At 48.6% G+C, this 144,179-nt stretch overlaps 6 protein-coding genes across 7 annotated transcripts in view; 3 read left to right on the plus strand and 3 right to left on the minus strand.

Annotated features, from left to right (window-relative positions):
• The first annotated feature begins 27,329 nt into the window (after positions 1-27,329).
• On the plus strand, positions 27,330-36,730 carry LOC136577280 (phosphatidylserine decarboxylase proenzyme, mitochondrial-like). The gene is made up of 8 exons (XM_066577131.1): positions 27,330-27,425; positions 30,190-30,263; positions 30,866-30,998; positions 31,205-31,435; positions 31,953-32,085; positions 32,815-32,952; positions 35,478-35,638; positions 36,386-36,730. Exons 2-8 carry the CDS (start codon positions 30,208-30,210, stop codon positions 36,620-36,622), a joined length of 1,089 nt encoding a protein of 362 aa, XP_066433228.1. The 5' UTR covers positions 27,330-27,425; positions 30,190-30,207; the 3' UTR covers positions 36,623-36,730.
• Positions 36,721-38,827, minus strand: HYLS1 (HYLS1 centriolar and ciliogenesis associated). Its single transcript, XM_066577132.1, has 2 exons — positions 38,713-38,827; positions 36,721-37,717 (listed from the first exon to the last, which is right to left on the minus strand). The coding sequence occupies exon 2, from the start codon at positions 37,695-37,697 to the stop codon at positions 36,801-36,803; it is 897 nt and encodes a 298-aa protein (XP_066433229.1). The 5' UTR covers positions 37,698-37,717; positions 38,713-38,827; the 3' UTR covers positions 36,721-36,800.
• On the plus strand, positions 38,611-42,802 carry PUS3 (pseudouridine synthase 3). The gene is made up of 4 exons (XM_066577130.1): positions 38,611-39,258; positions 39,384-39,892; positions 40,048-40,232; positions 41,415-42,802. The coding sequence occupies exons 1-4, from the start codon at positions 38,926-38,928 to the stop codon at positions 41,762-41,764; spliced, it is 1,377 nt and encodes a 458-aa protein (XP_066433227.1). The 5' UTR covers positions 38,611-38,925; the 3' UTR covers positions 41,765-42,802.
• Positions 42,803-49,639: 6,837 nt separating this feature from the next.
• Positions 49,640-52,842, plus strand: RPUSD4 (RNA pseudouridine synthase D4). The gene is made up of 7 exons (XM_066577134.1): positions 49,640-49,794; positions 49,939-50,041; positions 50,123-50,324; positions 51,347-51,440; positions 51,912-52,059; positions 52,141-52,238; positions 52,330-52,842. Exons 1-7 carry the CDS (start codon positions 49,648-49,650, stop codon positions 52,552-52,554), a joined length of 1,017 nt encoding a protein of 338 aa, XP_066433231.1. The 5' UTR covers positions 49,640-49,647; the 3' UTR covers positions 52,555-52,842.
• SLC5A2 (solute carrier family 5 member 2) lies at positions 52,603-116,955 on the minus strand. The gene is made up of 15 exons (XM_066577133.1): positions 116,822-116,955; positions 109,835-109,906; positions 108,484-108,588; positions 103,460-103,519; positions 84,130-84,234; positions 76,921-77,026; positions 76,292-76,372; positions 73,766-73,974; positions 72,581-72,716; positions 71,475-71,582; positions 58,575-58,725; positions 57,723-57,891; positions 54,883-55,098; positions 54,256-54,319; positions 52,603-52,745 (listed from the first exon to the last, which is right to left on the minus strand). Exons 1-15 carry the CDS (start codon positions 116,936-116,938, stop codon positions 52,603-52,605), a joined length of 1,842 nt encoding a protein of 613 aa, XP_066433230.1. The 5' UTR covers positions 116,939-116,955.
• Positions 116,956-140,275: 23,320 nt separating this feature from the next.
• The window catches only part of STK36 (serine/threonine kinase 36), a 104,921-nt gene continuing 101,017 nt past the window's right edge, over positions 140,276-144,179 (minus strand). For both annotated transcript variants that reach the window (XM_066577137.1, XM_066577136.1), the window contains exon 26: positions 140,276-140,685. In XM_066577137.1, the coding sequence (XP_066433234.1) occupies positions 140,554-140,685 (132 nt within the window). In that variant the 3' untranslated portion in view covers positions 140,276-140,553. The remainder of the gene's footprint in view (positions 140,686-144,179) is intronic.

Below are 144,179 nucleotides of genomic sequence, written 5' to 3' on the forward strand. Positions count from 1 at the left end.
GACACTTTCCTGCAGGTTACAGCGCAAAACACATTCACCTTGGGGGAGCTTGCCATATACTCTACGTAACATTGCAAATATTTGTGCAGAATCTTCCACACAGCTGGGGGGGAAGGGGGAGTGATGTCCAATTTTCTGAGGACTTTGTATGAAACTTGCATGGACACTCCACTGTTTCCATGCTTACTGCTGGATGATTTTTGCTTGCAGATACCTTTTTCCTTATAGTCGAAGCATCACTTACAAATTGTGCGCCCGCTGGGTGGAGCTTCAGCAAACTTTGTTGAAGAATGACATTGTACACTAATAACAGACTGGGAGACGTGAAAATCAAGGACACAAAACACTCTTCTGTTTCCGTTAGCAGCCATTTTGTTTCATATTTCCCAGGTGACGACTACGGTAGAATAAAACTTTTTGCGCTCACTGAACACAGAGAAGAACCTAGTAATTTCAATGGGTTCATTCTCATATCACGTAAAAAAGTAGGACCTGATCTATTTTCCTGCATTTTGAGCAACAAAAGAGCCATAGAAGTATATAAGAGATGAGCAAATACTTAAGGGGAAGTGTGTGACACTGCGCAAAACGCGTATGGGCTCCGGGTATATGCGCAACCATAGAGCACAATTAGCTCTATGTCAAGGGTATCCGTGATAAAATTTAACATGCTGTGTTCTATTTTCTACGAGTGGATTATATAATTCCGACCTGCTAATGTGAGCAGAATTGTGTAACCCAATGCATTTGATTGATCCGCAGATTACCGCGGATCAAAGAATTGCAGAATCCGCAATTACTATCCAGTCTTGTGAGACCAGCCTAAGGTAGATGGCTACCTTTTAATACCACTGGATAATGACGATCATGTGACTGGAGATCGCTCATCGAGGCCTTCGGTCACTGCTTCAGGCTCTCAGCTACCTTTGATAGCCAGGAGCAAGGCGATTTTAAATTTCCAGGGACCTCCCCGATTTCTCCAGATGTGTCCACCATTTTGCCGGCAGAAGTCAGAGAAAGTCTGTGGAAGATGATTGTGTCGGGTGACAAACCTGGGGGCCTCCGGTAAGAAGTTTCATCTCCCCTCACCGGTCGCAGTGACATGAAACTTTAACATTTTTAAAAAACTTTTACATGATCGCCATTATCCATTGGATAACGGTGATCACGTGACTGGGGATAGCTCCCGGCTACCTTTGGAGATTTTAAATTTGCCGTGCAATTCTACGTGTACGTCAGTCACTTTGCCAGCCGGCGCATTCGCAGAAGTTGGGGGACGTTCCTTGCAGAATGAAATCTTCAGAGGACATCATGGAGGACTTAGATGAGTAGTGTCATCTCCCCTCACGGATCCAATCAGGGAAGATAAAACTAAAATTTTTTTTTACTTTTTAAGCAATAACGTGACTGAAGACCACTCACCACGGCCCCCGATGACAGCTCCAGGTTCTCGGCTTTTGAGACCCGTGAGCTGTCACACTCTTGGACCCCAGGGCTTTAATTTACAGGGCCAGTGTTTTTTTACGGCCCTGTAGAATAAAGCCCAGACACCCAGAATATCAAAACACATATGGGTGGTCATTATGGTGTTAAAGGATCATTTCACACCAGTGTTTTTGCTTTCTGTCTTCCTGTTTTGTCATGGAAGCAACAAGGCAGAAAGAAAACTATTCAGTTTTCCTGTCTGCATTCCAGTTTTTACACTGGAACAAAAGTGCGGACTACTTGGTATTTGTTTCCAATTGAAAAGAAAAACAGAACAAAAATGGATCCGTTTTTTTTTACATTGTCAAAAGGAAACTGAAAGAAATCCATTTTCATCCACTTCGGTTTTGTACAGTTCCGTTTTTTGTAAAACATAATCCACCAAAAGTGTAAACTCCGCCTTACACTGGTAGTGAACATATTAGGCTAGGGTTATGTGGCAAGTTTAACCAATGAACGGGTCACATGACCAGAAATTGTTGTATAGCCTGTTACATTGTGACACCACTGACCTCAATGAGAGTGCAAGGGCACAGGGCTACACAGCAGTCTTTGGTCACGCAACCCCCATCTTGGTTGCCATGTAGCTCTAACCTAATTCTTACATATGAAAAAGTAAACTTATTTATGATTAGAGATGAGCGAACGTACTCGTCCGAGCTTGATACTCGTTCGAGTATTAGCGTGTTCGAGATGCTCGTTACTAGAGGCGAGCACCAAGCGATGTTCGAGTTACTTTCACTTTCATCTCTGAGACGTTAGCGCGCTTTTCTGGCCAATAGAAAGACAGGGAAGGCATTACAACTTCCCACTGCGACGTTCAAGCCCTATACCACCCCCCTGCAGTGAGTGGCTGGCGAGATCAGGTGTCACCTGAGTATACAAATCGGCCCCTCCCGCGGCTCGCCACAGATGCATTCTGACAGAGATCAGGGAAAGTGCTGCTGATGCTGGAGCTGCTATAGGGAGAGTGTTAGGAGTGATTTTAGGCTTCAAGAACCCCAACGGTCCTTCTTAGGGCCACATCTGACCGTGTGCAGTACTGTTGAGGCTGCTTTTTGCAGTGTTGCACATTTTTCTTTTCTTGTATATCGGCCGTGCAGAGCATTGCGTCCTGCAGTAATTTTACATAGTTCAGGGCCAGTAGTGGTGGTGAGGCAGGGACAGTGAAAGACACATATCTATAAGTCTATATAGGCAGTGGGCTTTTCCAAAAAAAATTGGGAAAAAAAATCTATTTGGGCTGCCTGTGACCGTCCTGACTGTACTGGGTCTCTGCTGGGGGTAGTTGTCCTAATTCATACGCAGCCAGCTAAGTGTTAGAGCAGGCTTGCGCAAAATTCTTTCCTGGCTCTGCATTGCCTCTTACATCACCGCTGTCATCCTGTCCACAGTGAAACAGTCTGCAGTAATTTTACATAGTCCAGGGCCAGTAGTGGTGGTGAGGCAGGGACAGTGAAAGACATATCCAGTCTATATAGGCAGTGGGCTTTTCCAAAAAAATGTGGGAAAAAAAATCTATTTGGGCTGCCTGTGACCGTCCTGACTGTACTGCGTCTCTGCTGGGGGTAGTTGTCCTAATTCATACGCAGCCAGCTAAGTGTTACAGCAGGCTTGCGCAAAATTCTTTCCTGCCTCTGCTGTGCATTCCGTAAGCGAAGTCAGCCTCCAACCACAGGCCAATAAGCGGCACATTTAATTACAGCGTTCTGTTTCTGCACTACTGGTAATACAGCATGCTGAGGGGTAGGGGTAGGCCTAGAGGACGTGGACGCGGGCGAGGACGCGGAGGCCCAAGTCAGGGTGTGGGCACAGGCCGAGCTCCTGATCCAGGTGTATCGCAGCCGACTGCTCCGGGATTAGGAGAGAGGCACGTTTCTGGCGTCCCCACATTCATCTCACAATTAATGGGTCGACGCGGTAGACCTTTATTAGAAAATGAGCAGTGTGAGCAGGTCCTGTCGTGGATGGCAGAAAGTGCATCCAGCAATCTATCGACCACCCAGAATTCTGCGCCGTCCACTGCTGCAACTCCTCTGGCTGCTGCTCCTCCTTCCTCCCAGCCTCCTCACTCCATTACAATGACACATTCTGAGGAGCAGGCAGACTCCCAGGAACTGTTCCCAGAATGGGCAGCAATGGTTCCGAATCCTCTCCCGCTGGAGGAGTTTGTCGTGACCGATGCCCAACCTTTGGAAAGTTCCCGGGGTCCGGGGGATGAGGCTGGGGACTTCCGGCAACTGTCTCTAGAGCTTTCAGTGGGTGAGGAGGACGATGACGATGAGACACAGTTGTCTATCACTCAGGTAGTAGTAATTGGAGTAAGTCCGAGGGAGGAGCGCACAGAGGATTCGGAGGAAGAGCAGCAGGACGATGAGGTGACTGACCCCACCTGGTTTGCTACGTCTACTGAGGACAGGTCTTCAGAGGGGGAGGCAAGTGCAGCAGCAGGGCAGGTTGGAAGAGGCAGTGCGGTGGCCAGGGGTAGAGGCAGGGCCAGACCGAATAATCCACCAACTGTTTCCCAAAGCGCCCCCTCGCGCCATGCCACCCTGCAGAGGCCGAGGTGCTCAAAGGTCTGGCAGTTTTTCACTGAGAGTGCAGACGACCGACGAACAGTGGTGTGCAACCTTTGTCGCGCCAAGATCAGCCGGGGAGCCACCACCACCAACCTCACCACCACCACCAGCATGCGCAGACATATGATGGCCAAGCACCCCACAAGGTGGGACGAAGGCCGTTCACCGCCTCCGGTTTGCACCGCTGCCTCTCCCCCTGTGCCCCAACCTGCCACTGAGATCCAACCCCCCTCTCAGGACACAGGCACTACCCATCCACCAATGTCTCTCAGCGCACCGTCCAGCCGTCGCTAGCACAAGTGTTGGAGCGCAAGCGCAAGTACGCCGCCACGCACCCGCACGCTCAAGCGTTAAACATGCACATAGCCAAATTTATCAGCCTGGAGATGCTGCCGTATAGGGTTGTGGAAACGGAGGCTTTCAAAGGTATGATGGCGGCGGCGGCCCCGCGCTACTCAGTTCCCAGTCGCCACTACTTTTCCCGATGTGCCATCCCAGCCCTGCACGACCACGTCTCCCGCAACATTGTACGCGCCCTCACCAACGCGGTTACTGCCAAGGTCCACTTAACAACGGACACGTGGACAAGCACAGGCGGGCAGGGCCACTATATCTCCCTGACGGCACATTGGGTGAATTTAGTGGAGGCTGGGACCGAGTCAGAGCCTGGGACCGCTCACGTCCTACCCACCCCCAGAATTGCGGGCCCCAGCTCAGTGGTGGTATCTGCGGCGGTGTATGCTTCCTCCACTAAACCTCCCTCCTCCTCCTCCTCCTACGCAACCTCTGTCTCGCAATCAAGATGTGTCAGCAGCAGCACGTCGCCAGCAGTCGCTGTCGCGCGGCACGGCAGCACAGCGGTGGGCAAGCGTCAGCAGGCCGTGCTGAAACTACTCAGCTTAGGAGAGAAGAGGCACACGGCCCACGAACTGCTGCAGGGTCTGACAGAGCACACCAACCGCTGGCTTGCGCCGCTGAGCCTCCAACCGGGCATGGTCGTGTGTGACAACGGCCGTAACCTGGTGGCGGCTCTGCAGCTCGGCGGCCTCACGCACGCGCCATGCCTGGCCCACATCTTTAATTTGGTGGTTCAGCGCTTTCTGAAAAGCTACCCACGCTTGTCAGATCTGCTCGGAAAGGTGTGCCGGCTCTGCGCACATTTCCGCAAGTCCCACACGGACGCTGCCACCCTGCGCACCCTGCAACATCGGTTTCATCTGCCAGTGCACCGACTGCTGTGCGACGTGCCCACACGGTGGAACTCTATGCTCCACATGTTGGCCAGGCTCTATGAGCAGCGTAGAGCTATAGTGGAATACCAACTCCAACATGGGCGGCGTAGTGGGAGTCAGCCTCCTCAATTCTTTACAGAAGAGTGGGCCTGGTTGGCAGACATCTGCCAGATCCTTGGAAACTTTGAGGAGTCTACCCAGATGGTGAGCGGCGATGCTGCAATCATTAGCGTCACCATTCCTCTGCTATGCCTCTTGAGAAGTTCCCTGCAAAGCATAAAGGCAGAAGCTTTGCGCTCGGAAACAGAGGTGGGGGAAGTCTATATCTCAGCGCGTTGAGGAGGAGGAGAAGGAGCATGAGGAGGATGAGGAGGAGGGGGAAGAGACAGCTTGGCCCACTGCTGAGGGTACCCATGCTGCTTGCCTGTCATCCTTTCAGCGTGTATGGCCTGAGGGGGAGGATCCTGAAAGTGATCTTCCTAGTGAGGACAGCCATGTGTTGCGTACAGGTACCCTGGCACACATGGCTGACTTCATGTTAGGATGCCTTTCTCGTGACCCTCGCGTTACACGCATTCTGGCCACTACGGATTACTAGGTGTACACACTGCTCCACCCACGGTATAAGGAGAATCTTTCCACTCTCATACCCGAAGAGGAAAGGGGTTCGAGAGTGATGCTATACCACAGGACCCTGGCGGACAACCTGATGGTAAAATTCCCATCCGACAGCGCTAGTGGCCGAAGGCGCAGTTCCGAGGGCCAGGTAGCAGGGGAGGCGCGGAGATCAGGCAGCATGTACAGCACAGGCAGGGGAACACTCTCTAAGGCCTTTGACAGCTTTCTGGCTCCCCAGCAAGACTGTGTCACTGTTCCCCAGTCAAGGCTGAGTCGGCGGGAGCACTGTAAAAGGATGGTGAGGGAATACGTAGCCGATCGCACGACCGTCCTCCGTGACGCCTCTGCCCCCTACAACTACTGGGTGTCGAAGCTGGACACGGGGCCTGAACTCACGCTATATGCCCTGGAGGTGCTTGCTTGTCCTGCGGCTAGCGTCTTGTCAGAGAGGGTGTTTAGTGCGGCTGGGGGAATCATCACAGATAAGCGTACCCGCCTGTCAACCGACAGTGCCGACAGGCTTACACTCATCAAGATGAACAAAGCCTGGATTTCCCCAGACTTCTCTTCTCCACCAGCGGACAGCAGCGATACCTAAACAATACGTAGGCAGCACCCGCGGATGGAAGCATTGTTCTCTATCACCATCAAAAACGTGGACCTTTTAGCTTCATCAATCTGTGTATAATATTCATCCTCCTCCTCCTGCTCCTCCTCCTGAAACCTGACGTAATCACGCCGAACGGCCAATTTTTCTTAGGCCCACAAGGCTCAGTCATATAATTTTTGTAAACAATTTTTATACGTTTCAATGCTCATTAAAGCGTAGAAACTTACACCTGAACCAATTTTTATTTTAACTGGGCTGCCTCCAGGCCTAGTTACAAATTAAGCCACATTAACCAAAGCGATTAATGGGTTTCACCTGCCCTCTTGGTTGGGCATGGGCAATTTTTCTGACGTACATTAGTACTGTTGGTACACCAATTTTTGGGGGGCCCTCGCCTACAGTGTAATCCAATTAATTTTTTGCCCACCTGCATTAAAGCTGACATTACATCAGCTGTGATGGGCACTGCAATGGGATATATTTATGTACCGCCGGTGGGTTCCAGGGAGCCACCCATGCTGTGGGTCCACAGGGAGTTGTAACTGCATGTGTCCACTTCTAAAGAACCCCAGTCTGACTGGGGCATGCAGTGTGGGCCGAAGCCCACCTGCATTAAACATGACATTACCTCAGCTGTGATGGGCAATGCAATGGGATATATTTATGTACCACCGGTGGGTTCCAGGGAGCCACCCATGCTGTCGGTCCACACGGAGCTGTAACTGCATGTGTCCACTTCTACAGAACCCCAGTCTGACTGGGGCATGCAGTGTGGGCCGAAGCCCACCTGCATTAAACATGACATTACCTAAGCTGTGCTGGGCACTGCAATGAGATATATTTATGTACCGTCGGTGGGTTCCAGGGAGCCACCCATGCTGTCGGTCCACACGGAGTTGTAACTGCATGTGTCCACTTCTAAAGAACCCCAGTCTGACTGGGGCATGCAGTGTGGGCCGAAGCCCACCTGCATTAAACATGACATTACCTCAGCTGTGCTGGGCAATGCAATGGGATTTATTTATGTACCGCCTGTGGCTTCCTGGGACCCTCCCATGCTGTCGGTCCACACGGACTTCACAATAGGGAGTTGTACCTGCCTGTGTCTACTTATAAAGAATCCCAGTCTGACTGGGGCATGCATTGTGGGCCGAAGCCCACCTGCATTAAACATGACATTACCTCAGCTGTGATGGGCAATGCAATGGGATATATTTATGTACTGCCAGTGGCTTCCTGGCACCCACCCATGCTGTTGGTCCACAGGGACTTCACAATAGGGAGTTGTACCTGCCTGTGTCTATGAATTAAAAACCCCGGTCAGGTTGGGGCATGCAGTGTGGGCCGAAGCCCACCTGCATTTAATCTGACGTAGCTCTGCTGTCCAGGGCACTGCAATGGGATACATTTATTTACAGCCGGTGGGTTCCAGGGAGCCACCCATGCTGTGGGTGCACACGGAATTCCCATTGCGGAGTTGTACCTGCCTGTGACTGTTTATAAAAAACCGCGGTCTGACTGGGGCATGCAGACACCTTGACAGAATGAATAGTGTGTGGCACATAGGTTCTCATTGCTTCTGTACAGCATTGTGGGCTATCGCCCCACCCCTTTTAAAGAGGGTCGCTGCCTAGCCGTGCCAACCCTCTGCAGTGTGTGCCTGCGGTTCCTCCTCATGGCAGACGCACTTATAAATAGACATGAGGGTGGTGTGGCATGAGGGCAGCTGAAGGCTGCGCAGGGACACTTTGGTGTGCGCTGTGGACACTGGGTTGTGCGGGGGGGGGGGGGAGTCAGCATGTAACCCAGGAGAAGTGGCAGCGGAGTGTCATGCAGGCAGTGATTGTGCTTTGTTGGAGGTAGTGTGGTGCTTAGCTAAGGTATGCATTGCTAATGAGGGCTTTTCAGAAGTAAAGATTGTTGGGAGGGGGGGGCCACTCTTGCCGCTATTGTGGCTTAATAGTGGGACCTGGGAACTTGAGATGCAGCCCAACATGTAGCCCCTCGCCTGCCCTATCCGTTGCTGTGTCGTTTCCATCACTTTCTTGAATTGCCCAGATTTTCACAAATGGAAACCTTAGCGAGCATCGGCGATATACAAAAATGCTCGGGTCGCCCATTGACTTCAATGGGGTTCGTTACTCGAAACGCAACCTCGAGCATCGCGAAAATTTCATCCCGAGTAACAAGCACCCGAGCATTTTGGTGCTCGCTCATCTCTATTTATGATACTATATCTATGTAGTAAGCTTGATTCTGGTATGGTATCTATGCAGTAAGTTCAATTCTGTTGTCATATCTATGTAGTAACTAGAGATGGGTGGCTCCCTGGAACCCACCGGCTGTACATAAATGTATCCCATTGCAGTGCCCTGGACAGCAGAGCTAATGTCAGAGTAAATGCAGGTGGGCTTCGGCCCACACTGCATGCCCCAACCTGACCGGTTTTTAAGTCATAGACACAGGCAGGTACAACTCCCTATTGTGAAGTCCCTGTGGACCGACAGCATGGGTGGGTGTCAGGAAGCCACCGGCGGTACATAAATATATCCCATTGCATTGCCCATCACAGCTGAGGTAATCTCAGGTTTAATGCAGGTGGGCTTCGGCCCACACTGCATGCCCCAGTCAGACTGGGTTTCTTTATAAGTAGACACAGGCAGGTACAACTCCCTATTGTGAAGTCCGTGTGGACCCACAGCATGGGAGGGTCCCAGGAAGCCACAGGCGGTACATAAATAAATCCCATTGCATTGCCCATCACAGCTGAGGTAATGTCATGTTTAATGCAGGTGGGCTTCGGCCCACACTGCATGCCCCAGTCAGACTGGGGTTCTTTAGAAGTGGACACATGCAGTTACAACTCCGTGTGGACTGACAGCATGGGTGGCTCCCTGGAACCCACCGGCGGTACATAAATATATCCCATTGCATTGCCCATCACAGCTGAGGTAATGTCATGTTAAATGCAGGTGGGCTTCGGCCCACACTGCATGCCCCAGTCAGACTGGGGTTCTGTAGAAGTGGACACACGCAGTTACAACTCCGTGTGGACCGACAGCATGGGTGGCTCCCTGGAACCCACCGGCGGTACATAAATATATCCCATTGCATTGCCCATCACAGCTGAGGTAATGTCATGTTTAATGCAGGTGGGCTTCGGCCCACACTGCATGCCCCAGTCAGACTGGGGTTCTTTAGAAGTGGACACATGCAGTTACAACTCTGTGTGGACCGACAGCATGGGTGGCTCCCTGGAACCCACCGACGGTACATAAATATATCCCATTGCATTGCCCATCACAGCTGATGTAATGTCAGCTTTAATGCAGGTGGGCAAAAAATTAATTGGATTACACTGTAGGCGAGGGCCCCAAATTGGTGTACCAACAGTACTAATGTACCTCAGAAAAATTGCCCATGCCCAACCAAGAGGGCATGTGAAACCCATTAATCGCTTTGGTTAATGTGGCTTAATTTGTAACTAGGCCTGGAGGCAGCCCAGTTAAAATAAAAATTGGTTCAGGTGCAAGTTTCAACACTTTAATGAGCATTGAAACGTATAAAAATTGTTTACAAAAATTATATGACTGAGCCTTGTGGGCCTAAGAAAAATTGCCCGTTCGGCGTGATTACATCAGGTTTCAGGAGGAGGATGAATATTATACACAGATTGATGAAGCTAAAAGGTCCACGTTTTTGATGGTGATAGAGAACAATGCTTCCATCCGCGGGTGCAGCCTACGTATTGTTTAGGTATCGCTGCTGTCCGCTGGTGGAGAAGAGAAGTCTGGGGAAATCCAGGCTTTGTTCATCTTGATGAGTGTAAGCCTGTCGGCACTGTCGGTTGACAGGCGGGTACGCTTATCTGTGATGATTCCCCCAGCCACACTAAACACCCTCTCTGACAAGACGCTAGCCGCAGGACAAGCAAGCACCTCCAGGGCATACAGCGCGAGTTCAGGCCCCGTGTCCAGCTTCGACACCCAGTAGTTGTAGGGGGCAGAGGTGTCACGGAGGACGGTCGTGCGATCGGCTACGTACTCCCTCACCATCCTTTTACAGTGCTCCCGTCGACTCAGCCTTGACTGGGGAGCAGTGACACAGTCTTGCTGGGGAGCCAGAAAGCTGTCAAAGGCCTTAGAGAGTGTTCCCCTGCCTGTGCTGTACATGCTGCCTGATCTCCGCGCCTCCCCTGCTACCTGGCCCTCGGAACTGCGCCTTCGGCCACTAGCGCTGTCGGATAGGAATTTTACCATCAGTTTTTCGGCCAGGGTCCTGTGGTATAGCATCACTCTCGAACCCCTTTCCTCTTCGGGTATCAGAGTGGATAGGTTCTCCTTATACCGTGGGTCGAGCAGTGTGTACACCCAGTAATCTGTAGTGGCCAGAATGCGTGTAACGCGAGGGTCACGAGAAAGGCATCCTAATATGAAGTCAGCCATGTGTGCCAGGGTACTTGTACGCAACACATGGCTGTCCTCACTAGGAAGATCACTTTCAGGATCCTCCTCCTCCTCAGGCCATACACGCTGAAAGGATGACAGGCAAGCAGCATGGGTACCCTCAGCAGTGGGCCAAGCTGTCTCTTCCCCCTCCTCCTCATCCTCCTCATGCTCCTCCTCCTCCTCCTCAACGCGCTGAGATATAGACAGGAGGGTGATCTGACTATCCAGCGACATACTGTCTTCCCCCGCCTCTGTTTCCGAGCGCAAAGCTTCTGCCTTTATGCTTTGCAGGGAACTTCTCAAGAGGCATAGCAGAGGAATGGTGACGCTAATGATTGCAGCATCGCCGCTCACCATCTGGGTAGACTCCTCAAAGTTCCCAAGGACCTGGCAGATGTCTGCCAACCAGGCCAACTCTTCTGTAAAGAATTGAGGAGGCTGACTCCCACTGCGTCGCCCATGTTGGAGTTGGTATTCCACTATAGCTCTACGCTGCTCATAGAGCCTGGCCAACATGTGGAGCATAGAGTTCCACCGTGTGGGCACGTCGCACAGCAGTCGGTGCACTGGCAGATTAAACCGATGTTGCAGGGTGCGCGGGGTGGCAGCGTCCGTGTGGGACTTGCGGAATTGTGCGTAGAGCCGGCGCACCTTTCCGAGTAGGTCTGACAAGCATGGGTAGCTTTTCAGAAAGCGCTGAACCACCAAATTAAAGACATGGCCAGGCATGGCACGTGCGTGAGGCCGCCGAGCTGCAGAGCCGCCACCAGGTTACGGCCGTTGTCACACACGACCATGCCCGGTTGGAGGCTCAGCGGCGCAAGCCAGCGGTCGGTCTGCTCTGTCAGACCCTGCAGCAGTTCATGGGCCATGTGCCTCTTCTCTCCTAAGCTGAGTAGTTTCAGCACGGCCTGCTGACGCTTGCCCACCGCTGTGCTGCCGTGCCGCGCGACACCGACTGCTGGCGACGTGCTGCTGCTGACACATCTTGATTGCGAGACAGAGGTTGCGTAGGAGGAGGAGGAGGAGGGAGGTTTAGTGGAGGAAGCATACACCGCCGCAGATACCACCACCGAGCTGGGGCCCGCAATTCTGGGGGTGGGTATGACGTGAGCGGTCCCAGGCTCTGACTCTGTCCCAGCCTCCACTAAATTCACCCAATGTGCCGTCAGGGAGATATAGTGGCCCTGCCCGCCTGTGCTTGTCCACGTGTCCGTTGTTAAGTGGACCTTGGCAGTAACCGCGTTGGTGAGGGCGCGTACAATGTTGCGGGAGACGTGGTCGTGCAGGGCTGGGACGGCACATCGGGAAAAGTAGTGGCGACTGGGAGCCTCCGTTTCCACAACCCTATACGGCAGCATCTCCAGGCTGATAAATTTGGCTATGTGCACGTTTAACGCTTGAGTGTGCGGGTGCGTGACGGCGTACTTGCGCTTGCTCTCCAACACTTGCGCTAGCGACGGCTGGACGGTGCGCTGAGAGACATTGGTGGATGGGACCGAGGTCAGCGGAGTTGAGGGTGTGGGTGCAGGCCAGGAGACGGTAGTGCCTGTGTCCTGAGAGGGGGGGTTGGATCTCAGTGGCAGGTTGGGGCACAGGGGGAGAGGCAGCGGTGCAAACCAGAGGCAGTGAACGGCCTTCGTCCCACCTTGTGGGGTGCTTGGCCATCATATGTCTGCGCATGCTGGTGGTGGTGAGGCTGGTGGTGGCTCCCCGGCTGATCTTGGCGCGACAAAGGTTGCACACCACTGTTCGTCGGTCGTCTGTACTCTCAGTGAAAAACTGCCAGACCTTTAAGCACCTCGGCCCCTGCACGGTGGCATGGCGCGAGGGGGCGCTTTGGGAAACAGTTGGTGGATTATTCGGTCTGGCCCTGCCTCTACCCCTGGCCACCGCACTGCCTCTTCCAACCTGCCCTGCTGCTGCACTTGCCTCCCCCTCTGAAGACCTGTCCTCAGTAGACGTAGCAAACCAGGTGGGGTCAGTCACCTCATCGTCCTGCTGCTCTTCCTCCGAATCCTCTGTGCACTCCTCCCTCGGACTTACTCCAATTACTACTACCTGAGTGATAGACAACTGTGTCTCATCGTCATCGTCCTCCTCACCCACTGAAAGCTCTTGAGACAGTTGCCGGAAGTCCCCAGCCTCATCCCCCGGACCCCGGGAACTTTCCAAAGGTTGGGCATCGATCAAGACAAACTCCTCCAGTGGGAGAGGATTCGGAACCATTGCTGCCCAGAATGTGCAGGAGTCTGCCTGCTCCTCAGAATGTGTCATTGTAATGGAGTGAGGAGGCTGGGAGGAAGGAGGAGCAGCAGCCAGAGGATTCAGAGTTGCAGCAGTGGACGGCGCAGAATTCTGGGTGGTCGATAGATTGCTGGATGCACTTTCTGCCATCCACGACAGGACCTGCTCACACTGCTCATTTTCTAATAAAGGTCTACCGCGTGGACCCATTTATTGTGAGATGAATGTGGGGACGCCAGAAACATGCCTCTCTCCTAATCCCGCAGCAGTCGGCTGCGATACACCTGGATCAGGAGCTCGGCCTGTGCCCACACCCTGACTTGGGCCTCCGCGTACTCGCCCGCGTCCACGTCCTCTAGGCCTACCCCTACCCCTCAGCATGCTGTATTACCAGTAGTGCAGAAACAGAACGCTGTAATTAAATGTGCCGCTTATTGGCCTGTGGTTGGAGGCTGACTTCGCTTATGGAATGCACAGCAGAGGCAGGAAAGAATTTTGCGCAAGCCTGCTGTAACACTTAGCTGGCTGCGTATGAATTAGGACAACTACCCCCAGCAGAGACGCAGTACAGTCAGGACGGTCACAGGCAGCCCAAATAGATTTTTTTTCCCACATTTTTTTGGAAAAGCCCACTGCCTATATAGACTGGATATGTCTTTCATTGTCCCTGCCTCACCACCACTACTGGCCCTGGACTATGTAAAATTACTGCAGACTGTTTCACTCTGGACAGGATGACAGCGGTGATGTAAGAGGCAACGCAGAGCCCGGAAAGAATTTTGCGCAAGCCTGCTGTAACACTTAGCTGGCTGCGTATGAATTAGGACAACTACCCCCAGCAGAGACGCAGTACAGTCAGGACGGTCACAGGCAGCCCAAATAGATTTTTTTTCCCAAATTTTTTTGGAAAAGCCCACTGCCTATATAGACTGGATATGTCTTTCACTGTCCCTGCCTCACCACCACTACTGGCCCTGGACTATGTAAAATTACTGCAGGACGCAATGCTCTGGACGCAATGCTCTGCACGGCAGATATACAAAAAAAAAAAAAAAAATGTGCAACACTGCAAAAAGCAGCCTCAACAGTACTGCACACGGTCAGATGTGGCCCTAAGAAGGACCGTTGGGGTTCTTGAAGCCTAAAATAACTCCTAACACTCTCCCTATAGCGGCTCCGACATCAGCAGCACTTTCCCTGATCTCTGTCAGAATGCATCTGTGGCGAGCCGCGGGAGGGGCCGATTTATATACTCGGGTGACACCTGATCTCGCCAGCCACTCACTGCAGGGGGGTTGTATAGGGCTTGAACGTCGCAGGGGGAAGTTGTAATGCCTTCCCTGTCTTTCTATTGGCCAGAAAAGCGCGCTAACGTCTCAGAGATGAAAGTGAAAGTAACTCGAACATCGCGTGGTGCTCGCCTCTAGTAACGAGCATCTCGAACACGCTAATACTCGAACGAGTATCAAGCTCGGACGGGTACGTTCGCTCATCTCTAGTAGTAACCTTAGCTCTTGTGCCGTATCTATGTAGTTAGCTTGGTTCTCATACCGTGTCTATGCAGTAAACTTGTTTCATATCTGTATAGTAAGTTTTGGTTCTAGTATCATATCTATATAGTGAGCTTGGTTTTAGTATGATATCTATATAGTTAGCTCTGTTCTAGTATCATATCTATACAGTAAGCTTAGTTCTAGTATCATATCTATATAGTAAGCTCTGTTCTAGTATCATATCTATACAGTAAGCTCTGTTCTAGTATCATATCTATATAGTAAGCTCAGTTCTAGTATCATATCTATATAGTAAGCTTGGTTCTAGTATCATCTCTATGCAGTAAATATCAGATTATGGCCGCCTGCAGACGAGCGGGTCGGATCCGGCAGCGAGAATTCTCGCCGCGCGATCCGACCCGAGCGCCTGCAGGTACGAGCGCGTACTCACCTGCGCCTGGCGGCCCCGGCTCTTTCATGTGCCGGCTGCCGGGTGAGTGCGTGCCCCGCAGAAAATTAGGACATGCCGCGGTTTGTTTGCCGCGCGAGATTTCGCGAGGCCAAACCGCGGCCGTCTGCATAGGAGTGCGTATTTTAATGCACTCCTATGCAAACTTTCAGCGGCGGAAATCCCGCGGGAAATCCCGCGGCGGGATTTCCGCTCGTGTGCAGGCGGCCTATTTTAGAACTTTAAACTCGTCTGGGCAGACCCCATCACTCATAAAGGGATGGCATATCCTAGTGCTATAAAATGGGAATACCTCTGTAAAAGACCTACTGCTAATGTCTTGGTGTCAGATACTCAGACACCTTCAGAGGTCTTGTGGAGCCCATACCTCCACATGTCACAGTGTTGCGGTGGCATGTGGGGACCTACACAATATTAGGCAGGTTGTTTAAAGCCACGGCGGATTTGTGTGTATTAGGCCGCCTGCACACGGGCGGAAATCCTGCGGCGGGATTTCCGCCACTGAAAGCCTGCATAGGAGTGCATTACAATACGCACTTCTATGCAGACGGCCGCGGTTTGGCCGCGCGGCAAACAAACCGCGGCGTGTCCTATTTTTGTGTGCGGCTCGCAGAGCCTCGCACAGAAACGTCGATCACCCGGCCGCCGGGGCCGCCGGGCGCGGGTGAGTACGCGCTCGCCTCTGCAAGCGCTCGGGTCGGGTCCCGCGGCGAGAATTCTCACCGCCGGATCCGACCCGCTCGTCTGCAGGCGGCCTTATACAGACATATATTGATGTGCTGCTGAGTCGTCTGCTACATATGACAATTCACATTGTTTCTAGTTTGAGTGTCTGGCAGGCTCAGCATTTAACAAAAGTCTGTGACCCCGATGTGTGATGTCTGCTTTATCAATGTTATGGTATACTACCCTTGATACGCCAGCCCGGGTGCCCTAGATCTCCCCCACAACCCCTGTCCCTGCCTGCTTGCTTCCACTCCTGGCTAACCCCAGGCCGGCAACTGGGCGGCGGTCCCTACTCTCACTAGGGACCGAAAAAGGACGCTGGCATACCTGGATGGAAAGGATAGAATAACTAAAGAAAGGGCAGATGTAAATAACCAACACAAACAAAACTAAGCAGAAATGAGGCAGATGGAAAAACCTGGCGGACAATAGCAAAGTATAGCAGACAAGCTGACAGAAGCAGGAGACCAACAGAGGCAGACTAGCTAGCACACTGAGGAAAACCAATAACTGGCAGTGATTGCAAGTCTCTCCCTGACCTTTAAACAAAAGCCTCCACCCAGGGGCGGAGAGAGGGAGACAGCCAACTCCCAACAGAGCATAATAAAAGGGAGCTCGTGCATGGCAGCTGCACTCCCAGGTGAGCGCGCCACCCGCACCACGCCACCGGCGCAGCCGGACAACAAGCCGGGGGGACGCGACCCATCAGCGGGGCCCCGCACACCACCACCCTGGGGGGACCAGCAACCGCTGCATGGTAACATTAACCCCTCTCTGACGGGGGACCTCCGGGACCCCACCACCATGTCCAGGCTGATCCGGAAACAGACGGTGGAAGTGCAGCCACTCAGGAATGATCCTCAGGACCAAAGCCTTTCCAGGCCACTGAAGGGACAAAAAGGTTTCAATAATGACTTATGAAAAGCCTATGAACCCTCCATGTAGCTGGCAAATCAAGTTCATAAGCAAGCGGATTTACTACCCGCAAAGGGACCCACGTAACGTGGCGCCAGTTTCAAAGACGGAACCTTTAATTTGAAATTTCGAGAAGACAAATATACCTTCTGTCCCACCCTGTACGGTTCAGATACTGACAGACTCCTCCCACTACGCAACTGTATACGAGCCCCCGTTTCTTCCAGGTTCTTCTGTACTTCTTTCCATAACCCCTACAGTGCATCTGTGGTGACATCAGCTGCAGGACAGGCCGACGGAGTAGAAATAGCTGTAAGGAAGTGAGGATGCTGATCATATACGCACAGGAATGGAAATACCCGAGTGGAAGAACAAGTATGGTTGCTTAGTGCAAACTCTGCCAACGGCAGGAATTCTGCCCACTGATGAGCCTTTTTGCTAGCAAACAACCGTAAATATTGCACTAAATCCTGGTTCTTCCGCTCAGTCTGACCATTAGTTTGTGGGTGGAATGCTGACGAGAAGGAAAACGACGTTCCCAGGTTTCTACAGAAGGTTCGCCAAAATTGTGCAACAAACTGAACACCGCGATCAGATACGATGTTCTCGGGAACCCCATGTAGACGAATGATTTCTTTTACAAAAATCTTGGAAAATTCTATCGCAGAAGGTTAATGCCACAAAATGTGCCATCTTTAAGAAACGGTCTACAACAATTAGGATAGTGGTAAACTTCTGAAACTCTGGTAGATCGGTGATAAAATCTACCGATAAATGCGACCACGGACAAAAGGCACCAGTAATGGTCTCAGAGGCCCCTCTGGACACCGCCGACGACTTTTACTGCGTGCACAGACAGAGCATCCCTTAAAGGGGTTGTCCCGCGGCAGCAAGTGGGGTTATGCACTTCTGTATGGCCATATTAATGCACTTTGTAATATACATCGTGCATTAAATATGAGCCATACAGAAGTTATACACTTACCTCCTCCGGTGCTAGCGTCCCCGTCTCCATGGCGCCGACTAAAGCTGCCTTCTCCTTCCATTAGACGCGCTTTCGCTGTCCGGTCTTCTGCTTTGTTGAATGGGGCGGCTCCGGCGTGCTCGCGCCAGAGAGCTGGTCTGCGCATGCCAAGAACGACAGATTCTTAGAATGGAGAACACCCACAGTGAACTGTAACATGGGAGTCCTCCATTGTACAACCCCTGCAGACAGAGGGGTAGGATCAATACGTGTGAAGCGTATGGGAATCTTTAACGCCGAGAATTCAGTCATAAGAGGTCTGACAAAACTTTAACTAATCAAATTAGCGGCAGCACCCGAATCAATAAAAGCTTGACCAGACCAAGTGAAATTCCGAAAGCCAATCTGACAAGGCACCAACAATTTAGGGAGTACCTGTGATCCGACCGCGGAACCACGCACACCGCCGCCCCGGGAGGACCAGTAACTGCCGCATGGTAACAATCGATGTTACAAGGTGGAAGAGGTGTTTTCATAGCACAGGTTGAGTGTAGATAAAGGACGGCAGCAGGACGCCCTAGCTGTGCTCACGGACAACAAGGGCCACCTTCAAAATCCCATAGAAAAGCATTGAGCAGTTTAATGGAATCTTTGCTTGTTGGCCCAGTGATGCCATGGCCTGTTCTTTGCCAATTATTAGCCGTCTCTGCTACCAGTGCCAACCATTAATTATAAAGCCCCCGCTGCGTCTTCTGATATTAGGTGAGACTTCCTAACAATCTGCAGCCCTCTCCAGTAGACCATTAGGTGCCAGCGGTTCTGTCCCCACATATTGCACACCGGCACTGGCGAATGAACAGACAGGCTCATGGAGGATCTTCACGTGGTGTCCGCTGTCGCATCCCCTTCTATTGTTTTACGTCTTAATTTTATCTTGTCTCTTACTTATATTTTCTCTGTTGTGCAGATTGTCGTCAGATCAGTCCATGTCACCAGGAGCTCACAATCTAATCTGCCCTGTGTCACACACTGCAGTTATAGGAAGCCATGTTCCCTATAAAGATGACTTTTTAGGGTGCCGGAGAACATACAGAATGCGGACGGATGTTGTAACATAGTATGTAAGGCCGAATGAAGACAATGTCCATCTAGTCCAGTCTGTTTATCCTCCTATGTTGTTGATCCAGAGGAAGACAAAAAAAACTCCAAGAGGCAGGAACCAATTAGCCAATTTGGGGGAAAATTCCTTCCCGACTCCCTAATGGCAATCAGACTAATCCCTGGATCAACCCCTAATAGTAGTACCTGCCTGTATACCCGGATTAGCAATTAACCTAAGATTTATATCCTGTAGTATCCTTCCGCTATGGATTTTGCCATCACTACATCCTCAGGCAGAGCTAACGTCAGGTTTAATGCAGGTGGGCTTCGGCCCACACTGCATGCCCCAGTCAGACTGGGGTTCTTTATAAGTAGACACATGCAGTTACAACTCCGTGTGGACCGACAGCATGGGTGGGTCCCAGGAAGCCACCGGCGGTACATAAATATATCCCATTGCAGTGCCCTGGACAGCAGAGCTAACTTCAGATTAAATGCAGGTGGGCTTCGGCCAAGAATGTTTTCATAGTTGGAGGAGGAGGACGGGAAAGTTTTTGAGGCAGTACGTGTCCTGTCCCCGTGTCCGTGGTTATATGCACCTTCCCAGTGACCGCGTCGGTGAAAAGTTGTCGCGCCTGTGGAACCTAGTAGCGTGGCCTCGCCACCATCATGTCTTTGGGAAGCCTCCGTTTCCACTACCCTGTAACATTGCAGTAGCAGCAGTATAGGCAGAGTCGAGAATTAGTAACATCTCAGTATTGAGTATGCACAAACCCCTGTAACATTTCATTGGCAGCAGTGAGGAGAGACCCCACTAACATTTCATTTGCAGCAGTATACACAGACCCCAGTAACATTTCAGTAGTATCAGTATAGACAGACCCCAGTAACAGTAACGTAGAAGCAGTATGGGCAAAGCAGCAGATTCACATTTCCCTGGCAGCAGTGTAGGGAGAGCATAGTATTGGTAAGATTTCAGTAGTAGGAGTATAGACAGGCCCCAGCAACAGTAACGTAGAAGCAGTATGGGCAAAGCCCACTATTAGTTACATTTCTGTTATAGCAGTATAGATCTGCCCCATAACATTTCCGTTGAAGCATTATGGGCAGAGCCCAGTATTAGTAAAATTACAGTAGTAACAGTATACACCAACCAATGTAACATTTCAGGAGCAGAAGTATCGGCAGACCGAAGTAACATTTCTGTTGCTGAAGTATAGTCAGACCCCTCTAGCATTACTGTGACAGAAGTATAGGTAGGCAGAACAGAGTTACATTTCTGTAGCAAATGTGTAGGCCAACCCCAGACACATTGGTGTACCATGAGTGCAGGCGAAGCCCATAAAAATTACTTGGATTACATTGTAGGCGAGGGCCCAAAAAATTGTTGTACCGACAGTACAAATGTACCCCAGAAAAATTGCCCATGCCCAACACAGAGGGCAGGTGAAACCCATTAATCGCTTAGCGTACTGTGGCTTAATTTTTAACTAGGCCTGGAGGCAGCCCAGTCTAAAAAACAATTGGTTCAGGTGGAAGTTTCAATGCTTTAATAAGAATTGAAACAGATAAATATTATTTTGAAAAGTAATATGAGCCTTTGGCCCACAGAAAAATTGCCCATTCGCGGTGATTACGAGAGGTTTCAGGAGGAGGAGCCAGAGGAGGAGGACGAATACCATACACAGATTGACAAAGTTGTTTAGGTAGCGCTGCTGTCCGCTGGTGGAGAAGAGAAGTCTGGGGAAATCCAGGCTTTGTTCATCTTTATGAGTGTAAGCCTGTCGGCGCTGTCAGTTGACAGGCGGGTACGCTTGTCCGTGATGATTCCCCCAGCTGCACTAAACACCCTCTCTGACAAGACGCTAGCCGCAGGGCATGCCAACACCTCCAGGGCATACAGTGCGAGTTCGGGCCACGTGTCCAGCTTTGACACCCAGTAGTTGTACGGAGCAGAGGCGTCACGGAGGACGGTGGTACGATCGGCTGCGTACTCCCTCACCATCTTCTTACAGTGCTCCCTCCGACTCAGCCTTGACTGGGGAGGTGTGAGACAGTCTTGCTGGGCAGCCATAAAGCTGGCAAAGGCCTTGGAGAGTGTTCCCCTGCCTGCCCTGAACATGCTGCCTGATCTCCGCGCCTCCCCTTCTATGTGGCCCTCAGAACTGCGCCTTCTGCCACTAGCGCTGTCAGATGGGAAGTTTACCATCAGTTTGTCCACCAGGGCCCTGTGGTATTGTATCACTCTCAAACCCCTTTCCTCTTCGGGAATGAGAGTGGAAAGGTTCTCCTTATACCGTGGCTCAAGCAGTGTGTACACCCAGTAATCCGTAGTGGCCAGTATGCATCTAACACGAGGGTCACTAGAAAGGCATGCTAACATAAAGTCAGCCATGTGTGCCAGGGTACCTGTACGCAGCATATGACTGTCCTCACTAGGACGATCACTTTGAGTATCCTCCTCCATCTCAGGCAATACACGCTGAATGGATAAGAGGCAAGCTGCATGGGCACGCTCTGCAGTGGGCCCAGCTGTCTCTTCCTCCTCAGGCTCCTCCCCCTCCTCCTCCTCCTCCACCCGCTGAGATATAAACATGAGGGTGCTCTGACTATCCAGCGACATACTGTCTTCCCCCGCCTCGGTTTCCGCCCGCAAAGCATCAGCTTTTATGCTTTGCAGGGAACTTCTCAACAGGCATAGCAGGGGAATGGTGATGCTAATGATTGCAGCATCGCTGCTCACCATCAGGGTGGACTCCTCAAAGTTTCCAAGGACCTGGCAGATATCTGCCATCCAGGCCCACTCCTCTGTAAAGAATAGAGGAGGCTGACTCCCACTTCGCCACCCATGTTGGAGTTGGTATTCCACTATAGCTCTACGCTGCTCATACAGCCGGGACAACATGTGAAGCGTAGAGTTCCACCGTGTGGGCATGTCGCAAAGCAGTCGGTGCACTGGCAGATTAAACCGATGTTGCAGGGTGCACAGGGTGGCAGCGTACGTGTTGGACTTGCGGACATGTGCGCTGACCCGGCGCACCTTGCCGAGGAGGTCTGACAAGTGTGGGTAGCCTTTCAGAAACCGCTGAACCACCAAATTAAAGGCCTTGGCCAGGCATGGCACGTGCGTGAGGCTGCCGAGCTGCAGAGCCGTCACCAGGTTACGGCCGTTGTCACACACGACCATGCCCGGTTGGAGGCTCAGTGGCAAAAGCCAGCGGTCAGTCTGCTCTGTCAGACCGTGCAACAGTTTGTGGCCCGTGTGTCTCTTCTCTCCTAAGCTGAGTAGTTTCAGCACGGCCTGCTGATGCTTGCCCACCGCTGTGCTGCCGCGCGACACCGACTGCTGGCGACGTGCTGCTGGTGACAAGTCTTGATTGCGAGGTAGAGGTTGCGTTGGAGGAGGAGGAGGAGGAGGAGGAGGAGGAGAAAGGTTTAGTGGAGGTGGCATACACCGCCGCAGATACCAGCACCGATCTGGGGCCCGCAATTCTGGGGGTGGGTAGTACATGAGCGGTCCCAGGCTCTGACTCGGTCCCAGCCTCCACTAAATTCACCCAATGTGCCGTCAGGGAGATATAGTGGCCCTGCCCGCCTGTGCTTGTCCACTTGTCCGTTGTAAAGTGGACCTTGGCAGTAACCGAGTTGGTGAGGGCGCGTACGATGTTGCGTGAGACGTGGTCGTGCAGGGCTGGGACGGCACACCGTGAAAAATAGTGGCGACTGGGGACAGAGTAGCGCGGGGCTGCTGCCGCCATCATGTTTTTGAACGCCTCAGTTTCCACCAGCCTGTAGGGGAGCATCTCCAGGCTGATCAATTTGGCTATGTGGACATTTAAAGCTTGAGCGTGCGGGTGCGTGGCGGCGTATTTGCGCTTTCGCTCCAACGATTCTCTTAGTGACAGCTGGACGCTGCGTTGAGAGACATTGGTGGATGGGGCCGAGGACAGTGGAGGTGAGGGTGTGGGTCCAGGCCAGGAGACGGTCGTGCCTGTGTCCTGAGAGGGGGGTTGGATCTCAGTGGCAGGTTGGGGCCCAGGGGGCGAGGCTGTGGTGCAAGCTGGAGGCGGTGAACGGCCTTCGTCTCACCTTGTGGGGTGCTTGGCCATCATATGCCTGCGCATGCTGATAGTGGTGGCTCCCCGGCTGATCTTGGCGCGACAAAGGTTGCACACCACTGTTCGTCGGTCGTCCGGCGTCTCCGTGAAAAACTGCCACACCTTAGAGCACCTTGGCCTCTGCACGTTGGCTTGGCTCGAGGGGGTGCTTTGGGAAACAGCTGGTGGATTATTTGCTCGTGCCCTGCCTCTACCCCTGGCCACCCCACTGCTTCTTGCAACCTGTCCTGCGGCTGCAATTACCTCCCCCTCTGAAGACCGGTCCTCAGTTGGTTTATCACACCAGGTGGGGTCAGTCACCTCATCATCCAGCTGCTCTTCCTCCGAATCCTCTGTGCGCTCCTCCCTCGGACTTACTGCCCTTACTACTACCTCCCTGATAGACAACTGTGTCTCATCGTCATCGTCCTCCTCACCCACTGAAAGCTCTTGAGACAGTTGCTGGAAGTCCCCAGCCTCATCCCCCGGACCCCGGGAACTTTCCAAAGGTTGGGCATCAGTCACGACAAACTCCTCCGGTGGGAGAGGAACCATTGCTGCGCAATCTGGGCAGGGGCCCGAGTACAGTTCCTGGGAGTCTGCCTGCTCCTCAGAATGTGTCATTTTCATGGAGTGAGGAGGCTGGGAGGAAGGAGGAGCCGCATCCAGAGGATTCAGAGTTGCAGCAGTGGACGGCGTAGAAGACTGGGTGGTCGATAGATTGCTGGATGCACTTTCTGCCATTCACGACAGGACCTGCTCACACTGCTCGGTTTTAATAAAGGTCTATGACGTGGACCCAAAAATTGCGATATGAAGCTGGGGACCCCAGAAACCGTCCTCTCTCCTAATCCCGCAGCAGCCAGCTGCGATTCACCTGGACCAGGAACTCGGCCTATGCCCACACCCTCACTTGGGACTCCGCGTCCTCGACCGCGACCGCGTCCACGTCCTCTGCCCCTACCCCTACCCCTCAGCATGCTGGATTAAGAATCAAGCAGAGACAGAGCGGTGTAAAAATGTTTGTGAATTATTACCGCGCAGTTGGTGGCTGCCAGCGGTAATATAACGCTAAATGAAGCCAGAGATAAATTATAAGGAAGGCTGCATGCAGGCTAGGCTGTGAACTATGCAGCTTGGATGAACGTAAAGTCCCACAGGCCACGCAGGCACAGGCACTGGGTAACCGTTAGCCGTAAAAAGGAAAAAATTTTTAATCTCCTTATTTTACTCTGCAATGCAGCCTAAGGCTAGGCAGTGTGTATTGCACTTTCAATCTATGGGCGTTGGGCAGACCGTGAACGTCTGAGACAGTACACGTATAACAGAGCATTGTAGAAAATGTGCGGTTTCTTTGCGTACAGAGGCAGACTGCAGTGACGCTACGCGAAGTGCGGACATAAAAATATTTCTAAATGAAGGCTGCACGCAGGCTAGGCTGTGCAATGCAGAGGTACTACAACTCCCAGCAACCACGGAGTTCAATGCACACGGTCGCAGGTTGCCCTAAGAAGAACCGTTGGGGTACTTTGTAGACAGGATTCTACACTACCACTGTCCCTGCCTGACCAATAGTGCCCCTATACTGAAGTACAGACTGCAGCCTGAGAACGCTTCAGCCTGCACGCCCGATATACATTAAAAAAAATTGGTGCAAAAGTGATCACAGCACCCACTACAGGTACTAAAACTCCCAGCAACCACGGAGTTCAATGCACATGGTCGCAGGTTGCCCTAAGAAGAACCGTTGGGGTACTTGTAGACAGGATTCTACACTACCACTGTCCCTGCCTGACCAATACTGCCCCTATACTGAAGTACAGACTGCAGCCTGATAACGCTACAGCCTGCACGCCCGATATACATTAAAAAAAATTTGTGCAAAACTGCTCACAGCAGCCACAACAGTAATGCACTAGATGAGCTGAGGCCCTAAGAAGGGCTGTTGTGGCTCTTGAAGACGCTAACACTGTCCCTATAGCAGCAGCAGCATCAGCAGCACTTTCCCTGATCTCTCTTAGCGTGTGTCTGTGGCAAGCCGCGGGCGGGGATGATTTAAATACTCAGGTGACACCTGATCTCCCCAGCCACTCACTGCAGGGGGGTGGTATAGGGCTGGAACGTCACAGGAGGAAGTTGTAATGCCTTCCCTGTCTTTCTATTGGCCAGAAAAGGGCGCAAATTTCTCAGGGAAGGAAATCTAATGGAGTCGAGTGCCGCGTGGTGCTCGCCTCGAGTAACGAGCATCTCGAACACCCTAATACTCGAACGAGCATCAGGCTCGGACGAGTGAGTGCGCTCGCTCATCTCTATTAGTTAGTACTAAGTCCAGAATGGCCCTCCCTCTCGTTGGTTCCTGCACAAGTTGGGTAAGGTAGTTATCTTTAATTGTTCTCAAGAACTTATCACCCCTGTGAGATTTGCAGGTTTCCTTCTCCCATGTTATATCTGGATAATTAAAGTCCCCTATGATAATTACTTCATTGCAGTTTGACACCTCTTCTATCTACCTTAGTAGTAAGATTTCAGTTTCTTCTGTTGCTTTTGGTGGTCTATAGAAAACCCCTATCAGGATTTAGTTATTTTTTCTCCCTGTATTTCTACCCACAGTGATTGCACATGTTCATCTTCTGCACCTATATCTTTCCGTAGCCTCGGCAATAAGTACGATTTAACGTACAGACATACCCCTCCCCATTTCTGGTTCCCACGGTCTCTTCTGAAGAGATTGTAACCCTGTAAATTCGCCGCCCAATAGCACTTATCATTAAGCCATGTTTCCGTTATTCCGACTATATCATAATTTTCATCATTCATTCTCGCTTCAAGCTCACCCACTTTACCAATCAGACTTCTTGCATTCTTCTCCCCCAGCACAGCTGCACCCTCCCCATTAAGATGCAGCCCGTCCCTATGGTAGAGCCTGTAGCCGACAGCAAAGTCAGCCCAGTTCTCCAGAAACCCAAATCCCTTCTTCTTACACCAACTCCGGAGCCACTTGTTTACCTCCCCAAGATCCTGCTGCCTTTCTAGTGTGGCCTTAGGTGCAGGTAGTATTTCCGAAAAAACTACCCTGGAGGTCCTCGCCCTAAGCTTGGACCCTAAGTCCCTGAAATCATTTTTGAGGGCCTTCCATGGACCTCTAATTTGTTCATTGGTGCCAACGTGCACCATGACCGCTGGATCCTCTCTAGCCCCTCCCAGTAATCTGTCAATCCAATCCGCGATGTGTCGAACTCGAGCGCCAGGAAGACAACACACCGTTCGACGATCCCAGCCTTTATAGCAGATTGCCCTATGTGTCGCCCTTATAATTGAGTTCCCGACCACTAGGACCTGTCTAGCCTGCCCTGTGCTCCCCGTCCCCGTATCACTGGAGCAGTCTTCTCCCTGGCGTTCAGAGGGCATGTCGTGCTGCAGCGGTGCTGGCTCTGTAATGGCATCCCCCTCATCTGCCAGTGTTGCAGACTTGTTGGGTTGTGCCAGTTTAGGACTAGCCTCCCTGGTTCTCTTCCCTCTACCCCTCCTTCTTTCTGTCACCCAGCTAGCTGCCTGCTCCCCCTGCACTTCCGTACTACCATCCGCCCCCGCCTCTACCCCAGCGAGTGCCTGCTCAGTGAGCACCAAACTCCTATCCATGATGTCAATGGCTCTCAGTGTTGCCAGTAGCTCATTTAGATCAAGGATTTGGGCTTCTAAATGTGCAACGTGCATGCATCTTGCGCAACAGTATGCACCCTCGATCGGCTGATCAAGGACCGCATACATTGCACAAGTAGCACACTGGATGATATTGCCAACCATGGAGCTCATCCTAATGGGGATCTACAATTTACTTGTGGAAGTAGTGAAGATTGACTTGCGTAACCGCTCACACGCTGCTGCCTTTGTGCAACCGCTCACACGCTGCCACCTCTGCAGAACCGCTCACACGCTGCCGCCACTGCGCAACCGCTCACATGCTGCCGCCTCTGTGCAACCGCTTACACGCTGCCCCCTTCTGTCAGATTAGGCTCTGGGACCCCTGAGATGCTGCGAATGTAGCGCTAACAAGTGGGAAGACCCTAGACAATGTCATCATGCAGGAAGATCTGGGAGCTCCAGACTCATGGACCTCGCTACGGGGAGTCCTGAGACAGTCGCCTCAGCATCTCCTGACCATCCAGCTGTGTTGAGAGATGAGGGACCTGATATAACGTATCACACATCTGCTTGGTGCAGCCTCATTCTCACATTGAATATTTCCACTGCTAGAGTAGGTTATGTCTCTTTAAGAGCTGGCCCAGACAAGAAGAGTCAGAGGTGGTGGTCAGAGTCCGCCCAGTCATCACTTCAGTCATGCGGACTGACGGGGATTGGTTGCCTGCTGTCAGCTCATACACAATACAGGATATCTCCATCCTGTGTATGAGGCCTCAGTGTGACCGGACCGACAAACCCTGTGAGTGGCATAAATCTCATTATATGTAACGTGTTCTGAGAGTGGAGCTTATACACTGTATTGTGCCCTGGGAGCAGAGCATTGTACGTCGTATATAATATGTACCGTGTCCTGAGAGCAGAACATCGTATATCGTATGTGATATATCACGTGTCGTGTGTGTTGTGTTCTGAGAGCAGAGCATTGTACGTCATATGTAATACGTACCGTGCCCCGAGAGCGGAACATTGTATGTGATAAATCATGTGTTGTGTCCTGAGAGCATTGTACGCTGTATGTAATATATCACGTCCTGAAAGCAGAGTATTGTACATCATATGTAATATATACAGTATTTTGAGAGCAGAGCTTATACGCTGTACCGTGTCCCAAGAGCGGAACATTGTATATGATAAATCACGTGTCGTGTGTGCTGTGTCCTGAGAGCAGAGCATTGTACGTTGTATGTAACATGTACCGTGTCCTGAAAGCAGAACATCGTATATCGTATGTGATATATCACGTGTGGTGTGTTGTGTCCTGAGAACGGAGCATTGTGCGTCGTATGTAGTATGTACCGTATCCTGAGAGCAGAACATTGTATATTGTATGTGATTTATCACGTGTCGTGTATGTTGTATCCTGAGAGCAAAGTATTGTACGTCATATGTACCGTGTCCTGAGAGCAGAACATTGTATATCGTATGTGATTTATTGTACATCATATGTAATATATACAGTATTTTGACAGCAGAGCTTATACGCTCTACCGTGTCCCAAGAGCAGAACATTGTGTGTGATAAATCACGTGTCGTGTATGTTGTGTCCTGAGAGCAGAGCATTGTACGTTGTATGTAACATGTACCGTGCCCCGAGAGCGCAACATCGTATGTGATATATCACGTGTTGTGTTCTGAGAGCAGAGCATTGTATGTTGTATGTAATATGTACCGTGTCCCGAGAGCGGAACATTGTATGTGATAAATCATGTGTCGTGTCCTGAGAGCAGAGCATTGTATGCTGTATGTAATATATCACATGTCCTGAAAGCAGAGTATTGTACATCATATGTAATATATACAGTATTTTTAGAGCAGAGCTTATACGCTGTAACATGTCCTCGGAGTGGAATATTGTATATGGTAAGTCGTATGTGATATATCACGTGTTGTGTCCTTAGAGTGGAGCATTGTACGTCGTATGTAATATGTACCGTGTCCTGAGAGCAGAGGATTGTACATCATATGTGATATATCACGTCATGTGTGTTGTGTCATGAGGGCAGAGCATTGTACGTTATATGTAATATGTACCATGTCCTGAAAGCGGAGCATTGTACATCGCATGTAATATATCACACCTCCTGAAAGCAGAGTATTGTAAATCATATGTAATTTTATATAATTATTCTGACAGCATAGCTTATATGCTGTATGTAACGTGTCCCCAGAAAGGAACACTGTACATCATATGTGATATATCACGTGTCATGTGTGTTGCTTCCTGAGAGCAGAGCATTGTATGTCGTATGTAATATGTACCGTGCCCCAAGAGTGGAACATTGTATGTGATAAATCATGTGTTGTGTCCTGAGAGAAGAGACTTGTACGCTGTATGTAATATATCACATGTCCTGAAAGCAGAGTATTGTACATCATATGTAATATATACAGTATTTTGAGAGCAGAGCTTATACGCTGTAACGTGTTCTCAGAGCAGAATATTGTACATCGTATGTGATATATCACGTCGTGTGTGTTGTGTCCTTAGAGCAGAGCATTGTACGTCGTATGTAATATGTACCGTGTCCTGAGAGCAGAACATTGTACATGATAAATCACGTGTCGTGTGTGTTGTGTCCTGAGAGCAGAGCATTGTACACTGTATGTAATATATCAGATGTCCTGAAAGCAGAGTATTGTACATCATATGTAATATATATATGTATTCTGAAAGCAGAGCTTATATGCTGTATTTAACGTATCCTCAGAGCAGAACATTGTACATTGTATTTGATATATGCCATGTCCAGAGGGCAGAGCATTGTGCCCAAATGTAATATATCACGTCATGAGAACAGAGTATAGATTGTACAAACGTATGTAATATGTGCTGTGTCCTGAGAGTGCATCGTTGTACGCTGTATATAACATGTCCTGTGAGAACAGTATTGTAATATATTGTATGCAATCTGTGCTGTAAGGTCATATTACTGTATTCTGTATATAATATAGACTGTGCCACGAGAGCAGAGCATTGTATGTCATGTGAGAACAGTTTTGTGCACCATAATACATGCTGCATCCTCAGAGCGGAGTATTGTATGTCATATGTAATAAAATGCCGTATCCTCAGAGCAGAATATTGTATCTCATGTTATACATGCCATATCCTGAGAATGGAGTATTGTATGTGATATCCAATGCATGCCATATCCTCAGAGTGGAGTATTGTATATCTAATACATACCATATCCTCAGAGTGGAGTATTGTATGTCATATGTAATAAAATGTATCCTCATAATGGAGTATTGTATATCATATCTAATACATGCCATATCCCCAGAGTGGAGTAGTGTATATCTAATACATGCCGTATTTTCAGAATGGAGTATTGTATGTCATATCTAATACATGCCGTATCCTCAGAGCAGAGTATTGTATGTCATATGTGCCATATCCTCAGAGCGGAGTATTGTATGTGTCATATGTAATACATGCCGTATATCAGAGCGGAGTATTGTATACCCTACTGTGTTTTCACTGTATATTTCTTATATACCAGGTTTCATCTGGATCCACCATGTGCAAAGCAACCAGACATTCTGCAAGTTCTGGAGTTCAAAGGTCAAGGAAATGGTGAGTACTCCCAGACATACTCATTGTAAACTGCACCCTTCAAAAATGACAGAATCTGCCCAGAACTTTAGGTGCGTTTAGATGTAACGATCATCGTTCAAAATATTGTTCAAATGAGTGAAAGTGAACAATAATCACTTTGTTTAAACACGAGCCATAGACTGAACGACAAATGAGAATGATTAACTTTTCACTCGTCGTTCACTTTCAGCCCCATATAAATCATCGGCGGCTCATTTGCTTCTCGTTGCGTTTAAACGCTCCAATAGGAAGGAGAAGTAAATGATTCTAAACGATGATCTCAGGCTCTAAACCAGCTGAACGAGTTAGCGGTGACGTCACTCACTCATTCTCTCCTTGTGTAGAAGAAGAGGCACTCTCCTTCAGATCTCCCAGGAATCTTCTGAGGAGGTGTTCCAGAATGTGTTGCCCCCCAGATCCCCTTCCAGCCCAGTCTACCATCAGCTTGCATCTCCTTCCTGGGAATCCTCTTCCTCATTTGTTCTTTGCCTTCAGTTGCTGGAACGACCTCCCATCATCTTGTCTCATCCTAAAACCCCGGAATGACTTCATGCCTAAAAACATATTTTCCCTCCACACAGGTTATCTGTTCCTCGTCTCTCCATTAAGCACCGCTTCAATCAACTGCGGTCACCATTTCTGCGCTTCCGATCATGGCAGCTTCTAAGGCCTCTGGTGAAGGCCGGATTACACCCAACTACGCAAGTCAGCAGGGTGAGTGCAAAACACAGTTGTGTCTTTAGCAAGGTTGCTATGATCACTAGTGTGTTGGTAGGGGACACGTTGATGGAGTGTGGACAAAGGGAAGCTGTACACGGAGGACTTCTGAGGTTAAAAGTTGTGCAGAAATATTTAAAGTGTTCACAAACTTTCCTGCACCCCTGAATGTCACCCTGGTCCCTTTGTCTTCTCCATCGTAGGCTGTATACACGAGAGCTCCCACTCGCCTGCTGTCTCGCCTTTGGGGACTTGTGAATGATGTCAACCTACCTCGCTGGCTGCGGCGGCCTCTGCTGTCATTGTATGTCTGGGCGTTCTCTGTGAACATGCAAGAAGCGGAGGTGGAAGACCTGAACCGATACAGGAATTTGGGGGAGCTCTTCAGACGTCCATTAAAGCCGTCAGCTCGTACCATCTCTTCTCAGTATTTAGTGAGTATGGTGGTACAGTCTCTCCTGAATCTGTCAGAATGTCAGCTCTTCTGCCTACTTCTCTCCTAACACACAGTGTTATTGCTTTCTTGTAGGGATTAAGCCTCACATCTACTTGTTGTCTTCTCCGTAAGTGGCACTGTTGCTTTCAGTTAGTTTTAGCACAGGAATACACAAAGTGAATCTCCAGCCCGCATGCCAGCCGTCCAAATCAACGAGCTGGTGTATACCAAATAAATTTAGGGCTTCTCTAATCCATCAATTTCCTAAGAATATCCATGATCGATCGGTCTGGAGAGCCATGCAAGATATCTACAGGCAGATAAGAGGAAGCGTTGGGCGCTCTCCTTGTCCTCAGCCCGAGATCATTTGCGTATGTCTGTTCTGGGGAGCATTTAGCTGCTCCATGGCCTGCTGTTCAAGTATATAGTGGAGTCCGTGCTTCTTGCTTGTATATAGCCTGGATCACGCTCATAATCTTACTGATGTCTTTATTCTGCGTGCCTGTGTCTTGCAGGTCAGTCCCTGCGACGGTCAGGTCCTACATTGTGGCCGAACCCATGGTTCCCAGATTGAACAAGTGAAAGGTCTCACATATTCATTGGAGAACTTCCTGGGACCTCAGGACTGGCGGGACTTGGAAGACGTAGGTATGAAATTTGCTGCACTGTGAGAGGTTTTTGTCTGTCGTGTTCTGGCCCTCCTACAAAACAGGAGGCTAAACAGGCTGGACTAGATGGACATTGTCTTCATTCAGCCTAACATACTATGTTACTATGTTACATGGAATCATTATCTTTCATTCAAAAATTCATTCAAACAAATTATTCAGTGTGGATGCAGCCAACGACTGAATAATAAATCATTTGCTTTTTTGTCATTTTACTCAGGCATAAAAATCATCCTTGGCTTGCTGACTTATCGTTTGGTTTAAATCCCGATTGATCAGTCATCATTCACCTATACAGGAATGTAACTGACTGAGAGATTTCTCGTTTGAACAAGCTAACAATGTATCTGCACAGGCTGCACGAGTGAAGTCAGACATCATTCGCTCAATCAAACGAGAACTTGTTTGGTGTAAACGGACCCTTAGCCTGTCACATATGGACAGCTGTACCCTTCTGGTCAACCCAAAGTGTGTCCCATCCCCCTAGAACTACCAAGAGCCTGTAACACAGCGTTAGTCTGACTTCTCTGAGAGCCTGCTCACCAGTCTTCATGCAGCACTGCGACATATGCAGTATGTTGGGACATGCATCAGGTTTCTCCTTTATGTCTTCTCTACAGAAGCCTACCCCACACATGCCCATTCTAACCAACTACAGCATGTCTGTCTTTACATTGACATCATCTTACTTCCATCTTTCTCCTTCTAGGTCTTCCATTTATGAAGCAGTTGGGCGTACACCTCTCTAACCGACTCTACCACCATGTTGTGTACTTGGCTCCAGGTGATTATCATCGTTTTCATTCCCCCACTGACTGGAGCATTCAGCACAGAAGACATTTTCCAGGTAAACTCAGTTCACACTTGCATGTTCCTCCTCCACCCCAGCCACATGCAAGGAGAAGGGTGCACGTTCCTCCTTCACACCAGCCACATGCAAGGGTGCGTGCTTCTCCTCCACCCCAGCCACATGCAAGGGTGCGTGCTCCTCCTCCACCCCAGCCAAATGCAAGGGGAAGGGTGCGTGCTCCTCCTCCACTCCAGCCACATGCAAGGGTGCGTGCTCCTCCTCCACCCCAGCCAAATGCAAGGGGAAGGGTGCGTGCTCCTCCTCCACCCCAGCCACATGCAAGGGGAAGGGTGCGTGCTCCTCCTCCACCCCAGCCACATGCAAGGGGAAGGGTGCGTGCTCCTCCTCCACCCCAGCCACATGCAAGGGGAAGGGTGCGTGCTCCTCCTCCACCCCAGCCACATGCAAGGGGAAGGGTGCGTGCTCCTCCTCCACCCCAGCCACATGCAAGGGGAAGGGTGCGTGCTCCTCCTCCACCCCAGCCACATGCAAGGGGAAGGGTGCGTGGTCCTCCTCCACCCCAGCCACATGCAAGGGGAAGGGTGCGTGCTCCTCCTCCACCCCAGCCACATGCAAGGGGAAGGGTGCGTGCTCCTCCTCCACCCCAGCCACATGCAAGGGGAAGGGTGCGTGGTCCTCCTCCACCCCAGCCACATGCAAGGGGAAGGGTGCGTGGTCCTCCTCCACCCCAGCCACATGCAATGGGAAGGGTGCGTGGTCCTCCTCCACCCCAGCCACATGCAAGGGGAAGGGTGCGTGGTCCTCCTCCACCCCAGCCACATGCAAGGGGAAGGGTGCGTGGTCCTCCTCCACCCCAGCCACATGCAAGGGGAAGGGTGCGTGGTCCTCCTCCACCCCAGCCACATGCAAGGGGAAGGGTGCGTGGTCCTCCTCCACCCCAGCCACATGCAAGGGGAAGGGTGCGTGGTCCTCCTCCACCCCAGCCACATGCAAGGGGAAGGGTGCGTGGTCCTCCTCCACCTCAGCCACATGCAAGGGGAAGGGTGCGTGGTCCTCCTCCACCCCAGCCACATGCAAGGGGAAGGGTGCGTGGTCCTCCTCCACCCCAGCCACATGCAAGGGGAAGGGTGCGTGGTCCTCCTCCACCCCAGCCACATGTAAGGGGAAGGGTGCGTGCTCCTCCTCCACCCCAGCCACATGCAAGGGGAAGGGTGCGTGCTCCTCCTCCACCCCAGCCACATGCAAGGGGAAGGGTGCGTGCTCCTCCTCCACCCCAGCCACATGCAAGGGGAAGGGTGCGTGCTCCTCCTCCACCCCAGCCACATGCAAGGGGAAGGGTGCGTGCTCCTCCTCCACCCCAGCCACATGCAAGGGGAAGGGTGCGTGCTCCTCCTCCACCCCAGCCACATGCAAGGGGAAGGGTGCGTGCTCCTCCTCCACCCCAGCCACATGCAAGGGGAAGGGTGCGTGCTCCTCCTCCACCCCAGCCACATGCAAGGGGAAGGGTGCGTGCTCCTCCTCCACCCCAGCCACATGCAAGGGGAAGGGTGCGTGCTCCTCCTCCACCCCAGCCACATGCAAGGGGAAGGGTGCGTGCTCCTCCTCCACCCCAGCCACATGCAAGGGGAAGGGTGCGTGCTCCTCCTCCACCCCAGCCACATGCAAGGGGAAGGGTGCGTGCTCCTCCTCCACTCCAGCCACATGCAAGGGGAAGGGTGCGTGCTCCTCCTCCACTCCAGCCACATGCAAGGGGAAGGGTGCGTGCTCCTCCTCCACTCCAGCCACATGCAAGGGGAAGGGTGCGTGCTCCTCCTCCTCCACCCCAGCCACATGCAAGGGGAAGGATGCGTGCTCCTCCTCCACCCTAGCCACATGCAAGGGGAAGGGTGCATGCTCCTCCTCCACCCTATGCATGTTCCTCCTCTACCTTGCCACATACAAGGGGAACGGTATGTGCTCCTCCTTCACAGTGAATTAAAGGGATCTTATCATTAAAGAAATAAATGTAAAAAAAAAAAAATCAATCCTTACCTATACCTCCCCAGGCAAATTCCTTACTGCATCTTCTCCGGCCCCCCAGGTCACTTCACCGCAAGCTGGACGGATCCTCTTCTTGTTATGGAGCGTTCTTTCTGTGCAGTCTTCTTCCTGCAGGTCAGTGAAGGTTACGTTACTAGGGGACATAACATTCACTGCTAGGAAGGAATGCCGATCTATTACAGAGACTGCGCATGTGTGCTGTCTCACCGCAAAAGTTTATATACTATTGCAGTGAGAGCCCGCGCATGCACAGTCTCTGCAATAGCTTGGCACTCTCTGCTAGGCTAGGAATTGTACGTCACTAGTGATGTAGCGTACATTGGCCGACAGGAAGACGACTGCAGGGAATGTATGCTTCATCACAGGAAGCAGATGAATCGGCTGGCTGGAAGTGAGGACTGCAAGAGACAGGAGTAGACTGGCGGGGAGAAGATGCGGTAAGGAGACTGATGGGGAAGGAATAGGAGAGTATAGAATTTTTTTTTTTTAAATAAAAAAAGGCTTCTTTCTGCTCCCTCTAGGATCCTTGCTCTCCGTCAGCCCTCATGTTGCTCGTTGGTTTCCTGGATTGTTTTGTCAGAATGAGCGTGTGGTACTTAGTGGACAATGGCAGTTTGGTTTATTCTCTCTTACTGCTGTAGGTGCCACAAATGTCGGCTCCATCCACATCTATGGTGATTCAGTAAGTATCAGATCCTGCGGAGTCCTGGGGAACGGGAGGGCAGAGCTGAGGTGACCCCAATGTTTACACCGTACAATAGCTCCTTGTGGGTGGAAATGCAGCAAGCAGGAACTGCAGAGACCATGTACGTCCGACCTTCCTTCCCACTTGGCCTAAGCTGAGGTGACCCCAATGTTCACACCGTACAATAACTCCTTGTGGGTGGAAATGCAGCAAGCAGGAACTGCAGAGACCATGTGCGTCCGACCTTCCTCCCCACTTGGCCTAAGGGATCCCCCTTCTATTTATTTCCATCTCACGTCTGAGAGTTATTGTGCCCGGTTCTACGGTATTTCATAAGAAACATTTAGCACATTTGATGCAAAGAAGAAATGGAGCAGTTACCCATAGCAACCAAATTTAAGCATTCATTAACAAAGGATCTCGAAACTGTGATCGTCCAAAGTCGACAGTCAAAGGTTTATTTATCTTTATGAGTTTTATCTTTATGAGTTAATTACTCCCCCGAACTGTCCTGCTGACAGTGTTCAACGGGGAGTAATTGTGTACAAGATCACGTTAACACAGAAAGAGCACTTCAGGAAAGCGGAGGTACCTCAAACAATACAAGGTACATCACAAAGCAGGTGGCGGAGGCTGCCAGTGGGTGCAGGGCCCGCAGAGGAGGGTGCGGCCAGGTGACTGGGGGGTTATTCTTTGGTTGTTGCATATCATTTGTATGATACATTCTTGTCTTTCCCTTTCCAGGAACTGCGCACAAATCACTCCTGTCATGTGAAAGGAAAATATCATGACTGCAGCTACCTAGCTCAACATGGACCTACTGGCCTGGTCCTGGAAAAGGGGGACCCACTGGGGGAATTTAACTTTGGCTCTACCATAGTTCTGATCTTTGAGGCTCCTCGGGCCTTCAAGTTTCACATCAGAGATGGAGGAAGAATCTTTATGGGCGAAGCACTGGGGTCACCGACTCCTCTCACCTGAGCAGGACTTGTGGTCTTACGTGAAGGACACCAAATACTTAAAGATTTAAGGTTTTATAAAGTTTTGTGCATTTATTAAAGAGACTTGTTACCAAAATGTAAAAAATAAGTACATTTATTGTAATCATACAAAAACATCCAGTCAGTGACATCATAACACGCCTGAAGACTGCAGCTGCTTAGGAGTAGTTTCCTCGCGGAATGTTTCCACGCACAAGGTCTTGTCGGATGGCCCATCGTAAGCCGTATCTCTTCTTCTCTGTAGGGATCACATATGAGTTTGGTGTTGGGAGGGTCCGCGGGAGAGGAAGCGGGGGTGCTGACATCATCCTCTCTCGGACCCACCAACGCAGCTCCTTCCTATTCTTTTCCAGAGACACCTGTAAGGCATCCCAGCTTTGCTTGTACTCTTGGTAGCGCCCCACGGGGTCTGAGCGCCGCCTGTACTGCTCGAGCAGGGAGTATGGTGGGATACGGATTAAGGATTTTGCTGCTTGCAATTCTCCACAAGAGACTCTGGAACCTTCTGGCTCGGTCTCCGTAGAAAGCAAAGACTCGTCACACACCTCTACCTGTCCATCACTTTTCCTGCGCAGCACTTTGCGCGTCAGAACTGGTGCTCTTGGTTTCCCTACAGCTGGAGCCCCCACTGAAACAGTGTGTTTAGCGTAGGAGTCCGGGCCTCCTCTGTGTGCCGGGGCCTGAAGTGCACGCTCTGGACTAGAGGCAGAGGATGGCCATTCAGAGAGCTTGTCCCAACTTGGAGTGGCCCCCTCACTAGAAGACGTTACTTCTCCCTCCTTCATGGGATCCGTTGTGTCTCCTGATGAAGCCTCCAGAGCTGCTCGGCTGCGCATCAGAAACTCAAGGTCTTGCTTGAATTGCAGGAGCCTTTGTTGGGGAACAGAGGTGAACCCCAGGCGAGAGAGCTCGGAGCGCAGCTCCTCCACCGATACAGTCAGCGGCGCACTCCTGAGAGAACACTCTGAGGCAGAACGGTCCTGTGGCAGACATCTTTTGTAGGAGGACATGAGACTGCCACTGGACAGGAAGTCTTGGCTGCTTGACCAGGACATCTTACACTGCAGAGACGACTCTGGAAAACACAGGAGAGTAGAGGTCACAGGTGAACAAGACCCCGAGTGAGTCCCAGTGCCCAACCGGGAAGCCTCTGATCCCATGAAGACATATCCGCAGTTACTGCATGACAGTGTTGCCACAGTCCGATCTATGTGGTCAGCCGGATATAAAGGTGGTGATGGGGGAGACGGAGGCTACTGGAGAGAGGAGACGGCCCATACGCGGGTGGGGTGGGGGAGGCTAAAGGAGGTGGCCGATACACGCGGGGGCTGACTACGGGGAAGAGGAGACGGCCGATACGCGGGGAGAGGGGGCTATGGGGGAGAGGAGACGGCCCATATGTGGGTGGGGTGGGGGAGGCTACAAGAGAGAGGAGGTGGCCGGGAAGGGGCACGGGGAGGAGATGGACGATACGCGGGGGGAAGAGGAGACGGACGATACACGGGGGGGGGGGCGCTGTGGGAAAAGGGGGAGAGCGGACAGCCGATACGCGGGGCAGGGGGGGGGGGTGAGAGAAGGCAGCCAATCCATGCGAAGGGAGAGGAGACGTCCGATCCGCGCGGGGGTCTATGGGGGAGAGAAGCCGGCCGATATGCGGGGCAGGGGGCTATGGGGAGCATATTAGCCTTTTACTCCCCACTTCTACACGAGCCAACCTAAACAACCAATCACCGGTAATCAGCTAAACCAAAGAACTAATCACTGGGAATGAGTAAATCCAAACAACCAATCAGGTTGCGAATGGTGTGGATTTTGGGAGTAATATAGATATATGCCTACGGGGAAGAGGAGACGGCCGATATGCGGGGGGTGGGGCTACGGCTGATACTCAGGAGGGAGCTGCGGGTGAGCGAGGACGGCCGATACGCGGGGGGATCAGTACTGGAGGACAGACTTCCAGGTACTGATATGTGTTCGGCGGGTGATGCCGGCCGCTCGGGTGGGGGAGGGCAGTCTGGCAGCTGCTCGTCTCCCTCCACAGCTCCGCCATGCGCCCTGGGACTGACTTACCGGGAGCGGCACTGCTTTCTTCCTCCCGCTGCGCCCGGCGCTCTCGCACTAACGGCCACTCTGTCTGCTGACGTCACGTTCCGGCGTCGTTCAATTCGGCGGTATCCTAGCAACACCAACGTCATCACCCGGGGCCGGAAGCACTAGGGGAAGCACGTGTGCTGCTGCTGTGTGACGTGTAATCGGTAAACACGACACTCATCCCGCGGAATCATGCCTGAGGAGGCGGAGGTGACTCGGCTGCGGCAGCGTGTGCGGGAGTTGGAGAGGGAGGTGGAGCGGCTGCGGGCTCCGTCCCTACCAGCGGCCGAGCGGCGGGCCCGGAGACCCTTCGACTTCTCGGCTCATCCTAAGAAGCACGTGGCTCTGCGGCTGGCCTACCTCGGCTGGAACTACCAGGGCTTCGCCAGCCAGGAGAACACCAGTAACACGGTGGAGGAGGTGATGTTCAGCGCGCTGACCAAGACGCGGCTGGTGGAGAATCGGCAAAGCGCTAACTATCACCGCTGCGGGCGGACAGACCGTGGTGTCAGCGCTCTAGCCCAGGTGAGCGCTGCTTCTCCGGTGACGACCAAAACTTCTGTGCTGCTTGTTTATGAAGGTCTCAGACTTGTGGTTTCCTGTGACCGCCGTGTATCCCGTGCCTCACTCCTCTTCTCTCTGCACCGCAGGTCATCTCTCTTGATCTCCGCTCGGCGGCGGATGGGAAGCCTGAGGTGCGCTATACCCAGATGCTGAACCGCGTCCTCCCGGCGGACATCCGGGTCCTGAGCTGGGCTGCTGTCCCCTCCTCCTTCAGCGCCCGCTTCAGCTGCCACTCCCGCACTTACCGCTACCTGTTCCCACGGGATCAACTGGATGTTGCTGCGATGGATCGGGCCGCCAGGATGCTGGAGGGGTCACATGACTTCCGGAATCTCTGCAAGATGGATGTGGCTAACGGGGTGGTCAACTTTGTCCGCACTGTCCTCAGCGCAAGGGTGGAGCCCGTGCCGGAGCTACCGGGGGACTCGGGCCCCTTCCAGCTCTACCACCTGCAGATCAAGGGCTTGGCCTTCCTCTACCACCAGGTGAGGTGCATTATGGGAGTCCTGTTCCTCGTCGGCCAGGGCAAAGAGAAGCCAGAAGTGATCCAAGAGCTGCTGGACGTGGATAGGAACCCGTGCAAGCCTCAATACAAGTGAGAGGGGACTAGGTGAATGGGGGTGGTGTGGAGCATGGCGACTTGTAGGGCTGCCATATTGGGGTCACCACTTCGTGATCCAGGGGTCCTGGCACAGACATGTATAGAGGGGGGCTGTCACGTATGTAACGCTGGCCCCTCTCTTCTGGCAGTATGGCGGTGGAGTTCCCGCTGGTTTTGTACGACTGTGAGTTCGAGAACGTTCAGTGGATCGGGGAGAAGGATTTACAGTCCATCACTGTGTCACATCTGCAGCGGCTCTGGACTCATGAGGCGGTGAAGAGCCACATCCTGCGCATGGCGCTATACAGCCTAGATGCCACACCCATCACCACCGGTAGGACGCAGCCTCCTATGTTCTCTATCAGTAGCCTCGTCCTGAATATAAGTGACTGTGTGTTCACCTCTTCAGACATTTTACAGCAGTCACATTACATTACCTATCATGCATTATACTGCAGAGCTGCACTCACTATTCTGCTGGAGGAGTCACTGCACATACATTACTTCTCCTGTACTGATCCTCAGTTACATCTTGTATTATACTCCAGAGCTGAACTCACTATTCTGCTAGTGGAATCACTGTGCACAGTGATTCCACTAGCAGAATAGTGAGTGCAGCTCTGGAGTATAATACAAGATGTAACTTAGGATCAGAACAGGATAAGTAATGTATGTACACAGTGGCTCCACCAGCAGAATAGTGAGTGCAGCTCTGGAGTATAATACAGGATCTAACTCAGGATCAGTATAGGATAAGTAATGTATGTACACAGTGACTCCACCAGCAGAATAGTGAGTGACGCTCTGGGGTATAATACAGGATGTAACTTAGGATCAGTAAAGGATAAGTAATGTATGTACACAGTAACTCCACCAGCAGAATAGGGAGTGACGCTCTGGGGTATAATACAGGATGTAACTCAGGATCAGTAAAGGATAAGTAATGGATAAGTAATGTATGTACACAGTGACTCCACCAGCAGAATAGTGAGTGCAGCTCTGGGGTATAATACAGGATGTAACTCAGGATCAGTACAGGATAAGCAATGTATGTACACAGTGACCCCACCAGCAGAATAGTGAGTGCAGCTCTGGAGTATAATACAGGATGTAACTCAGGGTCAGTACAGGATAAGTAATGTATGTACACAGTGACTTCACCAGCAGAATAGTGAGTGCAGTTCTGGAGTATAATACAGGATGTAACTCAGGATCAGTACAGGGTAAGTAATGTATGTACACAGTGACTTCACCAGCAGAATAGTGAGTGCAGCTCTGGAGTATAATACAATAGGTAACTCAGGATCAGAACAGGATAAGTAATGTATGTACACAGTGACTCCACCAGCAGAATAGTGAGTGCAGCTCTGGATATTTAGTATAAGATATATAATATAAGGAATGTCCTATTCTGTCTATGTAAATGGACTCTAGTGGTCAGTAGGAGAGCTGCGATATTGAAGAGTTTCCTTCCATGTGGATGAGTCACCATTATGCTGTTCTATGTGCCCCACAGGTCAGGATCACATCCCTTGGAGCCAGTGTGAGCCGGCAGTAGTTGCCCATAGTAGCGGACTTGTGGAGGGTGTCAGCGCTCGTACATATACACCTCTGATGAAGAGACAGGTGTGTCAAGCCCTGGAGGAACGAGTCCAGCATTATGTGCGTCGTGGGAGGATCTCGGTGCCCCCTGATGGACAGAATGTCAGGGACAAGGGCACACATAATGACAGGAAGGAGCCAGGAGTCTGTGACCCCAAATCTTCTCCAGAAGAGGAATCCCCAATCCCTGGAGACGAGGAGACGCCAAGTGCCAAGAGATCGTGCCCCGAGTCTCTGTGTGTGTCCACCTCTGCTAATCTCTGAGCGTTAGAGGACCTGAACTCGCTTAGGACACGGTGGAATGGCGCAGGATATGAGATGCTCCAGAAAGGACCAGAGAGCTGACTGCTCCTTTCAGAGGGGCATCGTGGTACTAGAGGGAGGCTCTGCTCCATTGTATTATCTGCCTCCTTTCTGTGTGTGTCTGTGTCTGGTATGGCAGCTGCACTACATGTCTGTTAAGCGATCCTCTGCGTCCTGTCCCAATGTCTGAGGGGGAATATTGTCTGCTCTGTCGCCCCTCTGAGCCGCGACTTCTGTTTCTGTCCATCAACAATTACTGATGCAGTCTTCAGCCTACCTTAGCCCCCACAGTACATTGGTTGTTTTAGACTGCTAATGCACTATCTGCTCTCTGATTGGCCAGAGCTGCGCATGTGATCAGCGCTGCCAATTGGCGAGTAGTGCACAGTGCCCATTAGGCAGGTAGGCAGTTGCTACGGCCATCTTGCATAGTGGAAAACTGGGCTCAAAACTGGCAGATCATATGGACAGCGAAGTACAACTGCCTAGGATAAGTCCTTCTGGAGACTGGAGGGTGGCTTTAATGCCTTAATGCTACAGGGCGTAAATGTATGGCCCGTGGAGGCCGCGGGATCAGAAGTGAGCTAGCATCACTGCACAGCCAGCGGCGGCTGTTACTGATAGCCAGCCTCCTGCTGCGGCGGCTGTTACTGATAGCCAGCCTCCCGCTGCAGCTGCGGGGAGCCATGAGAATAGTGATCCCTTACATGCTGCAATCAATATGCATCGCTGCATGTAAAGGGTTCATGGAGGGAGTGCACTCCCTCTGTGACGTCATCGTCACTCTGCAATTACACAGTGGAGGGCCGATGGGTTGTAACCGTCCACCAGATACTGGTGGTCTGCCCTGCTATGTACTACGATGGCTATTGTAAGCACAACAGTCCTGCAATGCATTATCGCCGCGATCAGAGCTTTTATGGTTCAAATTCCCTACAGGGACATGAAAGATGTAAAGAAAAATATATACATAGTGTAAAAATAAAACACAAGCAATTTCTCCTGTTTTGTGTATATATATAAAAAAAAAATCATTAAAAAAAACCACATTTGGTTCCATCATATCCACAACAACCTGTACAATAAATTGAACACGCTGTTTATCCTGCATGGCTATAAAACGGAAGGAAAAAAACCTCTATAACGGGCAAAATGCTCATTTTGTTTATTTTGCCTCCCCCAAAAAATGCAATAAAAGTGATCATACCCCTATGTACCCCGAAAATGGTACCAATAAAAACATCTCGTCAAGCAAAAAACAAGCCTTCCCCAAGCTCCGTCAATGGAATAGTAAAGTTATGGGACTGCGAGGACAGCGATGTAAAAGGATTAAAAAAAGAAAGGCATTTTGTGCAAAAGTGGCAGAAAAAAACCCAAATAATACTTTTGGAATCATCCTAATTGTACCGACCCGCATAAAAAATGTATCATGTCATTTATGCTCCCCAATTTAACGTTGTAAAAAGATGGCATAATTGATGGTTTTTCTCCTGGCCCTCCATAAGAAGTTAATATAATTGGGGGTGCCCATTGCAACCAGTGACCTCAGTAACAACACAGAAGGGGGTCACTCTGCAAATTGTGACCTAAGTAACTATGCTTTGGGGGAAGAGGGGGTCCAGTACCACTATGTGCCTTACCCCACTCATCAATATTTTCTCTTATACATAGTGTATAAGTATTTGCACACAGCCATTGGTGCTGGGATCACAGATAAGTCCATTCCTGCCTGTTTAACCCCTTAAGGCTGGGTTCACACAGGACTGAATCTCAGCAGCATTCTCATGGAATGACTGCATTGACATTTTGTGAGAACTCCGCTGGAGAAGCACAACTTCAAAACCCGCAGCATTTTGATGCGTGTCTTGGAGCGCTTTCCCCGTATGTGTACTGCTGCGTCTTTCTCTCCCCACAAAGAGGAGAGAGGCCGCTGTGGAAACGAGTGAAGAATTGCCATGCTGCTTCTTTGTTTTCTGTGCGGCATGTCAGTTTGCGTACGGCTTGGCTGCGGTGAGTGGACTTACCAGCCAGATGGAGTCGCTGTTTCTGGTGGCTCTGTATCGTATGTGTCGGGCCAAGAGTACGACGTCGTGGTTGGAAGCGTGTTGGAGAACCCGGATGTCCTGATATTATTGGTTTTAAAGTTATGGAAAAATGTATTAAAGGTGCTGGACTTCTTGTCCTTTGGATTCGGAGTGCCCACCTGCCCCAGGCACGGGACTGTCTAGTTCCTGGGATCTGACTGGCGGGGTGCCCTACGATGCGAGGTATCATTTATGTCTGACTTGCTGCTTGTGATACATTCAGATCATGCTGATGTCAGTTTCCCTCCACTGCTGGGTGTGTCAAGAATTAACCCTGGTCTGTAATGTGACGCCACATGCTGAAGGGCTGGGAATTGCGCCACATTTTCAGGTCATTGACTCGCCAACGTTCACATCGCTCCAGATTCTACATCTTACGGACGAGGCTGAAGTTGATTTCTTAGAAGCAATACGTTTTTTTGCTTTTTCTTTGTGCATTAATGGAAAGAACTTTGTTTAATAATAAAGTACATTGCACAGAAGCGCCCGCGGGCAGCAGCTGAAAATGGCGTAAAACATATAAAACGAGCACAAAAATAGCCATTAATGCGGGCACCCAAATTGAGTTGGGCTGCTGATCGAACTGGGCATCAAAGTGGGCCAACCACCATTTTTTACTGATATGAATCAGTAAATGTTTGGGACACTATTCTCGCACTGCCAACACACAGAGGGTGATGCCTCACAACGGAGTCCAGCCGGAATCAAAAGGGTTCTGGGTATGTAAGCTGGCAAAGTGGGCAGACAGTTAAAATGTAACTTTTAATAATTTAAAGCTAAAATCTGTGGTGTCAAATTACAGTTCTCATTAATGTCGTAATTCTAACACTGGGAAGAGATGCTATCTGCATATAACAGTGGCAGATAGATTCCATGACTACCACGTTTAGTCACTGTATCTCAATAAGTCCGCTTCCACATGAGGGACTTTATTCCTCGATTTGGCTGAAGAAAAAACTAAGTATACATCAGATCTCCTGCGCTGACCGAGGCGCCGATGCAGCTTCTTCTGTTTCGTTTCATCATCATTTTCTGGCCTGGGATTGAAAAATCTCCGCCTTCTGGAAGCGCGGGCTGTGATTGGCTGACACTTAGCCAATTGCAGCCAGCACTCGATGAATGGCTGTGATTGGTTCAATCACAGCAATTTATCGAGCACTGGCTGTGATTGGCTAAGCGTCAGCCAATCACAGCCAGCGCTTCCAGATGGCGGGGATTTTGAAGAAAAAAAGGGTCGGGACCCGGGGAGAAGCTGCTGCTGCTGCGGCGTCGGAGAGCGCTTATAAGGTGATGTATGTTTATTTTTTATGTTTTTCTGCAGCTAGGGCTCCGATTAGGGCTTTGACAGTAGGATTTCCTACTGTGAAGGTGTATCGCACTGTACAAAAATCGTATTTTCATGTGATGCTACAGTGAGGAAGGCTCCATAGAGAAACATGGGCTACAAAACCTCACGAGTCGCGGGCATTTTGCCGGGTTGTTGCTTGCTACAAAACCTCACACGTGTGAAGTTACCCAGAGGAAAGCATAGGCATCACACATACATGCAATTCATAGCCTGTGTGAAGGAGGCCTATAAAATCGCGGCATGCTCTATACAGCCGTAATTTGCTATGTTTTGTAGCCCATGTTTCCCTATGGAGCCTTCTTGTTGATCACATAGCACAAACTTGCGATCTTCATGCTATGCGCTACGATTTTAACGTTAGAAAGTCCTATTAACCCTTTCCAATCCACTGTCTGACGTCTGAAGACATTATGATTAAAGGCTGTACAGCTCCGCTGTTGGAAGACGTTCGTCCGGGTTCTCTTACTATATATTGCCAGCCTCTCTCCTGTTGGAACCTATCCAACGTGTCACCTCATGCAGTACTGGCTTTAGCCAGCATATAGCGCCGTTGTATAACAGCAGAAAAAGAGTAAGCCCCCTAGGAAAACCAGGATACAAATTGGATTGGAAAGGGTTAACCTTCACCTTCAGTGAAAATGTAGGTGAGCAGCCAATCAGTAAACTTTCCCCAATTGACCAGAATGTCTATATGAGCAACAGGTGCGTAATCGCCCTGAGAAGAGCAACGCTGTGGAATCCCTGAGTGCAAGAGGACCATTAGGCCTCATGTCCACTAGCAAAATGGAATTGCTGATTCCGCGGGTGAAATCCGCATTAAATTTTGCCCATAGGGAACCATTGGCCATTTGCAGTCAATTAAATTGAATTTTGCACCCGCGGATGGCATTTTAATCGATTTGCGTTTTTCACGAGCTTGAAAAAAAAGGCAGCATGCTCCATTTTACTGCGGATCGGTCACATTGCTATATAGGGAGGTGGGGATATCCGCATGCAAAAAAAATACCATTTAAAGCTCTGCATCAGATTCTGCGCGGATTGTATTTTTCTAGTGGACATGAGGCCTTATATGATCCTATCAAAAGGTAAGAGCCCTAATGTTTGTTTCTAAAGCTATGACAGGTCCTCCACCCACAGACTTCTCAGGGGACCAGTGGAGGGATAACCAAGTAGCACAGATGGCGATAATGCTGTAAAAGGAGGACGGAATCATTAGCTAAGGGTCCATCTTTATGGGACCTCAAGAGAACGGACTCTGACTTCCTGCACAATGGTGTAGTCGTGGTTGTGTGCTGTCTGTTAATCGAACCGCACGCAGACGCACTATAGACCTTTCCGGCTATACACATTGATGTTTTTTCACACAGACCAGCAGTCCGCATGGAGAAATTCATGGCATGTCTTTGTCCTGTCCATATCACGGCTGAGAAATAGGACATGCCAGTGCATGTTAATGTGGAAGCTGCACTATGGAAGCAAACTAAAACCGTTTTTTTTTTTTAAAAAACAAAAAAAACCATTGAGGACCAGAGGAGGTGCAGGAGGGAAGGGGATCATAGAGGAAGAGAACCAGAGGAGGTGCGGGAGGGAAGGGGATCATGGAGGAAGAGAACAAGAGGAGTTGCGGGAGGGAAAGGGGTCATGGAGGAAGAAGAGCAGAGGAGGTGCCGGAGGAAAGGGGATCATGGAGGAAGAGGACCAGAGGAGGTGTGGGAGGACAAAAGAGCATGGAGGAAGAGGACCAGAGGAGGTGCGGGAGGGAAAGGGATCATAGAGATAGAGGACCAGAGGAGGTGCGGGAGGGAAAGGGATCATAGCGGAAGAGTACCAGAGGAGGTGTGGGATGGAAGGGGATCATAGGGATAGAGGAGTTGCAGGAGGGAAGGAGATATAGAAGAAGAGGACCAGAGGAGGGAAGGGAATCATAGAGGACCAGAGGAAGTGCAGGACCGAAGGGGATCATAGAGGAAGAGGACCAGAGCTGGGAAGGAGATATAGAAGAAGAGGATCAGAGGAGGGAAGGGGATCATAGAGGAAGAGGACCAGAGCTGGGAAGGAGATATAGAAGAAGAGGATCAGAGGAGGGAAGGGGATCATAGAGGACCAGAGGAGGTGCAGGACGGAAGGGGATCATAGAGGAAGAGGACCAGAGGTGGGAAGGGGATATAGAGGAAGAGGAACAGAGGAGGTGCAGGAGGGAGGGGGATTATAGAGGACCAGGGGAGGTGTGGGAGGGAAGGGTATCATAGAAGAAGAGGTGCAGGATCGTTGGGAGAGGGAAGAGAGATCGGGGTGACCAAGGCCCCCTTTTTTTTAGTCTTTTTGTTGAAATGAAACTGAAGTAAGAATGTGAACGGCGTCCATTCAAGATATCCGAGAGGCAGGAAAGCCGAAATCCCAGTGAGGTCACCACACGTCATACACAAGTTATGGGGATAGTGGGTAACAGGTGCAGCCAGTATAGACATACAGCCGAGCAATTGTTTACCAAATCATTGATTACTCAGGAGCTTCTCAGCCACCAAACTTCACTCAGCAATGAGAAGAAGGTGATAAGTTTGGCTTAGTTGGGGCTGTCGGCTGATGACACCGTGTACGCGGTCGTGTCACAATATCAGCTAGGGTATCGGCTGACGGTCAGTGTTCTCTCGCTGCATTGAACCAGCAGCGCTCACAGATAAGAGGCCCCTCTCCCTTGTCCATGTGCGTGTCTGAGCAGATACTCGGCTGATGACGTCACCGGAGCCCCGTCGGGCTCCTTTGCTGCATGCCCAATGACGTCATCATCAGAGCCCCTTCTCTGAGCAGGCCGTAGACGGGAGGAGCATCCGAGTAGAAAGGCGAGTTTCCCACTGTTGACAGGTGTGATGCGGCGACCTTCTGCCCTCAATAAAGATGGCGCACATAGGGCTGACTGGTAGCAATCTCGGCTAGTTACGGCAGCCGTGGGCATATTTCTGTTTTCAGCCGCACTTAAGCAGCGCTGCTGATTAGAGCCACCTGATTGGCTCTTCGGTACCACGTGACTACACAGCGTGCACGCGGATTGCCTTCAGAATCCGTGTACACTACACACTACAGTTAAGCAGACGTGCGCTACACACTACACTTATTAGGCCGCCTGCACACGGGCGGAAATCCCGCGGCGGGATTTCCGCCGCTCAAAGCCTGCATAGGAGTGCGTTACAATACACACTCCTATGCAGACGGGTTTGGCCACGCGAAATCTCGCGCGGCAAACAAACCGCGGCATGTCCTATTTTTGTGCGTCACTCACCCGGCCGCTGGCTCCGGTCTGCGCATGCGCCGGCTGCCCGGCACATGAAAGAGCCGGAGCCGCCGGGCGCGGGTGAATACGCGCTCGTCTCTGCAGGCGCTCGGGTCGGGTCTCGCGGATCCGACCCGCTCGTCTGCAGGCGGCCTTAAGCAGCACGGGGTTAGGTTTAACGCCAACACTAACCCTAACCCTGTGCTGCTTAAGGCCGCCTGCAGATGAGCGGGTCGGATCCGGCGGCGAGAATTCTCGCCGCGAGACCCGACCCGCGGGACCCGACCCGAGAGCCTGCAGTGACGAGCGCGTACTCACCCGCGCCTGGCGGCCCCGGTTCTTTCATGTGCCGGCTGCCGGGCAGCCGGGTGAGTGCGAGCCCCACACAAAAATAGGACATGCCGCGGTTTGTTTGCCGCGTGAGATTTCGCGCGGCCGAACCGCAGCCGTCTGCATAGGAGTGCGTATTGTAATGCACTCCTATGCAGACTTTCAGCGGCGGAAATCCCGCGGGAAATACCGCCGCGGGACTTCCGCCCGTGTGCAGGCGGCCGAAGTGTAGTGTGCAGTGCACGTCTGCTTAAGGCAAGCTTCACACGAGCGTGACGGGCTCCGCCGCGGAATATTCCGCAGTGAAGCCCGTCACGGCGCCCCCCAGAGACCCCATACTTACCAGCGGAAGATAGCGTGAAGACGCTTCCCCGCCCACCGCCGTCGCGTCATGTGACACGCCCACCGCCCACCGCGTTTTCACGCTATCTTCCGCTGTGTTACAGCGGGAGATAGCGTGAACGGACAGCTTCCATTGACTGCAATGGAAGCCGTCAGCGCTTACACCCGCGGCAATAGAGTGGCAAATAGAGGACGGGAGATTTCACGGTGCGAAATTCCGCGGTGGAATTCCGCACCGTGAGCATTGAGCTATTAGGTTCAATAGAACCTAATAGCAGGGGGCAACGCAGCGGATTTCTGCCGCGAATTTACGCGGCGTAAATCCGTTCGTGGGAAGGAGGCCTAACTGTAGTGTGTAGTGCTCGGCTGCTGAAGGCGATGCGCGTGCACGCTGTGTAGTCACGTGGTGCCGAAGAGCCAATCAGGTGGCTCTAATCAGCAGCGCTGCTTAAGTGCGGCTGAAAACAGAAATATGCCAGCCGTGGAGGGTCAGGCGTCATGTGACCTCTGCTGTGAAGTAAAGATGGCGGCGGCCGGTGGCACACGCGGTGCCCGACAGCTGGCGGAGCGGATCCGGGCGGAGATGCGGGCGGCGAAGAAGCAGAAGGAGTGTGCCGGGGTGAGGAACTACAAGTGTCAGCGTGTCGGGGAGGACTGCAGCTATGTGTATAAACATCCCAGGGAGGAACTATAGGGGCTGGCTGCATTGGGGGGTTCTGTGTGTTGGGGACCTCACTGCATCACGTGTTTCCTCCTTCCCCAGACTCTGCCCGTTGTGGCCGCACTGCGGGAGTTGCGCAGTTTTGTGGTGCGCCCGGACCTCGAGCTGGTGCTTATAAACAAGGCTCCTGGCCTCCCCACACACGGTGAGTGACCCGGCGGTACTGCTGGGGGTCCCGGTGCCCCTGTGTGCCCCCGCGTGTCTATCTGTGTTCTGTCCTCTGCAGGTGGCCCTGCCGTACACCATAGTGTCTCCTCTCTCCTCCCCGCGCTGGCGACTATGCTGTTCGGGAAAGAAGTGGAGCCGTTGCGGATCTGCCATCGTCTGGATAAAGACACATCCGGAGCGTTACTTTTGGCGCGGAGCTCAGCGGCTGCAGAACGTGTGCAGAGACTGATGCAAGAGCATCGGATCCACAGGGTGTACTGGTGAGCGGCCCTGCCCTCCGATGACATCAGCTAGTGCCGCCCACAGCCTGGTGTCAGGGCCCTGCTCCCCGCTGATGACATCAGCTAGTGCCGCCCACAGCCTGGTGTCAGGGCCCTGCCCCCCGCTGATGACATCAGCTAGTGCCACCGCAGGGCCCTGCCCCCCCCCCCCCCCCCCCCCCGCTGATGACATCTGCTCAACTTGCACTGCAGTGACATCATCTATTACTGGAACTCGCCAAAAACTAGCGCACCCAGGATCTAGCAACACAGGAATCTCTGGGGCGAGAAGTTATACTCTGATGCCCCCGTGAGAACGTGCAGTAAAAATGTTATTTAACATCCCCTTAAAACACCAATAACTGTCGAGCATCCAAGTGGGGGCGCTGTTCAGAAGCCCTGTAAAGCAGCTCACATGGGTATATATGTACTAGACAAAGGTCTGAGTGTCCCCGAAGACATTGGCCCGGTAATGTGTATTATGTGGCCGGTCTATCTGAGGCCCCCCCACATATCACCCTGGTCTCTGCTGAAGAAGCCTGCAAAGGCAGAACATGTCTGGGGGCTATTGTGTCTTGCAGCGTCAGGTTGGGCGCTGACTCCTCTCCTCTTACCTGGGAGTCCCATCTGCAGCTCGCCCCGTAGGGGTGGTGGAGGATCCTCTGTGTACTCGGGGACACTGAGACCTTTGTCTGATACACATGTACCCATGTGATCTGATTTACGGGACCTCTGAGCAGCGCCCCCTCCTGGATGCTTTAAACAACTATTGGTGTTTAGGGGGATGTGAAATATATATATTTTTACTGCATGTTCACACAAGATCCTCTAAGGATAATTTGTTGCTCTGGGGTATCTTTTTTGGTCATCTACTAATAACAAGCCTGTAGTCATGGCCCCATCCCCGCTGGTGACATCACAGATATGACAATCTATTACTGCTACCAACCAGCCTGTAGTCACAGCCCTGCCCCCCTGATACTGCAGCCCATCACTTCTGACCCTTCTTGGTTGTGTTGCAGGGCGGTCTGTCTGGGGGTCCCCACACCGCTGGAGGGGATTGTGGATATTCCTATCATAGAGAAGGAGGTGATAGGACCTCAGAGACATTATAAGGTGAGCCTCTGTGTCTGCACAGTTAGCGTGTGCAGTCTCATTAGTGTGTCTGTCCTCTCCTCAGATGTCTCTGTGTCCATGGCTGTGTCATTAGTGTATACAGTCTCTGTGCTCTTGTCAGATGTATCTATTCCTGCAGCTGGGCCGTCAGTGTGTCTGGTCTCTTTTCTGTCTCATAAGTGTGTCTGTCCTCTCCTCAGCTGTCTCTGTGCCTGCGACTGCCATCAGTGTTTGTGGTCTCATAAGTGTCTCTGTCTCCTCGAATGTGCCGTCAGTGTGTGTGGTCTCTTTGCTGTCTTATTAGTGTCTCTGCGCTCTCCTTAGATGTCTCTGTTTCTGCAGCTGCGCTGTCAGTATGTCCGGTCTCATTAGTGTGCCTGTCCTCTCCTCAGCTGTCTCTGTGCCCGCAACTGCGCAGTCAGTGTGTGTGGCCTCTTTGCTGTCTCATTAGTGTCTCTGTGCTCTCCTCAGATGTCTCTGTGCCCGCGGCTGCGGGTCTTGCCGGATGGCTCTACGCTCAGGTCTCGTGTCAGCCGCTCTGCTCATGAGGCTGTGACACAATATAGGACGCTGGCGAAGTCTTGCGGAGCCTCGCTGCTGGAGCTGCAGCCGCTCACAGGTAGCAGGGGTGTACAGACAAGGTGGTGGGTAGGGACAGCGGTCTAATATCATGTCTCTTACGGTCCTGCCCTCTCCCTAGGGGTGAAGCACCAGCTGCGGACTCATCTCGCTCTCGCTTTGAACTGTCCCATTCTCGGAGACCACAAGTACTCTCACTGGGACCGTCTGGCTCCACAGGTGTGTGTGTGTCCGTGTGTGTCCGTGTCCGTATGTCCTTTAGTCGCTGACCTGGTCATGTGATGAAAATAACACCCATCTCCCCCTGCAGAAGCTGCCGCAATCTCTGCTCCGCGCTCTCTCGCTGACACCCCAGCAGACACGCTCTCTTCTCCTCCATCTTCATGCGGCGCAGATCACTCTTCCTCCCACCTCTGGGAGTGACCCCATTGTTCTACGCTGTTCTCCACCCAAGCACTTCCTGCGGACTCTCCGTAAGCTGCAGCTCCCGGTCCCCGACCTACAACGGAGTGACGTCCCCCCCACTGAGATGTAGACTCTGAGGAGGAAGGCTTTATTTTACGTTACAGAGATAATGGAAACTTCAGGCGTAGTAGGCCCAGAGGAAGATGGCACAGCTCATCATGACCATGGCGTTGGCGTTCACCAGGCGGGTATGTGTGAGGCTCTCCTGGATGTTTGGGAGGATGGCGGACGCCTTGTCTTGTGGATTGGAATCACGGAGCCCTGTGGAGAGATGGAGGAGATGTCAGAGGAGTATCCTTGCATTTGCTATAAAACTTTACATTTTTGTTACATTGAAATAAAGTGAAGAATCTGGTTACATCGGTTCCCTACTTAGTGGGCATGAGTGCTTCCTACCCAGAAATAAGCAGAGACTGGATGGAGTAGAATACAAAAACACTTAAAGCTGCTGACCCGCCCCTTTAATAGGTGACAATGGCCGGTATAATAGCCTACGACATCATATCTGTGTATTTTATAAGTGATCGGGTTGCAGGACCCCGCGGGCACAAGAGGTAACTAAAACCTCATGGCAAGTTAGAAATTCAATTTTTTATTTGGAATTTTTCAAAAATGTAATTTTCCTCATTTTCACATAAAAACTTCTAAATAAAAGAATAAGCGCTGCATCACTTTATCTGTGAAAGTGTGAACTCTTGAAATATTACTTATCCTGTATGCTAAAACCAATGCAGAAAGAAAGTTACAATGCCAGAATGGTTCTTCTCCTGCCCCCCTTTAAAAAAAAAAAAAAAAAAAAAAAAATTCCATAAAAAGGTGATCAAAAAGTTGGATCTACCCTAAAAATGATACCAATAGAAGCTACAGCTCCCCCCTGCAAAAAAAACAAGACACTACAGAGCGCCACCAATGACAAGATGGAGAAATGGGTGGCAGAACGCTTTTTCTTGAGTGGAATGTATCACCTGAAGGCTCTTCACTAATTACAACCGGACTGTGAAACACTGTCCTAGATTGTATTTCTTCACTGGTCTGTACTCAATGATGGGGTGGCCATCTTGTCTTTACAGCTAAGACATGCTTTACAGGAGGCTCATGGGCCTTTCACAAAGAGGCGAGCAATTGACTTGTATGGAACACTTCTAGACATGCTCTGTGACCTGTGCAGGGAGGGAGCATAGATGAGCTGTGACATCACTTGTAGACCACGATGGTGGAGTGTTGTGGGCATGGGAGGGGGAGGAGGTAAGCCGTGACATCACCTATTGGTGGATCCTGGAGCTGTGATTATCTTTATTGACTCCCCACCTACATTCACAGTGAAGGGTCAGCAACAGCGTGAGAAGGAAGCTCCGTGGTCCTGCTATATCCGTCACCTAGAGAGAATGGAGGACTGGAAGCGGCTTCGGTTTCATGCACATCAAGGTTTTGTCCAGGTACCTTCCTTACTGATTTCTGCTATAAAGTACAGTGGGGTGGCGCTGTCTATCTACTCCAGCAAAATGCCAGCCGGAAACCGAACAGATCGCATTTTAGTAGATTGGCCATTTGGTGCTGTTTGGTTCTGTTCAGCCAGGGCTGCTCCCTGAATGCAGCAGGATTATGGAAACCCGCTGTGCTGATGTGAACGAGGCCTTACAGGGAGCAACAAGGTCCGCATCAGGGGCATGAGGCTTGCTCATACCTCGAAGAGGCTTTATTTTAACATTTAAGCCCATTGGTGTCTCCCACAACAGCGTATTAATGAGTGCCATCTACTGTCGGATCCTACCTGAAATCCTGACTTCATCCCGTGGTTCCTGACTGTGTCGGAGGCTGAACACCAAGCGAGCGAGCTGTGAAAAGACAGAGGCGGAGTCAGGAACCGTGGCTGCCAGCAGCAGATTGCATTGTACCACGGCGGTGGCGCTACTGAGATGTCAGGATGCACATGGGAAGCTGGAGACTGCTGCAGCAGCCCGTGTGCACCCATGATGGCGGGGTGTGATAGAAGCGGTGCAGGAAGAAAGCAGCCTCCATTATTTTGGTCTCCATTCTCTTTTTTTTTTTTTTTTTTTTTTCTTCAGCGAAAAAAAAAAGTTCTGTTTCACTCTTTGGCTTAAAGTGCCATAACTATATGCAAGCGCCATTCTAGAAGCAATGCTCCCATATAGCGCAATCACTAAAGGGAGGGGGGCTCTAGTGATTGCCATATTATATCGTAATCACTAGAGCCCTCCACCATGCTCTTGGCTTCATGCAGAATGTGACTAAACATACTTTAGTATAAGGGGAAGGGCCATACACTTCTGTGGGTGATGTTGGGTTAGGGTACAGGCATGGGCACGTGCACCCTTGTGACGTCCACACAGGGGTGAACCACCTGCACTAATATCCCAACATCGCACCCAATGCTCACCTGCGATTCTGGTATTGGAGGGGTGCAGTAAGACACGGCCAGAATGATGAGCACCGTACTACAGAAGAGGATCACTGCGAAGTAAAGGTAATGCACTCCACAAATCAGCGGCGGGCAGGAGCTAGGGGCCGAGCAGCTGCCAGAACCAAACACAAATTCTGGCACCATGCGGCAGAGACCTAGAATGAGCCCCCCAATCAGACCCCAGAAAGCCCCCTGTGAAGAGAAACACAATGATGAAACAGGACACAAGCGGCACATAAAATGTCACCCCACATTATAACTGGCACCAGCATGTCTTCCATCCTCATAGAGAGTAAACAACGTCATAAAAGCAATGAAAACCAACCACGCAATAACCCTAGAGACAGCCGCAACAACTCCCCTGTGATACCGCACAAAGGGGACCACAGCAGGCGCCCGCAGTTACTGATATACTGAGAGGGGGGGGCTGGGGAAAAAGTACTGACGAACAGCCACTCAAACATACCGTACTTTGGGGGTTAGTATTATACTGGCACATAGATAAGGCTTGTACGGGGCGCCAGTGATACAGAAACACACACTATACTGACAGAAATATTGCCCCCCCCCCCCTCCCACCACCCTGTGCGGACAGGTGATGTGTAGCATCTATATATATATATATATATATATATATATATATATAAAAAGACGAAAGCCCTCACTGACTCACTCACTCACTGACTCGCCAAAAGTTCTCCAACTTCCCGATGTCGTAGAAACATGAATTATGGCACAAGCATAGATTATCTCCAAAATAGGAAAAGTTAATGGGTCCCAACTCGATTATTCAATTCTAGCGCAAAAGAATTAGCGTCAAAATTTAACGTACATAATCTAAAGCTCTCACTTCCCAATGTCATAGAAACTTAAAATTTGGCACGGGCATTGGATATGTCACAAATAGGAAATGTTAATAGGTCCCAACTCGATTATTCAATCTATGCGCAAAAGAATTAGCGTCCAAACTTTACGTACGGAATCTAATTCACTTCTCGGTGTCATAGAAACTCGAAATTTGGCGCGAGCATTGATTATGTCATAAATAGGAAAAGCTAATGGGTCACACCTTGATTATTCAATTCTATGCGCAACAGAATTAGCTTCCAAATTTTACGCACGGAATGTAATTTTCTCACTTTCCGGTGTCATAGAAACGTGAAATTTGGTGCAAGCATTGATTATGTCATAAATAGGAAAAGCTAATGGGTCCCAACTCGATTATTCAATTCTATGCGCAAAAGAATTAGCGCCCAAATTTTACATACGGAATGTAATTTTCTCACTTTCCGATGTCATAGAAACGTGAAATTTGGCACGAGCATTGATTATGTCATAAATAGAAAAAGCTAATGGGTCCCAACTTGATTATTCAATCTATGCGCAAAAGAATTAGCGTCCAAACTTTACGTACGGAATCTAATTCACTTCCCGGTGTCATAGAAACTCGAAATTTGGCGCGAGCATTGATTATGTCATAAATAGGAAAAGCTAATGGGTCCCAACTCGATTATTCAATTCTATGCGCAAAAGAATTAGCGCCCAAATTTTACATACGGAATGTAATTTTCTCACTTTCCGGTGTCATAGAAACGTGAAATTTGGCACGAGCATTGATTATGTCATAAATAGAAAAAGCTAATAGGTCCCAACTCCATTATTCAATTCTAGCGCAAAAGAACTAGCGTCCAAATTTTACGTACGGAATGTAATTTTCTCACTTTCCGGTGTCATAGAAACGTGAAATTTGGAACGGGCATTGATTATGTCATAAATAGGAAAAGTTAATGGGTCCCACCTCGATTGCTCAATTCTAAGTGCAAAAGAATTAGCGTCCACATTTTACATACGAAATCTAATTCTCTCACTTCCCGATGTCATAGAAACTTGAAATTTGGCACGGGCATTGATTATGTCATAAATAGGAAAAGTTAATGGGTCCCACCTCGATTATTCAATTCTAAGTGCAAAAGAATTAGCGTCCAAATTTTATGTATGGAATCTAATTCTCTCACTTCCTGATGTCATTTTATATAAAGGAAATGTCACATGGTTACCTCCCCGTGGTGTTTCCTGGGTAATGCAGAGAACTATGCAAAATGGTGAACATATGTTTTTCCGGTATCTCTAAAGTAACCACCACTTCATAAGATTTTCCATGTGAACACCAGATAAACACCAGTACCAAATTAACTCGGGCGAAGCTGGGTATATCAGCTAGTTAGGTATAAAGGAGAGGATCACACAGGAGATCCCAGTACAGAAACCATCAGATGCCAACTGGTGTAGCGCTGACAACGGGGTCTAGTGGTGGGATGTCACCAACCAATCAGTACGGACATCGCAGCTTCCACTCACAGTCCACTGCTCCAAGCACCATCGCAGGCACCGCTGTGCATTCACTGCTATGATGTTGTGTGCAGCCGCTCGTCCATGGTAACCCTTCACATGCGGTTCTTTACGGATGGTTCTGGTGCTAATGGATGTTCCAATGGCCTATGAGACTCCCTGAGAACTGACCCCAGCCGATCAACTATTGATGACCTATCCTGATGATAGGTCATCAATTGTATTTCACTGGAAAACCCCTTTAAGTCTCCTCTCAGCCTTCTTTTTTGCAAGCTAAACATTCCCAGATCCTTTAACTGTTCCTCACAAAACATGATTTGCAGACCGCTCACCATCCTGGTAGTTCTTCTCTGAACTCGCTCCAGGTGATGTTTATGGAATTATCGGTTGGTGTTCTATTGCATTGAGAGGTGATGCATAGTGTTAGAGTTGTATAGTACTCAGCTGTACATAAGAAGCGATCTCACCGGTTCATTGACCCTTTTTACAAACAGCGCCAGGAAGAAGACAGCTGCGATCGGTGGTGCCAAGAAACTTGCTACAGACTGGATATAATCAAACAACTGTCCTCCTTGTGCCGCCTGGACAACAGGAATCCATGCAATGCTGAAAGCCACGAGGCAAACAGTCCAGACCCTGAAAGAGAAGCACACAGCATATACAACCCCAATTCCAAAAAAAACGGGGTGCTGTGTAAAATGTAAATAAATGTAAAGAAAATAAGGTGGGGCAGGGCCATGTCTACTATTGTGTAGCATCTTGTGTACACATGAATTTCTCCAGATTCTCTGAATCTTCGGATGATATTCTATACTGTAGATGGGGAGATATTCAGAGTCTGCGCAATTTTATGTTGAGGAACATTTTTCTACAGTTGCTCCAAAATTTTTACATGCAAGTTTTCACAGATTGGTGAACCTCTGGCCATCTTTGCTTCTGAGAGACTCGGCCTCTCTAACATGCTGTTATTATACACAGTCATGTGTCTTAGTAGAAAACTGACCCTCCAGCTGTTTATCATTTGCACCACTTATGTTCCCAGCCTTTTGTTACCCCTGTCCCAACTTTTGTGAGATGTGTTGCTGCCATCAATCGCTAAATAGCTTCATTTCTTAAAATGAAATAGGAAAATGTTTCTCTGATATGTTCTGTGTTCTACTGTGAATAACATCTGGTTAGATGAGATTTCCAAAACATTTCATTCTTTTTGCCTTTACATTTTATGCATGCAAACTTTTTTGGAATTGGGGTTGTATAAGGCAGAGGTGACGCTTATCACTAATCTACTGCTTCATACGGACTGATGATTGGTCACCTACCTCCCCACCAGGAGAAGCTCGCGTTCTGCAGCCTGTGGTCTCACCTTCCTCCAAATGTCCATTGTAAACAGAGTACCACTGCTGTTAAAGATGGAGGCGAGACTGCTCATGAGAGCGGCCAGCATCACTGCGAGCATCAGACCTCGGAGACCTGAGTCAGAGAGACAACATGCAGACAGGGCTTAAATGCATGTATTTGTGCTGACAATCACTTTTGCAATGGGGTTAAATTAAAACGCTTGCACTGCTTGTCTTCGAAGCTTCCACATCTCACTGTATAAGGGTGCATTCACACGAGCGTAGGCGTATTTATGTTCGCACGTGCGCAGCGTATAATCGCCGGAAAGAACGTTTTTCGGCGATCATGACCAGAGCTAGAAAGCGTATTATCGTTTGTTCCTACTTTGCAAACTATTTTTTCGGCCATCGAATATGCGTTGGCGCGTATTTTGGTCGCGTATGTTCCGTTTTTTTTCGGGTTGCCGTTTTTACGCGCCGTAAAATCGCCAGTGCGAACGAATGCATTCGAAACCAACGCCTCAGATGGTCACGTATATACGATTGGGCGCAAAAACGCGCCGTTTATGCGCTCGTGGGAACGCACCCTTAGACACTGCAGTCTAATGGTCCACTTACACAGGACCATTCACTCAGTATTTGTTCAAACAGTGTAAATGCAAAAAAAAAAAAAAAAATTGCTCTCTCTTCTCGTTTGCGGTTGGCCTTCAGTCAGTGATAAAACTCTCGCTGGATCGCAAGCTTCTCATAACGTGTAGATGCTCCCCGCCTACATATTAGGTAAAGTGCTGAGTGAGAGGCCTGCTATCCAGCAACAAGTCAGTCTAAACGCTCTACACGATCGCGAACGACCTTAGCGGTGCCGCCAGTGCTTGTGCAGTCATGTCCTTTTTACACGGAACGACAGTGGGGTAAATAAGTCTCAATGGGAAATCAGTCAGTGTGCTGGACAGACAGCTTGTTTTTCAGCCCTTTTCTCTCCTTTCTTGACTTTGTAGCAGATAATTTATCTTTGTTGTGTTCTTAAATTAGCTGATAAAGTGTAGGAAAGAAGGAATAAGGGCTGAAAACAAATCCCCCTTTTACATGGGATGAGAATTTCATGATTCTCGTTTGCCCGGTGGAACGAGCTGATGACATCACTAGCTCACTCTCGGGCCGCCTGTATGATTCTCGTTCACTTACCATTTATCGCCTTCCAATCAGTGTTTAAACTGCCCAACAAGTGAGAGAGCCGGCACTGACTTCTGTGCCAACTGAAACTGAACGACGAATGCGAACCGCACAATTCTCGTCAGTCTGTGGCTGCATTTAAACTGAATGATAATCTTTTCGCAGCACAAGCCATGAGTCCAGCACACTGATGGATCTCCTATTGAGACTTAGGCCTCTTTCATATGGGCAACAGCGATATCACCGTGAGAAAATCGCAGCGATATTGCAGCAATGTTCCCGCAATTTCTGTGTGATATCGCTGCGGTTCCCATGGTGATATCTTGACTTTGTAGCGCTCTTTTGTGGGGTTTTCAGGGGGCTTGAAATATAAGCCCTGCCCCGAACATAAGCCCTAGCAGCAATTAAAAAACAAAACGATACATTACCTAACAGGTGCTGTCCGCTCCGCCGCACTTCGCCTTCCGAGGCTCTGTTACACTTGTTTGCAGTCTTCAGTTGCTGCTTCCTGGTCAGGGGGTTCATAAACCCTGTCTTTAGGAAGTGCTGGCTCTGATTCTTTCTTGAGCGCCGCGTCTCAGCCAATCATTGCAGCGCTTGATGAACCAATCACAGTGATAGAGGTAATGCGTTGTTTTGTTTTTAAATGCAGCTAGGGGTTATTTTAGGGACAAACAGTAGGACTTACTTCTGTAAAAGGTGCATCACACCGCAAGAAAACTGCGATTTTGTGCGATGTTATGCCACACAAAGGAAGGCTCCATAGGGAAACATGGACTACAAAACATCGCAAATTGCGGCAATATTCAGCATATTACAATTTTTTTTCTTGCAATGTTGCAGCCTACAAAACATCGCTAAGTGAAGAAACCAATTGGAAACCATGGGCTTCACATACATGCGATTTGTAGCACTGTCACAGCACGAGAAAATCATGCGATTGTGTTGCCTGTGTGAAAGCGGCCTTAGGGGTACTTCACATGGGACAACTCGCACACCTGATAGCTGTCTCAACTGCTTTCACACAGAAGCAGTGCAAAGAAATAGTCGGTGGAGCGACCCTTAGGACTAAATGTGCAAAGTCATAATGGCTAGAAGGAGAATGGTGGTGAACATTGCTATTGAAGTGCTGCCGATCCGCAGATGCGCCACACCTGTGAGAGTGGGCATGCTAATGGCGAGTGGAGGTGAAAAATCTGGTAAGCGGCGCAACTTATACTGAAGAAGTACTCAGAGAACAGGAACATTAAATGTGACTTCTCTTTATTGACCCAGCAATCATACAGTCTTCGGGGCTCAGACCTTCCTTAGTTGATGGTCACACTAAATCCAAATAACTATCACATCACCATGTTCTCTGAGCCCTTCTTCAACTAGAAATTGTGCAGCTTACCTCCACTTTACACAGGAGCACCAGTTGTTCAGTGAGGGAATGGAGATCCCTTCTGGACGCAACTCCCAATCACTGAACAGGCAGTCATTGAAAAGATGAACGACTGCCTGTTTACATTGAGTGAGAGTCACTCAGTAGCTGCTTAGTATTCAGTGATCTGAAATGAAGCAACTAATGAGTGATCTGTCGTTCAGCACCCTCTGTTCACGTGTTTACATGGGACAACTAAGCGCTGAAAATCGTTCTTTGGGCAATTTTTTTGACTGATAGTTGTCCCATTTAAAGTCGATGTTACGGGGGGCGTGTTCGGCTAATGGCGGGATAAGTCACAAACAGAGCGAGCCCCCGCGTCCTTCACCCAGCCAGCAGTTTTGAGGCACCCAGCAGCAGCCAAAACTTACCCCCGGACATAGCAGCATGAAGAGCAGGCAGCCGCGTCTCCAGGGTCCCGCAACGAGTGGTGGAAAAGGCGCTTTGGAGAGGTTTCTCGGCGCCGCGGCAGAAGCGCCGGTAAAATCCAAGATGGCGCCCGCTCTCGCTAGAGCGCGGGTGCCGAAGGCAGACATCCCAGCGCCAGCTCCTGCAAGTGACGAGCAGCAGAACAGAGCGTCCCCATTAAGGGGAAGAGGACAAGCCCAGCAGCCCGACACCCAGGAGAGGGAGAAGGAAGGCTCCAGGGGCGGGTCAGACATGGAGGGGGAAGTGCCAGCAATCTCCCCAGGCAGGGGACCCATGAGTAGTGCGGGCAGCAGCCCATACACCCCACACAACACATTCTCTCCTCCAGCTCCAGATCTCACAGAGGGCGGGAATGGCAGCCCACACATATGGCCACAGACCCCCGAACCCCACACTGCAGGCTCTGCAACAAAAAAAAAAAGATGCAAACCCCTTCTGCAGAGGATAAAGAGGAGGCATGGAAATGCCATATAATGGCCATACCCACAAGATCAGAACTGGACAGTCTCTTTCAAAGACTTGAAACGTCCAATAAACAGTACATGGCGCAGATGCACGCAGATATGCAGCACTTGGGCCATAGAATTCCACAGGTGGAGGAGACACAGGAGAACACGGCGGCCATTTTGGAAACACATCGACAGGCAATACAGGCGCAAGCCGACCAAATCACAAGTATTATCATGCACATCGATGACCTGGAAAACAGGAACCGCAGAAACAATTTGCGCATACGCGGCCTGCCAGAAGAAATAGAAGGGCAACACTTGGAGTCATGGACGCAATCATTTTTTCAGCAGTTAATAGATTATCCACCGGAGCGCCCTATCGAGATCAACCGCATCCACAGGGCCCTGGGTCCCAAACCAACCGACCCCAACAGATCAAAGGACATTATATGCAGGATCCACTTTTTCAAAATAAAGGACACAATCCTCCGCAAAGCTAGAGAAAAAGGGGACTTGCAATACAAAGGCAAACCAATAATGCTCTTACAGGACTTAGCTCGACACACCCTGCGGCTAAGGGAGGCCCTGAGACCGCTCTTAACAGCCCTGCAGAACCAGGGAGTCCCATATAGGTGGGGATTCCCCTTCTCGCTCACAGCCAGGAAGAATGGGAAGTCGGCCACGTTCCGCACCCTAGGGGACCTGCCGAATTTCTTGGGCGCGTTAAATCTACCAATGATATCACTACCAGACTGGCCGGAAACACCGATAGTAGTGGCCCCCACCGCCCAGGAACAGTGGCAAACTGTACAACCGAGACCTCGACGCGATAGACGGATGCCAGTAGAGGAGGCCACCTGACTTTGGAATCTTTGATCCTGAAGAAATAACCCCCAACAAGCAGGATATAAGGAGCGAATGTTTTCTAGTTAAATAACTTTATCTGCATGTTATGTTTCAGTTATTGCAGAAGTAGAGTTTTTCCCTGAGCCACCCCCCACTTTCTGGATTAGAAATGGGAGGGACGTGGTGGGGCAGATGGCGGAGCAGCGGGGGGAGCAGACATGGGACACTTAGTTTCAGCTACCCGGCAGTGAAGGAGGGTTTGATACCCACCTTGCCACGCCAGGATACATACATCCCGACAGCCTCATTTAAGGGCACGGGGTTTGCCTCCCCCTTCTGGTCAGCCGCACAAGAATTCCAACACTATCCTGCACTCCCACTATAAGTTTGCGGATAAAGAAACTGTCCGGTTTTTGTTTGTTACTGTTACAGCTAATTTTAAAGTTAAGGCTAATGTTGGTGCCTCACGAGTCAGCACCCAAGACCTACCATAGAGGCCTATTGCATTTTTTTTTTTTTTTAAGTTTCTGGCCCTGGGGGGGACGCGGGAGGACAAAGCTTACACCAGTCGTTCCTTCACGCCTCCCACCTCAGGTGACCAAATGCACTCTGTGCAAATACTGGCAATTAACAGGCCAGTAGCTCACCTACTCAGCATGTGCAGTGGCTTAACGCTGCACAGGGTCCGTGCGGCGGACCTTCTCTCTTTCTTACTTCTTTACCCAACCTTATCTTTCTACCCAGCCTGTTCTCCCTACCCCACCACCAAACACCTATCCAGGTCCCACTCCCCCACAGACCGACCCACAAGAGGGCCTATCAGAACTAAAATCAGATGGCCGACCTAAATTTCTGCTCCTTTTACACAAGGGGGCTGAACAAACCACTTAAGAGAGGACAAATTATTGACCACTTGCACAAGAAAAGAATCATGATAGCCCTCCTACAGGAAACTCACTTTCAGGACACGAAAATACCCAAATGCAAACACCGTCACTACACCACTTGGTTTCATAACCCTCAGCCAACTAAAAAAGCAGGTGGTACCTCAATTGCCATCCACAAATGCCTGCCCCACAAATTAATATGGGGGCACTGGCGAAGTTCGCAGATGGATCCAATATCATCCTCGGAGGCAATTTTAATCTAAGCATGGACCCAGCACATGACTCGTCGGGGGGTAAGTCGGGGGTTTCCCCCTCAATCACACGCAAACTCTAGTCAGAATTAGCAAACCTCAGACTCATAGATTTATGGAGAACACTACACCCAGGGGAGAAAGACTACAGCTATCACTCATATGCACACAACAGTTATCATAGACTGGATTATCTATACGTAACACACGGGCTATTAGTTAGATCCCCTTCCTCAACAATAGGCACGTTTATATGGTCGGAGCATGCTCCAGTCTGGGGTTCTCTGAGGACAGGAAGAAGAGACAGTATGTCTTTCAATTGGCGTCTGAAAGATAACTTGTTGGAAGATGCAGCCTGTAAACAAGAGATACAACAGACCATAGAGGATTTTAGATCTAACCACGAAACAGACCCCACACCAGCTCCCATTAAATGGGAGGCCCTCAAGTGCGTCCTACGAGGAATATTCATCGCACATGGGGCTAGGCTCAAAAAAATCAGAACAGCTAAGCTAGAAGAATTATTGGTAAGCCTAGATAAACTAGAGACAGCAAACAAGGCATCCCCGGCAGATAACATAGCCGCAGAAATATCTTCCAAGCAGACGGAAATACTTCGTAGACTAGACCAGGCCTCACTTTGTCAGCGAGACAAATTAAAAGGGAGGTTCTATGAATTTGGAGGCAAGTGCGGCAGGGGAGGGCCCTAAACCCTAGAACACAGCAGTCGTACATATTTGCAATGGCAGGCTATCTCAGCAATTCCGAACCAAAAATGGCACCCGTTAGGGTTGCCCTCTGTCCCCCTTTCTGTATATCATTGTCATGGAGACTTTGGCAAATGCCCTCCGGGCAAACGAGAACATCAGGGGAGTCCAGACGAACAACGAAGAGCAAAAAATAGCCTTATATGTCGATGATTTGTTAATCTATATAACTAACCCTAGAATTGCCCTCCCTAACATCTTAAAAGAATTCCATCAATTTCGCCGACTCTCAAATTTCAAAATAAAGTAAGTCCGAGATTCTTAATGTAAATATTCCGGAAGAGGAAATAGAAGCCATTAGACCCGCGTTTCCATTTTCCTGGAGCAAGAACAGCATCAAATATCTAGGAATCACAATCACACCAGACATAGCTGACCTTTTCCATCAAAATTATAAACCTCTCCTAACCAAACTAGAAGAAGATATGGATAAATGGTGTACAGTACCCCTTTCCTGGTTCGGCAAAATTAGCACGGTCAAAATGAACATCCTCCCTAGACTTTTATATGCCCTTTAAACTGTACCGATACGACTACCGGGAGCCTTTCTAAACCAGATTAGGAGGATAATGATGCATTTCATATGGGGTGGCAGACAACCTAGACACAACTGGAGGCCCCCGGAGCATGGCGGGATGGGAATTTCAAACATAGCACTATACTACAAGGCCACTTTAGCATGACGCATTCTAGATCTAATACAAAGGAGCCCTCAAAAACGATGGGTGACGATGGAACAGGAGGCAATACCATACAAAGGCCAGGGACTGCTATGGCTACCGGGGCACTCAGGCTTTAGAAATATGGGATTGACACCTTTCATAGAAAACATTCTGGTGGCCTGGGTAGGCCCAGCCATGAAAGCAAAGCTAATAGCGAGACCGGGTCCCCTGAAACCCTTGGTAGGCAACATGGATATCCCATTATTCCTCAAAGGTTCATCTCTCACAGACATAATGACAGCCGTACACCCAACAGAGATCCCAAGGGTCAAGGATATGCTAGGGACAGAAGGTCTCAAGCCTTTGAGGTAGGTGATCGTAGATCGGGGACCCCCGGCTGGAGCATGGTACCAATACCTCCAATTGAGCCATTACATAAGATCCCTGGGAAAGCTTGAGGAAATAAACACTCCTTTGACACCATTTGAGAATCAATTCATCTTTAATCAGACAAAGAACAAAAAAATTTCAGACATATAAATTCTTGGTAGATGAGGAAACAAGAGACAGGGGGAAGAACCTGGAAAGGGGTTGGGAACAAGAATTGGGAGTTACACTTACAGAAGAGTCATGGAGGAAAGCCTACATTCTGACATTTAAAATAAACATATCGAGCAAACTACAAGAATTAAATTACAAAATCCTAACAAGATGGTACAGGACCCTGGAGAGGCTGCCCAGATTCTGCCCCCAACATCCGGATGTATGCTGGAGATGCTTGTCAGAAAAAGGTATGCTTACTCAAATATGGTGGTCATGCGCGTTGATAGGCCCTCTTTGGCAGGAGGTGGGTGCTCTATATACATGGGTCAGTGGTAACCAGATACATTTAACCCCGGAACTCACATTATTGTCCACGTTACCTGGACCCTTGGCTCAAGCCAAGAGCTCATTATTGAGATTTTTCATCCTAGCAGCACGACTGGTGATCCCTAGAAAATGGAAGTCCACATCCCCACCCTCCTGGATAATGTGGTTAAGAAGCTCTAGACAACATTAGGCATCTAGAGGAATTATACGCCAGAGATGAGCTGAGATATAATAAATATCAGTTTGGTTCACCTGGAACCAGCTCCGAGACTCAAAGGAGGTGACCACATGGGTGGTGAATGCCCCCCCTCCGAGCATGCCCACAACTAGTTGCCACGGGCCCCCATGGGTGAGGGAACTACCAATAAACCAGCAGAAGCCGATTAGGTTGGTCCCTCTCCACAAATCTTACCCTCTCCCCCCCTCCCTTCTCAACTTTCTCTCATTTCATCTCTCTCTCATTGAAGCCTTTCTTAGAATATATATTACTAAGACAGTTGCTATTATGGATAGCTAGAGTGAAACCGTATGATATACAGTTATGCTCTTCACTTGTTCCCCCCTCCTTTATTAGTCTGAGCGATTTTAGCATATAGTGGATGGTGACAGCATTTAGCCCGGTAGCCTAGGAGAGGCTCACTGAAGAAATACGGACACTCGAGGAGATTTAAGGACTTGAGCTCAACAACAGTTTTTTCTGTAGTAATTTTGATTTATTTTGGTAAAATAGGCCATTGTATACAAGATATCAATAAAAAAATGTTGAACCATAAAGCCGATGTTACACTGCATTGACTATATATAGCGATATATAGAAGCTGCAGAAGACAAATAATACTAAACTTGTAACCAAACTATTGAAAAAATGCTTGTCAGACCAAAAAACATAAATTGAAGTAAAAAATAAATACATTTAAGCAAAAAAAAAAAAAAATTAAAAATGACCCCCATACGCGTTTACAGTTAGGGGCTTATTACGAGGTCTGTGGGAAAGCACGGCAGCCTGAAGATAGATTTTCAGATTGTATGTGGATTTCACCAGGGGACATTGCAAGAAAGGCAGTGTGGGCCATGACATATAGTGCTATTTTTTTATATCTTTTTCACTGACTTTTTTTCCGTTTTTTTAGTTTTATTGAGGGTAAAATGATTTTTTTAACATTTATAATTGTTTTTATACTAGTTTATTTATGCTAAAATAAAGTATGGGAACAGGTTCCTCATTTTGTTTCAGACGTTTTGGTATATAATATATATGGTTTTGAATTACAGGATGCATACGACGATGGTTTTGGTTGGCGTCGACTTTGGGTCATTTTCATTTTTACTTTCAGCTGATTTTATTGAGAAAAAAAATGAATTATTACATGCTGAACAGCTAGAAAATTCCCTTTGCAGGGGGTGCAATTAAGAAATGTCACAATAAAAACAAAGCAATTAAGCAATTAACTTCCACACAGGGTTCTGTTTACAGGAAATCTGGGTCATTTTCATTTTTTGTAAATATTTTTGTTTTATCCTGCAAATTTTTTAACTTATTTTTGTAACTATTTTATTACCCCCTATGACCTCTCGGGGTCATTTATATTTCCATTGTAGCTGGTGCATCCATAGGAGTCCCATTTACAAGGGAAAACATCCCCCTTTAGTAACAATAGTCACTGGCAGAGCTGAGGATCCTGCAGCTCTGCTGTGGCAGATGGCACCCAGCGGTCACGTGACCCCGACTCGCGTACTGAAGAAACACTTCCACTTTCACTTCTTAGTACATAACGCTCATTGAGCACTCGAGAAAGGAGAAGGCAGAAGTGGTTAAACACTGCGTCTCTTTTGTCAGGGTTCTCAGATGTGACTAATCACCGAACATCCAACTGCTCCTGCTTGATTGCAGCAGCAGAGGCTTTAATCCAATGCCGGATTTCTGCGTTTAGGTGGGAATAAAGCCCAGGACCAAGCGCTGTAAATTTAAACCCCTTGTCTTTAAGAGTTAGAAAATGACCTACCTCCCTGTACACACTCTGCAGTCCTCCTCTAGTCTGTTCCTCACACAATCATCTCCAGGACTTCTCCCGGGAATCACCTATCCTCTGGAACTCGCTACTCTGACAAATCAGACTCTCCACCACCTGGAAAGCTTCAACAAGAACATACCCTATCCAAACACTATGAGACGCGTGCTGGGGCCTCTCTCCCTCCATAGCAATGTTAGTCACCCGTGACTCGAGCCGTCAAATGCAGACCACGGCAACCTTGGCTCATGTCCCAAACGCGCTTCATCTGGCGGTGCTCTACGTGTGCCGAGCGGCTGTGGAGAAAGTGAAAGCTGCCCGCAGGCTTCCTCCAATTCAAATTCATGCTTAAAACTCATAACCTAGCCCTTCACCATGCCAAACAAGTTTATTTTACCTCCCTCGTCTCCTCACTATCCCACAACCCCAAACAACTCTTTGAGACCTTCCACTCCCTCCTCATCCCCAAAGAACAGGCCCCTGCGACAGACCTGACTGCTGGAAAACTAGCTGCCTATTTCAAAGAAAAAAAATCGACAACATCCGAAAAGAAATCTCTGAAAACTGCATGGCTATCTCCAATCCCAGTTTCCTCAGCACTGCTTCCAGAACTTACTCACTTTTTACCTGCGCTAGTGACCCTCTCACCTCCTCCGGTCCCTTTCGCTAGCTCTCATTACTCATCTCACCACAATCTGCAACCTCTCCCTAACCTCTGGCACTTTCCCCTCCTCATATAAACACTCCATCATATCCCCTCTGCTTAAAAACCAACCCTGGACCCGACTGATGCTGCCAACTACCGACCCGTCTCAAACCTCCCCTTCATCTCCAAATTACTAGAACGTCTGGTCTACTCCCGCCTTACACGCTTTCTCTCTGACAACTACTCCTCGACCCCCTCCAGTCTGGTTTCCGCTCTCTACACTCTACTGAAACTGCCCTCATAAAAGTATCAAATGATCTGATGACGGCACAGTCGAGAAGTCACTACTCCCTACTAATCCTCCTTGACCTGTCTGCTGCATTTGACACTGTTGACCATGACCTCCTTCTCACTATGCTCCGCTCTATTGGTCTAAAGGACACTGCTCTCTCCTGGTTCTCCTCCTACCTCTCTGACCACTCTTTCAGCGTCTCCTTTGCTGGTTCTATCTGCTCTCCACTTCCTCTTGCTGTTGGGGTACCCCAGGGCTCAGTCCTTGGTCCTCTTCTCTTCTCTATCTATACTGCCCCAATTGGACAAACCATTCACAAATTCGGCCTCCAATACCATCTCTATGCTGATGACACCCACCTATACACCTCCTCTCGTGAGATCTCTGAACCATTCCTCCAAAATATCACTGACTGTCTGTCCGCTGTCTCTAATACTATGTCCTCCCTTTTTCTCAAACTTAACGTCTCTAAAACTGACGACCTTGTCTTTCCACCTTCCAACCGACCTCCCCTCAACATCTCCATTCCAGTGTCTGGCGTCATCATAACCCACAGACGGCATGCCCGCTGCCTTGGGGTCACACTGGACTCTGACCTCGCCTTTACCCCCCATATCCAATCTATGGCCCAAACATGCCACATGCACCTCAGAAATATCGCTAAAATCCGTCGGTTCCTCACCACGGACACGCTGAAGACACTCGTGGTCGCCCTCATCCACTCCCAGCTTGACTACTGCAACTCACTATTTATCGGCCTCCCCCACACTAGACTTGCTCCACTCCAATCCATACTAAATGCAGCAGCTAGCCTCATTTTTCTATCCAGTCATTACTCGGACACCTCTGCACTATGCCAGTCGCTGCATTGGCTGCCCATCCACTGCAGAACTAAATTTAAACTGCTCTACCTCACCCACAAAGCTCTGCATGGTGCCGCGCCACCATACATCACCTCCCTTCTGCCGTACACCACCCAGCCCGCTCACTCCGATCGGCTAACACACTCAGACTAAACACCCCTGTAATACGGACCTCACATGCTCGCCTCCAGGACTTCACCAGAGCAGCACCCATCCTCTGGAATGCTCCACCCCAAGGCATCCGGACAATTCCCGATGCCCAAAATTTCAGACGTGCCTTAAAAACGCACCTCTTTATGGAAGCATACCAAATCCCCTCACCTAGTCCCCCGCCCCTCCCTACGGCTCCCCACACCTTCCACCCTGTCTATCGCATACGACCTCTACCCCTGCTCCTCCTTACCGCCCCACCCCGTTTGCCTTTTAATAACTGATTTCCACATGAAATCCCCTATTGCCTGTGTTCCCCATGCCTCGCTGCTCCTCACCCCTCCCCTTGCACCTCCTGTACCACCCCCAACCCATTTGTTTCAAAACGAATGTACCTCACATTGTAATTGTTGTATTGTTTTGCATTTATCCCATGCCTAAGGCCTCATGTCCACGGGGAAAATCGGGCCCGCTACGGATTCTACATCCTGCCCCGCGGACATGAGCGCTGAAAATACGAATAAATAAGAATTTACCTATCCGTAGCGGGCGGCGAAGCTCTGCTCTTCCTCACGGCCGGATCTTCTTTTTCGGGCGGCGGATGAATTCCTGACGCCGGCGGCACGTCGCCGGCACGTCGTCGACGTGCCGCGCGCATGCGCCGGGCACATCCGCCGAGCCGAAGCAAGGGAGATGCGGCCGTGAGGAAGAGAAGAGCTTCCCGGCCCGCTGCGGGTGAGTAAATGCTTTTAATTCCTATTTTAGGTCTCCCACATGAAAATGGAGCATGGTCCAGATTTTTTCATGCTCCATTTTTTTTAAAATCCCTTTTATTGACGATCCGCGGGTATTTACGTACCCGCGGGTGGTCAATGCATCCCTATGGGGTGCGGATCCGCGTGCAGGTAATCCGCTGCGGATCCTAAATCATATTTTCCCCGTGGACATGAGCCCTAAAAGTGCTGCGGAATAAGTTGGCGCTATACAAATAAAGATTATTTTTATATTATTATTATTTAGTAGACGTTTGCTGTTCCGGTCATTTTCTATATTAAATGTAGTTTAACTCCCGTTTCTTCATTCGTCCAGTGACCTGAAATTAATGGGGTTAACTTCACATAACGTTCGTGGATCACATGACATGACCGCTCTGTTCTCTACTCACCACTCGGCATCAGCTCCACGACCAGCTTTGGATAAGCAATGTTGGAACAGCCAATCTCGGCCCCACAGATCTTCCGGCACTCGGATGGCACAACGCAGGCAACCTCATCTGAAACAACAAAATACACAGTGCAAAACGACAAGCACGGACCGGCTGCGCGGGGCGCAACTAGGCAGATCTTGTCCCCTTCACATGTCGGGGGCTCTCTCACAGTTTGTCGATCGGGATGGAAGAAGTCAGGATCCAGATCATCTCCAGTTTCCCAGCCCAGTGATATAAAGCCTGTCAGAGCAGTACTTGTGGAGACGGTCCTATCGTACCTGCAGAGCATTGCACCGTCGCTAAACAGACCTCACAACAGGCTCTTGACAGCATCCAAAGTCTTCCTCCCAGATGCTGGACTTCCCGCCCTCCTGGGGCTGCGCGCAGACATGTCTGTATCCTGATGGCAGCCCGCACTCTGCAAACTGTGGCATCTGCAGGAATCTCCTGTCAGCAGCACTCCCTGCTCTCCTCTTGTGCTGTAGCAATTCTTTTATAGTCCAACCAGCAGCCAATCAGCCCTGTCCTTCTGGGCACGTGCAATTCAATTCGTCGCTCAAATTATCTCACGGGCCAACTCATTGGAGTATGTTACCATAGAAACCAGTTAACTCCTTTAGGGCAGCCCCTTTCAACTCCCTACAGATATACCCAGTGGCGTCACATTATTATGACTCCTCCTACCATCAACATCTGCAGCGTGTAGCCAGGGGGACAGGAGGAGAAGATGCGGTAAAAAGACTGACGGGGGAGGAGTAGGTGAGTATTGAGTTTTTTCTAATGACAGAAACCCTTTAATGCTAGCGGTATAAATCTGCGGCGTCCCCTAATGGTGACTGTAGGCAGAAAGAGTGTCTTTTAGGTGTGTGGCCACCATTCCTCACACCTGAGCGGGCTCCCTCAGTCCTGTTACATCTATGTGTTTAGAGCCATATATGATCTGTAGCTCAAGAAAGCTATAAATAAAGTAGTTTATGGTTGGAAGAAGGTGCGGGAAGAACGGGGGTGCGATGGTTGTATTCCCCACATTGAGATGTGTACCAAGTGTGACAAACACCTCTTACCTGGATACAAGACTCTGCTGATCATCCCAGGCATAACCATGAGGAACATGGGGAGAATCTTCAGGTAACCGCATAACACACAACCCAATTTGACATGCGTTAGAGAACGGGCAGCCAGACAGCGCTGAACGATCACCTGAAACAAGATGGTGACTGGTCATCAGCAGCATCATCCATCCCACCACCACCTTCTCCTATATAAGATATACTGCAGGACTTGTACCCAAGGGGGAGCTCACATCAGGTTCTAGCTATTTGTTGAGCGTATATGTTTTTTTAAACTTAATATTAAAACATATTGCTTGATACACCAAGACTAGAGCTGGTGAGACTCCGCTCAGGAGTGCACACTTCTGACTAACTTTGGCTTCTCTTACGTTTGCGTTCTTTTTTGTGGTACGGATAGGCGTATCCTACCACCCCACATAAAATTTAACATATACTGGTTTTTATATATTACAGTCTATAGGAACTGTACCGCAATATAAAGCTGTGCATTTTCAAGAAATGTGTCCAACTGGAAAACTTTCTTTAAAATGTAGTCATTAGAGTGAAAGCGTGAACATTTTTTTCTGTAAAAACAGTAACATGAATGCATATGGCAATAAGTTTAACATATACGCTAAAAATGGACGTGTATGCTTAAAATTACATTAAATGTACATAAAAAATGTTTGTGCTAAAACTTGTAGAAAAAAAATTCATCTTGTCCAAAAACTTCCAGAAATTTAAAACCAAAAAAACTCATTTAGCATCCATAAAAATAATTGCAAACAGAGCAGCACAAGTGGTCACTGATGCCTTTTTTGGCACATTGGGTGCCCTATGTCCAGTGCCAGTAATGCATCAGTTGGTGTTGCGCTTTCTTTTCCAATTACATTTCTAGATGTTAAATGAAGTTTTTTGGTTTTAAATTTGCACAATCTTCTGGCCAAGCTGCACATATTTCAGTGCATTGCTCGAGTGTCTCCACGCTCCGTCCTGGCTGCTGAGAAGCAGCCGATGAGCTGGATTTATTTCTACCGTATTGCTTGGTTTGATCTGCTAAAAGTACATTAAAAACATGATGCAAACAGCCCCTAATATATAGGACCACTATAGAGGTCGGCCCATGCACGGCTGCAGCTGCGCATCACTACCAGGGTGGCATGAAATACGACTTCAATTCTGATGATGAGCATTCACCTGGTCACTGCACCAGTACCATGTGGACACAATGCTCAGACCCACTATCAAAGCTGGCCATGGCAAGTCCCCGGAGTACGGATCTCGTAACAAGTGGAGAGCATCCGGCCGCGGAGATGCACACTGAGCAGACATATTACCCAGATTATGTGGAATGGCATTCATGTACTTCTCCATAAGCGCATCGTAGCCCCCAACCTCCAGAAAAGCTGCAAGGACAACAAAAGGGAAAACTACTGCATGGAACATGCTACAAGGTGCAGTAAAGCTGTTCTTCAAAAGTCACCTGGAACCTCAAAGAATTAGAAATTGTTGGACCCTAAATTGGGTTGCGATTTTTTTTTAATTCATTATGTAGCTCCCCCAGTATATATAAGTCAGTTAGTGTTATCTTGGTTAGTTATTTCTTTCTGTCTGAGACTCAGGGCTGACACCCACTGGCGATATTTTCTTTCTTGCGCTGCGAGAACACATGAAAACTCATGAAGGGATGAAGGAAACTCCTGCCACAGCTGTCACAGCTGTGATAGCTGTGGCAGAAGTCCGCGGTATTCTCCATATCTTTTCAATGGGGCTAGTGCTGCTGCCGCTGGCCCCATTGAAAAGACTGGCGATATCCCAGAGTGATCCCGTTTTTTTTCTCGCACTGCGCTGTGAGAGTTTTCACTTACTCTCACAGCGCAGTGGAGAAAAAAACGCCAGTGGGTGTCCGCCCTTACGGTCTTTTTCTCCTCAGATAGTCATGTGATCTCACTTCTCACACGCTCAGATCTACTTGGGTTATGGATTCATTTTCTAATCAGATGCTCAGTGTGTGTGATGCCATTGTAGTTGGCCAGACCTATAGGCCACTTCAGAAAGTCTTTCATATTTGTCTTATGCCTTTGTATTGTCTGCAGCTTCTGTGTGCATGGAATATGTATGGTGCACCTACGCAGTACTGAAAGAGTTAATATCTGCATGAGCTGTCTCTGTCTGGAAATGTATCCTTTCTGTGTTGTGAGTCTGTGGTCACCTGACCATGCAATATATTAATGTTTGCACCGTGTGAGTGTGACAGAGCAGAGCAGAAAGAGAGTGAGTGCAAAGGAGAAGTAATGGTAGTAGTCTAGTTTGACAGTCTGCAAGTAGAGTCAGCATTAAATGTCAGTGCGAGCGAGTCAGCTAGTCTAGCCAGTCCATCTGCAAGTAGTCTGACCTAAGTTACTGGAAATGGAGGAGGCAGAAATGTATCACACATCTCCCTTGGACTTATCATATTTCAGGAGACCGTGGGATAAGTGAAAGCCCCTGTGAGCAAGAGGAGTTTGCCATGCAGCATTGAGAAGCATCTGACAGTGTAAGTGTTGACAGATTGAGAGTCCAGAGAGGAAAGAGTGTATGATTTTCCAGGAGTGGAGCTGTACAGATAACTAGGACTGTGGGCCTGATATTCATCCTGTGTTCTGCCTCCCTGTCTCACTACTAATTCCATCTATAGCCGTGCTGTATTCGATTTATGTACCTTTGAACTGTTTAATATTGGATTACAAATAAAGCAACATTGCTGACTGTTCCTGGCTTTGTTTTCAGCTACTCTGTATGTGGACTATCTTTCTATAATCCAGCATCACTGCAGAGGAAGGAACAGTGGCGTCACCTGTGACAATCCAGCAGAAGAAACCAGGTAACCAAATCCCTGGTTGCCCACACTTTAATAGTCTTTCCGAGGCCCTGTTGGATGGGCCCCTGGCTACCTTCTGGGTGGGAGACAGTAGGGCTACTGTGACAAGGCCTACAATTAATTCCCGCTGTCTCCTAAGCTAGGGCCCACTCCTCGGACGCTGCACCATTACATGGATCTACCATAGAAACTGTGTTGAGGAGATACAGACACTCCTGTCATAGTTACTGATGATGATCACACAGCTATATTAGAGGAGATCATAGCTCATCCTACTGTATATTTATGGGCTGTAGCTTATGTAGATGAATATCGAAGATTATATTTATAATTTAACTGTCCCTCCAAAAGGCAGAAATGGTATAGTCTCTAGCTAATGTTGTACTGATGCATCATGGAATAGATATGAAACTGAAAGTAACATATCTCACCATCATCATGGTGCCTGACAAGCATCAGACAAGGGGCTGCACTGCAGGAAAGTGGCTGCAATACACAGAGGAGACCTCTAGAATGTGACAGGCAATCAGTTAAGGTAAAATGTGTTTTAAGTGACCCTTTAAGTAAGAAGCTCAAGCATGGTCATAATTGATCTATGAATGACCCCAGAATGTAGCTCTGAGGGTTCCTCTCTTCCCGCCTCCATGGAACATAATGTACCTCATCTTTATAAGTGTGATTAACTCTCTATTCACGTAGGAGGTCTCGGCTGCAAGCTCATGTATACAGATACAGTGCAGACATTTGTCATCATCGGTGGAGATTGTATCCTTGCTGGATACGGTAAGTACATAAGTCTGACGGCCCATTTTATCCCTGATAGGACATCAGGGATAAATGGGCCGTCAGACTTATGTACTTACCGTATCCAGCAAGGATACAAGCTCCACCGATGATGACAAATGTCTGCACTGTATCTGTATACATGAGTGCAGCGAGACCTCCTACAGTGAAAGAGAGAAATCACCTTATAAAGAGAGCGTCCTTATGTCATGGAGGAGGGACGAGAGGCCCTCAGAGATACATTATGGAGGCAGTCATCAGTATAATGCAGATCCTTATGGGTCACTCGCAGAGACAGCAGGTGATGTGGATGGATATACGGTAAATAAGAACTTTACCATCTATAGATGAAGTATATTAGGAGTACAGCGGCCCACAGAAAATAACCACCATACAAGACTGCTACAGTTTACCGATGCGAAGAAGGCCATGCTGGAGTTCTCCAAAGGCTGCCCCATCGACTAAGGTCCTTGCTTTCACACAGGACTGATGATTGCTCACTGAATGGAGGTGGAGTGCATGAAAGATCTCTTCTGGCCACCCGCCTCCATTCACTGCAAACAGGCAGTCGTTCACGGACTCATTTATGAGTGAAATTACCGGATGGAGATGGGGGCGTCGTAATAGGTACCGCTGAGAAAAGGGTGAGGAGGCAGAGACAGACAGAACAAGCATCCCCTTCCTCATGGCTAATAGGCTAATACTTTACCAGTCACTGTGTAAATTGTGGTGATGATCAGAAGTGCTATAACTGACAGGTAAATGTTCCAGCCCAATGCCACCTGTATGAACACTGCTCCGGAGAACATATCAACCTGAGAGGAGAACAGAGACAACAGATCCATGAGCGATAGAGGCATATGTCCCAACAACCAGTCACTAACCACACATAAAGACATACCACACAGAGCAGATGTCCCACCAATCAGTCACCCATCTCACAGAGCAGACGTCCTACCAACCAGTCACCCATCTCACAGGGCAGATGTCCTACCAACCAGTCACCCATCTCACAGAGCAGATGTACAACCAACCAGTGACTAACCACACCCAAAGACATACCACCAAATAGTCACACTCAACACAGAGCAGATGTCCCACCAACCGGTCACCCATCTCACAGAGCAGATGTCCTACCAACCAGTCACTAACCACACCTAAAGACATACCACCAAATAGTCACCCACCACACAGAGCAGATGTCCCACCAACCAGTCACCCATCTCACAGAGCAGATGTCCTACAAACCAGTCACTAACCACACCTAAAGACATACCACACAGAGCAGATGTCCCACCAATCAGTCACCCATCTCACAGAGCAGATGTCATACCAACCAGTCACCCATCCCACAGAGCAGATGTCCTACCAACCAGTCACCCATCTCACAGAGCAGATGTCCTACCAACCAGTCACTAACCACACCTAAAGACATACCACCAAATAGTCACCCACCACACAGAGCAGATGTCCCACCAACCAGTCACCCATCTCACAGAGCAGATGTCCTACCAACCAGTCTCTAACTACACCTAAAGACATACCACCAAATAGTCACCCACCACACAGAGCAGATGTCCCACCAACCAGTCACCCATCTCACAGAGCAGATGTCCTACCAACCAGTCTCTAACCACACCTAAAGACATACCACCAAATAGTCACCCACCACACAGAGCAGATGTCCCACCATCCAGTCACCCATCTCACAGAGCAGATGTCCTACCAACCAGTCACCCATCTCACAGGGCAGATGTCCTACCAACCAGTCACCCATCTCACAGAGCAGATGTACAACCAACCAGTGACTAACCACACCCAAAGACATACCACCAAATAGTCACACTCAACACAGAGCAGATGTCCCACCAACCGGTCACCCATCTCACAGAGCAGATGTCCTACCAACCAGTCACTAACCACACCTAAAGACATACCACCAAATAGTCACCCACCACACAGAGCAGATGTCCCACCAACCAGTCACCCATCTCACAGAGCAGATGTCCTACAAACCAGTCACTAACCACACCTAAAGACATACCACACAGAGCAGATGTCCCACCAATCAGTCACCCATCTCACAGAGCAGATGTCATACCAACCAGTCACCCATCCCACAGAGCAGATGTCCTACCAACCAGTCACCCATCTCACAGAGCAGATGTCCTACCAACCAGTCACTAACAACACCTAAAGACATACCACCAAATAGTCACCCACCACACAGAGCAGATGTCCCACCAACCAGTCACCCATCTCACAGAGCAGATGTCCTACCAACCAGTCTCTAACTACACCTAAAGACATACCACCAAATAGTCACCCACCACACAGAGCAGATGTCCCACCAACCAGTCACCCATCTCACAGAGCAGATGTCCTACCAACCAGTCTCTAACCACACCTAAAGACATACCACCAAATAGTCACCCACCACACAGAGCAGATGTCCCACCATCCAGTCACCCATCTCACAGAGCAGATGTCCTACCAACCATTAACCTATTTCACAGAGCAGATGTCCTACCAACTAGTTACTAACCACACCTAAAGACATACCACCAAATAGTCACCCACCACACAGAGCAGATGTCCCACCAACCAGTCACCCATCTCACAGAGCAGATGTCCTACCAACCAGTCTCTAACCACACCTAAAGACATACCACCAAATAGTCACCCACCACACAGAGCAGATGTCCCACCAACCAGTCACCCATCTCACAGAGCAGATGTCCTACCAACCAGTCTCTACACCTAAAGACATACCACCAAATAGTCACCCACCACACAGAGCAGATGTCCCACCATCCAGTCACCCATCTCACAGAGCAGATGTCCTACCAACCATTAACCCATTTCACAGAGCAGATGTCCTACCAACTAGTTAATAACCACACCTAAAGACATACCACCAAATAGTCATCCATCTCACAGAGCAGATGTCCTTCAAACCAGTCCCCCATCTCACATAGCGGATATCCCACCAACCGGTCACCCGCCACACTGAGCAGATGTCCCACCAGCTAATAACCAACTGCAGAAGCACTTCCGACCATAAACACAGAATTTATTTACCCTCCCTCCTATAGATTCCTCCCAGCCATATTCATTCTACAGGGAAAGGACATTACAGTTTTGGACTAACAGCGTGTTCTACTTCAGCTGACTGTATCTCTGGTTCTATCAATGCTTTTGGTGTAATTTTAAAGCCAAGTTTGTTCATAGCACCAATAGAACCGGAGCTACAACTATTTGAAGTGCAGTCGGAATTACTAAGTTTATAGCGGTCCTTAGTAAAATATTACATTATATATCCAGCTTGGCAAATTCCGTAAAAAAAATGATCTCACTTCCCCAAAACAGGAATAAAAGGTCATCAAAAAGCTGTGTATCCTTCCAAATAGTACCAATAAAGTCATCCTGCAAAAAACAGACCCCACACAGCGCTGTCAACAGAAAAATAAAGCTGGTCTTGGAATGTGGTGAGACACAAAAATGCTTTGTAAAAAAAGTGGTTATACTGTGAAAAAAGTAGTAAAACCTAATACAATGTTATATATATGGCCTGAAGAAGCCCTTCTTCTAGATGTGTACTCCACATGCTCATGTCAAATCCACGGAGCTGCTCACGCTTGTCCGTGTGCACCGTTAGTTGTTGCTCACATGGTTTCTTCCATGACCTGCTCTAGTTTCTCCAAGCTTAAAGGGGTTGTCCCGAGGCAGCAAGTGGGTCTATACACTTCTGCATGGCCATAATAATGCACTTTGTAATGTACATTGTGCATTAATTATGAGCCATACAGAAGTTATAAAAAGTTTTATACTTACCTGCTCCGTTGCTAGCGTCCTCGTCTCCATGGTGCCGACTAATTTTCGCCCTCCGATGGCCAAATTAGCCGCGCTTGCGCAGTCCGGGTCTTCTTCTTTTCTGAATTGGGCTCCGTGTAGCTCCGTGTAGCTCCGCCCCGTCACGTGCCGATTCCAGCCAATCAGGAGGCTGGAATCGGCAATGGACCGCACAGAAGCCCTGCGGTCCATGAAGACAGAGGATCCCGGCGGCCATCTTCAGCAGGTGAGTATGAAGACGCCGGACCGCCGGGATTCAGGTAAGCGCTGTGCGGGTGGTTTTTTTAACCCCTGCATCGGGGTTGTCTCGCGCCGAACGGGGGGGGGGGTTTAAAAAAAAAAAAAACCCGTTTCGGCGCGGGACAACCCCTTTAAGGGCTTATTCACATGGGCGTATATCGGACGGGTTTTCACGCCAATATATGCTGCAGCTCTGATGCACTGGTTTACAACGCATCAGTGCACAGGAGCGTATCTCTGCAGTGTAAAAGTGCCCGGCCGGGCGCTCTTATGTCAGCGGCGGCAGCTACATTGACTCCAATGACAGCTGCAGGAGATGGGAGGAAGGAGGGAGTTTAGCAGCATTACTGCTAAACTCTGTCCCCCTTCTCTTCTCCTCTCTGCCCCTTGCCGCTGTTTGCAGTAGGAGGGGGCGGGACGGGGTGGGGCTTAGCCCCACCCCGCCATAGCAAACAGCGGCAAGGGGCAGGAGCTCAGCACACTAGCATCCCGCCCTGTCCCGCCTCCTCCCCTTACCGTCAGGCGGGGGCATACAGCCCTTCCCTCCCCCTCACCGGCTCTCTGTGTATATGCCGCCCTGTGCATCACACGTTAGCGTATATTAGCCGGCCAATATATGTTCGTGTGAATAGGCCCTAAGGCCGTTCTGCCACGGGCGGATATCTATTGCGGAATCCACGGTTCGCGTCCGCACGGAGGATCTACAGCAAATAGCATGCATTCAATGGTATGTAAAATCATCTTTTCCTTCACACTCGAGCAAAGGAAAAATTGCAGCATGCTTTATTTTGCTGCGGACTCCGCACACACGGCCTCCGTTGCAATTAATGAAGGCCGTCCATCCCGCAGCCCATACACAATTAACAATGCGGATGGGCTGCGGGTACCTGCTTCATCGCCTAGCAGCGATGCAGGAAAAACTAATAGTTAAAAAAAAAATCTGTACTGCGCATGACCGACAGCGAGTGTCTGCGGTCATCCGCAGTTCATAAAAAGCAGGTATGCAGGGCATGCGGAATCCAGATTATTCATGCGAGTCTGGCCTAAGGCTTTATTTACACAGGCAAATATGATATAGATCCAAGAAAATCACACAGATATCGCACTCATAAACCTGCGATTTTAAGTGCGATTTTCAAGTGTGTGCAGTGCACATGTGCAGAAAACATGCATTATGCATCAGATCTTCTTGAATTTTTTTTTCGCCTGCATGAAAAATACAAGTGGTTCCAAAGTTAAAAGGAGTTTCCAAGTTGTAGCATCTCCGTAAAACCTGCTCCCTATGCAGTAACATAACAAATAACCATATACTCACCCTTCCCCACCCCCACTGTGTCCCGCCGGTGGTCCATCCTCTGTTCAGGTACTTGTTTACAGTCTGCAGACCCATCCAGCTCACAGAACGCCACAGGCACTGCAGCCTGTGAACGATCACCGAGCTCTGTCATTGGCTGCAGCACCAGTGACATCCTGTAAGCAGGCTGGGGCAGCCTGTAAGCGCAACATCAGAGGGGAGACCTGGAGCAGCGGCACAGGACACGCTTATTTCTTAAGTTAGAGTATTGTTAGAGTATTGGGAGCTGGCGTTACAGAAATGCTACAACTCGGACAACCCCTTTAAAATGGAAAAAAACATACTCGCATGCAAATCATATGGTATCTTAGTGGGATGCGATTTTTTTTCACACTGCTTTAGAAAATAATTAACAATTCTCACAGTGAAATCGCCCCCCCCCCCCCCCCCCCTAAAATAGGACACACTGTGATTTTTGATCTCAGCGCAAGCAAAAAAAAATCACTATTGAAAATAATGTACGGCCATAGAACATTAAGGTCCTAGGGCCGTATGGAATCTGGAGCAGTGAGGTAGTTAGTTAGGTTAGCCAGGTTTTAATGGTATCTATAGGGTTAATTACAGGAGCTTTGGTTTGTGCCAGAATTCTGGCAAAGTTTTCTGAGCCTTCGTGACAAGAGTTGATTGGACAATGATTTTCGTCGGGAACAGCTGGAATCTGCCAGCTGAGTGAGGCCCTAAGGCCTCATGTCCACGGGCAAAAGAAGAATTAAAATCCGCAGCGGATTTTAACTCTTCTCCTGCCCGCGGTCCCGCATCCCATAGGGATGCATTGACCACCCGCGGGTAGATAAATACCCGCGGATGGTCAATAAAAGTGATTTTAAAAAAAATGAAGCATGAAAAAATCTGGACCATGCTCCATTTTCGTGCGAGTCTCCCGCGGGGACGGCTCCTGCAGGCTTCTATTGAAGCCTATGGAAGCCGTCCGGATCCGCGGGAGACAAAAATCGGAATTTACTCACGCGCTCCGGATCTTCCCTTCGCCGCGGCTTCATCTTCTCTCCGTCACGGCCGGATCTTTTTTCTTCGGGCCGATGCATGCGCGGGGCACGCAACCGGCGTGCCCTGCGCATCCGCCGGGCCGAAATAAGAAGATCCGGCCGCGACGGAGAGAAGATGAAGCCGCGGCGAAGGGAAGATCCGGAGCGTACGAGAGGTGAGTTAATTCTTATTTTTATGCCTCATGTCCACGGGGCAGGAGGGACCAGCTACGGATTCTCCATGGAGAATCCGTAGCGGGCCTGATTTTCCCCGTGGACATGAGGCCTAAGTCCTCATGTCCACTTGCAAATTAAGATTTTAAATCCATCGCGTTTTTCCTGCACGCGGATCCGCGCCCCATAGGGATGCATTAGACACCCGCAGGTGGTTAAATACCTGCGGATGTCATTTTTCCCTGCAGACGCGGATCCGCGTGCAGGAAAAAATCCAGACCATGCTCCATTTGGTGTGGGTGTCCCACGCGGACGGCTCCCGCAGGCTTCTATTGAAGCCTATGGAAGCCGTCCGAATCCGCGGAAGACGTAAAATCAGAATATACTCACCTGCTGCGGGCCGTGCATGTCTTCCCTTCTTCTCGGCCGGATCTTCTTGTTTCGGCCCGGCAGATGTGCCCGGCGCATGCGCGCGGCACACAGCCGGCGTGCCGAGCACATCCACCGGGCCAAAGAAAGAGGATCCGGCCAGGAAGAAGGGAAGACACGCACGGCCTGCAGCAGGTGAGTTTATTCTATTTTCAGCCCTCATGTCCGCGGGGCAGGAGGGACCCGCTGCGGATTCTCCATGGAGAATCCGTAGCGGGCCTGATTTTCCCCGTGGACATGAGGCCTTAGACAGGAGAGGGATTGGCTAGGTGTGTGTGTGTGTGTGGAAGAAAGAAGAAGAGGTATTATAAAGGGGGGGCAGCTGGATGCGACCTTCAGTCTGAGGAGAAATCCAAGTTGTCCTGCCCTTCCGCTCGTTTGTGTGGAGTTCGTGAGGCTGTCACGGGCATTTTTCAAAAGGGGGTTTGCCGCCTGCCTTCGGCTGGTGGGCATCAGTGGTTGAGTTTATATTTGATGGTGATAGTCTGGGTTCATACGACCAAGACTAATCAGTTTATACAATTTATTGGTGGAATAGTCTGGGTTTGTATGAGCAAGACTATTCAGTTTGATACAATTTATGGAGTTATTTAATTGTTAAACCCGTTTGGAAATAAATGCCACAGCCATTAAATCCCAAGCAGTAGTCTGAGTCGTTATTTCAAGTTAGGGTTAAGAGTTTATTTTATAATGTACGATTTCATGGATTCTATTCACATGTGAGTCGGTCTGTCTCAGAATGCACAGAGCTCACAAGAGCAAATACAACCTTATGATCATGCACATACAGGATACAAGGTCTACTCCACCCCATCGGAGCACATATCGTCCTTGTGGGAGGTTCAGTATATAAGTGGATGCAGCGCCATGTTCGTATAGAACTTACCGAGATTTTCGTGAATATGTACATGGCCAGAGACAACACAGACAGGTACAACTGGATCCTGTCCCCTCCAAAACGCTTTTTCAGATACTCCGGCATCGTCACCACCTGCAGGGATAGAGAGAAGATGCAGAAGAGGCTGGACATGTCCCATGGTGGGGGTCTCATACCATTATTTCAGTTTATCCAGGACTCTCAACCATCATGAAAATTGCTTCCATACATCAACTGAGTGGTAGACAAAAGCCCTGGTGCTTATTAAGCCATCCCAATCCAATCAGAAGGAAGGGGGCATGAACATTAACTTTTTTGTTTTTTTTCTATTTTCGTTTTTTCCTCCCCCAAAAAATTGTAATTCCCTTATTTATCAATCGAGCTAACTGTATGAGGGCTTGTTTTTTGCGGGACGAGTTGTATTTTTTAATGGTGCTATTCAATATATTATATAATGTACTGAAAAACTTTAAAAGAATTTTAAGTATAGAGAATTGAAAAAAAAATCATCCTTCGGTGCGTCTTGTTTTCTTGGCGCTCAAACTGCAACAAAAATGACATGATAACTTCATTCTATGGGTCAGTACTATTACAACAATACCAAACTTATATAGTTTTTTTTTTGCTTTACTGCTCTTTTTTTAACCCCTTAGTGACGAAGCCTGTTTGCGCCTTAGTGACGGAGCCTAATTTTGGAAATCTGACATGCGTCGTTCAACATAGCATAATATGGTTTTGCATATCCAAGTGATTCAGACATTGTTTTTTTTTGCCACATGTTGTACTTCATTTTGATTGTAAAAATAGACCGATATAATTTGTGTATATTTATTAAAAGTACCAATATTGGAAAAAGTTTGAAAAAATTGTCATTTTTTCACATTTTCAACTGTAATATCTCAAATATGTCCAAACATACTGTACAAATTTTTGTTAGGATATATATTTCCATCTGTTTACTTTATTCTGAATGCACATTTGAAAAACTTGTTTTTTTAACCATTTAGATGACGTACAAATTTAACATTACTTTTCAGCATTTTGAGGAACACTTTGTTTTCCTGCACCAAGCCAAGTTTGCAAAGGCTCATGAGTGTCAGAATAATAGATACCCCCCCAAATGATCCCATTTTAAAAACTATACCCCTTAATGTATTCACTGAGGGCTGTCATGAGTATTTTGACCCCACAGTTTTTTTCAGGAATTAATTCAATTTAGAGGAGAAAAAATAAAATTTCATATTTTTGCAAATATGTCATTTTAAAGACACATTTTTTTCCTATAGTGCCCATGAAAATGAGGATTGACACCCCAAAATGGATACCCCTGTTTTTCCTGTGTTCAGAAATATACCCATTGTTGCCCTAATCTTATGTCTGGATGCACAATAGGGCCTAAAACGAAAGGAGTAGTCAGTGTCTTTCAGAACATAAATTTAGCTTGAAGGCGTTTTAGGCCCCATAGCAAATTTGTAGAGATCTTGAGCGGCCAAAACCAAAGAGCACCCGCAACAAATGACCCCGTTTTCAAAACTAGACCCCTTAACGAATGTAATTACGGAGGCTAGTTGGGATGGGTACATGGGGCAATAAAACCGTGTATCCTCCCTCCTCTCATGCTTTTTGGGGGGTATTTCATGACCTCAGTAGCGGGTATGAGGTGTAAAAAGTGGTGCTCTGTGAGTCTCCGTAAGCTTGATGAGGTGCGGTGGTCTCACACAGAAGACGCTCAACAAGCCGCTCCTGGAACTGCATGAAGGCGAGCGTTCCCGGGGCTTCTTGTAAATTACGGATTACAGGTAGCGGTCTGAATAATGCCGGGCTCACACGGCCGGATGTGGAATCCGCTTGCGGAGGCCTGTAGCGGATTCCATCTGTGAGCCCGGCTGTGACCCTGCGTACGACCATGTAATGTACTGCACATAACTTCCTACTCACACAGGCGGTCATGCGCAGTACATTTTTTGTTGTTGTTTGTATTTCCCGCACCATCGCTTAGCGATGACACGGGGACCCGCAGCCCGTACACAACGTAGTTGCATATGGGCAGCGGGTATATCCACGACCATGGAGCACAATGGGCTCTATGTTGTGGATATCCGCGGTAAAATAGAACCTGCTGCGTTCTCTTTTCTGCGAGTGGATTACGCAATTCCAACCCGCTAATGTGAGCGGAATTGTGTAATCCAATGCGATTGATCTGCGTATTACCACGGATCAGACGCATGTGGAATCCGTAGTTCCTATCCGGTCATGTGAGACCGGCCAAAGGTAGATCGCTAACTTTTTATCACGTGACTGGCGACCGCTTAACAAGGTCACTGCTCCAGGCTCTCGGCGACCGCTGGGAGCAGGGGGATTTTAAATTTCCTGGGCTCCCCGCCTCCTGCGTATGTGTCCGGTGTTTTGCCTGCGGTCACATGTGCAGAATCCGGGAAAGTTCACGAAGGAAGATCGCGTCGGGGTGCAAATACGGAGGCCTCCGGTAAAAAGTTCCATCTCCTCTCACCGATCGCATTGGTGAGGGTAGATGAAGCTTGACCTTTTTTTTACTTTTACGCGATCGTCATTATCCATTGGATAACGGCGAACACGTGATCAGGAACCGCTCACCGCGGCCCCCCATGAAATCTCCAGGCTTTCGGCTAAGTTTGCGCATGCGCCTCCCATTTTGGCGACGGGCGCGTGCGCAGGAGCTGGGGTTGGGTCCGAGGATAAATTCGCGGGCCTTAGGTACGTCATTTCATCCTTCCTCATGGATATGATCCGTGGGAGCAGATGAAACGTAAGCTTTCTTAACTTTTTTTTTACTTTTTACAACTTTTTTTTTTACTTTTTACACTTTTTTTTTACTTGAAATGATCACTGTTATCCATAGGATAACAGTGATCATCTCTGCAGTGACATCCCTCTGCTCCTGGCTACACATGGCAGCCAGGAGCAAAGGGATTTTAAATTTCCCTGAGCTCGAGCCCCTCTGTGCACGCGCCTGAAGTTTGACATCGGGCGCGCATGCGCAGACGGGGACTTCAGGTCCCGGAACACCGGGGACATCGGCGGACCTGAGGTGAGTATTTTCACCTCCTCTCATGGATCGGATCCATGAAGGGAGGTGAAACTTGTACTTTTTTTTGAAGTTTTTTGAACTTTTTCGTGATCGCCGCTACTGATCTCCAGTTACATCTCCTGGTTCCCGGCTACCTTCAGGAGCCAGGAACCAGGAGATTTTGAATTTGCCGGGGCTCCTGGCCTTCTGCGCGTGACGTCATACGTCTGGCGCGCATGCGCAGAAGAGTGGCGCCAGGTCCCGGAGGACCCATTCACCGCGGGACATCGCGGACAAGCCGGGTGAGTATTTTCAGCTGCCCTGATGGATCCGATCCATCAGGGCAGCTGAATTTTTTACTTTTTTCACAGTTTTATTTACTTTATTGCGATCGGCACTATCCATTGGATAGCGCTGATTGCAATGCCGGGCGGGACTGCTCGCAGCTCAGGATGACAGCTCCATACTGTCGGCTACCTGCGGGCACCGACAGCATGGAGCTGTCACGTCCTCAGCCAAGTGGGCATTAATCCTAAGAGGATGCATGTTTCTACGTCCTCTAGGATTAAAGCCCACTTACTGAGGACGTAGAATCCCGAGGGGACCGTCACTAAGGGGTTAAGATATTTCATTTTTAAAAATTATCTTCTGTCTCCATCTTCTTTGCACAATAAGAGTTAGATAATTTTGCTGTGCGCTCAAATAGGAGAACAGTAACAATATTCTGGGTACTCACTCTGAAGGGGGAGGTTCACCATGTTGGACGCGATGACGCATACTCAATGTAGAGCGTCATCACGAAGCGACGAAACACCGAGTCATGTTGTAAACATGGTGAGTAGACGTCGCTCTATTTATATCTGCATTGTAAGATCATTTTTATGCTTTACAAGGGCCATTAAGTGACTGAAATGTGTTGCATGTGCCGTTTGACCGCCTGTTTGAGGGACAACATTTGTTCATTTGCGTATTGTGACATTTAGAATAAAGAAGATAAACTACTTCCGGGTGGGATCACACAATTTCAATGAAGAATTACCTCCAGTGATTGACAGGCTGTCCTGGGACTCCAAGGGTGGAGCTTATACCCCAGTATTCCACCACTGGGGAACCTCCCCCTTCAGAGTGGGAGGATTTTTTTGTATGTCTATCAGGTCTATGTAGGTGCTGCCCATATCCATACAGTATTCTGTGCACAATAACTTTTTTATTTTTCCGTCCAGTTGTGTGGGACTCGTTGTTTCCTTTGGTACCATCTTTGAATACATAGGGCTTTTTGATCGCTTTTTATTACATTTTTTCTTGGAGACAGGGTGATCAAAAAAGCGCATTTCTGCCGTTTATTTATTTATTTTTTCGAACGATGTTCACTGTGTGGGATAAATGATGCATTACTTCGATAGATTGGACTTTTAAGGACGCAGCGATACCAAATAGATACTTTTGTTTTATTATTTAGATTATTTTATTATCAATATAGCAAAAGGGTTTTTTTTAAACTTATATTACTTTTTTTTTTAAATAGTTAGTAAAACTTTATTGTTCTTATTTTTACATTTTCTTTTAGTCTTTCTGGGGGACCACAACTAGCGATGCTTTGATCACTCCTGCAATATGATGTAATGCCGTAGCATTACATCATACTACAATCTGACAGGCAGTTTATCAGGCCACCCCTCGGGAATAGCTTGATAAGCATACTGCACGGCTCCCTGTGATCTCATCGTGGGTGGGTATTGGTGGGGGGGAGGGGGTGTATGGGACCTCCGAACATTGAGACGTTTAAAAGGTTAACAGCCCTGATCGGCCGCACGGCTTGTGTAAGAAAGAGCTGACACCCGCGATGTATGGAGAGAGGTCGCAGAGCGATCTCCCTCCATACACGTCCTGCAGCTGCAAGATGTAAAAACACTGTAGGGCGGAATTAAAGGGGTTATCCAGTTGTAAACTATTGATGGCCTATGAGCAGAATAAGTAATCAATAGTAGATTTGTAGGGGCCGGCTGCTCAGGACCCCCACCAATCAGCTGTAAGCCAGGACATTGTAGTAATGCACAGAGCTGATTTCTGCAGGAAGTGGACAGCTCCATTCCCACTGCAGTGACCAGGCTTGGTATTACAGGCACAGTTCCAATTGAAGTGAATGGCCTGCAATTTCTAAACTGGCAATTGCAATAGGAAAGGCGCTGTCTGCTTCCTGCAGAGATCAGTTCAGTGCATACTCATGCACTGAACTGATTTCTGCAGGAAGCAGACAGTGCTGTTCCTATTGCAAAGCCTGGCAGCAGACCCTGCAGATCTACTATCAGTAGTTTACAAGTGGACAACCCTTAGGAGCTTTAGGATCTTTTGCCACAGGAAAAATATTGACCCCCACGGACCTCTTCCTTTTTTCTCTCTTTATTGTTCACTAATAGAGATGAGCGAGCTCCAAAATGCTCGGGTGCTCGTTACTCGAGACGAAATTTTCGCGATGCTCGAGGGTTCGTTTCGAGTAACGAACCCCATTGAAGTCAATGAGCGACTCGAGCATTTTTGTATATCGCCAATGCTCGCTAAGGTTTCCATTTGTGAAAATCTGGGCAATTCAAGAAAGTGATGGGAACGACACAGCAACGGATAGGGCAGGCGAGGGGCTACATGTTGGGCTGCATCTCAAGTTCCCAGGTCCCACTATTAAGCCACAATAGCGGCAAGAGTGGCCCCCCCCCCCCCTCCCAACAATTTTTACTTCAGAAAAACCCTCATTAGCAAGGCATACCTTAGCTAAGCACCACACTACCTCCAACAAAGCACAATCACTGCCTGCATGACACTCCGCTGCCACTTCTCCTGGGTTACATGCTGCCCAACCCCCCCCCCCCCCCGCACGACCCAGTGTCCACAGCGCACACCAAAGTGTCCCTACGCAGCCTTCAGCTGCCCTCATGCCACACCACCCTCATGTCTATTTATAAGCGCGTCTGCCATGAGGAGTAACCGCAGGCACACACTGCAGAGGGTTGGCACGGCCAGGCAGCGACCCTCTTTAAAAGGGGCGGGGCGATAGCCCATAATGCTGTACAGAAGCAATGAGAAATCCAATCCTGTGCCACCTCCATCAGGAGCTGCACATGTGGGCATAGCAATGGGGAACCCATGTGCCACACACTATTCATTCTGTCAAGGTGTCTGCATGCCCCAGTCAGACCGGGGTTTTTTTATAAATAGTCACAGGCAGGTACAACTCCGCAATGACAATTCCATGTGCACCCACAGCATGGGTGGCTCCCTGGAACCCACCGGTGGTACATAAATGTATCCCATTGCAGTGCCCATCACAGCTGAGGTAACGTCAGGTTTAATGCAGGTGGTCTTCGACCCACACTGCATGCCCCAGTCAGACTGGGGTTCTTTAGAAGTGGTCACATGCAGTTACAACTCCGTGTGGACCGACAGCATGGGTGGCTCCCTGGAACCCACTGGCGGTACATAAATAAATCCCATTGCAGTGCCCATCACAGCTGAGGTAACGTCAGGTTTAATGCAGGTGGGCTTCGGCCCACACTGCATGCTCCAGTCAGACTGGGGTTCTTTAGAAGTGGACACATGCAGTTACAACTCCGTGTGGACCGACAGCATGGGTGGCTCCCTGGAACCCACCAGCGGTACATAAATAAATCCCATTGCAGTGCCCTGCTCAGCAGAGCTAACGTCAGGTTTAATGCAGGTGGGCTTCGGCCCACACTGCATGCCCCAGTCACACTGGGGTTCTTTAGAAGTGGACACATGCAGTTACAACTCCGTGTGGACTGACAGCATGGGTGGCTCCCTGGAACCCACCGGCGGTACATAAATAAATCCCATTGCAGTGCCCATCACAGCTGAGGTAACGTCAGGTTTAATGCAGGTGGGCTTCGGCCCACACTGCATGCCCCAGTCAGACTGGGGTTCTTTAGAAGTAGACACATGCAGTTACAACTCCGTGTGGACCGACAGCATGGGTGGGTCCCAGGAAGCCACCGGCGGTACATAAATAAATCCCATTGCAGTGCCCTTCTCAGCAGAGCTAACGTCAGGTTTAATGCAGGTGGGCTTCGGCCCACACTGCATGCCCCAGTCAGACTGGGGTTCTTTAGAAGTGGACACATGCAGTTACAACTCCGTGTGGACCGACAGCATGGGTGGGTCCCAGGAAGCCACCGGCGGTACATAAATATATCCCATTGCAGTGCCCTGCTCAGCAGAGCTAACGTCAGGTTTAATGCAGGTGGGCTTCGGCCCAGACTGCATGCCCCAGTCAGACTGGGGTTCTTTAGAAGTGGACACATACAGTTACAACTCCGTGTGGACAGACAGCATGGGTGGGTCCCAGGAAGCCACCGGCGGTACATAAATATATCCCATTGCATTGCCCATCACAGCTGAGGTAACGTCCGATTAAATGCAGGTGGGCTTCGGCCCACACTGCATGCCCCAGTCAGACTGGAGTTCTTTAGAAGTGGACACATGCAGTTACAACTCCGTGTGGACCGACAGCATGGGTGGCTCCCTGGAACCCACCGGCGGTACATAAATAAATCCCATTGCAGTGCCCTGCTCAGCAGAGCTAACGTCAGGTTTAATGCACGTGGGCTTCGGCCCACACTGTATGCCCAAGTCAGACTGGGGTTCTTTAGAAGTGGACACATGCAGTTACAACTCCGTGCGGACCGACAGCATGGGTGGGTCCCAGGAAGCCACCGGCGGTACATAAATATATCCCATTGCATTGCCCATCACAGCTGAGGTAACGTCCGATTAAATGCAGGTGGTCTTCGGCCCACACTGCATGCCCCAGTCAGACTGGGGTTCTTTAGAAGTGGACACATGCAGTTACAACTCCGTGTGGACCGACAGCATTGGTGGCTCCCTGGAACCCACCGGCGGTACAAAAATATATCCCATTGCAGTGCCCAGCACAGCTGAGCTAACGTCAGGTTTAATGCAGGTGGGCTAAAAATTACTAGGATTACAATGTAGGCGAGGGCCCCAAAAAATTGGTGTACCAACAGTACAAATGTACTTCAGAAAAATTGCCCATGCCCAACCAAGAGGGCAGGTGAAACCCATTAATCGCTTTGGTTAATGTGGCTTAATTTGTAACTAGGCCTGTAGGCGGCCCAGTTAAAATAAAAATTGGTTCAGGTGAAAGTTTCAACGCTTTATTGAATTGGGAATTGAAACGTATAAACATTGTTTACAAAAGTTATGTGACTGAGCCTTGTGGGCCTCAGAAAAATTGCCCGTTCGGCGTGATTACGTGAGGTTTCAGGAGGAGGAGCAGGAGGATGAGGATGAATATAATACGCAGATTGATGAAGCTAAAAGGTCCACGTTTTTTATGGTGATAGAGAACGATGCTTCCATCCGCGGGTGCAGCCTACGTATTGTTTAGGTATCGCTGCTGTCCGCTGGTGGAGAACAGAAGTCTGGGGAAATCCAGGCTTTGTTCATCTTTATGATTGTAAGCCTGTCGGGACTGTCGGTTGACAGGCGGGTACGCTTATCCGTGATGATTCCCCCAGCCGCACTAAACACCCTCTCTGACAAGACGTTAGCCGCAGGACAAGCAAGCACCTCCAGGGCATACAGCGCGAGTTCAGGCCACGTGTCCAGCTTCGACACCCAGTAGTTGTAGGGGGCAGAGGCGTCACGGAGGACGGTCGTGCGATCGGCTACGTACTCCCTCACCATCCTTTTACAGTGCTCCCGCCGACTCAGCCTTGACTGGGGAGCGGTGACACAGTCTTGCTGGGGAGCCATAAAGCTGTCAAAGGCCTTGGACAGTGTTCCCCTGCCTGTGCTGTACATGCTGCCTGATCTCCACGCCTCCCCTGCTACCTGGCCCTCGGAACTGCGCCTTCTGCCACTAGCGCTGTCGGATGGGAATTTTACCATCAGTTTGTCCGCCAGGGTCCTGTGGTATAGCATCACTCTCGAACCCCTTTCCTCTTCGGGTATGAGAGTGGAAAGGTTCTCCTTATACTGTGGGTCGAGCAGTGTGTACACCCAGTAATCCGTAGTGGCCAGAATGCGTGTAATGCGAGGGTCACGAGAAAGGCATCCTAACATGAAGTAAGCCATGTGTGCCAGGGTACTTGTACGCAACACATGGCTGTCCTCACTCGGAAGATCACTTTCAGGATCCTCCTCCTCCTCCTCAGGCCATACACGCTGAAAGGATGACAGGCAAGCAGCATGGGTACCCTCAGCAGTGGGCCAAGCTGTCTTTTCCCCCTCCTTCTCATGCTCCTCCCCCTCCTCCTCAACGCGCTGAGATATAGACAGGAGGGTGCTCTGACTATCCAGCGACATACTGTCTTCCCCCGCCTCCGTTTCCGAGCGCAAAGCGTCTGCCTTTATGCTTTGCAGGGAACTTCTCAAGAGGCATAGAAGAGGAATGGTGATGCTAATGATTGCAGCATGCCGCTCAACATCTGGGTAGACTCCACAAAGTTTCCAAGGACCTGGCAGATGTCTGCCAACCAGGCCCACTCTTCTGTAAAGAATTGAGGAGGCTGACTCCCACTACGCCGCCCATGTTGGAGTTGGTATTCCACTATAGCTCTACGCTGCTCATAGAGCCTGGCCAACATGTGGAGCGTAGAGTTCCACCGTGTGGGCACGTCGCACAGCAGTTGGTGCACTGGCAGATTAAACCGATGTTGCAGGGTGCGCAGGGTGTTGGACTTGCGGAAATGTGCGCTGCGCCAGCGCACCTTTCCGAGCAGGTCTGACAAGCGTGGGTAGCTTTTCAGAAAGCGCTGAACCACCAAATTAAAGACGTGGGCCAGGCATTGCACGTGCGTGAGGCTGCCGAGCTGCAGAGCTGCCACCAGGTTACGGCCGTTGTCACACACGACCATGCCCGGTTGAAGGCTCAGCGGCGAAAGCCAGCGGTCGGTCTGCTCTGTCAGACCCTGCAGCAGTTCGTGGGCCATGTGCCTCTTCTCTCCTAAGCTGAGTAGTTTCAGCACGGCCTGCTGACGCTTGGCCACCGCTGTGCTGCCACGCCGCGCGACACCGACTGCTGGCGACGTGCTGCTGCTGACACATCTTGATTGAGAGACAGAGGTTGAGGAGGAGGAGGAGGAGGAGGGTGGTTTAGTGGAGGAAGCATACACCGCCGCAGATACCAGCACCGAGCTGGGGCCCGCAATTCTGGGGGTGGGTAGGACGTGAGCGGTCCCAGGCTCTGACTCGGTCCCAGCCTCCACTAAATTCACCCAATGTGCCGTCAGGGAGATATAGTGGCCCTGCCCGCCTGTGCTTGTCCACGTGTCCGTTGTTAAGTGGACCTTGGCAGTAACCACGTTGGTGAGGGCGCGTACAATGTTGAGGGAGACGTGGTCGTGCAGGGCTGAGACGGCACATCGGGAAAAGTAGTGGCGACTGGGAACCGAATAGCGCGGGGCCGCCGCCGCCATCATGTTTTTGAAAGCCTCCGTTTCCACAAGCCTATACGGCAGCATCTCCAGGCTGATCAATTTGGCTATGTGCACGTTTAACGCTTGAGCGTGCGGGTGCGTGGCAGCGTACTTGCGCTTGCTCTGAAACACTTGCGCTAGCGACGGCTGGACGGTGCGCTGAGAGACATTGGTGGATGGGGCCAAGGACAACGGAGGTGAGGGTGTGGGTGCAGGCCGGGAGACGGTCGTGTCTGTGTCCTGAGAGGGGGGTTGGATCTCAGTGGCAGGTTGGGGCACAGGGGAAGAGGCAGTGGTGCAAACCGGAGGCGGTAAACGGCCTTCGTCCCACCTTGTTGGGTGCTTGGCCATCATATGCCTGCGCATGCTGGTGGTGGTGAGGCTGGTGGTGGTGGCTCCCCGGCTGATCTTGGCGCGATAAAGGTTGCACACCAATGTTCGTCGGTCGTCTGCACTCTCAGTGAAAAACTGCCAGACCTTGGAGCACCTCGGCCTCTGCAGGGTGGCATGGCGCGAGGGGGCGCTTTGGGAAACAGTTGGTGCATTATTCGGTCTGGCCCTGCCTCTACCCCTGGCCACCGCACTGCCTCTTCCAACCTGCCCTGCTGCTGCACTTGCCTCCCCCTCTGAAGACCTGTCCTCAGTAGGCTTAGCAAACCAGGTGGGGTCAGTCACCTCATCGTCCTGCTGCTCTTCCTCCGAATCCTCTGTGCGCTCCTCCCTCGGACTTACTGCAATTACTACTACCTGAGTGATAGACAACTGTGTCTCATCGTTGTTGTCCTCCTCACCCACTGAAAGCTCTTGAGACAGTTGCCGGAAGTCCCCAGCCTCCGACAAACTCCTCCAGTGTGATAGGAACCATTGCTGCCCATTCTGGGCAGGGGCCCGAGGACAGTTTCTGGGAGTCTGCCTGCTCCTCAGAATGTGTCATTGTAATGGAGTGAGGAGGCTGGGAGGAAGGAGGAACAGCAGCCAGAGGATTCAGAGTTGCAGCAGTGGACGGCGTAGAACTCTGGGTGGTCGATAGATTGCTGGATGCACTTTCTGCCATCCACGACAGGACCTGCTCACACTGCTCATTTTCTAATAAAGGTCTACCTCGTGGACCCATTAATTGTGAGATTAATCTGGGGACGCCAGAAACGTGCCTCTCTCCTAATCCCGCAGCAGTCGGCTGTGATACACCTGGATCAGGAGCTTGGCCTGTGCCCACAGCCTGACTTGGGCCTCCGCGTCCTCGCCCGCATCCATGTCCTCTAGGCCTACCCCTACCCCTACCCCTCAGCATGTTGTATTACCAGTAGTGCAGAAACAGAACGCTGTAATTAAATGTGCCGCTTATTGGCCTGTGGTTGGAGGCTGACTTCGCTTACGGAACGCACAGCAGAGCCAGGAAAGAATTTTGCGCAAGCCTGTAGTGAGACGTAGGTGCGTATGACTGAGCTAGTGGAATTCCCAGCGCAGAAGCAGTCAAGTGTCCAAAGGCCACTAGTAGGCCTTAAGTATTTTGCTTCTATTTTTTTAAAGGCTGAGCTGAGACAGCAGACAGATACTGTAGGCAGCGTATATATGTATACTGTTTCCCTCTGGACGGGATGACGGCGGTGATGTAACGGGCAACGCAGAGCCAGGAAAGAATTTTGCGCAAGCCTGCTGTAACACTTAGCTGCGTATTAATTAGGACTACTACCCCCAGCAGAGACGCAGTACACTCAAGACGGTCACAGGCAGCCCAAAGATAGTATTCTTCCCAAATTTGTTTGAAAAAGCCCACTGCCTATATAGACAGTATATCTATTTCACCTTTCCCACTGTCCCTGCCTCACCACTACTGGCCCTATACTATGTAAAATTACTGCAGACTGTTTCCCTCTGGATGGGATGACGGCGGTGATGTAACGGGCAACGCAGAGCCAGGAAAGAATTTTGCGCAAGCCTGCTGTAACACTTAGCTGCGTATTAATTAGGACTACTACCCACAGCAGAGACGCAGTACACTCAAGACAGTCACAGGCAGCCCAAAGATAGTATTTTTCCCAAATCTGTTTGAAAAAGCCCACTGCCTATATACACAGTATATCTATTTCACCTTTCCCACTGTCCCTGCCTCACCACTACTGGCCCTATACTATGTAAAATTACTGCAGACTGTTTCCCTCTGGATGGGATGACGGCGGTGATGTAACGGGCAACGCAGAGCCAGGAAAGAATTTTGCGCAAGCCTGCTGTAACACTTAGCTGCGTATTAATTAGGACTACTACCCGCAGCAGAGACGCAGTACACTCAAGACAGTCACAGGCAGCCCAAAGATAGTATTTTTCCCAAATCTGTTTGAAAAAGCCCACTGCCTATATACACAGTATATCTCTTTCACCTTTCCCACTGTCCCTGCCTCACCACTACTGGCCCTATACTATGTCACACACCTGTTCCGGAAGTGACGTCAGACGCCAGTAGCAGCGCGCCGAGGCAGAGGCACGAGCGGGGGGTCTGAGGGAGACAACGGACCAGCCGATACCGGCGCCCCAAGGTGACAGGAGCCGGCAGGAGGAGTGCAGAAGCGGAGCGGAGCGGAGCAGCAGCGGGTCTCGGAGCAGCAGCAGGAGGGCAGAGTGACAGGTGGAGTGAGCGGCCGCCGGAGCAGAAGCAGGTGCAGGTGCGGGGGCAGCAATCAGAGACCGGCAGTAGCGGAGGGGACCAGAACGAAGCAACTGAGACAGGAGGGCAGAGTGTGCTGATAAGTATCTACCTCTACCTCTGTGTGTGTTTGTGAGCTGTGTGTCTTCTGTGTATCTGGTTAGTTGTGTCTTCTGTGTGTGTGTGTGTCTGGGGGTCTAAGTGTTTGTGAGAGGGGAAAAAAAAAAAAAAAAAAAAAAAAAAAAATTTTTGTGAGCGCGTGTCAGCGGGTAAGCGTTTGCGCGAGAGCGGCAGCGAGTGAGCGGTTGCAGCAGAGTGTGAGCAGTTGAGTGGTCGCAGCAGCGGGTGAGTGGTCGCAGTAGCGGGTGCAGCGGGTGAGGGGTTGCAGCAGCGGGTGAGGGGTTGCAGCAGCGGGTGAGGGGTTGCAGCAGCGGGTCAGCGGTTGCGGCAGCGGGTCAGCGGTTGCGGCAGCGGGTCAGCGGTTGCGGCAGCGGGTCAGCGGTTGCGGCAGCGGTTGCAGCAGCGGGTGAGCGGTTGCAGCAGGGTGTGAGAGGTTGCAGCAGGGTGTGAGAGGTTGCAGCAGGGTGTGAGAGGTTGCAGCAGGGTGTGAGAGGTTGCAGCAGGGTGTGAGAGGTTGCGGCAGCGGGTCAGCGGTTGCGGCAGCGGGTCAGCGGTTGCAGCAGCGGGTCAGCGGTTGCAGCAGCGGGTCAGCGGTTGCAGCAGCGGGTCAGCGGTTGCAGCAGCGGGTCAGCGGTTGCAGCAGCGGGTCAGCGGTTGAGCGGTTGCAGCAGCGCGTGAGCGGAGTGTGAACAAGTCTATCTTCACTACTTCCACAAGTAAATTGTAGATCCCCATTAGGATGAGCTCCATGCCTGGCAATGTCATCCAGTGTGCTACTTGTGCAATGTATGCGGTCCTTGATCAGCCGATCGAGGGTGCATACTGTTGCGCAAGATGCGTGCACGTCGAACATTTAGAAGCCCAAATTCTGGATCTAAATGGGCAACTGGCAACACTGAGAGCCATTGACATCATGGAAAGGAGTTTGGTGCTCACTGAGCAGACACTCGCTGGGGTAGAGGTGGGGGCGGATGGTAGTACGGAAGTGCAGGGGGAGCAGGCAGTCAGCTGGGTGACAGAAAGAAGGAGGGATAGAGGGAAGAGAACCAGGGAGGCTAGTCCTGAACTGGCACAACCCAACAAGTTTGCACGATTGGCAGATGAGGGGGATGCCATTACAGAGCCAGCACCGCTGCAGCACGACACGCCCTCTGAACGCCAGGGGGATGACTGCTCCAGTGAGACGGGGACGGGGAGCGCAGGGCAGGCTAGACAGGTTCTAGTGGTGGGGGACTCAATTATTAGGGGGACAGAGAGGGCAATCTGCCATAAAGACCGGGATCGTCGAACGGTGTGTTGTCTTCCTGGCGCTCGAATTCGACACATCGCGGATCGGATTGACAGATTACTGGGAGGGGCTGGTGAGGATCCAGCAGTCATGGTGCACGTTGGCACCAATGAACAAGTTAGAGGTCAATGGAGGGCCCTCAAAAATGATTTCAGGGACTTAGGGTCCAAGCTCAGGGCAAGGACCTCCAGGGTAGTTTTCTCGGAAATACTACCTGTACCTAAAGCCACACTAGAAAGGCAGCAGGATCTTAGGGAGGTAAACAAGTGGCTCCGGAGTTGGTGTAAGAAGGAGGGATTTGGGTTCCTGGAGAACTGGGCTGACTTTGCGGTCGGCTACAGGCTCTACCGTAGGGACGGGCTGCATCTAAATGGGGAGGGTGCAGCTGTGCTGGGGGAAAAGATGGCTAGAAGGCTGGAGGAGTGTTTAAACTAGGGACTGGGGGGGAGGGCAAAATGAGAAATAGTGGGGTAGCCAGTGTAATTAGCGATCTGGGTCCAAGCAAAGGGAATGGGGGACGAGCAGGGGGTGGGGTTAGTACAGTTAGAACTGATAGATCAGCCATAAGTACGAATAGCAACAAAACAAATTTAAAAAACAAAAAAAATGATATAAATTGTATGACCACGAATGCACGAAGTATGATCGGTAAAGTGGGCGAGCTTGAAGCAAGAATGACTGATGAAAGTTATGACATAGTCGGAATTACTGAAACATGGCTTGATGATAAGTGCGATTGGGCGGTGAATTTGCAGGGGTACAATCTCTTCAGAAGAGACCGAAGGAACCAGAAAGGGGGAGGGGTATGTCTGTACGTTAAATCGAACTTGAAGCCGAGGCTACGGGAGGATATAGGGGTAGGAGACGAACAGGTGGAATCTCTGTGGGTTGAAATACAGGGAGGAAAAAATAACAAAATCCTGATAGGGGTCTTCTATCGACCACCAAAAGCAACAGAAGAAACTGAAGACCTACTACTAAGGCAGATAGAAGAGGTGTCAAAACGAAACGAAGTAATTATCATGGGGGACTTTAATTACCCAGATATAACATGGGAGAACGAAACCTGCAAATCTCACAGGGGTGATAAGTTCTTGAGAGTAATTAAAGACAATTACCTGAACCAACTTGTGCAGGAACCAACAAGAGGGAGGGCCATTTTGGACCTAGTGCTAACTAACAAACCGGACCGAATAAAGGGGGTACAGGTTGAGGGGCACTTGGGGAACAGCGACCACAATATAATCAACTTCCAACTGTCAATCAATAGGAAGCCTTATCAGGGAGAGACAAAGAAACTAAATTTTAGTAAAGCAAAATTTGATGAGCTTAGAACTACTATCGGTAACATTAATTGGGACAACATCCTCAAAAATATCAGTACGGAGGAAAAATGGGAAAAGTTCAAAAGGATCCTAATCACCTCATGTGAGCAGTTCATTCCCTTTAAAAATAAAAGAAACTCAACTAAAAGGAAACCAATGTGGCTCGACAAGACTGTACGAGGGGCAATAAACGAAAAGAAGAAAGCGTTCAAACTACTAAAGCAAGAAGGCAGCGAAGAAGCGCTAAAATCATACAGGGAAAAAAACAAAATATGCAAAGATACGATCAAAACTGCCAAGGAGGAAGCAGAAAGACGGATCGCAAAAGAGAGCAGAAACAACCCAAAGCTATTTTTCAACTACATAAACAGCAAAAGGATTTGCAGGGAGAGCGCTGGCCCTTTAAAAAACAATGCAGGAGAAATCATTGATGATGACGAAGGGAAAGCAAATCTACTAAACAGCTTCTTCTCAAGTGTGTTCACCAAAGAAAAGGAAATGCCACACGAGATGCAGGGGAATAAAACGAACCCCTTACAAAATATCTCATACCTAACGCAGGAGGAGGTGCGGAAGCGTCTAAAGAAAACTAAAATTGATAAATCACCGGGCCCAGATGGATTACACCCAAGGATACTAAAGGAACTAAGTGACGAGATAGCTAGGCCGCTATACCTAATATTTCTAGACACTATCAAGACCGGAGTAGTACCATTGGACTGGCGCATTGCCAATGTGGTTCCAATTTACAAAAAAGGGAGCAAAAGTGAGCCTGGTAACTACAGGCCAGTAAGTCTCACTTCAGTAACGGGAAAAATTTTCGAGGGGATTCTGAGAGACGCCATCGATGAGTACCTCAAGGAGATTAAGGGAATAACTCCTCACCAGCATGGATTCATGAAGGGTCGCTCATGTCAGACAAATCTGATCAGTTTCTACAATGAAGTAAGCTCTAAGCTGGACCTGGGAGAGTCTATTGATCTCGTATATCTGGACTTCTCTAAAGCCTTTGACACCGTGCCACATAATAGGCTAATATACAAAATGAGGCAGCTCGGACTGGGCGAAAACGTGTGTAAGTGGGTAAAAAATTGGCTCAACGATAGAAAGCAGAGGGTGGTAATAAATGGTTCGTACTCTGATTGGACCACAGTCGCTAGCGGGGTGCCACAGGGTTCAGTATTAGGCCCCACTCTGTTCAACATATTTATTAATGACCTGATAGAGGGGCTGCACAGCAAAATATCAATATTTGCAGATGACACAAAATTATACAATATAATTAATGCAACGGAGGACAATGTGCGGCTACAAACGGACCTGGATAAGATGGGGGCTTGGGCAGAAAAATGGCAAATGAAGTTCAATGTTGAAAAATGTAAGACTATGCACATGGGCAAGAGGAACGGATGTCACAAATATTCACTTAATGGGGTACCGCTGGGGAAAAGTGATATGGAAAAGGATCTAGGGGTATTAGTGGATAATAGACTAAACTGGAGTAACCAATGCCAGTCAGCTGCTGCAAAGGCAAATAAAGTCTTGGGGTGCATTAAAAGAGGTATAGGGGCGAAGGACGAGAACATCATCCTTCCATTATATAAGGCACTTGTCAGGCCTCACATGGAATACTGCGTACAATTCTGGACACCGGTGCTCAGGAAAGATGTCACAGTGCTTGAAGGGGTTCAAAGAAGGGCAACTAAACTAATACATGGAATGACGGGACTGGAATACCCACAGAGGCTATCCAAATTGGGACTATTTACTCTAGAAAAAAGAAGGTTAAGAGGCGACCAAATAACCATGTATAAGTACATGAGGGGACAACACATGGATCTCTCCCGCGATCTGTTTACACCCAGGACCACGACGGTAACAAGAGGACATCCGCTACGATTAGAGGAAAGTAGGTTTCATCACCAACACAGAAAGGGGTTCTTTACTGTAAGAGCAGTTAGACTGTGGAACTCTCTACCGGAGAAAGTGGTGATGGCAAAATCGATAGAGGAGTTTAAAAGGGGACTTGATGTCTTTCTGGAGAAGAAGTATATTACAGGATATAAATATTAGGTTAAGGGTCAATCCTGGTATACAGGCAGGTAGGAACTATTAGGGGTTGATCCAGGGAACAGTCTGATTGCCATTAGGGAGTCGGGAAGGAATTTTTCCCCCAAAAGGGCTAATTGGCTTCTGGCCCTGGGGTTTTTTGCCTTCCTCTGGATCAACACAGTAGGATAGACAGGCTGGACTAGATGGACAATGTCTTCATTCGGCCTTACATACTATGTTACTATGTTACTATGTAAAATTACTGCAGACTGTTTCCCTTTGGACGGGATGACGGCGGTGATGTAACGGGCAATGCAGAGCCAGGAAAGAATTTTGCGCAAGCCTGCTGTAACACTTAGCTGCGTATTAATTAGGACTACTACCCCCAGCAGAGACGCAGTACACTCAAGACGGTCACAGGCAGTCCAAAGATAGTATTTTTCCCAAATTTGTTTGAAAAAGCCCACTGCCTATATAGACAGTATATCTCTTTCACCTTTCCCACTGTCCCTGCCTCACCACTACTGGCCCTATACTATGTAAAATTACTGCAGACTGAGGACGCAATGCTCTGCACGCCCGATATACAAAAAAAAAAAGTGCAACACTGCTCACAGCAGCCTTAACAGTACTGCACACGGGCAGATGTGGCCCTAAGAAGGACCGTTGTGGTTCTTGAAGACGCTAACACTGTCCCTATAGCATCAGCAGCATCAGCAGCACTGTCCCTCATCTCTCTTAGCGTGTGTCTGTGGCGAGCCGCGGGCGGGGATGATTTAAATACTCGGGGGTCACTTGATCTCGCCAGCCACTCATTGCAGGGGGGTGGGATAGGGCTGGAACGTCACAGGAGGAAGTTGTAATGCCTTCCCTGTCTTTCTATTGGCCAGAAAAGGGCGCAAATTTCTCAGGGAAGGAAATCTAATGGAGTCGAGTGTCGCGTGGTGCTCGCCTCGAGTAACGAGCCTAAAATAACTTCTTCAAGCCTAAAATAACTCCTAACGCTCTCCCTATAGCAGCAGCATCAGCAGCACTGTCCTTGATCTCTGTCAGAATGCATCTGTGGCGAGCCGCGGGCGGGGAAGATTTAAATACTCGGGTGACACCTGATCTCCCCAGCCACTCACTGCAGGGGGGTGGTATAGGGCTGGAACATCACAGGAGGAAGTTGTAATGCCTTCCCTGTCTTTCTATTGGCCAGAAAAGCGCGCTAATGTCTCAGAGATGAAAGTGAAATTAACTCGAATATCGCGTGGTACTCGTCTCGAGTAACGAGCATCTCGAACACGCTAATACTCGAACGAGCATCAAGCTCGGACGAGTACGTTCGCTCATCTCTATTCACTAATCAATAACTGGAAAACTCCACACCTGTATCTTGAAGAGTCGGTCCCTGGTTGGACCTTCTGGTATTCTCACCTCAGCTGTCAGGTAAACAGGAACAAAAATCCATCCCATAAGTAAAACCACAAAGAGAGCCTGGAAGGAGGAAAAGAAAATGTGAGCCGCTGATTCCTGGATCAAGGAGAACTGCTCAAGGAGATGAGCACAGGAACTACTTTTTACCTGTTTCTCTTTTTGGCACTTATAAGAATATGGCCTGTGTAAATGCCCTTTTAGACAGGATGAATGTCGGGCAAACGATGCCCGACACTCGTCTTCGCACATACTACGGTAGCTCCCCGTACATACTAGGTAGTATCATTAGCTCATAGTGGGGAGGCTGCAGGAAATTTCTCTCCTCGCGCCCCATCCCCCATAACATAGCGGCCATTTGTAGTGGCCCAGCGGGTCCTACAGAACACTCATGGTACACTTGTCCTGTCTCACCTGTCTGGATGCTGTCCCTTTTAATTCCCAGTCATTGTTATTTGTTTAAAAAGTCTAACTTTGGCTTGAAGGAATGCTGCCTTTCAATAGGTGGCACTGTGGAGGATTTATTCCATCTCTCTTATTTGCATACTACCCAGAGGAGCGTGCATGGCTATTTAAGTCTCCTCACGTACTGTCTAGGTGCTCTCCCTAAGGCTGCCTTCAAAGCACTGAATCGGATCCATCTGTGAGAATTTTCTCAGCGGGACCAAAAGATAGTGTTTCTGACTACCATCCCAGGTCTCACACTAGGAAAGCCAAACTGTCACTGCAGACTGATGAAAAGTAATAGCCCTGAAACAGCTGTATGGCGTCTGGCCTTGCTTCTAATTCCCAGTCATTGTTACAAGGCTTGTTTAAAAAGTCTGACTTTGGCTTTGAAGGAATGCTGCCTTCCAATAGGTGGCACTGTGGAGGATTTATTCCATCTCCCTTATTTGCACATTATCCAGAGGAGCGTGCGTCGCCATTTAAGTCTCCTCACGTACTGTCTACGTGCTCTCCCTAAGGCCGCCTTCAGAGCACTGAATCGGATCCATCTGTGAGAATTTTCGTAGCGGGACCAAACCCGAGCGTCTGCAGACAGCAGCGCCGCCTCTTTCATGTGTCGGCTGCGGGGCAGCGGGCGCATGCGCAGAGCGGAGCCGGCGGCCGGTGAATGACGTTTCTCCGCGGGGCCTGCGAGCCCCGCACAGAAATACAGCATCCTGCGATTTATTTGACGCGTGAGATTTCGCACGGCAAAATCGCGGCCGTCTGCATAGGATTGCGTTTGTTAACGCAATGCTATGGCAGCTTCCAGGGACGGAAATTCTGCGGGAAATCCCGCCCCGGAATTTCCGCCCGTCTGCAGATGGTCTAAGGAGAAAAGATAGTGTTTCTAACACTCATCCCAGGCCTCTTACTAACAAAGCCAGACCCCCTACTGTACACTGGTGAAGGGTAATAACCCTGAAACAGCTGTACGTACAGGGTGCAGCGCGGTAATTTGCTAATTTGGGAGTGAAATAAAAAAATAATGAACTTGTAAAAACTTTATTTTATATTTTATTTACATTGAACAGTAGTGGAATTTACAAATTATTTGGTTTTAAATATTGTATCTGGCAAATGTTGACCTTCGCTATCCACACACTGCTGCATACGTTTTCTGAAGTTCTCATGCACTCTTTCAAGCATGTCGACTGGTATTCTGGCAATCTCAGCGTCAATATTGTTCCTTAGGTCTTCCAGGGTGTTTGGACGGTTGCAATACACCTTAGACTTCAGGTAACCCCAAAGGAAAAAATCGTATGGGGTTAAGTCTGGTGAGCGTGCCGGCCAGTTAAGATCACCCCTCAGAGAGATAAGCCGTTCAGGAAACGTTTGCCTCAAAAAATTTGTGGTAACTCTCGCTGTGTGTGCAGTGGCACCATCTTGTTGAAACCATGTATCCTCTAATTGCATTGCCTCGAGTGCTGGCTGGAAAAAATCCTGCAGCATAGTTAAGTAACATTCGGAATGCACAGTTGCCGGAAAAAAGTAAGGGCCAATGATGCCTACTCGTGATAAGGCGCACCACACAGTGACGCGGTCCGAATGCAGAGGTCTCTGGTGAACTTCTCTGGGGTTTGTATCGCTCCAGTACCGCATGTTTGGTTTGTTTACACACCCACTGAGGTGAAAATGTGCCTCATCAGAAAAGAACACAATTGCGTCACGAGGTATGGTTGCAAGCATGTCTTCACAAGATGTTCGTCGTGTAACATAATCCCGTGCTGACAATTGTTGGACCACGCACATTTTATACGGGTGAAAATTCAGTTCACTATGAAGAATCCGGTGGAGAAAACGTCTTGAAATTCCACTACTGTTCAATGTAAATAAAATATAAAATAACGTTTTTACAAGTTCATTATTTTTTTATTTCACTCCCAAATTAGCAAATTACCGCGCTCCACCCTGTACATGGAGTCTGGCTTTGCTTTTAATTCCCAGTCATTGTTACAAGGCTTGTTTAAAAAGTCTGACTTTGGCTTGAATGAATGCTGCCTTTCAGTAGGTGGCACTGTGGAGGATTTATTCCATCTCCCTTATTTGCAAACCACTCGGAGTAGCATGCATGGCCACTTGAGTTTTCCCACGCACCATCTAGGTGCTCTCCCTAAGAATCCTAGGGCTCTCACATTGGCAAAGGCAGACCCCCTACCGTATACTGATGAAGGGCAATAACCCTGAAACAGTTGTATGTACATGGCGTCTGGCCTTGCTTTTAATTCCCAGTCATTGTTATAAGGCTTGTTTAAAATGTCTGCCTTTCAATCTGTGGCACTATGGCAGATTTATTCCGTCTCTCTTATTTGCATATTACCCAGAGGAGCATGCATGACCATTTGAGTCTCCTCATGCACTGTCTAGGTGCTCTCCCTAAGGAGAAAAGATAGTGTTTCTGACCACCATCCGAGGTCTCTCACTAGCAAAGAAAAAAGGTCACTGTAGACTGAGGAAAAGCAATAACCCTGAAACAGCTGTATGTACATGGAGTCTGGCCTTGCTTTTAATTCCCAGTCATTGTTACAAGGCTTGTTTAAAAAGTCTGACTTTGGCTTGAAGGAATGCTGCCTTTCAATAGGTGGCACTGTGGAGGATTTATTCTATTTCTCTTATTTGCACATTATCCAGAGGAACGTGCATGGCCATTTGAGTCTCCTCATGCACTGTCTAGGTGCTCTCCCTAAGGAGAAAAGATAGTGTTTCTGACCACCATCCCAGGTCTCTCACTAGCAAAGCCAGACTCCCTACTTTACACGGATGAAGAGCAATAAACCTGAAACAGCTGTATGTATTTGGAGTCTGGCTTTGCTTTTAATTCCCAGTCATTGTTACAAGGCTTGTTTAAAAAGTCTGACTTTGGCTTGAAGGAATGCTGCCTTTCAATAGGTGGCACTGTGGAGGATTTATTCTATTTCTCTTATTTGCACATTATCCAGAGGAACGTGCATGGCCATTTGAGTCTCCTCATGCACTGTCTAGGTGCTCTCCCTAAGGAGAAAAGATAGTGTTTCTAACACTTATCCCAGGTCTCTCACTAGCAAAGCCAGACTCCCTACTTTACACGGATGAAGAGCAATAAACCTGAAACAGCTGTATGTATTTGGAGTCTGGCTTTGCTTTTAATTCCCAGTCATTTTTACAAGGCTTGTTTAAAAAGTCTGACTTTGGCTTGAAGTCATGCTGCCTTTCAATAGGTGGCACTATGGAGGATTTATTCCCTCTCCCTTATTTGCCCAGAGTAGCATGCATCGTCTAGATGCTCTCCCTAAGGAGAAAAGATAGTGTTTCTGACCACCATCCAGGGTCTCTCACTAGCAAAGCCAAACTGTCACTGTGGACTGATGAAAAGCAATAACCCTGAAACAGGTGTATGGCGGCTGGCTTTGCTTTTAATTCCCAGAGTAGCATGCACTGTCTAGGTGCTCTCGCTAAGGAGAAAAGATAGTGTTTCTTGACACTCATCCCAGGCCTCTTACTAAGAAAGCCAGACCCCCTACTGTACACTGGTGAAGGGTAATAACCCTGAAACAGCTGAATGTACATGGAGTCTGGCTTTGCTTTTAATTCCCAGTCATTGTTACAAGGATTGTTTTAAAAGTCTGACTTTGTCTTGAAGGCATGTTACCTTTCAATAGTTGGAGGATTTATTCCATCTCCCTTATTTCCGTTATTTCTGTGACATATCTGGAGTGTACAATTAGAATGTGGCATCACCGTGACAAAGTCTAGGCCTCCGGCCATACATACCGTAAGTTCATTGGGGCATTACCCGTTCACTACTGAAGGACCGCTATTTACACTAAACGATCAGCCGTAAATAGCGGCCCTGCAGTATTGAATATGGCCGCTATGTTATATCAATGGAGAAGGGTGGGGGAGCGAGAGGAGAGAAATCTCCTGCAGCCTCCTCGCCCCCCTGCTGGCCGCTCTGTGAGTTAGCCAGCACTACTAGCTGCCGTGCAGGAGCACATGAGCGAGGACACAGGGTTTGAGTGTTGGGCATCGTTTGCCTGACATACATCCCATCTAAATGAACCTTAAGTAATTAAGTAATGCTGAGTGACTTCCCCAGGTTGAAGACCCTCATTAAAATTTAATTTTAATTGAACTAAATTATAATAATAAGAGGCAAAGGAATTAAAAATACAAACTCCTGCCTAGAGAACTCCAGTGACCCCGGACCTCTAAGGATGCCACCAGGTTGGCCAAACGTTGGTGGTTTCTATGTTTTTTTTAGCTCAAACACGCAGACCTGGTGATATTATTTAGCCAGAGACATTAGTCTGCAGCAGTAATACAGCTACCAGCTGTCTAGGAGAGCTTTATAGCGTGCAGTCCACAGCAGATTGCAGCATTGGATAATATATATTAGAGGTGAAGGACCCCAATAAGCTTTAATCTTGTGACTTGTAGGGCGTGTAGTTGGTGTCCCACCAGATTTGCACCCACAGAGCTGCTTCCTGACTTATATCTGTCTCCATCTTCTCACTTACATCTGAATGTTTCCTTCTTATAAGTCAGAATAGAAGAAGCCTTACATTCCATTCAAATCCAGCAACCGCGATGCCACCTGCAGCCCCGGTGCCAGCCAGTCCTACAAAGTGACCACTGCCAATGTTACTGGCAAAGAGGGAGGCTCCAACCTGCAAGAGACAAATCCTACATTTAAATCAGCTTACAAACAGCTATAATCACCTCTGCTGCTGTGTCATTACCTATTTGATGACTAGTTCATATAGACGGCAGACGCCCACTATGTGGAGAATGGACCCCATGACAACTCTCCAAGAGCGAGAACCTATTCACCATCTATTTAGTAATAGTCCAGGTGGAAGTCTGACCAGACACTACGTGGCAAGTGATAGTCCAATGGGCATCCTAACCAGTCACTACCTAATCTATAGTCCAAGGAGTGATAGTCCAGGGGGCGGTCTAACCAGTCACTAACTATTCAGTAATAGTCCAGGGGGCATCCTAACCAGTCATTAATTAATCAATAATAGTCTAGGGAGTAGCTTGACCAGTCATTACCTACTTACTGATAGTCCAGTGGGCCATCTAACCAGTCACTTCATGCTGAGTGATTTAGAACAAAGTTCTCAAAGTAAATGGTGATTGAGGGTAATTTATTTAACAGACATGTAGGCCTCATGCGCAGTAATGTATTGTGGCTTAGCACAACCCTCTAACCCGTAATACTACGCTGACAGAGTTTTATGAATCTGACAAAAGTAAGAATGGCAATATGTTCCATCACATTCTCTAGCACAAAGGTATAAGGAAGCATTGCTTCCAGAGTAGAATATTTTACAGATACTACACACTATTGAGAGGTATACGTCAGAGTGTCTGCAGCAAGGAGTCACAGGGCATTCTGTACACCCCATACAGCCTCTAAACATTGCTCTACAAAGTGCATGAGGATTAAAGTGACCTTCCAGGTTTGGGGAAAAAACTTCTAACTTGGGACAGGAGAAGGGTATATTGCCTTTTGTTCTTCTCTGTTGCCTCTTGGCTTACTGGTTTCAGGCCGTGTTTTCAGCTGTCCAAGATGGCTGCAGCAATTTTCTAACTAGTTATTGTACATTGTATATTGCTTTCTGATTGGAGCAACGGCACAGAACAATTGCAGGTGATAAGCACCCCTTCCCCTATGGCCCAGGGATAGAATTGGATCCCAAAACTTGAGGGTCACTTTAAGGTGGCAAGTTACCTAGAACTACATTTTATGAACCTGTACAGCAGTGGTTCATTATCAGACTCCATGTGGACGCCATGCAGAACTTTTTTTATTGATTGTATTTTCAGCACTGGTGGTATGAGCTTAGTTTGGTGACGTCTTGATATTGTTTTTGTCATATAGAAAATTAGAAATACTATGTAACTTACAGGAAACCAGGACATGCTTCGCCCTGCCAGAAAGTAACCTCCCACAGTTCCTCGGTTTGCACGACGCATGGACTGAAAGGACAAAACACAAACCTATTAAAAGATTACAGCATGTATGAAAGAGGTTGTATTGTCAGACTAGAAGAAATACAGACCTGCGCATCCGGACCAAACCATTAATGGGACATAAAACCTTACAGGAATGTCACTGACATTGTCCCCATAAACCTATGCTGTCCATAAATGGGGGCATTGGAGGAAAAAATATAATGATACCCCTTCAATTCAGGGTGAAATCACCATTAATGCGGTATGCAAATGAGGTGTAAACCATCTGATGGGCAGTTCACACACTGGAACCGCTCCAGACTCAAGGAAGCTGTAGTTGTCAGGCACTAAGCAAGGCTCGGTCCAGTCCCAGCATGTGAACTGTCCATTGGATGGTTTATATCTCATTTGCACTTCCACGATAACAGTAATTTCAGAGTCTCACAGCACTGTAAATGGTGGTGGAGCAGCCATATATGGACCCTGGATGTGGAATTCTGTCCAAATGTACACCAGACCTTGGTTATCAGTCAGTCTATGTGAAGGGGAGGAGATTTTCATGGTATATAAACCAAATATGCAGCACAGAAATAGCCACTCAGGGGCATAACTAACAAAAAGGGATGGTGCTATATAACAGACTTTTTATGCTTCCCTTGCCCAAGCATGAATGTTTACCACGTTATGTAGAGGATACATCCAACTAGTTCACCAAATGTGTCCTTAGTAGAGATGAGCGAACGTACTCGTTTCGAGTAATTACTCGATCGAGCACCGCGATATTTGAGTACTTCAGTACTCGGGTGAAAAGATTCGGGGGGCGCCGGGGGTGGGGGGAGGCGTGGCGGCGCGGGGGGGGTAGCAGCGGGGAACAGGGGGGGGCCTTCTCTCTCTCTCTCCCCCCCCCACTCCCCGCTGCAACCCCCCACTCACCCGCGGTGCCCCCCGAATCTTTTCGCCCGAGTACGGAAGTACTCGAAAATCGCGGTACTCGGGCGAAAAAGGGGCGTGGCTAAGTACGCTCGCTCATCTCTAGTCCTTAGCCTAATGAAGTTCAGATTTTTTTCACTCACACTCCTCAAATTATTATCAAACCCTTAGTTATTAGGTCTTTAATTATCCAGTCCCTAATTACCAGAGCCCAATCACACTCCTTAATTATCAGACCCTCTAATTATTAGACCCACAATTATAAGACCTAGAACAGACCCCAAAATACTTATCACCCTCATTATCAACAGATCTCCTCAGTGTTTTTGACTTCTGGGCGTTCTGCATGAAAACTCTTGACACTGAGCAGCAATGGTATATTGTATGCTTCTTCGCGCACAGGGTTGGCACCCGGCCACTAACTCGCCGGGTTGTCTGGTAATTAATTCGAAAGCCTGGTGATGGTATTTATTTTTTAACGTCCATATTAACAGTCAGTAATAAATAACTGCAGGCTGAGAGTGCCTCCAGCTGGACAGCAGTCCCACATTACCAAGTAGTTCACTAACTCTCTCTCTCTAGTCCCTTTTCGGCTGCTGCTGTTGCCACTATTGGGGGCACTACTGGAGAAACCAAAACTATTGGGGCCACTCAGTGGGGCATTATTATTCATTGCAGCCTCTAGAATAACAGAGGTTAAAATATAAATTGTGGTAAGCCACACCTCTAACCACACCCCTTTTACCATGGCTGTTTGTTGTTTTTTTTTGGTTACAAAGGTGGCAACCCTACACACAATGTAGCTCCACTGTGAATGTCATAATGCAGGTCACCTGTTTCCACAGACGCACACAATATTGTGGTGCTAATCAGTACCTAGCCTGGTACGGTTAGTAAGATCGCCATTGTATTACCCACCAAGTTTCACATCTTTGAGCTCCTGAATATGATTATGATGGCCCTATGTCTGGGTATATGCAGCGGTGTAGGGGAATAGCGAGACCCCCTCAATGTTCACGCACAGCAGATTTCAATTGGAGACAATTTCCATATTTTTTTGCAGATCTGACCTCAGATTTCATTTTATATACACCCACTTCAGCCTATTACCCTCCCCCCCAATGTTGATCCAGAGGAGGGAAAAAAACCTAATCAGGTAAAAGCCAATTTTCTCTTTTTAGGGAAAAAAATTCCCTCCTAAATCCAAACCGGTAATCAGAATAACAGTATTCACTGCATATTGTTTAGGGTCACTGTTAGTGAAGGGGGTAAAAGGGATATTCCCATCTTCTAAGGGAAGGCAATAGCACTGTGATTGTAGTGTCCCAGAGCAGAGTAGGGACCCCACAACTTTTGCGTGTCTCCTTCTTGTGTGTTGTCTATGTGTCTTGTGTTTGTGTCACTAAACTGTAATGTGTCTGTGTTCCTGTCACCCTAATATGCTCATGGTTGTAGGAAGGAAGAGTGGGCGCATTAGTGGCAAGGAAAAGAGAAGGGAGAGAAGACGTGTGTAGGAGGCTCAGGACCCAACACCAGAAAGTCTGTGAAAAGGCTAAAGAAACCCATCTTAACCGGCAATCAAGTTGAGACCCCTTCAGGAATGAAGGGTCTGTGGCACCTTGGAAGAGAAGTTGGCATAGTATGTTACACACTCCCCTGCTTGACCACAGAAGGGTGCAACGGGACCGACCTTATGTCTTCCAGTTAGAGTACACATCAGGCATGAGTAAGTGTATAGAGTGCCCGTCAGGTTCACGACAAGAAGGTCTAGCGAGTAGAAACAAAAGACTGTCCGTTTGCTTCCCTCCCATACTGAAAGCACTCTTTTAAGAGTCCACCGTCAGATAACTGAGCCTGATGGCAATTGTGTGGATGGGATAGAGTTTTAGCAAAACAGAAGGTGGTTAGCGACTCTAATGGGAAGATGGTCCACATCTGTTGTAAACCTCTTTCTTGGGACAACATGTGCAAAAATGCTTTACACTGTGAGAGAGGGCTGTGTGGTATTGTTGGGAGAATTGACAGTACAAGATGCTTACAAATTGGCAGACAGATCGAGTGGGGTAATGGACTCTTAAGATGGTGCCCCAATGGCTTCTTCCCTTTCTGCCAAGAAAAGCTCACTAGTGGTGTAAGAAAAGTAACATAGTAACATAGTATGTTACGCTGAATGAAGACAATGTCCATCTAGTCCAGCCTGTTTCAATCCCCTTGTTGATCCAGAGGAAGGCAAAAAACCCCAAGAGGCAGAAGCCAATTAGCCTATTTAGGAGACAATTCCTTCCCTACTCCGTAATGGCAATCAGAATAATCTCTGGATCAACCTTTGATAGTTCCTACATAAATATAAGACCCGGAACTACAAACCCGCTGGGGGCAGAAATCCCCCACAGCGGAGCTCAGAGGAAGTGGCATCAGAGACCGCCCAGTGGCGGAGTCATTGGCGAATGCTTCAGTGTTTACACTCTGTGTTCAGCAGTTGGAAGGAAGTGAGCTGGACATGAGGGGTACAGAGACAGAGACTTTGAACATAGAAATTACATTGCAGGGTGTTACAGCTCGTTACCCTCCGCTGAGGCCGCAGTGGTGTTTTGGGGATGAGTGGGAAGTGCAGGGGCTGTTGCGCTTCCTGAAACCCATGCCCGGGGTTTGGACTGCACTAATCCCCTTGGGAGAAGGAAAGGCTGCGGATACAGAAGCGGTGTCGGCTGACACTACTGGGCGGAGCAGAGGTGAGTCATTACACTGGCTACCCATCAAGCACCCTTGGGGACCTGGACAGTCTTCGGTCGAGGGGAAGAAACTGGTCTCTAGGCAGGAATCAATCCCGGGTTCTCATACAGAGGTTCTTCGACTAGTCCGGACACCAACGTCGATACTGAGGAGAAGTCTGCTGTGGTGACTGCCCCTGCAGATTCCATGGTTGCTCCACACGATCCTAAGAGTAGGAGATGTCTTTCGTTTGTGACCCCAACTGGGACAGTGATGTCTTGTTATCCCCACAAGGAAGTCCCCGCTGCTGCAAAGTCGGTGAAAAGGCTAGACAAATCCATCTTAACCAGTAATCAAGTTGAGACCTCTTCGGAAATGAAGGGTCTGTGGAACCTTGGAAGAGAAGTCGGCGGAGTAAGTTACACACTCCCCTGCTTAACCACAGAAGGGTGCAACAGGACCGTCTTCATGTCTGCCAGTTGGAGTACGTCAGGCGTGAGTGTATAGAGTGCCCATTAGGTTCTTGATGAGAGGGTCTAGAAACTAGGTTTCCCTGCCATGCTGAAAGCACTCTTTTAAGAGTCCACCGTCAGATAACTGATGGCAATTGTGTTGATGGGATAGAGTGATAGTGAAACAGAAGATGGTTGGGTACTCTAATGGGAAAGATGGTCCAGATCTTTTGTTACCTATGACTGTTGCAACCTGTCCTGAGAAAACCAATGTTGTCAATGTTAAGTAAACCGTGTTCCTCTGGTTCAACCAGAGATTGGATTATTGACTCTTTATTTGAAGAGGCACTGGCATCACATGAACATTCCCAATTAAACAGTTAACACCATTTCTAGTATTTTAGCACTGTGTGCTGCCAGGCTGGGCTGTGCCATGCCTGAGTACTTCAGGGAGGGACAGTAGAGCTGCCATTGACAAAAACATCTTAATCCCCGATGTCTTCTCCTGAATTTCTGCGCTCGGCCACCACAGGATATGCCATCCCTTTATGGTCTGCGGGGGACTGACATCTGCAACCCCCACTAATACAGTTAATAAAGGGGCCAGAATGCTGGTTTAGCACTGCCTCCCATTCTAACTTTTCTCGGCAAAGCAGTGGTCCTAGCCACCATGCTTAAATGGGGCCATGCTGAAGTTCACTGCCCAGCGAGTGGCTGGGTGCCATTGTGCAGAGTTAAACAGTGAAAGGGACACATTAGCATTTTGGTATTGCACTCATAGGGGCCTCGTGTGGCGCTCATGACTTGAAGGTTGTGAGTTCAATCCCCACAGGCCCACCGCTGCAAATCGCGGCATGCCGCGGTTTGAATCCCGCAAGCGGAGAATCGCTAGGATTCTCCGCTTGTGGATGCTGGGACTGCGCTTTCCATAGTAAGTGCTTCTTTATTCTTCCATTCCTGCGACATTTAGACCCTGCTCAGGGTCTTTGTCAAGCTTGACAAAGACCCCGAGCAGGGTCGAAACGTCGCAGGAATGGAGGAATAAAGAAGCATTTAATATATGCACCTGGTATGCTGTCACTCTTTCCAGATACAGATCTTTGCACATGAGTCTTGGGCTCAGACTCCTCAGTGACGGGCATTCAGGATCTAAATGATCCAGCTATTGAAATACAAGCCAAGGAAGTGCTGAAGGCTAACTGTGTTTGGATAACTCTCTGAACTTTCCATAGTAAGTTTATGGAAAGGGTTAAGAAATTCCATACAAGGAAAGAGTGTAATCCACGCTTGCTTGAAGAGTAAAATTTGTAATCTTCCTTTATTTAGTCATATTAAAATTGCCAGGTATACACATCTCTAACCAGACGCGTATCGGCTGCACAGAGCCTTGGTACGCTATAGAGGTATATGGTACCTCTATAGAGGTATATGCAATATACCAAGCTCTCACCACATAGTACTCTCTGTAGAGGACTAGGGACACTAACGTTACCTATGTGCTCTCTTACCATACCAAATTAATCATCAGTCTTCTTGTATAAAATTGTGGGGTAGGCCACAGCTTTATTAAACAAATTACTATATAAACCTTATTAACTTTATGAAAACTTTTTCCATGCTGTAAAACGTTCAACTTTTGAGTCTGTAACAGTCCCGAGGAAGTTCGTGAGCCCTGGTCCTTTGGCTGCTAACCTTCCTCAACTCTCCTTATCCAGCATGGAAAAAACTCCAGGCCTAACCTAGCTGTGACAACTTCCAACGTCACTCCAATTGGAAATAAAATCCTGCTGCTCCCTCCTCGCCCTACCTCCAGGGTGGGTGGGCGGGTGTCTTTCTTGTTGTGTCCTCCTTCTTCTCCTTTCGTCGCTGAACTGGAAACCACTTCTCTCTTCTCCTCCCCTTCCCCTTCCTGTCCTAGCTCCGCCCCCTCTGTTAAGCTCGCTATTTTAACCCTTTACTCTACTTGTCCCTAGTCCCATGCCGTCTCATTAAAGCATTTCACGGCATAAGATACTATGTGGTGAGAGCTTGGTATATTGGATATACCTCTATAGAGTACCATGTAGTGAAAGCTTGGTATAGGGGATACACCTTCTCTATACACTACTGTAGGGCGACAGCTTGATATACAGGATACACCTTTATAGAGTGCAATGCGGTGAGAGCTTGGTATACTGGAGATACCTCCTCTACAGAGTACAATGGGATGAGAGATCGGTATACAGGATACACCTCTATAGAGAAACATGGTTTATATGCCAGGACTTGTCATGTGCATCCGAATGAATCACAAATTTAGAATCAGCAAAATTTACAGGGGTTGAGCGCATTCTTTCAACATGTAAAGTAGTTCATTAGTGAACAAACCAACAGAGCGCATCCCTCTATAAAGCTATACTCTGCAAAGCACAATCTATACAAACCTTCCCTATAACACTGCGCATCACCTATGACCGGACTACGAGGTCCATCCTGTTCTTCCCTGTTGTTGAAGCTTGCGTAGATTATGAGATCTATACAATAACACCTATACCCCCCTCTTACATCACAATTGAAAGCTTCCAATTATTTTCAGACTAAGCATTAAAAGGATGAAAGAGAAACTTCAAAAAATGGTGACACAATATGTGAAATCCAATGACAGCAGAATGACAGAACATGGCTAGAGATGAAAGTTGCAGCAAAGATGGACCTGCCTGCAAGTACCAGTAGACCCACCTGCTGATATAAACCTACCCCCAGTGATAAATATCCAGCAATAAATATCTAAAGAGCTTGATTAACCCAACCCTTCATAATATCCAGTCCCATCAACAAGCCTTCAGGATGCTCTCCAGTCACTTACCCACAAGCCAACACCAATAATGATGACAAAGTAGCCGACAATTACTGAGATATCTGCAGGGTTACTAATAGTAGCGGAGCTGGGGGCAACGGGTGTTTCGGGGGACGCCGTGCTCATGGTGACTACTGCTGGGTTCTTCACTTCTGGCTGCTCTGTCTCACACTCATCATCTTTTTCTTTTCAAGAGTTTTCTGGCAAAACCCTATAAACATTAACTTCTTGTACAGGGTTTGTTATTAGCCCAGAAGACTCAATTATGATGAGTGTTGTGCTAATAACTAAGCCGACAGAGAAAGGTTTACCGCCAACCTGTAACATGCGGCAAGGTGTTCATGTTTTCATGTTTCTACTCCAGCTTCAATACTACCCGCTCCAGTGAAAGGATATCCTCCTAAGGCTGAATGTGCGGTAACAAAATCGTGGCAGGTCCTATTTGTTTGAGCCTCGCAGAGGCTCGCACAGCCGCAACCCCGCTGACACGCCGGCTCAAAGAAGGGCGACTAAGTTAATAAACGGAATGAGAGGACTAGAACACCCAGAGAGGCTATCAAAGTTGGGATTACTTACCGTGGAAAAAAGACGGTTAAGGGGCGATCAAATAACTATGTGTAAATACATTAGGGGACAAAAAAAGGATCTCTCCCATGATCTGTTTATACCCAGGACTGCAACGGTAACAGGAGGGCATCCGCTACGTCTAGAAGAAAGCAGGTTTCATCACCTACATAGAAGGGGGGGTTCTTTACTGTAAGAGTAGTGAGACTGTGGAACTTTGCCTGAGGATGTGGTGATGGCAAAATTCATAGAGGGGTTTAAGAGGGGACTAGATGATATTACAGGATATAGACATTAGGTCACCAGCGGGGTTGTTTATCTCAAATGTGATCCAGGGATTACTCTGGCTACCATTGTGGAGTCAGGAAGATTGCCTTCCTCTGGACCAACAAGGAAGGGGTTGAAGCAGGCTGAACTGGATGGACACTGTTTTCATTCAGCCTAACATACTATGTTACTATGAAAGTTACTATGATACTAAAAAGACAATTTCAAGTCACAAAGCCATAGAAGAATTTGGGTATATAAATTTATAACAACTTTTGACACTCAATAGAAGAGACGTATAAGAAATCTATAGCACAGATAACATTGCTGGCCTGGTGACTCCCCCAACAGTAATTCAGGGAACATAAAATCTTCACTCCCTGCCATTGATTGGCTGGCCCTGAACATTTACATTGAAAATAAGATCGTACCTTGAGGTCTTCGGGTTAACATAGGACCGGCCTTCCAAGGCGATGATACATTTGCTGGAGAATGGCGCCTTATGTTAAATACTTTCTCCGATTTAATTTTGGATAAAATTGTCACTAAAAGGAGAATTTTAACGGTGGCATCTTTACAGAGGGTTGCTTTTATAGCAGGAGGATTTCAGGTTCACTTTGAATTTTATTAATGAATTGGAAAAGAATGTATTTTTTCGTAAGTTTGGGAAATTTAGTCATGATTCAGCTGATTATGCACAAAAGAGATATTTTTCTTGGGATTGTAAAAAATCTAGAATGGAGTCTATACCCCAGTTGGGGAGACATAGCTTTAACCATCATCGCATTAATCCCCCATATAGAAAGAAAGTATCGCATCATTATGACAATAATATTAATACTTTATCTAATAGAAGAAAAGAATTACAGGGAAATACAGCTGCAAAAAATTGGTCTGGTAAAACGAGTGTCTTTACAAATCAATCTTATTCATATAATCGACGGTTCCCTAATGGTGGGTTAATTGTTTCACCCATCGAGAAGGATAAGGATAAGAATAAAGATAAAAATAGAAATAAACAAGCGATTCATGAGAAAAGGGATTTACACCCCCAAAGTAAACGGGGGAGTTTAAAAACAAAGATATCCGCCCCAACTATAATTGGGGCTACTATCTTTAGCCCTACAAATTATTCCTCTGTCCCCCCTCCCACTTCGACTACATCTATGAAAGTTAATAAATCAACTCAAGTTAGTAGAGTTTCTTGTCTTTCAAGTATCCCAGAAGTGGTGGAGCTTGATCGTAATCTCGAGGTTCCCCTAATTGATTTATCCAACCATACCCCTTTACCTTTGACACCTTTGGTAACAACCTTAACACCACCCAAAGTCTCTTTTTTTAAAGAGATAAATTTGGATATGGAGAAAAGGGTCACCCCTATTGATGCGGTTGATCTCAAAAAAGTCCTTTTAAAATCTCCTCTGGCAGATTCTCCACCAAATTTCATAGATCCAGTATCTATGGCTTCATCTGGGTATAATTTACCATCAGTGACAAGAACCCAAACATCAGTTCCATCTAAAGTAATTATAAGTAAAGACCCCCTTTTTCTATTACTGGAGCCCACGACCCCCCAAGTGGTTCACTCCCATCATCCATCGGGGGCCAGAAGCAAAATATTTCAATTCTATCAACCACTCTCACCCACACAGCCTTCGAGAAAACGAATATTCCAAGACGTAGGGGTAAGAGAGGAGGAAGAAGGTCAAAATCAAAAGCAAATGATGAAAAAGGGAAGGTTACTAAATACGACTCAGAAATAAACAACGAGGAGGCTAGATTGATGGGCATCTTTAACATCTCTGACTATATTCTAAAACGAAAAGAAGCAGAAGTCCTTGCAAAAGGCCTGTCCTTTAGCCCAGGGGTCCCCAACCACCGGGCCGTGGACCGGGGCCGGGCCGTTGGGTGTTTAGCACCGGTCCGCGGCACCGCCGGGAACTTTTGCTCTAAACACCCGGCCCGCTGCCTCGTATTATGTGGCCCGCGGCGTGCCGCCGCCGCTCACCATTGAAGCGATTACCAGCGGGGGCGCCACAGCTCCCCGCTGGTAATCGCAATGATCCCGGCGCACACTGTGCAGCCAGGAACCTCCTCCCAGAGTCCCCTGCTCATTAGTTCCACAGGAGAGGACTCGGGGAGGAAGCGTTCCGGGTTGCACACTGACGTCAGGGCAAGCAGACAGAGAGCGACAGCAGGGAGGAGGTAAGTATATGGGTTGGGGGGCTGCTTCTACTACAGGGGCTGCCTACTACTGGGGGGGGCTACTTATTACAGGGGAAGGGGCTGCCTATTGCTGGGGAGTGGGTGCTACTTACTACTGGGGGGGCTGCCTATTACTGGGGGGGGGCTGGTTATTACTGGGGGTGAGGGCTACTTACTACTGGGGGGGCTGGTTATTACTGGGGGGGCTGCTTATTACTGGAGGGGGGCTACTTATTACAGGGGAAGGGGCTGCTTATTACTGGGGGGGCTGCCTATTACTGGAGGGGTGGGGGCTACTTATTACAGGGGAAGGGGCTGCTTATTACTGGGGGGGGTGGGGGCTACTTATTACAGGGGAAGGGGCTGCCTATTACAGGGTAAGGGGCTACCTATTACGCGAGGCTGCCCATTACTGGGGGGGGGGGGGAGACCTGCTTATTACTGGGGAGTTGCTTACTGAGGGGGGGGGCTGCTTATTACTGGGGGGGGGGCTACTTATTACAGGGGAAGATGGTTATTACTGGGGGTGGGGGTTGGGGGCTACTTATTACAGGGAAAGGCGCTGCTTATTACTGGGGGGTGGGGACCTGCTTATTACTGGGGGGGGTTGCTTACTGGGGGTGGGGGCTACTTATTACAGGGGAAGGGGCTGCTTATTACTGAGGGGCTGCCCATTACTGGGGGGGGGGGGGCTGGTTATTACTGGGGGGACCTGCTTATTACTGGGGGGATTGCTTACTGGGGGGCTGCTAATTACTGGTGGGTGAGGGCTACTTATTACTGGGGGGGGCTGCCTATTACTGGGGGGTGGACCTGCCTATTACTGGGGGGTGGACCTGCCTATTACTGGGGGGACCTGCTTATTACGGGGGGGACGACCTGCTTATTACTGGGGGGGCTACTTATTACAGGGGGAGGGGCTGCTAATTACTGAGAGGTGGGGGCTGTCTATTACTGGGGGGGAGATAAATTATATACTGCCCTATGTGTGTACTGCCAGGACATTCTAAATGTCATAATTAAATTAGAATGCATTAAACTCCAACCCCCTTCATAACCCCGCCCCATATAACCAAAGCCCCGCCCATGTCCCGCCCAACCCTGCCGGGCCTTGTAAAAATGGTCTTGCTTGAAGCCGGTCCCTGGTGCCAAAAAGGTTGGGGACCACTGCTTTAGCCCATCTGCCAGAGCCAATTTGTTTGACCTTTTTGTCGACCTAAATCATTTTATAAAAAATCTGACAGTAACTCGTTATTTCTCCATTCAAAAGCATAGAAATATTCCAAAAGAAGAAGAGGAATTTCAGGTATTTAACTTAGATGATCCTATCCCTACGGGTTTGAAAACACCCAGTAGGTTCTATCCGTTGGAGAGCAAGGGTAATTATATAGATACATTCTACCAAAATGTCCTACAAGACCGCTCAGTATTATGTACCAAAGATAAACGCTTGAAATATAACTTGGATAATGAACAATATTTAGCAATGAAAAATCTAACCAAGAACCCTAACATTATTAAAAAAAGCTGACAAAGGAAGGAGGGGGGGGGGGGGGGTTGTAATCATGAATCGAGAATACCCTAAATACTACCGGAAATTAGGTAAAGATCCCACACCGGCCGTTATCATAAAATTACAGACATTAGTGGATACAGCTTTGAAAAACAACTGTTTATCCAAAAAAGAGAGGGATTTTATCTGTATCTTGAATCCTTTTAGAGGTCAAACAAAAGATCAAGGATGACAAGTTGATCAGAGTGATAGGCTCATTCGATGAGAAATCCCAAGATGTACGTAATATTCTAAGTAAATATTGGGATATTCTCACTAAAGATGGAGATATTAAAGATTTTTTGTCGGAACGGCCAATGATTACATTTAGACGAGGGAGAAATTTGAAAGATCGCCTTGTCCATAGCCATCTATCTCAAAAATCGCCAAGAACAATGTGGTTACAAACAGAGCCAGTCAAAGGCTCCTACCCTTGCTCGGGATGCAAAGCGTGTAAATTTATGCATCGATGCAAGACCTTCAGGAGTTCATCCACAGGAAAAGAATACATCATAAAAGATTTTATCAACTGTAGAACAAGTGCTGTCGTTTATATGGCAACGTGTCCTTGCCCTAGGGACTACATTGGCAAGACGATGCAACAGCTTCGCCGTCGTGTGCTTGCACATGTAGGAAATATAAACAGGAAAGAGAAAACAAGTTTGGCAACACACGTCATTGAAAAACATGGCGGAAATCCTGATGTAGTGATGTTCCGAGGAATAGAGACAATAAGAAGCAACGGAAGACGGGGAGATATAGACAGAAGATTGCAGCAAAAAGAATCCGGTTGGATCTTCAGAATGGACTCCTGTGCACCAAAAGGATTAAATGAGTGTTTATCCTTTACGTCATTCATTTAAAGGAACATATGTGTTGTCTGCACGAAAATAGATAGATAAGGCTGATGTTGATAACTGAAGTACAGGTATAAACATCAAACCTGCCTTTTATGGCGTCTTATGAGATGATATTAATAACATCATTACCTTTATTATGATCATAATGACGTTTTGAATTCTGTCAGATGAATTCTGTCTGTCTCCTGTGCCGTTGCAACCGACGTGCGAAGAAAACAGGATCTGAGGTTAATCTTCAGTCCATTAAAAATCCACATAAGAATTAGTATAAAAAATAAAATATAAAGAATATCTGAAAGAATCTCTTTCGATCCCTTGTTCCTGAGATCAATAATAAGTAGACTTACCTGCTTGGTAAAAATATCCTGAAAAAATGCCCTGTAGTACTTGGTATAAAGAATGACCTTGTCTGTTCATAATATCATCAATAGGGGCATATCTGTCCTCTCTTCTAATAATTTTGAAAGCATGTATGGCAGGGATATATGAATTATCCTTATATCTATATTAAACATCGCTATTTCAGTATTTAAACTAAATTGGGCGCTATCATTAATTGCTTCTATAGGAGCCTTTTCTCAAAAGGCCTGCAGAAGATATCAGAGAGACAAACATCCGTTTTGGAGCCAGAGCGCATGTGTAAGGTTCTAGCGTCCTGGTGGCCATGGTAACATCTCTGCCATGCCGCCAGCGTCCGGGAGACACCGGCAAAGCCTTCGCTGTGAGAGACACACCTCCGCTGTCTGGCCGTAACCTAGGTGACGATACTAGCGTCACCGCTACTGCGCCGGCGTTCTGGTAACGTTGGCAACGCTGAGGCTGCATGGGGAAGTTCCCAGGACCCAGCGGGGCCACGTACGGAGCGACGACGTGACGTGATGACGTCACAAATATCGCGAGATTTCGCTAATAAGCCCATACTGACTGAACAATGCTGACTGGTTGTGAAGGACGAGCCCCCAAGAAGAAAGGGTGGAGCTAGGCATATAAAAGAAGGTAAAGCTCACATACAGACCAGCTCTGTCTCCCTATGGTCACGTTAGCTGCTCTCCATCTAATGCAGCTGACGTGGCTTTGATATATCTCTGTCCCACTGATGTGGGTTTTCTAAACTCTCTGCCCCTTAAATGTGGGCTTCTATACTCCTCTGCCCCGTAAATGTAGGCTTCTTTTTCTTCTTTGCCCCGTAAATGTGGGCCTTTCCTCTTCTCTTGCCCCGTAAATGTGGGCTTTGCTGATTTCTCAGTTGCACAGTTATATCCATGCATGATGTACCCTTATGTACGAAACCGCTAGATATGGACCCTTACATCAGTTCAACTCTGCGCGCAGTTTAATAGGCTTCTCTTATGCATAAATTGCAACAAATTGAAGCATATACACTGAATGCTTATTTCCAAAAATTGATCACCAAAGTGTGTTCACTTTCTAAATATGGGTCTCTACTGCCTTAAGTAATTATCTAATCTTAGAGGTCAGAAGCACGGTGACCTCAACATTTGAAAGCGGTTTTACATAAGGGATACCGATATCATCATACACATACAGGCATGTCATGCACTAACTTGCCAATCCTGTAAATGTGGGTCTTGCCACAATAGGAACTGTGTATTCAGCTGTGTGAGGTACAGGACTAAGAGTGAATGAAGGCAGCTACATTTATTACCCGCTAAGATTATTTTGCGCGGACACATATATGCCTATTGTAGGGGGCTCAGAATTGTTTGCCATCCTATATGAGGACGGTATAAAGAGGAGCTGTAAAACGTCAAGTCAAAATGGATCGTTTCTAGCTTACAATAAAGCATTAATGATCCTTTAATTCTTTGACGATTTAAGCCACAATCTGTCATTATCAGTACAGTCTATTGGCTTTGGAGAGAGTGAACAACTGATAACTACTAACCCTAACTAAGCAAGATATATGATTTAAAGTACATACGATGAATCCATCCTGATGAAGTGACACGAAAATAGTGTCATAGAAACGCGTCGTGACAGTGTGTACAGTAACAGTGTGTACAGACATAAGAAAATACAAGAAAAACACTGATTTTTTATTTAATATGGATCTCTTTGCTGTTATTTTTCTAGGGGTATTATAAGAATGAATGCTCTGGATTTCATAAAAACGCATAAACATAACGTGCGGGTGACAGAGTCAGATTATCCTATCACCTTCAACGTGTGAGACTATATGTTTCTCCCAACATAACCTGGTGCTACAAGTATTAATCATATATAGCACTTGTGGGTTATAAGAGAAATATAATAAGAAAAGGAGTAATAGTTTCTAACTCTGAAAATAACAGAGTAGTGAGTGTAGTGATGGTCAAGTCACTTTGAAGACAGACCAACACTCACAAGAAATTCTCTGTGTTTGTGGACTTTTGTGTATGGTCCCCCCTCCCTTTCCCTTTCTTTTAACGAATATTAATAAAATTTATGATTTTAGTATTAGTAAAGTTCTTGTCGGTGACGAGTTATTTTGAAGTTTCATGAGAACTTATAGGCCACTGTGATTTTTTGTATCTTGAATCCTGAGGTTCCATTTTTTTATTTTTTTACCTAAGATTCACAAGAATATAAGTACTCCCTCCAGGTCGTCCCATCATTGCTAGTATAAATTCAATAACTAGTAACCTTTCTCACTTTGTAGATCAACATCTACAAAGGTTTGTCACTACATTACCAGCATATATTAAGGACACTGGTCATATTTTATCAGTAATCAAACAGGTAACATGGAAGGAAAGTTACTTGTGGTGCACCTTAGATGTTACTTCTTTATATTCTAATATGTAACATCACCAGGGCATTGAGGCCTCTAAATATTTTCTTGAAAGGGACCCCTTGATGCCAGTACAACAGAAGGATTTCTTACTTGATGCAATATTTTTTATATTGACAAACAATTATTTTACTTACAACAACGTTTTTTTTCCCAGCAAATGAGTGGTACAGCAATGGGTACCAAATTTGCGCCCAGTTATGCGAACTTGCTGATGAGTTTTTTTGAAAAAGAAATTTTTAAGGATACACATATTGTTTTATATAAACGTTTTATAGATGATATTCTATTGATTTGGGATGGTGAAATCGAGGATTTAAATTTATTTATTACAGGGTTAAATTGTAATAATTTTAACTTAAAATTTACCAGCAATATAAGTAGAAATAGTCTTTTTAGATCTAGTGATCTTTTCTTAGAATGGACATATAAGTACTAAAACACATTTTAAGCCAACAGATTGCAACAGCTACCTCAACTTTGGTAGCTGTCACAAGAAAAGTTGGAAGGTAAATATCCCTCAGGGGCAGTTCAAGAGGGTAAAAAGGAAGTGCTCCTCAATAAATGATTATAAACAACAATCGAAAGTGTTAAAGAGGTTGTCCCGTGCCGAAACGGGTTTTTGTTTTTTTCAATAGGCCCCCCGTTCGGCGCGAGACAAACCCAATGCATGTGTTAAAAAAAAACAAACATTTAATACTTACCCGAATCCCCGCGCTGCGGCGACTTCTTCCTTACGTTAGCAAGATGGCCGCCAGGATCTTCACCCACGATGCACCGCAGGTCTTCTCCCATTGTGCACCGTGGGCTCTGTGCGGTCCATTGCCGATTCCAGCCTCCTGATTGGCTGGAATCGGCACACGTGACGGGGCGGAGCTACGAGGACCAGCTCTCCAGCATGAGCGGCCCCATTCACCAGGGAGAAGACCGGACTGCGCAAGCGCGTCTAATCGGGCGATTAGATGCTGAAATTAGACGGCACCATGGAGACGAGGACGCTAGCAACGGAACAGGTAAGTGAATAACTTCTGTATGGCTCATAATTAATGCACGATGCACATTACAAAGTGCATTAATATGGCCATACAGAAGTGTATAACCGCACTTGCTTTCGCGGGACAACCCCTTTAATCACTAGGTTTCAAGAGAAGGGTTATCCATCAGAGTTGATAAATTCAGCGTATAATAAGACCCTACAAGATAAATCTCCAGAAAATAACCAGAATCAGGAAGAAAAAGTTAGAGCCGAAACGCGTCGCAATAAACAAGACGCATTTGGGAATCTATCTTGCATATTTATATGCCTGTTTGGATGTGAGGGGTGCCATGGGTCTGCACCCCCAAACAAGTAAGATCTTTAGTGTAAACTTTGCTCATTATCAACGGAGCGATGAGAACTTTTTTCTTCCTGATTTTGTGTTTCTTTTCTCTGACATTTATATGTTCTGAGCTTTTTCTCATGCTGCTCTCCACCACTGGAGAGCAGCATGAACTACTCCTCCCACTGGTGAGATTGAATGTTTATCTGGATTACATGACCGACCGACTCCCAATACAGGACCAGCCGTGTCGAGGTGAGTCATTTAGCCAATTGACTTTAACTACATTTTATTAATTGTCATACACCGCTGGAGCGCTGCTTCTGATTCTTATTTCTCAGAAAATAACCAGATCACTGATGGAGGTGATATCAACATGAAGGGATCAGATACTGAGGGTGCTTTTAACAAAAAATCATTATTTATTACTAAATTTAATATGCAATCTAAAGAAATTGAAAAAAAACTCTTAAAAAACATTGGCCAATTTTGAAGCAAGATCCTTTTTTACATGATGAGATTGGAGATATTCCAAAAGTGGTTTATCGGAAGAACAAGACCTTACAGAACATCTTGGCCTCCTCTAATCCAGAGAGATTGGGGGTAATCGGACAGGGACAGAAATGCCCCAATAGGCAATGTTGCTCTCTATTAAAACAGGGAAGAAAAGAGGTTTTTTCAAATCGTGAAAACAGATTCAATCAATTCTTAAATTGTAGTTCCCTCTATCTCATCTATGTCCTGGCGTGCCCATGCGGCTTACAATACATTGGACACACAACAAAAACATCCGTATAAATCAACACCGACATAACATCTCGAAAGGCTTCCAGAAACATAGAGTGTCTCGCCATTTTTTTGATAAACATAAAAAAAAATGCATTCTTATTAAAAGTAACACCATTAGAAAGTATAACTTCCAGATCCTTCTCTCGTTTGAGAGCCAGAGAGATGTTCTGCATCTTCCGCATGGACACGTTGTCTCCTAAGTGCCTTAACGAATCTCTCGAAAAGATTTTTTGATTTATTTATTTTTAATATTATATATAGTTTGGTTAGTTAGTTTCCATTATCTATGTCATTATCAATAATAATATATATATATATTATCTTTTATATTTTTTACAGGTGATAGGGAAAGTGAGAAAAAAGAAAAAAATGAAAACGAAAATTGATTAAAGGTTATACCAAGATAGTGAGCTTGTTTGTTCTATATATTTTTTTTCTCCATGCTTTCTAAATTAATGTTAGTTTATTATCGCCCTCTTGATTATCTTCCTATGAAGATATGTAACGAGAATAACTGTACTTATGTTCATAGTGATTGATTCTTTGTCTTGTGGTACTATTAAATAGAACCGTATGCACGCTGCAATGGAACGCACGGCGCGTTCCAGGTTTAAGGGAGTATTCTCCACCGATGTGGAATTATGTGATTTTCTCTGTGGAACGCACCATTGCGTTCCATTCTACCTTGAGTAACGTCACCCTTTGAGGCGCATTACGTGCCGCGTCACTGAAGTCCGTCGATGCGCTCCGGGGCGCATCGATTACGTTTTCACTAGGAATACGTCATCATCCCTCGTCAAAGATGGTGCCCCGCATCGTAACACGCCACCTGCAACTGACTGTCATTTCATCATGTGGTATGTAATGAGGTTGTTACCTTATATATAGTATGAAAGATTTATGATATTTTATGCTTGAGAAAGGCGTTTATTACGCCGAAACGCGTCGTATATGCACTTTATGTATTGTTCTGTATAGTTAGTAAAAAGAGGCTTGCTACTAGGCGAGCACCAAAATGCTCGGGTGCTCGTTGCTCGAGTCGAACTTTCTGTGATGCTCGAGGGTTCGTTTCGAGTAACGAACCCCATTGAAGTCAATGGGCGACTCGAGCATTTTTGTATATCGCCAATGCTCTCTAAGGTTTTCATTGGTGAAAATCTGCAAAACCCAAGAAAATGATGGAAACGACACAGAAACGGATAGGGCAGGCGAGGGGCAACATGCTGGGCTGCATTTCAGGTTCCCAGGTCCCACTATTAAGCCACAATAGCGGCAAGAGTGGGCCCCCCCTAACAATTTTTACTTCGGACAAACCCTCATTAGCAAGGCACACCTTAGCTAAGCACCACACTACCTCCAACTAAGCACAAGCACTGCCGGCGGGGCACACCGCTGCCTCTTCTCCTGGGTTACATGCTGCCCAACCCCACCGCACGACCCAGTGTCCACAGCGCACACCAAAGTGTCCCTGCGCAGCCTTCAGCTGCCCTCATGCCACACGCTGGCCTCATAGCCACACCACCCTCATGTCTATTTATAAGTGCGTCTGCCATGAGGTGGAACCGGAGGCACACACTGCAGAGGGTTGGCAGGGACAGGCAGCGACCCTCTTTAAAAGGGGCGGGGCGATTGCTTCTGTACAGCATTGTGAGCTATGAGAAATCCAATCCTGTGCCACCTCCGTCAGGATCTGCAAACGTGGGCATAGCAATGGGGAATCCATGTGCCACACACTATTCATTCTGTCAAGGTGTCGCATAGCTCAATCGACACTGCAAGGGGAAAGCCTTCTGTGCTCTGCCCCCTACCCAAGTCAGTCAGTGTCTTTGTGCCAGACAGGTCAAACACCGCGATGGGAACTAAGTTTGCATCAACAGCATAGGTGGGTCCTAGGAAACCCAAGAAATGAACAAAAAATTGATCTGAGCGGCCAAATATGGCAGACTTGCACCGCACCCACGGCATAGGCCTCGGCCCACAGATTCAGCAATCCTAGGCAGGAAGCGGACTGTCACTGCACCCAGGACATAGGCCTCTGCACAAACCCTCAGCAATCGCGGGCCTACAGCAGACTCCAATGCTAGCGTAGCTGTGCACGTCTCATTAGCGCTGTATTGCTCCTGTAGTTTGTCCCAATGCAGTGCCCCGGATAGTAGAGCTAACGTCAGATTAAATACAGGTGGGCTTCGGCCCACACTGCATGCCCCAGTCAGACTGTTTTTTTTTATAAGTATACACAGGCAGGTACAACTCCCTAATGTGAAGTCCGTGTGGACCCACAGCATGGGTGGGACCCAGGAAGCCACCGGCGGTACATCAATAAATCCCATTGCAGTGCCCTGCACAGCTGAGGTAACGTCAGATTAAATGCAGCTGGGCTTTAGCCCACACTGCATGCCCCAGTCAGACTGGGGTTCTTCATAAGTAGACACATGCAGTTACAACTCCCTAATGTGAAGTCCCTGTGGACCGACAGCATGGGTGGCTCCGTGGAACCCATCGGCGGTACATAAATATATCCCATTGCAGTGCCCTGGACAGCAGAGCTAACGACAGATGAAATACAGGTGGGCTTCGGCCAAGTATGTTTTCATTGTTGGAGGAGGAGGACGGGGAAGTTTTTGAGGCAGTACGTGTCCTGTCCCCGTGTCCGTGGTTATATGCACCTTCCCAGTGACCACGTCGCTGAAAAGTTGTCGCGCCTGTGGAACCTAGTAGCGCAGCCTCGCCACCATCATGTCTTTGGGAAGCCTCCGTTTCCACTACCCTGTAACATTGCAGTAGCAGCAGTATAGGCAGAGCCGAGAATTAGTAACATTTCAGCGGTAAGAGTATGCACAAACCCCTGTAACATTTCATTGGCAGCAGTGAGGACAGCCTCCACTAACATTTCATTTGCAGCAGTATAGACAGACCCCAGTAACAGTTCAGTAGTATCAGTATAGACAGACCCCAGTAACATTTCAGTTCCAGCAGTATTGACAGACCCCAGTAACATTTCAGTAGTATCAGTTGCAACATGCCCCAGTCACATTTCAGTTCCAGCAGTGCAGACAGACCCAAGTAACAGTAACGTTGAAGCAGTATGGGCAAAGCAGCAGATTCACATTTCCCTTGCAGCAGTGTACTGAGAGCACTGCATTTGTAACATTTCAGTAGTAGCAGTATAGTCAGACCCCAGTAACACTTACGTAGAAGCAGTATGGGCAAAGCAGCAGATTCACATTTCCCTGGCAGCAGTGTAGGGAGAGCAAAGCATTTGTAACATTTCAGTAGTAGCAGTGTAGTCAGACCGCTGTAACAGTTACGTAGAAGCAGTATGGGCAAAGCAGCAGATAAACATTTCCCTGGCAGCAGTGCAGGGAGAGCATAGTATTGGTAAGATTTCAGTAGTAGCAGTATTGACAGGCCCCAGTAAGATTTACGTCGAAGCAGTATGGGCAAAGCAGCAGATTCACATTTCCCTGGCAGGAGTGTAGGGAGAGCATTGTATTGGTAAGATTTCAGTAGTAGCAGTATAGACAGGCCCCAGTAACATTAACGTAGAAGCAGTATGGGCAGAGCCCACTATTAGTTACATTTCTGTTATAGCAGTATAGACCTGCCCCAGTAACATTTCCGTTGAAGCATTATGGGCAGAGCTCAGTATTAGTAAAATTACAGTAGTAACAGTATACACCAACCAAGGTAACATTTCAGGAGCAGAAGTATCGGCAGACCGAAGTTACATTTCTGTTGCTGAAGTATAGCCAGACCCCTGTAGCATTACTGTGGCAGAAGTATAGGTAGGCAGAACAGAGTTACATTTCTGTAGCAAAAGTATAGGCCAACCCCAGACACAGTGGTGTACCATGAGTGCAGGCGAAGCCCATAAAAATGACTTGGATTATATTGTAGGCGAGGGCCCGAAAAATTGGTGTACCGACAGTACAAATGTACCCCAGAAAAATTGCCCATGCCCAACCCAGAGGGCAGGTGAAACCCATTAATCGCTTAGCGTACTGTGGCTTAATTTTTAACTAGGCCTGGAGGCAGTCCAGTCTAAAAAACAATTGGTTCAGGTGGAAGTTTCAATGCTTTAATGAGAATTGAAACAGATAAATATTATTTAGAAAAGTTACATGAGCCTTTTGGCCCACAGAAAAATTGCCAGTTCGCGGTGATTACGAGAGGTTTCAGGAGGAGGAGCTGGAGGACGTATATCATACACAGATTGACAAAGGTCTTTAGGTAGCGCTGCTGTCTGCTGGTGGAGAAGAGAAGTCTGGGGAAATCCAGGCTTTGTTCATCTTTAGGAGTGTAAGCCTGTCGGCACTGTCAGTTGACAGGCGGGTACACTTGTCCGTGATGATTTCCCCAGCTGCACTAAACACCCTCTCTGACAAGACGCTAGCCGCAGGGCACGCCAACACCTCCAGGGCATACAGTGCGAGTTCGGGCCACGTGTCCAGCTTTGACACCCAGTAGTTGTACGGAGCAGAGGCGTCACGGAGGATGGTGGTATGATCTATCTACTGCGTGCTCCCTCCGACTCAGCCTGGACTGGGGAGGTGTGAGATAGTCTTGCTGGGGAGCCATAAAGCTGGCAAAGGCCTTGGAGAGTGTTCCCCTGCCTGCGCTGAACATGCTGCCTGATCTCCGCGCCTCCCCTTCTACTTGGCCCTCGGAACTGCGCCTTCTGCCACTAGCGCTGTCAGATGGGAAGTTTACCATCAGTTTGTCCACCAGGGCCCTGTGGTATTGCATCACTCTCAAACCCCTTTCCTCTAGTGGAAAGGTTCTCCTTATACCGTGGGTCAAGCAGTGTGTACACCCAGTAATCCGTAATGGCCAGAATGCGTCTAACACGAGGGTCACTAGAAAGGCATGCTAACATAAAGTCAGCCATGTGTGCCAGGGTACCTGTACGCAATATATGGCTGTCCTCACTAGGAAGATCACTTTGAGAATCCTCCTCAGGCCATACACGCTGAATGGATGAGAGGCAAGCAGCATGGGTACCCTCTGCAGTGGGCCCAGCTGTCTCTTCCTCCTCAGGCTCCTCCCCCTCCTCCTCCTCCACGCGCTGAGATATAGACATGAGGGTGCTCTGACTATCCAGCGACATACTGTCTTCCCCCGCCTCCGTTTCCGCCCGCAAAGCATCAGCCTTTATGCTTTGCAGGGAACTTCTCAACAGGCATAGCAGGGGAATGGTGACGCTAATGATTGCAGCATCACCGCTCACCATCAGGGTGGACTCCTCAAAGTTTCCAAGGACCTGGCAGATATCTGCCATCCAGGCCCACTCCTCTGTAAAGAATTGAGGAGGCTGACTCCCACTTCGCCGCCCATGTTGGAGTTGGTATTCCTCTATAGCTCTACGCTGCTCATACAGCCGGGACAACATGTGAAGCGTAAAGTTCCACCGTGTGGGCACGTCGCAAAGCAGTCAGTGCATTGGCAGATTAAACCGATGTTGCAGGGTCCGCAGAGTGGCAGCGTCCGTGTTGGACTTGCGGAAATGTGCGCTGACCCGGCGCACCTTGCCGAGGAGGTCTGACAAGTGTGGGTAGCCTTTCAGAAACCGCTGAACCACCAAATTAAAGACGTGGGCCAGGCATGGCACGTGCGTGAGGCTGCCGAGCTGCAGAGTCGCTACCAGGTTACGGCCGTTGTCACACACGACCATGCCCGGTTGGAGGCTCAGTGGAGAAAGCCAGCGGTCGGTCTGCTCTGTCAGACCGTGCAACAGTTCATGGGCCGTGTGCCTCTTCTCTCCTAAGCTGAGTAGTTTCAGCACGGCCTGCTGACGCTTGCCCACCACTGTGCTGCCGCGCCGCGTGACACCGACTGCTGTATTGGAGGAGGAGGAGGAGGAAGGTTTAGTGGAGGTGGCATACACCGCCGCAGATACCAGCACCGATCTGGGGCCCGCAATTCTGGGGGTGGGTAGTACATGAGCGGTCCCAGGCTCCACTAAATTCACCCAATGTGCCATCAGGGAGATATAGTGGCCCTGCCCGCCTGTGCTTGTCCACGTGTCCGTTGTTAAGTGGACCTTGGCAGTAACCGAGTTGGTGAGGGCGCGTACGATGTTGCGTGAGACGTGGTCGTGCAGGGCTGGGACGGCACACTGTGAAAAATAGTGGTGACTGGGGACAGAGTAGCGCGGGGCTGCTGCCGCCATCATGTTTTTGAACGCCTCAGTTTCCCCCAGCCTGTAGGGGAGCATCTCTAGGCTGATCAATTTGGCTATGTGGACATATGAAGATTGAGTGTGCGGGTGCGTGGCGGCGTATTTGCACTTTCGCTCTAATGATTCTCTTAGCGACAGCTGGACGCTGCGCTGAGAGACATTGCTGGATGGGGCCGAGGACAGCGGAGGTGAGGGTGTGGGTCCAGGCCAGGTGATGGTCGTGCCTGTGTCGTGAGAGGTTGGTTGGATCTCAGTGGCAGGTTGTGGCCCAGGGGGAGAGACAGTGGCGCAAGCTGGAGGTGGTGAACGGCCTTCGTCCCACCTTGTGGGGTGCTTGGCCATCATATGCCTGCGCATACTGGTGGTGGTAAGGCTGCTGGTGGTGGCTCCCCGGCTGATGTTGGCGCGACAAAGGTTGCACACCACTGTTCGTCGGTCGTCTGCCATCTCAGTGAAAAACTGCCACACCTTAGAGCACCTTGGCCTCTGCACGGTGGCTTGGCGCGAGGGGGTGCTTTGGGAAACAGCTGGTGGATTATTCGCTCTTGCACTGCCTCTACCCCTGGCCACCCCACTGCCTCTTCCAACCTGTCCTGCGGCTGCAATTGCCTCCCCCTCTGAAGACCTGTCCTCAGTTGGCTTATCACACCAGGTGGGGTCAGTCACCTCATTGTCCAGCGGCCCTTCCTCCGAATCCTCTGTGTGCCCCTCCCTCGGACTTACTGCCCTCACTACTACCTGACTGATAGACAACTGTGTCTCATCGTCATCGTCCTCCTCACCCACTGAAAGCTCTTGAGACAGTTGCTGGAAGTCCCCAGCCTCTTCCCCCGGACCCCGGGAACTTTCCAAAGGTTGGGCATCGCTCACGACAAACTCCTCCGGTGGGAGAGGAACCATTGTTGTCCAATCTGGGCAGGGGCCCGAGAACAGTTCCTGGGAGTCTGCCTGCTCCTCAGAATGTGTCATTTTCATGGAGTGAGGAGGCTGGGAGGAAGGAGGAGCAGCAGTCAGAGGATTCAGAGTTGCAGCAGTGGATGGCGTAGAAGACTGGGTGGTCGATAGATTGCTGGATGCACTTTCTGCCATCCACGACAGGACCTGCTCACACTGCTCATTTTTTAATAAAGGTCTACGACGTGGACCCAAAAATTGCGATATGAAGCTGGGGACCCCAGAAACTGTCCTCTCTCCTACTCCTGCAGCAGCCAGCTGCGATTCACCTGGACCAGGAACTCGTCCTATGCCCACACTCTCACTTGGGACTCTGCGTCCTCGTCCTCGACCGCGTCCACGTCCTCTGCCCCTACCCCTCAGCATGCTGGATTAAAGGAGTTGTCCCGCGCCGAAACGGGTTTTTGTTTTTTTTCAACCCCCCCCCCCCCCCCCCCCCCGTTCGGCGCGAGACAACCCCGATGCAGGGGTTAAAAAAGAACACCGGACAGCGCTTACCTGAATCCCCGCGCTCCGGTGACTTCTTACTTACCCGGTGAAGATGGCCGCCGGCATCTTCTCCCTCGGTGGACCGCAGGGCTTCTGTGCGGTCCATTGCCGATTCCAGCCTCCTGGTTGGCTGGAATCGGCACGTGACGGGGCGGAGCTACACGGAGCCCCATTGAGAAAAGCAGAAGGCCCGGACTGCGCAAGTGCGTCTAATTTGGCCATTAGACGGCGAAAATTAGACGGCAACCATGGAGACGAGGACGCTAGCAACGGAGCAGGTAAGTGAAAAACTTTTGAAAACTTCTGTATGGCTCATAATTAATGCACAATGTACATTACAAAGTGCATTAATATGGCCATACAGAAGTGTATAGACCCACTTGCTGCCGCGGGACAACCCCTTTAAGAATCGAGCAGAGACAGAGCGGTGTAAAAATGTTTGTGAATTATTGTTGCGCAATTGGTGACTGCCAGCGGTAATATAATGCAAAATGAAGCCAGAGATAAATTATAAGGAAGGCTGCACTTAGGCCTTGCTGTGAACTATGCAGTTTGGATGGACGTGAAGTCCCACAGGCCACGCAGGCAAATGCACTGGGTCTCCGGTAGCCGTAAAAAGGAATTTTTAAGAAAATCTCCTTATTTTTCTATGCAATGCAGGCTGAGGCTACGCAGTGTGTATTGCACTTTCAATCTATGGGCGTCGGGCAGACCGTGCACTTGTGAGACAGCACACGTATAACACAGAGCGTTGTAGAAAATGTGTGGTGAAGGCTGCACGCAGGCTCTGCTGTGCAATACAGAGGTACTACAACTCCCAGCAACCACGGAGTTAAATGCACACGGTCGCAGGTTGCCCTAAGAAGAACCGTTGGGGTTCTTGTAGACAGGATTCTACACTACCACTGTCCCTGCCTGACCAATACTGCCCCTATACTCAAGTACAGACTGCAGCCTGAGAACGCTACAGCCTGCACGCCCGATATACATTTAAAAAAAATTGTGCAAAACTGCTCACACCAGCCACAACAGTAATGCACTAAGTGAGCTGTGGCCCTAAGAAGGACCGTTGTGGTTCTTGAAGACGCTAACACTGTCCCTATAGCAGCAGCAGCACTTTCCCTGATCTCTCTTAGTGTGTGTCTGTGGCGAGCCGCGGGCGGGGCAGATTTAAATACTCGGAGGTCACTTGATCTCGCCAGCCACTCACTGCAGGGGGGTGGGATAGGGCTGGAACGTCACAGGAGGAAGCTGTAATGCCTTCCCTGTGTTTCTATTGGCCAGAAAAGGGCGCAAATTTCTCAGGGAAGGAAATGTAATGGAGTCGAGTGTCGCGTGGTGCTCGTCTTGAGTAACGAGCATCTCGAACACCCTAATGCTCGAACGAGCATCAAGCTTGGACGAGTGCGCTCGCTCATCTCTACTTGCTACGTCTTTTACATTTTTATATTGTATCAGTATTAAACCTCCTTTATTTGCTAATATTTGAGGTTTTCTCTTTTAAAATGACCTTTTGAACGGATTCCCAACAACTAGCGCAGGGGCATATATTTTTCTGTTTCATTACTTATTGTTATCCGACCTCTATGAGGAACGGATTATTGGCCTGACCTGCGGCTCTCCAGTCCACTGGATCTTAACGAACCCTGGATAAAGGAACTTCGATAAAAAATACTAGGATTTTTGGTGCAGACATGATTACCCTCGGGTGACATGCCGCGCACCGGGTGAGTAACTGGATTTCATCTTCTTTATCTTGCAATAAGTGAACTTTCTGTGGTGCAAGGCGCTCTCCTTTGATATTTATAATTATAACATACAGATGCAGAGGGGAGGAGAACAAATTGCTATTGATCTAAATAAATGTTCACACAGAGAAATTTAGGAGCGTTTTTCACGCAAAACTTAAAACAACAAACAGAGCTAAAACATACATCGTAAATCAGTCCACTGAGCTCATGACAGTTTTACGATGTGTCTAATCTCTCCTTGAACCTGCACATGGAGACAGATGCAGCACCACCTAGTGGATGGCAACATTATTATAAGTCAAGTTCTGAATTTTTATGAAGTTTTAAAGCAAAAAAAAATAAAATAAAAATTTTGATTTGGAGGACATCCCTCCTCTTGACCTCCTTCATACCTTTCATATTTTCCAATAATGCAAAAATCCCAGGCTAACATTCAATCCATTCTTGAGGGTATCAAACATGACCATAAATTTGTACTCCCCAATTCTTCTGTGATGCTGCGACTTGAAATTGACCTTCAGTTTAATAACTCTCTTCTGCTCTATGCTGTGTCCATGACCACAAAAAACAGTGTCAAATTTCTGTGTGTGAATATTAATTTAGATCAATAGCAATTTGTTCTCCTCCCCTCTGCATCTGTATGTTATAATTGTGTGCCATTCAAACTAGTTTCATTCAATAGCCTGATGAAGGGGGTGAGATATCCTTGAAAGCCTGCTAGCTGTAACATCATGCATTTTTATTGGCTTCACACAAGCGTGTTTTTATGCCGTGCATACGCACAAAAACGCGCTTCTATTACAATCAATGCATTCCCTATGGTGTGTTCACATGTCCCATGTTTTACAGGTGAGTGCCTGTAAAGATAGGACATATAAGCTCTTCCCTGAAAAACAAAAATTTTTGTGTAAAAAAAAAAATGCATGCATTCTTTTCAATGGGCTCCAAAGCGGCTGTTGTCGGCGGCTCCATTGAAAACAATGGTCTGCCAGCACCCCTGAATTGTTTTTCAAGGAAGAACTTTATGTATAAACTTTATATACAAGCTCTTTCCTCAAAAATAAAAATTTTAGTGTAAAAAAAATGCCGCTGCCATGTCCCTGCAGGGATGAAGAAAACATCTGTGACAGATGCAGCAAAGGATTTCTTCATCCCTGCGGGTAATAAAGAATTCCCTACCACAGCAGTCACGGATGACAGCTGCGGTGGGGGATCCTGCTGCCAGCATCCTGTAATTGTTTTTCAGGGAAGGGCTTTAAATATAAATGAAAAACATGGAAAAAAGGTGATACAAGTAAAAAAAAAACCAAAAAAAACCACACTCACCTTTCTTCAGCTGCGGGGCTCAGCCGCGTCCAGCTGGCTCTTACTGTTAGGAGGTGCCAGTGGATGTGTGATGGTACACAAGGTGACCGGGCTCAGGACACCCCCTACAGACCACCAGTAGAGAGGAGCGTCTGATTGTCCGACAAGCACAAGCAGCTCCAACTGTTTCGTTGTCTGCCATCCAGAGTCATCGTTACACCCCTGTGTCTGTTGAAACAATTTCAAGGTGCTCGGCTGAAGGACATTTGGTTTTGACCCCCATACATTGCCTCAGTGTGCAGTGATTTCCTGAATGATGAAACTGGATGCTACGGAGTGGAACCGGGTTGCCTTTAGCAACTAATCAAGGGTTAGCTTGGGCACTGACGACGGACGTGTCTAGCGACATAGGGATTAGCACTGCCTCGTGCTGGTGTGATGGTCTTGTGGGATATCACATAAGACATTTGGTCACCCCTAGTAATGGTACGAGGGACAATGACAGCTCAGTGATGCATTCAGGACATCCTGCAGCCACATGTGTTCCTCTCATGGCAACTTTCAAGAGGCAGCAGGATATTGCACGGCTGCACAAACAAGGGGATCACAGGAAGCCCCCACAACATAATAATCACACTTCCATGGCTGCCTGGTTGCCAGCTTTCCATAGTAACATAGTATGTAAGGTCGAATGAAGACAATGTCCATCTAGTCCAGCCTGTTTATCCTCCTATGTTGTTGATCCAGAGGAAGGCAAAAAACCCCAAGAGGCAGGAGCCAATTAGCCCTTTTGGGGGAAAAATTCCTTCCCGACTCCCTAATGGCAATCAGACTAATCCCTGGATCAACCCCTAAGAGTTCCTACCTGCCTGTAGACCCGGATTAACAATTAACCTAAGATTTATATTCTGTAATATCCTTCGCCTCCAGAAAGACATCAAGTCCCCTTTTAAACTTCTCTATGGATTTTGCCATCACCACATCCTCAGGCAGAGAACTCCACAGTCTCACTGCTCTTACAGTAAAGAACCCTTTTCTGTGTTGGCGATGAAACCTGCTTTCTTCTAGACGTAGCGGATGCCCTTGTTACCGTCGCAGTCCTGGGTATAAACAGCTTTGTCACCAATAGAACATGTATGGGACTATGTGGGATGCTAATTGCCATAGCCTATGAGTTTACACAATCTGGAGGCTCAGTTATACCAAATGTAGAGCGATATGCAGCAGGATACCATACAGAATCTGTATACCTCAATGTCCTCCCATATCACATGTTGTATCCAAGCTAGAGGCAGTACAACAGGGTACTACTAGAGCCTCCATGCCCACTCGTATCACATCTTGTATCCAAGCTAGAGGCAGTACAACAGGGTACTAGAGCCTCCATTCTTGCCCGTATCCCATCTTGTATCGACGCTAGAGGCGATACAGCAGGGTACTAGAGCCTCCCTACAAGGGGTCAGTTTTCCATAATAAATTGAGCCTTTGCTCTGATACTGTAATCACTTACTTATATCAATGTTAAAATCACACAGAGAAAGTTTCATTTCACCGGACAACTTGTAAAGGAGGTAAGTTACTGACAATAAGTCCGATTTGGTCTGACAATCAGTTTTGCTATGGGGTTTAATTAAAAATATTCTCTCTCTCTGTCATTCTCTCTATATGTATATGTAAAGGCCTTACACTGACTGACTCACTGATTCCCCACTAATTCTCTAACTTCCCAGGTGCTGTACAAACGTGAAATTTGACAGTAAAATTTCAAAGTAAAAGTAAAGGGGTTGAAGTTTCAATATTCAATTCTAAGAGTGAAAAACAGTTCGAAAATCCACGATACAAGAGATATTTCTTTTCTCACAAGCCATAAAGCCTAGGGAAAAGATTGTTATAATGAGGGGAATCTACCTAATCTCTATATGTATATACTGAGGAGAATCTACTGCACCTCTCTGTGTATATACGCTGTGGAGAATCTACCTCACCTCTCTGTGTGTATACGCTGTGGAGAATCTACCGCACCTCTCTGTGTGTATACGCAGGGGAGGATCTACCTCACATTTATGTATATATACTGAGGAGACTTCCTCAGTTCCTCTAAAGTAACCACGACTTCATAAAATTTTCCATGCAAACAACAGGTAAACACCTGTACTAAATTGATTGGGGGCAAAGTGGGGTATATCGCGTTATCAAGATGGTGAGCGATCTGCAAATCATGTCCTATGAGGAACATCACCCGCTGCCCAAGTAGATCTAAAGGGCAGCAGGATGCGTAACAGATGGTAACGTCCATGGACATCACATCACCCACTGCCCACGCAGATCTGGAGGGCAGCAGGATGCGCGAGTCCAGCGATCTGTGGTATGGTCTATGAGTCACCCACCGCTCATGAGGAGCTGAGCAGCAGCACAGTAACGTCCATGTCCTTGCATCACTTGGCCATCACATTCAAGCCTTTATTATACACTTCCACAGCCAGCATACAAGAGGCTCTTGTAAAGTCATATTAATACACATACAAGTGTCCTAATAATGGGGTCTCCAATGTTGTCATCTTTTGGTCTAGCCCCAGGGTATGAAAGTGGTTATGATTATAGGATCAGCGTGGAGGCGCACAATCTATTCGGATGCATTGCTTCTTTCTAGTTTTGGTTCTGTGCCCGTTCCCGAATGTACGTCATGTGATTCAAATTCAGCATGTAAACAGTAATGGTCATGCGCTGTCCAAAGCTAGCTGCTGGAGAAGTCTATGACAGTGGTGGGAGATGGAAGGTGCTCTGGGTGATGATCGCTTGTTAGTCAGTAATGCCGCCAACTTCTCGCTAGCATTGAGCGCCCACAGCTGCTGCAGGGAGACAAAGAGGCATACACACAGTTTATAAACGAGAGCAAATACACAGGCAACACTGACAATTAACCCCTTAAAGTGCTAGGTTTGGGGTACTTAATGCAAAAAGACATAAACTTGTGTCATGTGGATGGCGCCAGATCAGAAGCCTGCATAATCCTGCAATGGTAGACGGCTGTTACCGATAGCTGCAACAACGGGGATATAGAAGACAGCGATCCCTGCTGTTAACCCCCTACATGTCGCGATCTATATAGATCACGGAACGTAAAGGGTTCACATGGGAAGCGTCCCGACTTGCTATTGCCTATGATCGCTATTTTAAGTAATAAGGCATTGTAGTACAGAGGTCCTGCAATGTGGTTCAAGTTTCCTACAGGGATAGTATATATAATATATAACATAGTAACATAGTATATAAGGCCAAATGAAGACAATGTCCATCTAGTTCAGCCTGTTTATCCTCCTATGTTGTTGATCCAGAGAAAGGCAAAAAAAACCCCAAGAGGTAGGAGCCAATTAGCCCTTTTGGTGAAAAATTCCTTCCCGACTCCCCATATAAAATATGTGAATTTTTTTTTCTAGATAGCAAACAAAAAAAACATGTTTCCCCCTATTTGTAGAAATTGTTTTACTTCCTTTTTTCTTTTAAGTCCCACATATTTGGTATCATCGGTGTCTGTAACAACATGTACAAATACATTGAACACACTATTGAAAAATGCTTCTATTGTTCATGATGTGTACCAAAAAACACAATAAAAGTGATAAAAAAAAACAGATATTTTTGGTATAACTTACCGTAAAATCTCTTTCTCGTCACGTTCATTGGGGGCCACATCCAAGACCATGGGATATAGCCACTGCCCTAGGAGGCGACACTAAGCAAAAAGGTGTTAGCTCCTCCCCCCTGGCTATATCCCCCCTGCAGACACTCAGCTAATTAGTCTGTCTGCAAGCAGTAGGAAGCCAGTGGGAGTACGATTATACATACTATGTTTTATACATACCAAAATACATACTTTGGCATAATTCTCTGCGAAACAATGACCGAAGAACAGAAAGTTCCAGCAACCGCTTAAATAAACAAGGGGTGGGTGCTGTGGCCCCCAATGAACGTGACGAGAAAGAGATTTTACGGTAAGTTATACCAAAAATATCTGTTTCTCGTCCGTATCATTGGGGGCCACAGCCAAGACCATGGGACGTCCACAAGCAGTCCCGAAAATATCTTTTAAATATCTACAGTTTAATCGTGTGGTCAAAGGACCGCCGCTTGCAAGATCTTCTGGTCGAGCGCGGCGTCCGATGATGCAGATATGTGGACCTTTTAAAATTTTGAAAACGTATGTAAGGAAGTCCAGGTGGCTGCCTTACACACCTGAAGCGCCGAGGCTCCGTGCCGGACCGCCCAGGAGGCCCCTACCGCCCGTGTGGAGTGGGCCGTAACCCGAAATGGTGGCGTGCGTCCTGAGATGCGATAAGCCTCCGTTATTAAGGACCTTATCCATTTGGCTAGGGTGACCTTTGAGGTTGCCGAGCCCCTCCGGAATCACGAAGAGAGTGTCGGTTTTACGGAATTCTTTGGTTCTTTTTACATAAATCTTCAACGCCCTCACCAAGTCCAGGTGGTGCAGCGTTTTTTCCCTCGTGTGTACTGGCGTTGGACAGAAAGAAGGCAAGACAATTTCTTCGTTGATGTGAAACTCCGAGACTACTTTTGGTAGAAATTCTGGTGATGGTCTCAGTACTACTTTATCTTGGTGGAAGATCACATAGGGGGTCTGTATAAACAAGGCCGCCAGCTCCGAGACCCTGCGGATAGAGGTAATAGCGACGGGGAATACTACCTTCCAGGTCAGTAGTCGCATAGGAATCTCCTTCAGCGGCTCAAATGGTTGGTCTGTCATAGCCTCCAACACGAGATTAAGATCCCATGCTTGAAACGGGGGTTTCAACGGGGGTGTCGTATGGGCGACTCCCAGAAGAAATGTACGCACAGCCATTCTGTTTGCGATTGGCCTCTGGAACAGCACCGTCAGTGCTGACACCTGCCCTCTTAGCGAGCCTACCCTTAATCCTATTTCGAGACCTGAATGTAAGAATGCCAGTATTCTGGCTACTGAAAACTGCATAGGCTGCACTCGCCGCTCCTCACACCAGGTGAAGAAACGCTTCCAGACTCTGTAATAAATAGCCGAGGAGGCTGGTTTCCTGGCCCGTATCATTGTCTTAATCACCTTCTCCGAGTAACCTTTTCTTCTTAACACCTCGGTTTCAACGGCCAGGCCGTCAAATGTAGAGACCTGGAATCCGGGTGTAGCAAAGGCCCTTGGGATAGCAGGTCTCTTCGATCCGGTAGGTGCCATGGTGTTTCAGTCAACATTTCTATGATGGCCGCGTACCAGCTTCTTCTTGGCCAATCTGGCGCTATTAATATCTCTGGTCGCCCTTCCTGTCTGATTTTCCACAGAATTCTTGGTATGAGGGGAATTGGTGGAAATACGTACAGGAGTTTGTATCCTCCCCACGGAATGGTCAGTGCGTCCGTTGCTGCCGCTTGGGGATCCCGTGCTCGGGCCACAAATGGAAGAATTTTGTAATTCAGTCTGGACGCCATGAGGTCCACGTCCGGTGTACCCCATTTCCGACATATTGTCCGGAATACTTCTGGGTGCAAACCCCATTCGCCGGGGTCCACCGTTTCCCGACTTAGGTAATCTGCCACCCAGTTGTCTACTCCGGGAATGTAGACCGCTGATATTGAGCTCAGATGCTTCTCCGCCCACGTCAGTATGCAGGCTACTTCGCTCATTACTGACGCGCTCTGTGTGCCCCCTTGATGGTTGACATAAGCCACCGCTGTGGTGTTGTCCGTCTGGATGCACACACCCTTCTTTTTGAGACTGGACCTGAAGTGCCGGAGAGTCAGGTAAATGGCCCGTAATTCTAGGATGTTGATGTGCAACCTTGCTTCTTTTTGAGACCAAACTCCAGTGTTCCGCCCCAGCCTGAGTGGCTGGCGTCTGTCGTCAATACTACCCATTGTTTTGGGCCCAGAGGTCATCCCGCCTGAAGCCTCCCTGGTTTCAGCCACCACTTCAACGCCTCCTGGACTTGAGGGGTTATCCGGATTCGTTGTTCCAGAGTCAGTGTGGACCTGTTCCAGTGGGACAATATCAGATGTTGTAGCATCCTTGACCGGAATTGGGAAAAGGGGACCGCCTCGAAGGCTGCTACCATCTGGCCCAGAATACTCATACAGTGTCTGATGGTTAGCGTTCTCTTCTGTATTAGAGACCGAACACCGTGTAGAAGTTTGTCTACCTTCGTTTGGGGTAGCAACACTCGGTGCTGGCTGGTGTCGAATATCATGCCTAAGAACTCTAACCGTTGTGCTGGTATTAGGCACGATTTTTCGCGGTTTATTATCCAGCCAAATTCTTCTAAAGTTTCCATCGTGACACGTAGACTCCTTATGTTGCCGTCTC

The sequence above is a fragment of the Eleutherodactylus coqui genome, chromosome 8 (assembly GCF_035609145.1).
Source record: "Eleutherodactylus coqui strain aEleCoq1 chromosome 8, aEleCoq1.hap1, whole genome shotgun sequence".
Lineage (NCBI taxonomy): Eukaryota > Metazoa > Chordata > Amphibia > Anura > Eleutherodactylidae > Eleutherodactylus > Eleutherodactylus coqui.

Bases quoted from the DNA above. Each gene is read 5' to 3' on its own strand.
- LOC136577280 (XM_066577131.1), top strand. From the start codon at position 30,208: ATGTGCAAAGCAACCAGACATTCTGCAAGTTCTGGAGTTCAAAGGTCA. The intron at 30,264-30,865 runs GTGAGTACTCCC...CCCTCCACACAG, and splicing joins GTTCAAAGGTCAAGGAAATG to GTTATCTGTTCCTCGTCTCT. The intron at 30,999-31,204 runs GTGAGTGCAAAA...TCTCCATCGTAG, and splicing joins CAACTACGCAAGTCAGCAGG to GCTGTATACACGAGAGCTCC.
- HYLS1 (XM_066577132.1), bottom strand. From the start codon at position 37,697: ATGTCCTGGTCAAGCAGCCAAGACTTCCTGTCCAGTGGCAGTCTCATG.
- PUS3 (XM_066577130.1), top strand. From the start codon at position 38,926: ATGCCTGAGGAGGCGGAGGTGACTCGGCTGCGGCAGCGTGTGCGGGAG. The intron at 39,259-39,383 runs GTGAGCGCTGCT...TCTGCACCGCAG, and splicing joins GTGTCAGCGCTCTAGCCCAG to GTCATCTCTCTTGATCTCCG. The intron at 40,233-41,414 runs GTAGGACGCAGC...TGTGCCCCACAG, and splicing joins TGCCACACCCATCACCACCG to GTCAGGATCACATCCCTTGG.
- RPUSD4 (XM_066577134.1), top strand. From the start codon at position 49,648: ATGCCAGCCGTGGAGGGTCAGGCGTCATGTGACCTCTGCTGTGAAGTA. The intron at 50,042-50,122 runs GTGAGTGACCCG...TGTCCTCTGCAG, and splicing joins TCCTGGCCTCCCCACACACG to GTGGCCCTGCCGTACACCAT. The intron at 52,239-52,329 runs GTGTGTGTGTGT...CTCCCCCTGCAG, and splicing joins GGGACCGTCTGGCTCCACAG to AAGCTGCCGCAATCTCTGCT.
- SLC5A2 (XM_066577133.1), bottom strand. From the start codon at position 116,938: ATGAGCACGGCGTCCCCCGAAACACCCGTTGCCCCCAGCTCCGCTACT. The intron at 103,520-108,483 runs GTAAGGCTTCTT...TCCTCCTTCCAG, and splicing joins TTGCTGGATTTGAATGGAAT to GCTCTCTTTGTGGTTTTACT. The intron at 52,746-54,255 runs GTAGGATCCGAC...ATCTCTCCACAG, and splicing joins GGATGAAGTCAGGATTTCAG to GGCTCCGTGATTCCAATCCA.